General features: G+C 46.5%; 4 protein-coding genes across 15 annotated transcripts; 2 read left to right on the plus strand and 2 right to left on the minus strand.

Annotated features, from left to right (window-relative positions):
- Nucleotides 1-1,032: 1,032 nt before the first annotated feature.
- TRIB3 (tribbles pseudokinase 3) lies at nt 1,033-12,460 on the plus strand. 2 transcript variants are annotated; one of them, XM_032351120.1, is made up of 4 exons: nt 1,033-1,253; nt 3,095-3,385; nt 6,309-6,601; nt 10,622-12,459. In XM_032351120.1, the coding sequence occupies exons 2-4, from the start codon at nt 3,095-3,097 to the stop codon at nt 11,112-11,114; spliced, it is 1,077 nt and encodes a 358-aa protein (XP_032207011.1). In that variant the 5' UTR covers nt 1,033-1,253; the 3' UTR covers nt 11,115-12,459. The 2 variants fall into 2 exon arrangements, with proteins under 2 accessions (XP_032207011.1, XP_032207012.1); XM_032351121.1 differs by having other exon boundaries at nt 1,034-1,063; nt 10,622-12,460.
- Nucleotides 12,461-20,359: 7,899 nt separating this feature from the next.
- RBCK1 (RANBP2-type and C3HC4-type zinc finger containing 1) lies at nt 20,360-40,820 on the plus strand. Of its 6 annotated transcripts, none has more exons than XM_032351112.1 (13): nt 20,360-20,454; nt 21,061-21,150; nt 22,266-22,410; nt 27,388-27,481; nt 27,608-27,806; nt 28,920-29,041; nt 29,201-29,374; nt 30,530-30,690; nt 31,762-31,873; nt 34,331-34,510; nt 35,215-35,313; nt 35,589-35,732; nt 40,734-40,820. In XM_032351112.1, the coding sequence occupies exons 2-13, from the start codon at nt 21,129-21,131 to the stop codon at nt 40,743-40,745; spliced, it is 1,464 nt and encodes a 487-aa protein (XP_032207003.1). In that variant the 5' UTR covers nt 20,360-20,454; nt 21,061-21,128; the 3' UTR covers nt 40,746-40,820. The 6 variants fall into 6 exon arrangements, with proteins under 6 accessions (XP_032207003.1, XP_032207001.1, XP_032207004.1 ...); XM_032351110.1 differs by lacking the exon at nt 40,734-40,820 and adding an exon at nt 36,686-37,357; XM_032351111.1 differs by lacking the exons at nt 20,360-20,454; nt 40,734-40,820 and adding exons at nt 20,461-20,566; nt 36,686-37,357.
- Nucleotides 40,613-55,097, minus strand: TBC1D20 (TBC1 domain family member 20). Of its 3 annotated transcripts, none has more exons than XM_032351119.1 (9): nt 54,878-55,097; nt 54,353-54,624; nt 50,446-50,631; nt 48,342-48,422; nt 45,875-46,061; nt 45,626-45,727; nt 44,333-44,474; nt 43,146-43,333; nt 40,613-42,880 (listed from the first exon to the last, which is right to left on the minus strand). In XM_032351119.1, exons 3-9 carry the CDS (start codon nt 50,543-50,545, stop codon nt 42,625-42,627), a joined length of 1,056 nt encoding a protein of 351 aa, XP_032207010.1. In that variant the 5' UTR covers nt 50,546-50,631; nt 54,353-54,624; nt 54,878-55,097; the 3' UTR covers nt 40,613-42,624. The 3 variants fall into 3 exon arrangements, with proteins under 3 accessions (XP_032207010.1, XP_032207008.1, XP_032207007.1); XM_032351117.1 differs by lacking the exon at nt 54,353-54,624 and adding an exon at nt 53,294-53,438 and having other exon boundaries at nt 54,878-54,952; XM_032351116.1 differs by lacking the exon at nt 54,353-54,624.
- A 9,817-nt stretch (nt 55,098-64,914) lies between these two features.
- On the minus strand, nt 64,915-120,379 carry CSNK2A1 (casein kinase 2 alpha 1). 4 transcript variants are annotated; one of them, XM_032351122.1, is made up of 13 exons: nt 120,241-120,350; nt 89,897-90,107; nt 87,553-87,664; nt 82,814-82,915; nt 82,249-82,299; nt 80,891-80,950; nt 79,323-79,406; nt 74,182-74,292; nt 73,184-73,285; nt 71,743-71,843; nt 70,804-70,952; nt 69,765-69,851; nt 64,915-67,847 (listed from the first exon to the last, which is right to left on the minus strand). In XM_032351122.1, the coding sequence occupies exons 2-13, from the start codon at nt 89,995-89,997 to the stop codon at nt 67,732-67,734; spliced, it is 1,176 nt and encodes a 391-aa protein (XP_032207013.1). In that variant the 5' UTR covers nt 89,998-90,107; nt 120,241-120,350; the 3' UTR covers nt 64,915-67,731. The 4 variants fall into 4 exon arrangements, with proteins under 4 accessions (XP_032207013.1, XP_032207016.1, XP_032207014.1 ...); XM_032351125.1 differs by lacking the exon at nt 89,897-90,107 and having other exon boundaries at nt 120,241-120,379; XM_032351123.1 differs by lacking the exons at nt 87,553-87,664; nt 120,241-120,350 and having other exon boundaries at nt 89,897-89,985.
- Nucleotides 120,380-141,732: the final 21,353 nt, after the last annotated feature.

Below are 141,732 nucleotides of genomic sequence, written 5' to 3' on the forward strand. Positions count from 1 at the left end.
ATCTAGATGTCCTGGTGTAGAAAATGAGTTCATTAGTCCCTCCCTGGCAGGGGAGTCTCCAGGGCTAAATGAGATCCCAGAACACCTTGGTAAGCCCTGAAGATCCTGAACACAGGTGAGTTGGTCCCTGGGGCTCCAGAACCTGAGAAACAAAGGTAACCACCTATGGCTCATCCAACCTCTGCCTGAAGGAGTTATTTTTGGATCCTGGTGCCTTCAGACAGGAAGACCTAAAAGGGATTTCCCAGGAAGGTGCCGGACCCCTAGGGCTTCATAGGGATGCTTCACCAAATAGCAAGTGGCCCCAGGGCCTCCTAGGCTTGGGGTAAAATCCCTGTTTTGGGTGCCTTCCCCTCTCCAAGCCTCCATTCTATTTACTGAGCACTTAGGATGTCCACATAGTTCTTAGCATTTTGTCCCAGCAAACCTCTTACGAAGTGAGACTCCTTTTTACAGAGCAGGACCCTGAGCTCCAGGAGGCTTTGAAGTAGCTTTCCTGCGTCTGTGCAAAGGTGGGAGGCCTCTATCCAATGAACGCTTTGACATCTGCCCGACCTCAGGCCTCCCCAGGCGACCATGCTAGCTCTTTGGCGCTGGAGTCAGCTCCTAAGTCTGCAGTGTTTGCAGAGCTCCTGGGCTGCTTTCCCAGTGCTGGGCCTCAGGCTACCCCTTAGTAGGACTGGTGAGCGGAGCTTCCTGATAGCCCAGGGTCCTCCTAAAGTTCATAAGGCAATGGTTTATAAACAGTAAAGCACCCGGAAACTGTCACGGTTTGCTCTTTTTCTCCCCTGCATCCTCGGAGGGAGGATGTTCTTCCCATTTCACATACGGGGAAACTGAGGCTCAGAAAAGTAAACTGCTCTTTCCAAGGTGATCGGGAGAGCCAGTAGAAGGTGTCTGAGCGGGGCTGGTGAGGGAGGAGGTTGAGCCCAGACACCGCTGGAGGACCCGCGAGGGGAGAGGGGCGGAGCGGGGCGCTCTGGGGCGGTGACCCCAGGGGCGGAGCCCGGGGGATGGTGCAATCCCCGGCCGGAGCGCAACAGGCAGCAGCAGATTAGCACAGGTTTGCATCACCCGGGCCGGGACCGGAGCCGGCGCTGGCGCCGGGAGACACTCGCCGCGGAAGCGCCGGGGGCTCCACACGTGTCTGGCTGCCGGGGGCCGGGGTCCCGAGCTCGGTCGCTTCGCAGCGGGGTCCCGGCCACGTGGGAGTGCCCCGGCGACTCTGGACCTTGCCGCACGCCCCGGGCAAGGTATCCAGCGGAGCCCGAGAGGGGCCGGGGCCGGGAGCCGGCGGGTGGGAGGGTGAGCCCTGGCGAAGGTGGCGGCGGTATCCGAGGGATGTTAAGGAGGTGGGGACAGAGGTGTGGGAGTGTCGCCCCGAGCAGTGAGTGTGGGGCGGGGGACGCGTGTGTGCGAGGGGCCTGTGGTGGTGGTGGTGGGGGGGTGTTGGGGACTCTGCAGGGTCTGTGTCGCTGTAGGCTGAGCCTGCGGGGCTGGGTGGGGGGGATGTGTGTCGGCGGCGGTGCGACCTGTGGGGAGCGCTGCGTACTTGGTGGCAGGTGTCGGCCGAGCGGGGGACACGGCTGGGGCCGGGCTGGGGTGCCCCCGGGGGGGGGGGTTCGGGGCGAGTGGAAGCGAGGATGCCCCGCGCGAGGTGCGGGCCCCGGGAGCGCACGGAGCGCCGGCCGCAGGTGTGCACCTGGCGTTGTGGCTTCGGGTCGCAGATTGTACTGTGCGCGCGTGTGTTTTGTCCCTGCGGACCCTGGGGTGTGCGGGGCGGGGGCCCACACCTTCCCCTTCTCGCAGCCCTGCGACCTAGCCTCCTTCCCTTGCTTCTCCCCCTCCCGCCGCTCCGTTTCCGCTGAATCCTCTGCCTCCGGGCACCCGCCGCCGGTCGCTTCCGCTCCCACGGGAAGAACCTGGCTGGGGGAGGCGGGGCGAAGCCGCCGAGGGGGATGGGGCACGTGTCAGACCGTGCCGGTGACCTTACTGTTATCAGTCATGCAGTGGGGTGCTTAATCGTTGGGAGAGCAATGTGTGTGGATGCCTGGTACACTTGCCCACGGAGGATGAGGTGTGTGTCACTTGATGCAGGCTGTGCCCCTCTCTTCCCTTGAGGTTGGTGTCTCAGCTAGCCGGCTGGGACAAACTGAGGTTTTGAGGGGTGTGTGCGCACCTGTCTGCTCTGGGTTCTGTGAGTGTGTGTTTGGTATGACCTGCCTGTTCCCCCAGAGGTGTCGGGAAAGGGCGAGAAGTAGATATGAGGGGCTATCTCCAACCTAGAGCGGAGATTTTAGTCCCCGCAGTATGGCCTGTGAAATCCCTTGCTCAGTTAGTCCACCTGCCGCTGGAGCTTATCCCAGGCCCTACCAGCCTCTGAGACCTGGACACAAAAGTAGCCTGCAGTGCTGCCATGGCGGTGGGGGGGGGGGGGGAGCCACCCCAGGGACAGTCCCCCAGAAGAGCACTGTAGCACCTTCAGCTGTGAATAGTGGTAACAATGGACCGACGGTGGTGACCATTTTCGGACCCCCACCCCCCGCAACAGGGTCACTCTGAATTATTTGAGTTTTCGTTTCATCGTTGTAAAAATCCTATGGGCTTGGCATGCTGCTCCCACTTGACGGATGAGGGGCTGAGACTGGGGGAGACTGCAGGACTTGCCCAGAGCTACCCAGCCAGGAAAGGTGTGAACCAGGACTAGAACCCAGGCATATCTGTCTACAGCCACCTGCTGTTGCATCCTTACCGCACTGGGATTATGGCCTTTCATTCAGTGTGGGGGTCTCCCTCCTGAGGCAGCCCATGTGCTGTAGTCCATGATGTTTAACCAGCCCCCTGCTGCTGGCTATTTGGGGGTGTTTCCTGCCTTTTGCTATTAGATACAAGGCTCTCCTGAACAGCCCTTCATGTGTTTAAGATTTTGGCGAGCATTTTAATGGGAGGAGAAATTCCCAGAAGTGGGACACCCAGTTAAGGGTACGTACATTTGTCAGTTCAGTGCAGACTGCCAGGTCCCCCTCTGTAACAGCGAGGGAAGAGGGGGGCCACTGAACAGCCTGCCTTCATTGCTTTTTCCCTTTCTTTGTAGATGCGAGCCACCCCTCTGGCAACTCCTGCGGGCGCCCTTTCCAGGAGAAAGCGGTTGGAGTTGGACAATGACCTAGACACAGAGTGTCCCACCCGCAAACAAGCTCGAAGGGGGCCCCAGCCCCAGCTGCCTCCCTGCCTGCTGCCTCTGAGCCCACCCCCTGCTCCAGCCCGGGCTCTCGCTGTGACCACTGCCTCCCGGCTTGGGCCCTATGTCCTCCTGGAGCCCGAGGAAGGCGGCCGGGCCTACCGTGCCCTGCACTGCCCCACTGGCACTGAGTACACCTGCAAGGTAGGTCTTCTGGGGTCACTCCCCGCCCCACCCCCAGCATCACAGGGGCCTAGAAAGGGCCTTTGCTCCAGAGGATTGTCAGGGAGGAGGCGTCCTTTGGGTTACTTTGTTCCTGTATTTATTGGGGAAGCAGCCAGTGAGCCCCCAGCCCTCTGTTAGGCCTGGCCTGGGCTGAGACCAGAGTGCTAAACCTGACATACCCAGCCCTGGGGAATGCACAGTATAGGCCCATAGTGTGATACACACCAGAGGGGTGGGGTTTAGGGGCTGTGGGAGCACAGAGCGGGAGGCTCCAGTGTGTTCAAGGGGGATGTCAGAAAAGGCTGAGCAGAAGTTACCAGGAAGAAGTGAGAGAATGGAGATCTAGACAGGGGAGGCAGCAGTGCAGGGGCCTAGAGGAGCAGGAGCAAGCGAGCCATCGGGGAGTTCAAAGGACTTCACCATGGCCAGAGTGGAGAGGCGCAGGAGATGAGGGCTGCCCGCCACTGGTTGTGAAAGCGTAAGAAAGGAGCTCACACTGGGCTGGGGGGGGACGTTGGGGGCGCTGAAGATATTTGCACGTGGGAAGGATAAGGTTGGGTAGATGTCAGAACTCCTTCCCGGGAGGGAAGGACCTGGAGGTCATTGGGCCTAGCCTGTGACCATTTCACTGATGGGAAGACTGGGGTCAAGAAGGAAGGGCCAAGCGCGAAAACTCATTGTATTGGGCCTGGCTCCTAGGGTGAAGGCCAGGGTTCTTGGCAGAAATCAGGAAATGGGCAGGGTCAGGCCCACGGGACATTGGCAGGTCGTAGCCTAAAAAGACAGAAGTGAAGAGCTATAATAATAGGTATTCACTGTGCACCGGGTACTACGTTGATGGCTTAGTGTGTGTAATCGCTTCCCATCTTCACACAGTCCATGAGGTAGCTACTATTATTGGCCCATTTTGCAGATAGAGGATACTGAGGCTCATAAAACTGTGGTCTCAGAGCCAGGGGGTGTCAGAGGTGAGACTGAGCCCAGGGCTGTGGCCCCATGCTAGGACATAGGTTTCAGACACAGCAGGGTGGCTTTGCTCCTGGTGGTCAGGGCAAGGAAGATACAGAAGACCCACCTATACAGGAGACCGGAAGAAGAGGGCCCGAGTCCCTTTAGGAATGCACAGAGAAGCAGGTGGACCGAAGCCTCCTCCCGGGAGCAGTTGCGACTGGCTTATGCTGGGGGGGGGGGGCGGGGTGCAGTAGGCAGAGGGGTAGAGGCAGACCTATGGTCCAGCCATAGGCTTTACCTGGGCTCTGGGCTGCCCCCTGCAGGTACCCAGTGCTGTGCCCCAGGTGCTCTAAGGAACCCCTGAACTCTGGCTCCTTTTCCTGCAACATTACAGGTTTTCTTCTGTTCCTACTGGGGAGAGGAATCCATGACCAAAGCAGGCTCAAGCCAGAAGCACCATGCTTTCTCATGGCCCCAGTTACTCAGAAACATTTAGGGGGGGTCTCCTGGCACGTGCTTATCCCCATGCTAGCGGGAGCCTTGGGGCTGCCATTTTCACATCGCCTTCTCTGCTCAGTGCGTAGAATGATCACCGTCCTGTCTGTAGATTATCACCTATTCATTCATTCATTCATTCATTCATTCAACAAACGTTCACTGAGTACCCTATGCGCCGTATACCAGGCTGTGGGTTCCAAGAGTTCTGTTGTCATCAGGCTGATGCTCTAGTGGAGGACATGGGCAGGAAACAAGGGAATAAATAAAATACAGCACAAGGGAAGGCTGATCCTGGGCCAGGTGATCCTAAAAAAGGGAAAGCCAGGAGCTGGGAGAGAGGGGGACAGGGACCATGGGGGAGCAGGTGATTTCAGCCCAGGACTCACTCTCCAAGGAGGTGACATGTGAGCAGTGACTTGTGTGAGCTGGGGGAGTTGGCCCTGTGGGTATCTAGGCAAGAGCATCCAGGAAGCAGGACAGGCAAGTGCAGATGTACAGAGGCAAGAACGTGCTTGACCTGACTTAAAAAAAAGTAATCTTTGTTTTTTGGATTCTTTCTTCCATGCCACCTAACTGTGTGTTGTTTTAAGACGTGCTTACATGTTTTTCCATGAATTAAACATGTATGTGCTTTATTGGTTTATTTTCTGTTGGCAGAGCCAACATAACAGGGGAAGGATTAAAGGCAGACAGACTGAGTGAGTCTTCCAGCTCTGCCTCTCTTCGGCTGTATTGGCTCCAAGTGCCCTTGCTTCTCTGAACAGCAGTCTGAACCAGCAGGAAAACAGAACACAGCTTTCAGGGCTGCCGCGAGGCTCCCGTCTGATTTCCATACAGCCTCTAGTACATTTTCCGACAACCTCATGCGCCACTGGCACCACTGCCCCTCTTCCCTCCCTGCTCCAGCTGAACTGATCTGGGGTGGGTTTTTTCTCCAGGAATTCAAGCTCTTTCTTGCCTCAGGGCCTTTGCACTGCCCCTGTCCCCCACCTGGAAAGCTTACCCCATGGGCATCTCTGAATCATTCAGGTCACTTTCCCAGTATGGAGTTTAGACCTTTTTCAACTAGGTGCCCCCTTCCTTTTTTTTTTTTTTTTTTAAGATTTTATTTATTTATTTGACACAGAGAGAGAGAAGGAGAGAGGGAACACAAGCAGGGGGAATGGGAGAGGGAGAAGCAGGCTTCCTGCTGAACAGGGAACCCTACATGCGGCTCCAACCCAGGACACTGGGATTGTGACCTGGGCCAAAGGCAGACGTCCAAGGACTGATCCACGGTGGGGGTGGGAGGGTGGCGGTGACAGGACAGCTGCTTGCTGCCAGAACACCCAGCCCAGCGCCTAGCACACAGTACTGCCTAAACCCTTGGCTCTGACTGTTTCCCAGGCCGGCCAGCACCCCCAACCCCCACCCCCGTTGGCACCTGTGCTCATGCCAAGCGCCCCCCCCCCAGGTGTACCCGGTCCGCGAGGCCACGGCGGTGCTGGAGCCCTACTGGCGGCTGCCTCCGCGAGGACACGTGGCCCGGCCCACCGACGTCCTGGCAGGGCCCGGCCACTTGTACACCTTCTTCCGGCGGTCCCACGGGGACATGCACAGCCTGGTGCGCCGCCGCCACCGCCTCCCGGAGCCCGAAGCCGCCGCGCTCTTCCGCCAGATGGCCGCCGCCCTGGCTCACTGTCACCAGCACGGGCTGGTCCTGCGCGATCTCAAGCTGCGGCGCTTTGTCTTCACCGACCACGAGAGGTGAGTGTGGTCCCACAGAACCTCCTCACGGCCATACCTAAGAGATGGGCCATGATGGGGAAAGTGAGGCCCACGAAGTCAAAGGAACTTACACAAAGAAATGGAGAAGCCCCGACTGGCTCCTCGGCCTGGTTCCCGGGAAAAGCTTGGCTCAGGGCGAGTGAAAGCCCCCTGGGCTGCGGCACTGCGTTTGTGACAGTCATAATAGACAACAGTGATGAAGAGCTTGGCTGTGCTGTGTGACTCCGTGGGGGGCTTACAAAGATGAGGTGGGCACTGTGCTTGTTCCCATAGGCAGGGGGGAGGAAACAGGCCCAGGAGAAGTCAAGTTACCCCCAAGATTCCACAGTGAAATTGATAGTACAGCTGAGACTCGAATCCAGATGTGACCCTGAGCTTGAGAGGCAGGAGGCCTGGCTGCCCAGAGCTGCTGACTCTGGGTGACTCAGGGTCTCTGGACCTTAGTTTTCCCACTGGTGGGGGAAAGGCCTGCACTGTGATGATGTTTCCAGGAAACCAGGGCCACAGACAACAAACCACAAGGGGCCCTGAGGTTCCTCACATGGGAACTTGCCTGTGAAATGGAATCCGTGATCTTGGAGGGAGGGAACAGAGGGGGACCTGGCATGCTTTCCCCTCCTCCCGACTCCTGGGGGGTGAGCAGAGTGTGTCGGGAAGCACGGCAAGCCAGTCAGGTCCACATGAACAGCCATCGGAGCATGGATTACGTGGCATGATGTGTGTGTGTGTGTGTGTGTGTGTGTGTGTGTTGGGGGAAGGAGGCCGACCTCATTGCACATATTGTTTTATTTATTTTTTTTAAATAATCTCTACACCCAACATGGGGAATCAAACTCACGACCCCAGGATCAAGAGTCACATGCTTTTCCAACTGAGCCAGCCAGGTGCCCACCTCCCACTGCGCATCTTAAAGTTTTTGAAATACTTTTAGATTTTCAGAAAAGTTCCAAAAATTGGTGCCTGGATAGCTCGGTGGGTTAAGCCTCTGCCTTCAGCTCAGGTCACGATCTCAGGGTCCTGGGATCAAGCCCCACATCGGGCTCTCTGCTCAGCAGGGAGCCTGCTTCCCCCTTTTTCTCTGTCTGCCTCTCTGCCTACTTGTGATCTCTCTCTGTCAAATAAATAAATAAATAATCCTTAAAAAAAAGAACTTCCAAGAATAGGGCAGGTTACTGTATCTCTTTCATCTACTTCCCTTAATGTTAACTTCTCACATAGGCACAGAACAAGTATTAAAACTAAAAAACCAGGGCTCCTAGGTGGCTCAGTCGGTTAAGCGTCCGACTCTTGGTTTCTCAGGTCATGATCTCAGGGTCGTGAGATGGAGCCCAGTGTGGGGCAGGGTGTGAAGCCTGCTTAAGATTCTTTCTCCTTCCTGGGGATAAAAATATATGTTTATTTTAAAAAAAAAAAAAAAAAAAAGACCTAGGAAATGAAAAAAAAAAAAAAAGATTTTTTCTCCTTCTCTCGCTTTCTCTCTCTCTCTTTCTCTCCCACCCTCCCTCCCTCTTTTTTTTCTCTCAAAAAACAAAACAAAACACCAAAAAAACTAAGAAATTAATCTTGGTCCAGTACTATTCACTAAATCATGGATTGATTCCGATTTCAATAGCTTCCCACTAATACCAGTTTTCTCGCCAGAATCCAATCTAGGACCCCGGCCCATGTTCAGTTGTCCTGTCTCCTTAGTCTCCTCCAGTCTGAAACCGTCCCTTAGTCGTTCCTTGTCCTCCTTGACTTTGACACTTTGGAAGAGCACCAGTCAGTTATTTTAGACATTGCCCCTCAACTTGGATGTGATGGATGTTTTTCTCATGGTGAGATTGATGTTGTGCATTTTGGGCAACAGTATCATCAGGAAGGCTGTCTGGGTGACTCAGTCAGTTGGGTGTCCAACTCTTGGTTTTTGGCTCGGGTCCTGATCTTGGGGTCTTGAGATGGAGCCGTGCGGGGAGCCCCATGTAGGGCTCTGCATGCAGTGCTGAGTCTCCTTGAGATTCTCTCTCCCTCTCTCCCAACTCACACATGCATGTGCACCCTTTGTCTCTCAAATAAATAAAATATTAAAAAAAAAAAAAGAGTACCACAAGAATGATAGGCTCTTCTCAGCACACCGTGTCAGGAGACATGTGATGTTAACCCCAGTTATTTGGTTAAGATGGTGTCTGCCAAGTTTCTCCACTGTACGGTTCCTAATTTACTGTTTCTAGTTAGTAAATACCTTGTGTGTGTTGGGGGCGGGGGCCAGCACCTGGGTGGCTCAGTCGGTTTAAGCCTCCAACTCTTGATTTCTGCTCAGGTCATGATCTCAGGGTGATGAGATTGAACCCCATGTCAGGCTCCGCATTCAGTAGGTGTCTGCTTCTCTCCCCCTCCTGTGCCCCTCTCCCTGCTAGAGCTCCTTCTAAAATAAAAATAAAATAAAGTCTTTAAACACACATACATATATATGTACTTCGAGGCTATGTGTGAAAATACAGTTTCTCCTCAAACTTGCCGGAGCATTTTCGTTGGGCCTTTGCCTTGCCCCTAGCAGTTACTATTGTGATGCTGACCTCAGAGTGATTTTTCTAGTTCCTCTGTCCTTCTACATTTTATATGAAAATGAACATGCCTTTAGTAAGAAGTAGAATATAAATTTTATAATGATGTTTAAGCTAATACACAGCTTCAAATACTTTTTTAAAGATTTTATTTATTCGACAGACAGAGATCACAAGTAGGCAGAGAGGCAGGCAGAGAGAGAGGAAGGGAAGCAGGCTCCCTGCTGAGCAAAGAGCCCGATGCAGGGCTTGATCCCAGGACCCTGGGATCAAGACCCGAGCCGAAGGCAGAGGCACCCACTGAGCCACCCAGGTGCCCCTTCAAATAATTTTTTACCTAGGCTGAGTAGCATCACCCGCAGACCTCCCAAGGTGAGAAAGTGCTTCCTTGTCTTTTTAAAGCAGTTTGAGAAGCACTCAATGTGTGTAGAATGTTTGTAGAAGAGGGCTAGTGGAGACAGACCTGGCTTCGAATCTTGGTTCTTCTTACTACCTGCTCTTTGGCCTTGAGCAATGGCTTTACCTGCCTGAACCTTGATTTTTTTCAAATGCCAGCAGGCACCCAGGAAGTGGTGTCATAGGATAATCTTAATAGCAGTGGTAATAAAAAAAAAAAATGGCATTGGTAGCAGAATGGTTATACTTAAGTAACGTAGAATGTTCTGTGGGAATTGTTTAAGGCAGAAGTTGCAAATGGCTGGCTACACACACTTTTTTTTTCTTTGGCCACATACATATTCATTTCTTTTTAATTGAGATTGGCTGCCGACATTTCAAAAATTGGGATTTTTCATTTGCATGATTTCTGGCTTTTCTTGGGGGAAAAACGGGAACACGGGACTCCCTTGGGAATGGTGAGTGGTTCATAGCAGTGGCTCTGGGTGGGTGAGAGCTGGGGTTCACATTTCCAGCCCTGTGCCCCATGGCTCTAAATGGCGTCTTCCTCACAGGTTGTGTGAGGATGAAATGAGATGGACCAGGTAATGAGCTTAGCTCTGGGTCAGGTTCCCCGTGAACACTCCAGAACATTGATGGTAATGTTGTTAGTGGTGCCCTTTTTAGACGGGGTTTGTGCTGAGGTGTTTGGCGTGGTCCCCACTTCTGATTTCTCTCACTTTATTACCTGCCTGGACCCTAATTTGCCTGGTTTAAGAGAGGCTCAGTGGCCTCAGCCCCCTCAGTCCCCTCCCCGAGGGGCTTTTGGGAAATGCGCTCTTCTCAGAATCCTAGTTCACACTCAATTGCTCTGCGTTCTTGAGAAATGACTCAACATCTCTGAACCTGTGCCGCCTCGTGTGTAAAATGCCATCAACCAACCAGTCTCACAGGACAGGCTCAAGTCTGCCAAATGCGTCAGGCTTTCAGGAAGTGGGTCCCATTAAGGGTGAGAGTGTGCAGGGGTGGCATGGGGTTCCCCACGGGAGCTGACCCCTCTGTCTCTCTCCCCCTGCCACAGGACAAAGCTGGTGCTGGAGAACCTGGAGGACGCCTGTGTGCTGACCGGACCCGACGACTCCCTATGGGACAAGCATGCATGTCCAGCCTATGTGGGACCGGAGATCCTCAGCTCCAGGGCCTGCTACTCGGGCAAGGCCGCCGACGTGTGGAGCCTGGGCGTGGCGCTCTTCACCATGCTGGCTGGCCACTACCCCTTCCAGGACTCAGAGCCTGTCCTGCTCTTTGGCAAGATCCGCCGCGGTGCCTTTGCCCTGCCGCAGGGCCTCTCGGCCGCTGCCCGCTGCCTGGTCCGCTGCCTCCTTCGACGGGAGCCGGCGGAGCGGCTCACAGCCACGGGCATCCTGCTGCACCCCTGGCTGCGGGAGAACCCGATCCCCTCAGCTCCGTCCCGATCCCGCCTCTGGGAGGCTGACCAGGTGGTCCCCGAAGGGCCGGGGTTGGAGGAGGCTGAGGAAGAGGAGGGAGGAGGAGCAGTGGGTCTGTATGGCTAGGTAGCCTTAGACTCTCAGCCGCAAACAGTGGACCGAGTTTGGAGTGTCTCCAAGCTCTCTCCTGCCTTTTTTGCACTGAGCCAAACCTTAGTGCCTTCTACAAGAGAGAAGGGAAGAGGCGTGTGTGGATTGTGCTGTCCGCACACCTGTGTGGTTCCTCATACCTGCACACACAGGCCCGTGCATTTAACACATCCTTCTTGGGGGTTCACTGTGTACCAAACCCTGTTCTGGGTGATGGGAACACAGCAGTGAAGGAAAGGCAAACTCTTGCTCCCAGAGCTCCCCACACTTCTCCACGCCCACAGGTCAGTGTCCACACGAGGCCCTCTCACATACAGGTATCCGCACCCACTTGAGCTGGTGTCTGGGCCCTTCTGACCTGGGACAGTCCCTCTCACAAATTGCTGTGCCAAAGGCTCCAGGCCTCTCCCTCACAACTCAGGACTCCAGACCCCAAGCCGTGGTGGGATCTGTGCTCCCAGCAGCTCTGCCTTCTCCATCCAGCCCTGAGCCCAGGATTCGGGCTGGAGGCTCACTAGTTCAAACTGTGAGGCTGGTCCTCATCTAACTCAAGGAGTGCTTTGGAATGAGGGTCCATATCTGCCCACCTCTGGCCGAGCACCAGAGTTTGGGGTCAGAGGAGGCAGGATCTTCCTCCTGGCAAGTCTCAAGCCCTATTCTGGGTTTTGGATCAACACTATGGGTTTTGGATGCCATAAGAATATATTTTTACCTTTTGCCTAATAAAGGAGTTATGAGATATGTTAATGTCTGCTGGACATTTGTTTGAGCCTCTCCTCCCCATCTCTGACCAGTTTTCCTTGTGGTGTGTGAGCTCAGATTTCCTGCAGCCCAGCGGGATTTGTGCACGCCCTCTGTTCCTTCTGGAGGCACTGGTGTCTCTGTTAGGGTACTTTTTGGCTGCAAGTAACTGAAACTCTGGGCCAGAGTGGAAAGAAGGAAATTTCACACAAAGCAAGAAATCAAGAGGGGCTGGCTGATTCAGCTCTCAGAGCTGTCAGCAAGGACTGGCTCCCTGGGCTCATTCTCTCTCTGCTGTTGTCCCTGGTGACTACGGACACAGTAGCCACAGCTGTCCCACGACCAGAAAAAGCCAGGGGCAGGGTGAATTTGTAGCCCCCAGAGGACTCAGTCTTCTGGAGTCAGACTGCCACTCACTGGCTGACCCTCAAGTGTCTTAACTGCTCTGCTCAGCTTACCCTCTATACAATGAGGGCAACAGTGCCCACCAACTCACAAGAGCTGAATGAATTATTTCCTGGAAAGCACTTAAACCCTCAATAAAGGTTAACTGTTACTATCACCCATAGAACTCTTTCTTGGGATGGGGAAAACTCCCAGAAGCCCTCTTAGCAGACATTTGCACAGATTTCCTTGGCCAGGGCTGAGTCACGTGTCCTTTCTTGACCAATCACCAGCAGGGAAATGAGGGTACCCGAATTAACCATGAGTGGGTACAGCCTCCCGGAGGCTCCTGCTTCATGTGGGAGGGGGAGTATCACTTCAGCAAAGTCAAATTCTGGGAGGAGGTAATGGGAGAAAGCACGAGAACAGAGGTGTGCCGGTTAAGGTTATGGCTGGCTGCAGACAGGTGAGGGAGGCTGTCCAAGATCATCCAGCCACCAGCCTGCAAATGGACAGATCAGTCAGGCTGGCCGAGACCAGAAAACTTGCCACAGGTTCGTGAACTAAATAAAGAGATCTTTGTTTTAAGCCACTGAGTTTTAGGGTGTTTTGTTACACAGCAAAAGCTAACTGATAGACGGACAAGTCAGCTTCCTCTCTCTGCAGCCAGGATTGCCATGGACAGGGCCCCAAGCTTACTTCTTTCCCCTCCCGGCTTCCAAAGGACAGTTGGAACCACACAAATGAATAATCCCAGTTCCCTCACTGAGTGTCCTCTCTGGCACCAGTGGAGAGAGGGGAAGGGGCACAAACTCATATAAAATGGGGGTGCCCAGTGGCAGGAACTCTGCTAACTTTTTATCTACATTACATGGCAGGACTTGTTTGATTCTCATGCAACTCTTTAAGAGGAATGTGCTTGTCATCTTACAGGTAAGAAAAATGTGGTTTAGATTAGAGAGCAGAAGACTCAGCCAAGACCACACAACAAAGAAAAAGACTCACCCAGTTTTGCCTTGAAGCAGGAACTTTTTTTTTTTTTAAAGATTTTATTTATTTATTTATTTGAGAGAGAGAGTGAGAAAGCACAAGCAGAGGGATAGGGGGAGAGGGAGAAATAGATTCCCCGCTGAGCAGGGAGCTTGATGCAGGGCTCAATCTCAGGACCCTGAGATGGTGACCTGAGCCGAAGGCAGACGATTAACCGACTGAGTCACACAGGGACTCCGTGAAGCAGGAACGTTTGACAATGTGGCTCAGAGGCAGCTGCATAAGAACTGGCACAGAAAAATGCAAAATCCACTCCCACCAAGTAATGCATGTGGCCACACCCTGGATGCAGTCAGTGAGGACTTTCATGTTCCGTTTATATTCATATAATGATCATTGTAAGAGTTTTACAATATCAACTGGGATACATGTATATTATTGCAAATGAGGGATTATAGGAAAAAAATTTTTTTTAATTGTATTTATTTATTTGACACACAGAGAGGGATCACAAGTAGGCAGAGAGGCAGCTGGGGGCAGAGTGGGGCGGGAGGGAGGCTCTTTGCTAAGCAGTGAGCCCGGTGCAGAGCTCTATTCCAGGACGCTGAGACCATGACCTGAGCCAGGCAGAGGCTTAACCCACTGAGCCACCCAGACGTCCAGGACCATTAGAAATTTTAATTGAGGGGGGCACCTGGGTGGCTCAGTGGGTTAAAGCCTCTGCCTTCCACTCAGGTCATGATCCCAGGGTCCTGGGATGGAGCCCTGCATCGGGTTCTCTGCTCGGCGGTGAGCCTGCTTCCCCATCTCTCTCTGCCTGCCTCTCTGCCTATTTGTGAGCTCTCTCTCTGTCAAATAAATAATTAAAATCTTAAATTAAAAAGAAAGAAAGAAAGAAAGAAAGAAATTTAATTGAGGTTTTTCTCTGTAACTGGGAGCTAAACACAAAAGATAATATTGTGGCCTGCCCCATTATTATTCGCTTTCGCAATTCAACCACTACTATGAACAGAGACTATGGGCCAGGCATGGAGCCAGATGGGCGCGAACGTGGTCCCTCCGCTCAAGGACTCAGCCTAATAGAGAAGCCAGATGTTAAACAGGTAAGCACCCACTAAGAAGCTAATAACCAGGGGCACCTGGGTGGCTCAGTTAGTTAAGCGGCTACACTCTGCTCAGGTCACGATCTCAGTCATGGGATCGGGTCCCACGTGGTCTGGCTCCCTACTCAGCAGGGGGTCTGCTTCTCCCTCTCTCTCTTCGCCCCCCTCCCCCATGCTCGGTCTCTCAATGAAATAAATAAAATCTTGAAAAAAGAGAGAGAGAGAGAGAGAAACTAATTACCGCTGTGGTAACTAAGTTCTTTGTTGCTAAGGTGGGAGTCATCAAATATTCCAGGTGCTCCCCCACCGCCCCCCAAGTCACGTGATCAGTTCCGACCAATGAATAGTGTGTGTGCATAGCCCTTCTGGGCTGAGGCCATTGAGAGCTGGTGAACTTACACCCCTCTCGCAGACACCTTGAGGCCACAGTTCCCCTAGCTACAAGACCGAGGAGGAGGACCGCCAGATCCACACTGGATTTTCCGAGCAAGAAACGAAGCTTCCTGGGTGATATCTTTGTGAGTCGGGGTGTGTCTGTTGGGCCATAGGTTTAATGACCGTGATTAAGGAAAATTTGCCCCAGAGGAGGGGAGGAAATTTCTCTCCGTCAGGAACTAGGCTGTAGCAGTCTTGGCTGCATTACTAACAAAAACTCAGTGGTCCCTGCTTCTGTGGGTCAGCAGTGTGGGCTGGGCTCAGGCTGGGCTGGCTTACTCACAGGGTAGCGGGCAGCCCCCTCTAGAGCGGCGCCCAGGCTCACTCCTGGGTGTGTGTCCTGCTCTGACATTGTCAGTCAGCAGGCTCCAAGGAGGCAGGGTTGGGTGGCTCCCCTCTGTTCCCCCAGGTCTCTCTCCAGCAGGCTTAGCTGCAGCCCCCTCACCTGGTGGTCTTGGGTTTCAGAAAGCAAGAAGAAAGGGCAGATGGGAATGTGGAGCTATGCTGGTGTCACACCCGCAGAAGTCCCATTGGCCAAAACTTGTTACACAGCCAGATTTGGAGGTGGGAAAAAAGATTCTCCCTCTGGATGAGAGGAGCTGAAAATGATTTATGGCTTTTTTTTAATGTTTTATTTATTTGATAGAGATCACAAGTAGACAGAGAGGCAGGCAGAGAGAGGGGGAAGCAGGCTCCCCATCGATCAGAGAGCCTGTTGTGGGGCTCGATCCCAAGACCCTGGGATCATGACCCGAGCCGAAGGCAGATGCTTTAACCCACTGAGCCACCCAGGTGCCCCGATTTATGGCTTTTTATATACTTAATTATTTTATTTATTTAAAAAAATATTTTATTTATTTGGTGGAGAGAGACACAACAAGAAAGGAAATACAAGAAGGGGGAGTAGGAGAGGGAGAAGCAGAGCTCCCGCTGAACGAGGAGCCCGATGCGGGGCTCGATCCCAGGACCCTGAGATCATGACCCGAGCTGAAGGCAGACGCTTAACGACTGGAGCCACCCAGGTGCCCCTACACTTACTTATTTTAACGGGCAGCATGAGATCTACTTGATCAAAGATGTTGACCACTGTGTACCCAAAACTGACACTTCGGGCTGTGGTCCCTGAACAAATTGCTGGGTGTCTCTGGGTCTCCCCCTGTTCCCCTGCTCTCTCCTTGGCTAAGCCCCATTCCAGCCTTTGAACCTGGACCTGGAGACTGTGAGAGTGGGCCAGCCCTCTCTCCCCTGTGCCTGCCTGTGCAGCCCGAAGAAAAGAGCCTAGATGTGGTGGGTCAGTCCCCTGGGTGTTTGTTTACAAAGCTGATCCCTGACCTCTCCTGACCTGTGAGTCAGACTTCGTGCACTCGTGCATCTTAGCAAACTCCCTGGGAGATGCTTCTGAGCATCTGATTTGGAGAACCTCTGTATTCTGGAAAAATCCTGACTCCTTGGGGGAACTCAGAGCTCACTTCAGCTCTTCGCTGAGCTTGCTTGACCCCAGCCCAGGTATAAAATGGGTATAAGTTCCACCTGACCAGGATGCCAGGATGGGCTCAGAGGTCTGAGAGGTCCCTATCAGGGGTCAGATCTGAGCCACCATGCCTGTTGTACTGACTTTACCTCTCCCCTCACCTGGCTCTGTGGTTCTTCTTACCACTTAGCCCCACCTGGTAGTACACTCTATCTCTGTTGTTTGCAGGAGTTACAGAAGGCCAGGGACTATGTTTTGTTCATAACAGTCTCCCCCTAGAACAGTGCCTGGCACCCAGAGCTGCTCAATTAAATGTTTGTTGAATGACTAAATAAAAGCCGTTGCTATGCAGACCCTACATGGCTAGAACAAAGAAGGACACTTGTTAGGGAAGGTTAATGTTTACTGAGCATACATCACATGCCAGGCATGGTTCTAAGCACTGTCTGTCCTGTCTCATTTGACATGTGTTAGCCAGCCTTTACCGTGGCCCCCATGATCCTTGACACATGGGATTCATGCCCTTGTGTAGTTCCCTCCTACCCTAAGCTGGGTTAATAGGGGTAACAAATACGATGCTGTGAAAATGAAGAAATATGACTTTTTTTTTTGGTAGCAGTCCTTAAGTAGTGTATTATGTCTTCAAGACACAATAATGTCAAATCTTATCTAAGAGAAGAATCTTTCAGACCAAGGAACCATCACCCTGATGAGTGGCCCATTTGTCATTTTCTTTTCCTTCTTTTTTAAAGATTATATATATTTATTTATTTGACAGAGAGAGAGAGACAATGAGATCAGGAACACAGGCAGGGGGAGTGAAGCGGAGGAGAAGCAGGTTTCTGGCCGAGCAGGGAGCCCGATGTGGGGCTCGATCCCAGGACCCTGGGATCATGACCTGAGCCGAAGGCAGACGTTTAATGACTGAGCCACCCAGGCGCCCCACTTTTGTCATTTTCATAAGCAGCTGAATTCTTCCCCTTGGATTTCTCAAACTTGTGGGTCCCCCACGTGTAGCTAAAACAAAACACTACAAATGGTGGCCCAGTGCCAAGCGTGGATGTCTGAGTGTGGTGCCGCACACCGGAGCTGCCCTCACCGAAGTGTGTGGGAAGGTGCAATGCTCGAAGGACCACAAAAATATGTGTGGTCCCATGTTGCATCCATGTTAGATTCCCAAACTCGTGGGGTAGGGTCGCAGCGATGCCTCACTTCCACACACGGATCCCCTCGCCCTCCCCAGTCGTGGGGAATCACTGTCTGACTGAAGGAGTAAGGCTCAGCCATAAAATATGTCATGGCTCCTGCCTCACTCTCCCAGATCATCTGCTCTTGGGAAAGCCGCTGCCATATTTCAAGGACACTCAGACCTATGGAGAGGCACGAGCGACAAGAAACTGAGACATCCTGCAAACCAGCACCAGCCAGGTGTAGAAGCAGCTTTCCTGAAAGCACCTCCTCCACCCCAGTCAAGACTTCAGATAACTGAAGCCTCCGCCATCTTTGCGATGACCTCTGAGGGACTTTAAGCCAAAACCAATTAAGAAGGTGCTCCTGAATTCCTAACCCCCAGAGACTATGTGAGGTCTACATGTTTACTGTTGTTCTAAGCCACTAAGTTTTGGGGTAACTCATTAGATATCACTGAGCAATAACTGACCAGATCAAGACAGCCCTATGTGGGAGGGGCCATTGCACGGGGGGAGGCCAAGGGCCAGAGAGGGGGGATCTTGTCCCCCGTGCACAGATCGTGAGCAATGGGACTGAGCCCAGGTTTGAAGGACTAAAGAGCCTACCCTCTGGGATGAAGGATGTCCGAAGTGAATGCCAGCTCTGCCCTTGAAGGCCCTGGGCAAGGACCAAAACAGCCAAAAGAAAATACCTGCCCCAACTACAGATTTGTGTAGGTAACTTCAGGGCTGAAGGGACCGTGACCATCACAAACCGGCAGGGTCATCAGAGGAAAACAAGGCACTGGAAGTGAAAACCAGCAGAAACAGACACTCAGAGTTCAGTTCAGCAATATTATCAGATATAGATTACAAAAGAAAAAAACACCACCCTGAAATTAATAACAAGCTTGAAACTATGGCCAAAGTGTAGGAACTTATATCAAGTGAAATAGATTTGAAAACCTAATAGAGGGGCGCCAGGGTGGCTGAGTGGGTTAAGCCTGTGCCTTCGGCTCAGGTCATAATCTCAGGGTCCTGGGATCAAGCCCTGCATCGGGCTCTCTGCTCAGCAGGGAGCCTGCTTCCTCCTCTCTCTCTGCTTGCCACTCTGCCTCCTTGTGATCTCTGTCAAATAAATAAAATATTAAAAAAAAAAAAAAGAAAATCTAATAGAGGGGCACCTGGGTGGTTCAGTTGGTTAGATGTCTGCCTTTGGCTCAGGTCTTAATCCCAGGGTCCTCGGGTTGTGCCCCTCGTGGGCCTTCCTGCTGAACTGGGAGCCTTCTCCCTTTCCTTCTCCTTCTCCCTCTGCCCCTCGCCCCTGCTCATCTTCTCTCTCTCTGTCTTTCAAATAAATAAATAAATAACATCTTTAAACGGAAAAAGAAAGAAAAAAAGAAAACCTAACAGAACTTCTAAAATAAAAATACAATACCCAAAATTAAAAATTCAAAAGCTTGGGGTGCCTGAGTGGCTCAGTTGGTTAAGCATCTGCCTTCAGTTCAGGTAACAATTGCAGAGTGGTGGGAGTGAGGCCCACATTGGGCTCTCTGCTCAGCAGGGAGTCTGCTTCTCCCTCTCCTTCTGTGATCTCTAGCTCTCACTCTCTTTCAAATACATAAATGAAATTTTTAAAAATAAAAAACATTCAAAATCTGGGTTAAACCACAGAGCTCTACAGGCGATTCAAATGTACAGCCCAGGCTAAGAACCTCTGTGTTAAGAGATGCATTTCAGGGGAAAGATAAGTGACCCTAGATGAAAGTCAGAGATTCCTTCATTCGTTTAAGATATAATCCTTGAGCACCTATTACGTTAGGAACTGTCCTAGACACCAGGAACACAGCAGTGAGCAAAATAGATGAGTCTTGGCCTCTAGAAGAGGGAAACAGACCAAACCAAACCAAACAAAAACAAAACAAAACAAAACAAAAACTCCAACCAAGATATGTAAGTAAAACATGTCATTAGATAGTAATATATGCTTTAGAAAAAAAGAAAAAATGAAGCCAGGAAGGAGGGTATGAAATGATGGATGTATATGGCTGTGTGAAGTTTCAGACAGAGTGGATGGGGAAGACTCTTGGGTAAAGACCAAACTAAAGGGAGAGAGCAAGCCATAAAGATATTTGGGTTATGGCATAACCAAAGGCCCTGAGGGCAGGACCTAGGAGGCCAATGGACTTGAGTGCAGTGAACCAAGGAATCGAGGGAGACCTCATTAAAATGGAGGGCAGGCCAAGAAGGGGACCTCTGACAATTAGTCCTGGAGGTCCCTTACAGGAGGAATTGTCAATTACACTTCCCAACAAAGAGTCCTCAACTGGAAAGAATAAACTACAGGCCCCAAGAGGGAAAGATGTACATTGCATCTCCCACAAGAAATCCACTACCTCTGTAACTCCAGCAGTGAGAAACTGCCATCACCCTGAGCTCTTGCTTTTCTCAAGCAGACTTGGTTCAAAGCACCAATTTCCTCCTCGTCAGTAAAATAATATTCCTTTGCTTTGTTAGACTTGCTCGTTGTTTTTCATAGTTCGAATGTCCCAAATCTCAATTCTTGGCTCTTCCTGAATAAACCCATTTTGCTGGGAAAATAACGGGCTGTTTTATTTTTTAGGTTTAACAGTAGACAGAGAAGGGGAGGCAATCTGCAGTCCGTGGGGGAGGACCTCGGCTTTTACTTTGCCGTGAGACTGTTGGGAACTAGTGGGAGTGTTTTGAGGAGTGACGTGGTTTGATTTACATTTTAGGGACCCTCTGGCAGCAGGTGGAAAATGGACTGCTGCAAGCCAAAAGGAGCCAAGTGAGGCTAGGGCTTCCGTTGGTCTTGGGCATACAGAGCTGAGGATGGGGGCGACTCTCAGGTGTTCGGGTGGGTCCACTGAGGCTGAGCCCCGCCCCAATACCGCCCAAATCCCCGCCCCCGGCAGGCACGGTCCCGCCCCCGTCCGGGCTCAGCCGCTCCGTCCGGGCCCCGCCCCCGCCCCTTCCGCGGCGCTGCGGGAGCTGCTGGGCGGGTGAGTGAGGGTCGGGGAGTCCGAGGTCAGCTCAGCGGGGTCACTCCGGCCAAGGTCACCGAGGACCCGGACCGCCGTGATCCGGAGTAGGGCGGGGACCGCCGGGGACTGCGTAGGTGGCAGCCGCCGCTGGGTGGGCCGGGTGCTGTGTGTGGAGGGGGTGTCCGGATGTCCCGACAATCCGCTGCCCCACTTCCGGGGCCTCCACTTTCACTTTCCCTTCCGCTGTGCGGCTTTTCTCCCCTCCCCTCTGTGTGAGACCGCCCGCAGGGGAGGCAGTGTTGCTGCAATCCCGGGCGCCGGGCGGCGCTCCCAGCAGCAGAAAGTGGGGGCTCTCCCCGGGGACTAAACAGCGCCCCGCGTTGCGGCGTCACTCTCATCCCCGCGGGCTTGTCCCGTTTCCTCTGTCGCCCATTGTGGGCTTGGCTTGGTGCCGCCTGCCCTTTCACCTCCCACGCGGGGTCCTACCGGTTCCCATACCCAGTCCCCGGTGCTTGTGATGTTACCCGATTGCCGCTGGGGACATCAAGGCACAAAGAGGGCTCGGGCCGCGTTGGAGGTCACCGGCCGGGGCTGAGTTGCTTGTGGTCGTCCGTCCTCTGCCAGGTGACCCAGGGATAGCATTTCTCCGGAGCTGCTGCCCCCGCCCGGGGGGATGGGCGCAACCACGCCAGATGGACGAGAAGACCAAGAAAGGTGGGCACCCCCTGGAGGCGGCTGGGAAACTTCCTTAAGAGTTGGGCCCCGGCAGGACCCGGTCTCCCCTGCCCAAAAGGGTCCGGAGGAAGCAGCTTTAACAGTGTCCTTCCTCTACCCACCGGTCCCTGAGTTTCCTTCCTTGAGGCCTGGTTGCTGCCAGAGGCTTGTCATTCAATTATGGGATGCCCCTGAGGCCACCATGAGCCAACCGGCTGCAGTGGGGTAGGGAGCTCCCAGAGGGCACAGAAGACCTCACAGGCTGGTGGGGGAGACAGGTCTCAGCTGACCTGAATACCAGGCGCTCTTGCCTCCCCTCTTGCCTGCTTCAACCAGCATCGTAGAACATGTCAGGTCACCACCCTGCTTAATCATCACTCCCCCATTCCTCCTCCCCTGCAACCCGGTGCTCCTCTGTGTTCTTAAAACAGGCCAGAGCCCTTGGTTAGCCACAAGGCCCTTTGGGCTTTATTATCCTCATAGTCTTATCCCACTCACCCCCTTGCTTGTTCTGATGGAGTTCCACTGGCTTCTTTCTGTTCTCATCTAACCATTTCTTGCTCAAGGCCTTTGCCCTTACCTTTCTCTTCACCTGGTAGACTCTTCTCTAACTAGGTCTAGACATATGTAGCTTCTCCTTCTGGTCTCAGCTTCAGCATCACCTCCTCCTAGAGGCCTTCCCTGATCTTACCCTATTTACTTGCCAGCCTGGATCACAATCTGAATTTTTTTCTGTTGTCTGTTTCCTTACTGGGCTGGGAGGTCCATGAGGAGAGGGACCCTGTTTATCTTATTCAGTGCTGAATCCCAGTTTCTGGGACAGTGGTTGGTACCCAGTAGGAGGCTCAGTAAATCCTTGTCAGATAAATGAATGGAAGTATGGGAACCTGGGAGTATGAAGAAAAAACAGAACCAAATGAATAGGGAGGTGGAATGGGAGTTTCAGAGACTGGCCACTCAGAGAAAGGGACTTTTAAGCTGGGTACTGTTGGATATGTAGGAGTTCACCATGAAGACAGAGGAAGCAGCATGTACAAAGGATAACCACCCCCCTCACCCCCACCTCCTAAAAGATAAACTCTGTGCTAACCTGCTTCCACTGTGCTGGGTTTCAGCGGAGGAGATGGCCCTGAGACTCAGCCGAGCCGTGGCAGGCGGGGATGAAAAGGTGGCAGTGCAGTGTGCCATCTGGCTGGCAGAGCAGCGGGTGCCCCTGAGTGTGCGACTAAAGCCTGAGGTCTCCCCAACACAGGATATCAGGTGAGGAGTGCACGGGTGGCCAAAGATACAGTGTTTTCTGAACCCCAGCGGACCACAATGTATTCAGTTATGCTTAGTGGCAGGTTCTGGTTCTGGTGTCAGGAGACCTAGGTTCAGACCCAAGCTCTATCACTAATCAACTGTGAGATCTATGGCAAGTCACCTCCCCTCTCAGAATTTCAGGGTTTTTTAAATTTTTAAAATGAGGCAATAATAGTAAGCTATTTCATAGGGTTGTTAGAAGGTGTATTAGAATGTTAGTTCCCATGTAACAGAAAGAAACCTAGTAACAGTGGCATGAACAAGTTTGAGGGCAGGCAGTCGAGATGTGGAGGCTGTGCTTCCCAGGGTCTTCAGAGACTCAAGCTTCTGTCCTTTTATTCTGCCATTCATGGACTCCATTGTGAGGTTTGCTTCATGGTCTAAAGTGGCTGTTCCAGCTCCAGCCATCACATCAGCATTCTTGTCAGCAGGAAGGAGAAGGGGGTAGTGTCTCTCCCGATCAGGTGGGGGAGGCCCCCAAATGTGGGGCCACCCACGCCCAATTGGGTGGAAGCCCCAGGGGGTGAAAGAATTCACCCTAGGCCGAACAATGGACATAGAAGTTTATTGCATACACTGCAAGGGAGCAGTGGCAGGAGAGCAAAGCAGAGACTGCGAAGAGGCAGGCTGGGGGGCTGTAGTTAAAGGGCAGAGTGAGGAAGTAGGGGACCGGAAAGGATGGAATTTTCCCTTCATTGGTAAGTGTGCCCACTGTAAGGTAACCCATTGTCAGCTAGTGCTATGGTATGTTGAGGTGGGTTGCTTAATGAGCCTGTTTGCATTCAGCTGTGGGCCCTTTTGCCTTGATCAAGTTTCCATTGCTCCAGCTTGTTGCCCCAAAGCGGCTTCTACAGAAGGGCAAAAGGATACCCCCTCCCACACTTGAGAGCACACAGCTCAGAAAGTTGCCCACTTCTTCCACTAAATTCCTGTGGACTAGAATTTATTCTCGCAGCCACGCTCAGCATGAAGGGAGGCTGTGAAATGTGACCAGGTATCCAATAGAATTCAGGGGTTCTGTTAGCAAGAGACGCGAGGGAGGATGAATACTGTTAGTCTTTCCCCAGAAGACTTAAACTTGACGTTGTAATGCTTAGCACTGTGCCTTGCACATGTCAATCACTCAATAAACAGTGGGATTTGTCTTTTTTTTCCTGCTGTTTCTCTGCTGCTGTATAGTAAGACAGTAGTTTCATAGTTAGTGATTTTCAATGTTCCTGGTGCATCCCATTTGATTTTTTTTATGGTTTCATTGAGGTAGGGTTGACATACCATGCAATTCAGCAATTTAAAGTATATAGTTCAAGGCTTTTAGTATATTCAGAGTTGTACAGCCATTACCCTCAATCAGTTATAGAACTTTTAAAAGACTTTATTTATTTATTTATTTGAGAGAGGAAGAGAAGAAGCAGGGGGAGTGGCAGAGGGAGAGGGAGAAACAGGCTCCCCACTGAGCAGAGAGCCCAATTGGGGGCTCGATCCCAGGACCATGGGAACGTGACCTGAGCTGAAGGCAGATGCCTAACTGAGCCACCCAGGTGCCCCACTTATTGAACATTTTTATCACCCCCCTGCAGAACCCCAGTCCATACTTAGTAGTCACTCCTCTCCCTGCCTTTCCCCAACCCCAGCCTTAGGCAGACACTGATCTACTTGTGATCTCCAGGGTTGTGCCGAGTCTGGTTATTTCATGTAAATGGAATCGTACAATATGTGGCCTTTTGTGTCTGGCTTCTTTCACTTAGCATACTGTTTTCTCAATTCAACTGTGTTGTAGCATGTATCAGAACTTTACTCCTTTTATTTTTGTTTATTATTTAAGTAGGCTTCCCTGAGTGTGGAGCTTAGTTGGGGGCTTGAACTCACAACCCTGAGATCAAGAGTCGGAGGCCTAACTGACTGAGCCACCCCAGTGCCCCAGAACTTCATTCCTTTTTGTTGCTGCATAATAATCCACTGTACGAATATACCATATTTTCTCTATTTGTTAATCATTTGATGGACATTTGTTTTTTTTCTACTTTTTGGCTAATATGAATAATGTTGCTGTTGTGAACATTTGTGTCTAGCTTTTATATTTTTTTCCAGTTTACTGAGATAGCATTGACATGTAACATTGTATTAGTTTAAGGTGATGTGATATTATGACTTATAGAGTATATATCTGGTCTTTGTCCTTTCCTGGCACAAAACTCCTTGGAACTTGGTAAGTAATGAGAGTGGTAAAGGTGCCTTTTGTTATGTGAATGAGGTGACTTTTGGAATGTCCCCAGATTACTTAGGAATAGGGCCTGGGTGGCTCCATGGTTTAGCCTCCGCTTTTGGCTCCGGTCTTGACTGAGGGGAGGAAGGGCTTGATCCTGGGATCAAGCCCTGTGTTGGGCTACCTGCTTAGCAGGGACCCTGCTTCTCCCTCTCCTACTCCCCATGCTTGTGTTCCCTCCCTTGCTGTATCTCTGTCAAATAAATAAAGTCTTAAAAAAAAAAAAAAAAAAAAAGGAATAGGGGCTGGTGCAGAGAATCCAACCCTGTGATTAAAGAGTTGGAAATTTCAGTCCTATCCCCTTGACCTGGGAAGGGACAGAGGCTGGAGGTTGAATCAGTCCCCAATGACAATGGTTTAATCAGTCATGCCTGTATAATGAAATCTTCTTAAAAACTGAAAAGTACAGCATTCAGAGAGCTCCAGGATTGGGGAAAACATGGAGATTTGGGAAGAACGGTGCAATCCAAGAGGGCACAGAAGCTCCTTACCCCCTCCCATATATCTTGCCTTATGTGTCTCTTCCATTGGGTGGTTCCTGAATTATATCCTTTTATAAAAAAAACAGTGATCTAGTAAGTAAAATGTTTGAGTTCTGTGAACTGCTCTAGCAAATTAATTGAACCTGAGGAGTGGGCTGTTGGAACCCCCAACTCTATAGCTGGTGAGTCAACACAGGTGACAACCAGGCTTGTGATTGGTATGGAGGGGGGAGGGGCAGTCTCGGGTCTGAGCCCTCAAACTGTGGACACAGCTGCTGTCTCTCTGGGTGGAAAGGGTGGGAATTGAGTTGCAATGTAGGGCACCGTGCTGGTGCCTGAGAATTGCTGGGGGCTGTTTAAGGAGCTCCCCTCTTCTTGTCCAACGTTGGAAGTGGAGTCTAAGAATCATTTTAGATGTTCGCCATAATGATTTGGTACATGTGTGTATTGGGCAGTGATGACCACAGTAAGTTAACGTCACATACTGACATACTTACAGGTTATCATTATTTTTTTTAAAGATTTCATTTATTTATTTAACAGACAGAGATCACAAGTAGGCAGAGAGGCAGGCAGAGAGAGGGGGAACGCAGGTTCCTCCCCGAGCCGAGAGCCCAACTCGGGGCTTGATCCCAGGACCCCAGGATCACGACCTGAGCCAAAGGCAGAGGCCCAACCCACTGAGCCACCCAGGTGCCCCCAGATTATCATTTTTAAGTAAACTGTACACCCAACATGGGACTCCAACTCACCCACCCCCAATCAAGAGTCACATGCTCTAGGGGCATCTGGGTGGCTCAATCAGTTAAACGTCTGCCTTTGGCTCAGGTCCTGATCCCAGGGTCCTGGGATGGAGTCCAACATCAGGCTCTTTGTGCAGCGGGGAGCCTGCTTCTCTCTCCCATCTGCCTGCTGCTCCCCCTACTTGTGCTCTGTCAAATAGATAAATAAATCTTAAGAAAAAAAGTCACATGCTCGATTGACTGAGCCAGCCAGGCACCCCTATTTTTTCTTGTGATAAGAGCTTTTAGGACTTATTCTCAGCAATATTCAGATATAGACACAGTATCGTTAACTGTAGTCACCATGCCATACATTACCTCTCCATGGCTTGTTTATGAACTTGGTATCATTATCATACCTATTATTAGTAATAATTCCTTATAATTCCTAATAATTATTAGTAATAATTCCTTAAAATCCCATTTATATTAAAATTTCCCTGATTATCTCATTAACAATTTTTATAGTAGGTTCCCGTTAGGACCCAAAGGAGATCTACATGTAGCATTTCTTAATATCGTCTCTTTTATTCCCCCTCTCTTTTTAGGCTATTAATTTAAGAAACCTGGTCTAGGACTTCCAGAATTTTCCCACATTCTGGGTTTCTTAATTGCTGTCTCGGGGTGTCATTTAGGATCTCTAGTTTTTCTTGTGAACTTGTAGTTGGAGCTGAAGGTTAGGTTCATCAGGAGTCACTTTTTACATTTCCAGTTGCTTGTCCTCATTTCCCGATGGCTCCTTGCTGTTCTTGTTCTGTTCTATGATTTTTCTGTTTCCTTTGGGATCAGTTCTGTTTTGTTTTGTTTTAACCTTAGCCCTTCCTTCCATGCTTTTCTTTTGATTCCAGAAATGTTGAAGGGTCCTTGAGAAGGCTGGTGTTTCTCTGCAGTGACCCCGGGTTGGAATCCTGCCTCTCACAGTCACTCAGTGCTTACTGGGTAGAGTCTATGTGATCTGGCTGTGCCTCAGGTTTTTTATCCTAACATAGCGGTGACAACAGTATCTGCCTCGTGGGTTCGTGGAGAGCATTAAAGGAGCAAAAACATATAAAGTGCTTTGAAGTCTTGGCATATAGTAAATGACTGTTGGTGGCTTGGCTAAGGAGCAAAGGACAGAACCAGAGAGGAGGCTGCGGAGTAGGGGAGTGCGGCGGGGCCGATTGCAGAGGTGCTCTGTGGGGGCTGTGGTGAGTGTGGATTTGATTCTCAGAGCAGTGCAGATTCATTGCAGGGGCTTCAGCAGTGGGTTCTGATCAAGAAGGAAGCCCAGGGCTGCAGGAATCCAGAAAAAGTCCCTACCCCAGTCTGGGGGGCCATGGGCATGTACACATGTGTGCGTGCGCAAGTATGCAGACACATATGTGCCAATAGCTGGAGGCTGGGGCTGGACCTGTGACCTTCTCCGCAGGCTGTGGGTAAGCGTGGAGGATGCTCAGATGCACACAGTCACCATCTGGCTCACAGTGCGTCCTGACATGACCGTGGCTTCCCTCAAGGACATGGTGAGTTGGCAGGGGGCAGGGCCACACTGAAGGGACACATCAGGGCACATGCTTCCCATTTCGCTTCCACCTCCCGTTACTCTGGTCTTCCTTTTCTACCCTCTCGCTCTCCGTATCCCCTGCCAGGTATTCCTGGACTATGGCTTTCCGCCTGTCCTGCAGCAGTGGGTGATTGGGCAGCGGCTGGCCCGGGACCAGGAGACCCTGCACTCCCATGGGGTGCGGCGGAATGGGGACACTGCCTACCTCTATCTGCTGTCAGCCTGCAACACCTCACTCAACCCTCAGGAGCTGCAGCGGGAGAGGCAATTGCGGATGCTGGAAGGTGAGGCTCAGTCTCTGAGTGGCTGGGGACTCACCTAGATCCAGGGCGAGGGAACAGAGCCCATGGCTTTTGGTCAGGAGCTCTCATGGGGAGGACCTTATCCATAGTGGGGAAGAGAGGACAAAGGGCACCCTGGAGGGAGCCATTTCAGAGCCATTCTGAGAGCAGCAGGAGAGGGACTGAGTTCAGTCCTGGCATTCACCAGCTGTATGACATCGGGCCAGTCCCTTCTTGTCTGTTCCTCAGTTTCTAAATCCGTACACTGGATATGATGATGATGATAACAGCGTTTATTCTAAATGTTTTGCTTATTATCTGGAAATATTTCAGACTTCCAGAAAAGTTGCAACATTGTACAAAGAGTTGTATAACAAATTTCCAAGTACCTTTCACCTGGATTCCCCAAAAGAGTAACATTTCACCACAATTGCTTTGCTTTGTCATTATATAAAATTATTTATGTACGTCTAAATAACTTTTTTTCTGAACTGTTTTGAAGTTGCAGACACGATGTCCCTGTCCCCTAAATATTTCCGTGTGCATGTTCTTGGAAAAAGGGTCATTTTCTTACATTACCACATAGAACTACCAAACTTAGGAAATTAGCAATGATGAAATACTATTATCTAATCCACAGATGTTACCCAGATTTTACCAGTTGTCCCACGAATGTCCTTTTATAGCCAGGCACCTGGCAGTGTCCTCATGTCTCTCAGGGCCTTTCAGTCTTTAGTGTCCTGTATTCCTCTGACTTTCCTGATATTTGGCCAGTTTTTTTTTTCTTGTCTCCTATCCCCTCATGAATGGATGCAGATCAGTACTTGGCAGGAGCTTCTCAGAAATGATTGTGCCTCTAGGTGCATGACCTTTGGAGCACAGGAAGCCAGTTTTTAAGCGGGGGGCTCGCAGGGGCACTCACGGGTGGAGGAGGGACCCCGACCCTGTGGTAGCCGGACATTCAGCCAGGTGTAGGCTCACCTGTCGAATGGGGGGGGAGACTTCCCCCAGGGAGAAGGGAGCAGTGTGGGGGCGGGGCTCATGGCGCCTGAGTGGCTCGGAGTGTGCACGAAGTGGGCTGCCTGGAACTGCCACCCCCTAAACCCTCCTCCCTAGATCTGGGCTTCAAAGACCTCACGCTGCAGCCCCGGGGCCCTCTGGAGCCTGCCCCCGCGAAGCCCGGAGTCCCCCAGGAGCCGGGGCGGGGCCAGCCAGATGCCACGCCGGAATCCCCGCCGGTAAGCTGCCCCCGCCTCCGTGTGCAGGTGACCTAGCGCCCTGCCCCTGACTCCGCCTCCAAGCTCCCGGGCCCCGCCCCCCAACCGACGCCTGGAGTCAGGACCCCCGGCAGCCCCTCGCGTTGCTCAACCCCCCCAATCTCCCGACTCTGCTCCCAGGTGGGCTGGCAGTGCCCGGGCTGCACCTTCATTAACAAGCCCACGAGGCCCGGCTGCGAGATGTGCTGCCGGGCGCGGCCTGAGGCGTATCAGGTCCCCGCCTCGTATCAGCCGGACGAGGAGGAAAGAGCGCGCCTGGCGGGCGAGGAGGAGGCACTGCGCCAGTACCAGCAGGTAGGCGCGGGAAGTCCCGGGACTTTGCCCACAGAGTGGGCGGGGAGGCGTAGAACGGGAAGGGAGGCCCCTCCGCAATGCCGCTGCTCCCCCGTTGCTGCCTTGCCCTCTGACCCCACCGCTGGTGGAAACTGCACTTGACACGACTCACCCTCTCCTGAGGTCTTGGGTGCTGAGAGCTTGCTCCCGGGCTGTGATCACATGCCCCGCCCCCACTTGAACTGTGGCCCCGCCCCCAGCTTTGACTTACACACCCCCACTGTGCTTACAACTCGCCTGGCTGTGACTCCAGTACTGTAGGTCCGATCATGCTTTTGTCCACCTCCTCCGTATCCGCCTGTGACCTAGCTCTTGCTCCACCCAGACGTCACCTCACCCTGGACCCTACTGTTCCTGACCCCCTCCGTCCCTGTTGTGTCACCCCCGACTTCCTATGAGCCTGGACCCAGCCTTTCACCTCTCCCTGGGAGATTGAGCCCGTCCTCTGTCCTGCCCCTCTCATAGCTCTGCCCCCGATCCTGACACAAGTCCTGATTAAACAGATACCATATCCTGACTGTTCCCCATTCTGATCGGATGCCCCCCAACCCCCACCTGCATTCCCTTTGGATCTGGTGCTATCCTTTTCCCACCCCAGCCATGACCTCATTCGTGGTCTTACCTCCAGCCCTGGTCCAGATCCATCCTCTCTCCCGTCTTGCTTTGCTGCCTAGCTTTACCACCACCTCCATACCCCTGACCCACTCTGTGACCTTGGCGGGCTCCAACGCCACCCCCGCTCAGCCCTGCCCTACTTCTTGGCAGGGATGTGAGCCCTGTTACTTCCACTATCCCCTCAAACCTTAACCCTCTTCCTTTCCCTACCGCCATCACTCGCTCACGTGGTTGCAGCCCCAACCTGCCCCAGCCTGGCCCACCTCCGTCCCTTGGCTTCCTCCCCTCCGCTCCTGGCCCCACTCTGGCCCCACCCTTCCCAGCATCTAGTCTCCTGCCGGCGACCAGGTTCCCCCCTCCCAACCCGGACCCAGGGATCCTGCTCTACCCCAGCTTTGCCCCGCCTCCAGGGTATGACCTGGTCCCGGGTCCTGCCCCTTTCCCGGTCTGCCCCTCCCCTGAGACCCTGACCCGCCCCGCGGCCCCACCCCGTGTGCCCAGCGGAAGCAGCAGCAGCAGGAGGGGAACTACCTGCAGCACGTCCAGCTGGATCAGAGGAGCCTGGTGCTGAACACCGAGCCCACCGAGTGCCCCGTGTGCTACTTGGTGCTGGCGCCCGGCGATGCCGTGGTGCTGCGTGAGTGTCTGCACGCCTTCTGCAGGTGCGGCCCCCACCCCCACCCTCCGCAGCACAGCGTTTCTCACAGCCGCCAATTCCCAAAGGGCTGAGAATGGGTGGGGCCGTGCTCTTACATCTCATTGGATGCCCGCAAAAACCTGCGAGGTCGGCGAGGTAGGCGCTGTCTCCGCATTTTGCATAGGAGGAGTGCGAGGTTCACAGAGGTCTGCGGCGTGCTCAAGGCCACACAGCTCAGGCGTTCTGGTTCCAGCATCTGCGCCCTTTGCTACTGCCTGGGCGGGCGCCTCGAAGAGCAGCGGGGCCCTGTCTCCCGCAGCCCAAGCCGAGCCCGCTCTCTGCCTGGCCCGGGAGCAGGCTGCCAGCCCCGGGCTGTGAAGATCGCACCCTTCTTCACCCCAGCAGGCCTTGGTTGAGTGGCCCCTTGGTGCCAGAGACTGTGCCAGGCCTGGGGATCCACGGGTGAACAAAAAACTGTTCATTCCAGTGGAGAGCCTGATGGTGATAAAAAAATGACTGGTATAATTGTAAATTGTGTTGGATGCTAAGTCCTGGTGAATTACGAGAAGAAAACAAACAATAAACCCAGGGGCTCTGCTTCTGGAAGGGGGTCAGGGAAGCCCCACGGCAGGTAGCCCTTGAACAGAGACCAGAAGGTCTGGTGCAGGGGTGTGCCTGGCTCATCTGTGTGGCCAGAGCAGAGGGATGGACAGGGGTGTTAGGATGCACCCCCAGGGTTCTTGTGAGCTGTAGTGAGGGGTGCGGGTTGTTCTGGGCAGGTCGGGTTGGGAGGCTGCTGGGGACAATGCGGCCACTGTTGAGAGTGGACTGTAGGGGCGACGAGGACTCAGGGATTCCAGTGAAGCTGCACCCACAGTCCCCCAGGCAAGGGGTGATGGGGGCCTGGGCCAGAGTAGTGGGGGTGGCCGCTGGGTAGACGGAGGCCTTGCTGGTGGATCTGTGGGAGGGATAGAAGGGAGAGAAGTACTGAAGCAAAGCCGACCTGGGGTCAGGCCTCGCCACGTGACGGGTATAGTCTGGGTGGATGGGGTTCAGAGGACACTAACCTCCACCCATCACCCCTCTCCCCCTTCAGGGAGTGTCTGCAGGGCACCATCCGCAACAGCCAGGAGGCGGAGGTTTCCTGCCCCTTCATTGACAACACATACTCGTGCTCGGGCAAGCTGCTGGAGCGGGAGATCCGGGCGGTAAGGCCTGGGGGCTGGCAGGTCTCAGGCTGCACACATATATCCAGAGCCTTCTGGGTGGGATGCTGGGGGCCAAGCAGTGAAGAAGATGGGACTTGGGGGAAGTAGCTGCTTAAGAAACCACTGTTGTGAAGGAAAGACAGCACAGGTGTTAAGAGTGGGGAAACCTGGGGCCATGGGTCGCGGTGACCTCCAGTCAGATACTCAGCCTGTGCCTTGCTTTTCTCATCTCAGGGTCAAAGTTTCTTCGACGGTTGTCTAAGGTTGTGTGTAAAGCACTACTCTAGAGTAGTGCTTAGTGCATGGTGAGTGAGCCCTTGTATCAGCTTACGTCTGCTGAGTAACAAGTTATTCCAGACACTGTGTCTTCAACCACTGTTTATTTAGTTCATGCATTTGCAGATTTGTCATTGGGGTTGGATGGGTTTAGCCAGATGATTCCTGTAGCGCCTGATCCTTCTAGCTTCTGCTGGCCCTGGCCAGTCTCCGGTGGGTTTAGCTGGTGGGTCCAGTGTCCTGGACTGGTTCATGATGGCCTTACCAGTGGGAGGGGAAGGGCAGCTGGTTGTCTTTCCACTTTGCTCTCTCCACCCGGCAAGCTGGACCGGCCTGCCCCCTGGCTGGTGGTCCCCAGGTTCCGAGAGCAGCCAGCAGGGGGCTCCAGTGCAGGAGTGCTTGCCCTCTTCTCTCACTTGCTGCCCTCCCAGGGAGCATGCTTAAACCCAGAGTCCCTGCGAGAGGGGACCACCCAAGGGTGTGGAGTCAGGGAGACACAGTAAATGGGGGCCATCGCTCCAGCAGTCCATTCCAGTGCTGTAGGCATCTGGGTGCACAGTCGCCTTGACTGTTACCAGTGGCATTACCAAGTTCTCACCCTCTGGGAGTCTCCATATCCCCACTTGGAAAATTGACTGTTGGGCTTGATTCATGGTTTTTAAACTGCTGGGGAAGGGGCCTTCTCAGAATTGGGCATCTTGGGATTACCAGGCCAGAACATGAGGCAGGGTCAGAGGTGGCCGAGGCCCACGTGGGAGACCCCTCCAGGCACATCCCCAAGACCTCTGTTCCTTCTGCCTCTCCTTTCTGCGAGCCTCCTTGGCTGCACCTAGTATTTTCTGGAGTCCAAAGGGTCTGCCTCAGCTGAAAAAGGGGAGGCAGAAAGGGTAGAGCTTGGGGAACTTACTCCTACAGCAAGAACAGCCCCTTTTATGTGTTGTCTGTGGGGCATCAGGGAAGGGCGGCTCCAGGGGGCTGCTGAGGCCTTCTCACGGCGGCCTGGAAAGCTCCCAGACATGGAGTCAGTCATTCCGTATGTTCTGACACCCATGTGGTTACCCAGAGGTTTGTCCTTGAGGTCCATCCCTGCCAAGGGCTTTGTGATGGGACCAGAGTTCCTGCCAAGGGGTGCAGGGCCCACGCTTCCCCAGAGCCCCTGGGGATTAACCCAAGACAGAGAAGGTCAGGTGTGGCAGAGGGGGAAAGGGGCATGGATCAGCAGAGTAACGCAGTGGGGGTTATCTTTACAAAACACATGTCTAAACCACCTAGAACTGGAACAGAAATCAAAGAGAAAAGTCACCTGCCACCTTGCCATCCCGGGGGGTCCCTGATTGCATTTTCCGGTTTCCCATGTCCCAGACATGACTTTATTCATTTTTAAATTAGGTTTACTAAGGGAAACTTGGCATGCAATAAAATGCACGCATTGCATGCAGTTGGGTGAGTTTTGACAAGTGTTTAACTCTTGTAAACACCGCCCAGTTGAGATGTAGAAAGTAGGCATGGTTTTTCCTTTGTTGTTACCAGCAGAGATAAAACAGCTTTTGCTCTTTTGTGGTAGAGTGTTTCTAAGGATTATCATAAATCTTACGGCATCTGTCCTGCTTACACCTCTTCTCATAATAATTCTCGTTTCTCAGTTTGGAACAAATGCTTCAGGGGACATTTTGCGTGGTGTCTCTTCTTCTATGTTGTATGTTAGGATGAACTCATGGAAGTGGAGTGAGTCCCAAAGGGTCAGAGAAGTTTGTTGAAACATGACTGCCACGTTGCTTTCTCAGTGTGATGTACCAGGATACTAGTTTAATAACATCTTCCCCAGCATTGCCAGTTACTTTCTTGATTATTTTTCCTTTTTTTTTTTTTCAAATTGTAGAATATACATAACAAAATTTACCTTTTTTTTTTTCATATATACTCTCTGTAAGTGCACAGCTCTGTGCCATTACGTACTCTGACAGAGTTGCGCAGCCATCGCCACCATCCATCTCTAGAACTTTCAATCCACTTTTTGATTGGAGTTTTTAAACACTGAGGGTGGTGCAAATTAAAGAGCCGGGGCCAGGTTGGACTTCATGGGTTGGGGGCTTTCTGGAGGATATTTGGGAGCAAGGAGGGCCCTCATGGGCTGTTCTGAACCCCAAGCAAACCGGGTTGTGGGTTGTGTCCTTTTGGCAGCTACTGCCCCCTGAGGATTACCAGCGGTTTCTGGACCTGGGTGTCTCCATCGCAGAAAACCGCAGTGCCTTCAGCTACCACTGCAAGACCCCGGACTGCAAGGGATGGTGCTTCTTTGAGGATGATGTCAACGAGTTTACGTGCCCGGTGTGCTTCCATGTCAACTGCCTGCTCTGTAAGGTGGGGACAGGGACCCGTGCTGTCTCTCCCCCGGTCCTGCCAGGAGCTCACTGCAGCTCAGTGCCTATTCTCCTGGGAAGGGAGCTGGGGCACTACTAGCCTGTCAGGACAGATGCCAACATGTCTGTGACGGGACCTGGCCTGGGCTCCAAACTGAGCCTAGGGTTTGGTCCAAGCCTTGGCCCTTGGTGGAACCTCAGCTTAGACTGACCCCTGACCTTGGCCTCTAACCAGACCCTATTCCCAGTCACAGACTGACCCCAGCCCTGGCCCCTGACAGAGTCTTGCCAGACCCTGACCTCAGGCTGCTCCCTCCCCTCATTGTCTCAGTTCTTGACCACTGAGGAGACTGGTCTCCAGCAAGGAGACAGATCTGAGCCTGGTCACGGCCTAAGCAAGCTCGGTCTCAGAGCATCGGTCCTGCAATCAGGCAGAGTCTAGCTGGGGCTGCAGCTGTGGGGAGAGGGGGCGTAAGGATTTCTCTGGCCTCAGGACTTAGCGTACATGGGTGTTATCATCATCCTGTGGGACAACCCTGGCCTCCCCTCCCTGACCCCTTGTCGCCTTCCATAGAATGGGTGGCTGGTGTGTGAAGCAAGGCCCTGTCCCTAACGTCATCTAGAGGCAGTTAGTGCCCCTCAAGTCTCTCAGCTTCATAACCCCTTAGGGAACCTTGTCAGCTCGAGCTCCTCACTCTGCCGCAGGCCATCCATGAGCAGATGAACTGCAAGGAGTACCAGGAGGACCTGGCCCTGCGGGCTCAGAACGATGTGGCCGCCCGGCAGACGACAGAGATGCTCAGGGTGAGGCAGGGTTGGGGCTGAGGGCCTGGAGACTGGAGTTGCGGGAGGTCTCGGCGGGTGGGGGGCTTCTCAGCACTGTCGGGCGGTCCTGGTGTCATCGCCATCCGGAAGTGGGACCTGGTTAGGACAAGTGGGCGGGTGGCGAGCAGCAGGATGGGCGTCCGCAGAGACGAGGCCTGGGTGGAGTGGTGGAGCAGAGTGAGGCCCTGACTCCTGAGGGAACAGCCGGCTTCCCTGTGTGGGGGGCCAGGGGCTGAACCCCCACTTCGCCCCAGTCCATGCTGCAGCAGGGCGAGGCCATGCACTGCCCGCAGTGCCGGATCGTGGTGCAGAAGAAGGACGGCTGTGACTGGATGCGGTGCACTGTCTGCCACACGGAAATCTGCTGGGTCACCAAAGGCCCGCGCTGGGGCCCCGGGGTGAGTCCTCTGGAGATCAGGGGCTTGGGAGTGCTGTGGGGAGGTGCCCAGGGGGCCCTGCCGGAGAACAGGGCACAGCCCCTGGGCCAGGTCTGACCACTGCCTGTATTCATGCAGCTGGTAAAGTAAGAATGTTCTTTACATTCTTTAAATGTTTGAAAAGTACCAAGAAAAGAAGACTGTCTTATGAGCTGTGAAAGTGACACGAAATCCAAGTGTCTGTCCTTACATAGCATGTTCCCGGAGCACTGCCCTATACATCCCCTGTGGCCCATGTGTGGCTGCGTTTGCACCGCAGGTGGGGACTGTATGGACCCAGCAACCTGAAGGACCCGACCCCCACCCCACCAAGGGCAGCGAGGAGGCTTCGGTCTGGGGGTGTAGGGCAGCAGAGGCAGAGTGGCCCCCGGCACCAGCACGCCCTGGCCTTGTGGTTAGGCTGTTCATCTGGAACCCAGAGATGCCGGCAGGGATGGGGCTGGGGCCTCTCGCCCCTTCTCCCAAGTCAGCTAGAAACGCGCACGGGGTGCTCCATGGCAGCCTGTGGGTGAACGTGGAGGGCCGCTGCCTTTATTAGCAGTGTGGTCGTGGAGACGGGCTCAGCTTTGTGTACTGCTAGACGCCAGGAGAGACTGAGGCAGAGGGAGCTGCCCTCTCTCCAGGGCCCGGGCATGGGCCCACCCAGGATAGGCAAGGGTCCGTCGCATCCTTTGGCTGCTCTGGGTCCAGGGGAGCATAGACTGAGACCATGTACTTAGGGGTGCCATGGGAGCCCAGAAAGCTCTTACTGCTTCCACCAGGTAGCTGAGGCCGAGAGGGCCGTTGGTAACAGGAGGACCTGCCTGAGCAAAGGCCTGGAGTGGGAACGTACAGCGCTTGGGGGTGTGATGGAGCAGCCCCGCGGGAGGGCACTTTCTTAACCGCCATGACCTTCTCTCCTCCCCATCCTCTAGGGCCCAGGAGACACCAGCGGGGGCTGCCGTTGCCGCGTGAACGGGATTCCTTGCCACCCCAGCTGTCAGAACTGCCACTAGCTGAGGATGGCCGGGTCCCCACGCTGGCCCAGCCCCACATCCCCACGCTGCTGTGGGACAGGGCTAGTGCTTTGGCTCTGATTTCTGGCCTGGGAGATGCCTTTGTGCTTGGCTGAGACGGGCCTTGTAGAGCCTGAGCCATGTGGATGGCCTGTCTGCAAGGGGTATTGCAGGGGGCCCTGCCTAAGCTTGCGCTCGGTGTTTGTGGCTCCCTCTGCCCCAGGGCCTCTGCCTTGCCTCTGGGGCTGGCTGGCCAGACCTCTCCGCTCTTCTCTGCATCTCTCCCCTCTGCCTGACACAGACTTAAACACAGCCCTGCCGGATGAAACCTCTGAGAGCCCCATGTGAGCCCACACTCTGCCCTTCCCCCACCCTCAACTGCTGAGCGCCGAGCACCCAGAGCCCACCACTTCCTTGTCGGCTCTCTGGGGCTGACTTTCCTGTCTTTGCTGTCGGAGGTTTGGGGCCTCACAGCTGCTGCTAAGCCCGTTTGGAGACGGGGAAGACCTGGTGCTGTCTGAAGCGGTCCATCAGACTTAGCTTCTGGGTCTCCCCTTTGCTGCCTGTGTGAACTAATTAAAATGGCTTTCCAGAAAGGGATGAGGGTGATGTCGTGAGAGGGCGTGAAAGCGTCACGGCCGGTCCCCTGCACGTGGGCAGGACAGCGAGTTCTGTGGGCACCGGGGCAGGGTCGGGGAGCCCCTGGCCATGGTGGAGCAGGGTGTGACCAGCACGGGGATCCTTGCTCTGGTCAGGGCACCCTTGTGCCCGCTGGAGGGGCTGCCTGCTCTTGAGTCAGCAGCCTCCTGGGCGGGCGATTGGCAGTATGTCCCGGGACAAGGAAGTGGGCTCTGTGGATGGGCCACTGGGCGGAGCGGGGCAAGGCCGCGACCAGACCGCAGGCCAGTCTTGCTGCAGACTTGGGGCCCTTCAGTGGATGTCCAGGGTTGGACAGCGATCTTTCAGGAACACGCGAAGCTGCTACAGTTAAGGGGCAGGGTGGAGGGGGCTGGCCATCCTCGTTTAATACCTCAGGTGAGCTGGCGCAGTGTCAGGGCAGCGGCATTTATCCGTCATCACTCTGGTGGTCAGAGATGAAGAAAGCATGGCGGTGGGTGTCCATTCTGGAAGTTCTGCTGCCTTTTCTCACCAACCCTTTTCCCCGCTGAGATCTGGTATTTGATGGCGAACACGTATCTGAGCTTGGATGTGGGTCACCGTCATGACAGGCAGAGGGCGTCTCTGCCTCTCAAGGCCTGGCTGGATTCAGGCTCCAGAAGTTGGGTTGTGTGGCTTTGGCTGGGGGTAAACGATAGGGCAGGGCTCATTCCGGTCCCTCAATAGGCACTGCCACCCGTCCCTGAAAGACAAGACTCAAGAGTTGACCCCAGAGGCATCTGGGTGGCTCAGTTGGTTAAGCAACTGCCTTCGGCTCAAGTCATGATATCAGGGTCCTGGGATCGAGCCCCACATCGGGCTCTCTGCTCAGCGGGGAGACTGCTTCTTCCTCTCCCTCTGCCTGTCACTCCCCTGCCTGTGCTCTCTCTCTGTCAAATAAATAAAATCTTAAAAAAAAAAAAAAGACTTGACACAAGACACTGGGAACGGAGATGTCTGAGAACATGAGTGCCTTGTGTTCTGCCGGCCTCCGTGTCCTGGGAGGAAGAAAGGGTCGGATAGAGCCCCTGCCTGGAAGGAAATGGAACATGCTAAGGGGAGCCTGGCTGCAGGAGAGTAAGATGGGAGCCTGGCTGCAGGAGAGTGAGATGGGCCCCAGCGCGGGTGGTAGGTGTTCTGTCCCCAGCGCCTCCCTCATCCTGCCGAGGGCTAGCCCTTGGGGGCCCGGGGCACAAGATCTAAGCAGAGACCATTCTCTTAATGCAGAGGGGATGAACTGACGAGCCACAGGCTGTAACCAATCTACCCGGTATTTTAGAAATTTGAATTGGTTGTCAATGATTTTACATTAAGAGATACTACATTAAAGCCTAGATGCCCAGCGTCTCTTGAAAGAGACAACACCTGTAACCCTGGGTCCTTGTTTCCATAGGGCAGGACAGGGCCACAGTTGTGACTGGCTCTCCGGTTCACCCCTGTCCTCACCCCCAGTATGCCCGACGCTGTGGCCTTTCCCCGGGGCCTTGTACCATTCTTTGTCCAGTAGCATTAAGAGGTACTGATGGGGTCTGTCTTTCCCCACGGCTGTATCAAAAATGAAGACAAGACAGGCCCCGGGGGCTGTGCAGCTCCGCTCACTCGGCCACTGTGCCAGGGAGTCCGAGAGTTTGAGTCTGCTGCAGCCAAGCAGAGGGTCAGGAGTACAAATGGAGGGGTGCAGGGCTCCCAGGTTCTGCCTCTAGCACCAGACATACACGCCAGTGGGTGAAGGAGCCAGGACGGGCGGGCCTCAAGGGCTCCCTATGTTGGATTGGGTGGGGGCACCTCCCCCTCCCAAGGGGTCAGCCCATTTCCAGGAGGCCCAGACTGCTGAAAGCCCTGTGCAAACTCACCAGGGCAGGCTGGAAACCAAATCCCACGGGCTTTGGACTGGAGCCACCCACCTGAGCAAGCAGCCAGAGGACAGTCTCCATCCTGGGGCAGGAGACTGCGAGGAAGCCTGCTGCTCCGATGAGAGCAGCTGCTGCTGGGGAGGTTGGGCTGCCCAGCCCCTGCCGAAGCTGACAGGTTATCCTCTCGTGTCCGGGGCTAACACGAAAGCCCCGCACTGCAAAGGCAGGAAGTTGGAGGCAAGCCCACAACCTCACTGGCTCACGGAGGCTGCTGGGCCAATTCCAACCATCTGTACCTCTGGAGAAGACCACTAGCGAATAGAGGGCCTTTTTAAGGACAGGGGGAAAAGGCAGCAGGTGACACAGTAGAAGGGAGAGGGGTAAAGGGATGAGGGGACGCAAGACGGGGAAGAACAAGCCAGGCTCAGGGCCCGTCACCTCTTGGTTGCATTTGGCAAAAGCCTCCGGCCTGTTCTTCCCTGCAGTCCCCACATAATCCCTGGATGAGCCCGGCGGGGCCCCCTGGTGTGGGGCTGACTAGCGGCATTTATGGACCAGTAAATGTTCACTGAAATGGAAGTAAAGGCCTCGCATGTGCTCGCACACCTCTGCTCACGAAGCTGCCGGTGTGGGAGGGGCCGATCCTCACCTCACAAGGCCAGGAAGTGACACACTAGCCCTCCCGCCACCCCAACTGTGGTCAGGAGTGTCAGGTCAAGGGGCAGCACGGGGCTGGCCAGTGGTGGTGGGACATGGCCTAAGAGCTGAGTGATGCCTGTCCAGCTTGGGCGCCGTCCCATCTCTGCTCTGGGCCAGGGAAGCATCAATAAACGTCCTAGACAACACAGATTCATGCCTCCGAGGTGGCCCCAGGCTCAAGGTGGACGCCACTTGGTACTGCCCTGGGCTCCCAATGTCCAAAGGCTGGCAGTGTTAAGAGGTGTTGGTAGAGTTTGGCTAGAACAGCTCTCAACACCTCCTCTGAGGAGGCAATTCCATGTGGAGATAAAGTTGCATTCACATCACTTGGATTACGTTCCCAAACCAAATGTCCGCCTTTAGAGCCTAAGGCATCTCCAGAAGTATGTGGAAAACAGGCAAGATCCCCCAGACCAATGGCCCATGTCACCTGTGCTGCTTAACTGGGACCAGTGCCCCCGGGCAGCACCTGGAGTGTGAAGGTCACACCTCTTGCAGATGAAACAGAAACAGAACTGCAGGTGCTCCCCAAGCTCTCCAGGTAAGTCAAGGCCAACTGAAGTCCCTAGACTCCAGCACAGGCCCAGGCTGGGGTGGGAGGTGGGGGAGCACAAGGACGGAAATGTCAGGCGACGGATTAGTGACCACATATGGCTGTTTATTTTATACAGGGCTCTGTACAAAATATTTACAGATATTCTTTACAGAATAGTAAACCACCTGAAGATAAAAGGATAATGCTTTCTTCTCATTGGCAGGGAGAATCCTGATGTCAGCAAAGCTACCAAACAAATGAACCCCCTCCTTAGGCTACAACAGAAGCCTGTGCCACTTGCTTTCTGGGATCCGAAAGCTGTGGCCCCGGGAGCCTGATCCCATGCCCCTTCTTTCCTCTTCCCCAACAACCCCTTTACTCTTTACAGACAGACCCCAGTGCTGGGCAGGAGGCGCGATGCTGCTGTCCATCTGTAAAGGTGGTAAGGGGACAAACCTGCTGGGGAAGAAGACTGGGACTCCCTGCTGCATCACTACCTCTCCGTCCTGGAACAATCTCCTCTGTCTTCATGATTCCACCACTGTCTAGAAGAATCCATCCACATTACACTTACCCCAAGTGGGACTCCTGCTAAGAAAATGACCCCTCACTTTAACCTTTGGTATTAAAGTGCTTAGCGTCTCTCACGTGACGTGGCGGAGACACCTGCCCTCACAGCTCTGGGCTGCCCGGCGTACTAAACACCCTCCACTCTGCAATCTGGAGATGCTAAGGGAGAGGACTTCTGGCACATTCACTTTAAGAAAACACCTGCCAAGAGAACAGTGCCCAAGAGACAGGAAAATGAAAGTACATGGCTGCTTCATACTCCACACCTCAATTCTTTAAAGCAGCGAAAGGCACTTTTTTCCAAGCCAGCGTTCATCGCAAACAAACTTGGTTTCGCTTACAGGAAAAGCTGGCCAGGACTGAATGATCCATCTTGTCCCCTAAGGCCTGGAAAGTCCTCCAAGAAGCTTGGGGTGGGGGCTGGCTGGTCTCGTCCTCTCCTGAGCGCTTCAGGATGCAGTGTGTCCCTTCTGGTGGCTGACAAGTCTCCAGTGACATTTCCAACCAGGAAGGAGAGACCAGCAGTTGAAGAGATAAAGTGAATCGCCCCAACGAAGCCAAGGCAGGAGGGAGTGGGAGCCTTGGGAGGAGAACAGTGGTCTGAGGAGAAGGAAGGAGAGCAGGCCTGGGGCGCTCTGGAAGGGTGGGGCTGGTGACACACAGAAGCTCTAGCTCGAGTGAGGTGTTCAACAGTTGAGCAGAAAGGAAACTTCAGGGCCTTAGAAGCTCATCTTGCTGATGAGGACTATTTTTCCCGTGAAGGAACTATCATTTTTAGAGTGAGGGTACCTTACGTGTTGGGCATATGTAATTCTAAAAATAGTAATAAAAGTGTCCTTGAAGAGCAACACCATGTGGCTTGTGGGAGAGAAAAGGGAGGAAAAAGAAGGCAGGCAAAACCAGTTTATATCTGGGCCCTACAACCTCACATTCCTTCCTGTCTGACTGGGAATGCCCAAGCGATTTCTAGGCTGAAAATAGGTCGGATTTACCTAGTAACCTAGTTCACGTCTGTCTGATTTCTGACCAGCTAATGGAGCTGCTCTCGAGAGGGGCCGACCTTATTCCTGGCTAGCAGCCTCTGTCCCTTGCCTCCAGTCCAAGGCCTAACTCCCTCGGCAGCAGCTCCTGCCTCCCCAGCCCAGCAGCAGAAGACAGAACAGAAGGCGACTGGGGGCCCCACTTCCTCACTACAGGGCTGCCAAGAGGGTCCCCAGTAACCAGGCCTGGCGGGCTCCCCAGCAGCTGGCATCTCCCTTAACCCACAGCGCTCCCCTCCCAGAGGCACTGGTGGGAAGTGCAGGGAGCAGGCGGCGGGGAAGGAGAGGAGTCCCATGGCCTGGCCCCCGGGGGCAGCTGCCAGGTGCCAGCAGCCTCTGAACCGAAGGCGGACCAGGGGCAGTTGGGTGGGGGGTGGGGGGCTGGGCAGGAAGAGAAAACCCTTGACAGAAACCCTTTTAATAAAGGAAATGCCACCCCCTCCCAATCCTTCCATAGAAGGGTGAGACCTCAGTTGCCAGAGGAGGACGCGTCCTGCCTGGCCTCTAGGGGAACAGCTGCAGCTGGAACTTTGGGGCCCACTCCAGGGCGCTTTTCACCACAGCCAGGGCAGCCGCTCCAAGCGCCACCGTCAGCCCCATCACCGCCAGCTTCACAAAGCGGTTGGTCCTCGGTTTGGTCAGGACGTCTTTCGTTCGGTCCTCAGGTCGCAGGAGTCCCCGAAACCGCTGCCGCAGCACCATGTCAGGCCTCTGCTGGGCGGACGCCAGCTCAAAGTCTTTGAAGGTGGAGGCGGCCGTCCTGCTGGGGCGGAGAGACAGAAGAAGGAAATACTATGAAGGAAGAGAAGGAAAGAACAGATCCTTACAGAGGCTGAGGGCAGAGCTGCTGCTGCTCGGAAGGCTCTTCTTGACAGAGACCCATGAAGACTGAAGTAGGGATTCCTTGGGCCTGAGCTTAGAGCTCTGGAACTATCCCCCAGCCCTGACCCCGCAGACACCATCCCCCACCACTTCTGCTCATTCACAGACACCCCCAGTTCGGCCAGAGCCTCGGCCCCACTCACTTCTCGGCCTGCTGTTGGGCAGCTGCCTCCCGAGCCAGTTCAGACGGCGGAAACTGAACAAACAGGTCTCCGGCTCTACTGATCAGCGTCTCATAGGGCAGGTCCTGAGGGATCTGGGACAACAAGTGGTGGACCGAGGCCATGTCACAGTCACAATCCAGGACTTCCTGCTCTCGATACAACACGATCTGTGGGGAGCAAGGCCTTGCATCAGAGATCGGGCCACGCACAGCCTTCGCCACTTACACATCCTTCTCCTTAAAGAGGAATTTAAATCAGTAAGATGGCAGACTCTTGCATCCAGCTACGAAGGAATAATGTATGTATGCTTTTCCCAGGGGGCTGGCCCTTCCTGCTACAGGCAAACTTCCGCCCCAGGATGTGGAAGGCTGACCAACGAAATGCAGGAGGTTCTTTAAGGAGGAAGAAAAGGAAAGGGATCACAGGCAGACTCCTGGAGCTCCCACACAGAAAATAATGGTTCAAAGCAGCAGAAAGAACAGTCTCGCTCCCCTTTCAAAAGCCCTGAAGGGTGGGCGCCTGGGTGGCTCAGTGGGTTAAGCCGCTGCCTTCGGCTCAGGTCATGATCTCAAGGTCCTGGGATCGAGTCCCGCATCGGGCTCTCTGCTCAGCAGGGGGCCTGCTTCCCTTCCTCTCTCTCTGCCTGCTTCTGTCTACTTGTGTTCTCTGTCAAATAAATAAATAAATCTTAAAAAAAAAAAAAGCCCTGAAGGGTGTCCATGCGCTCCCACCTTCGCCCTGATCTCCACGATTCAGGCCGTCCTAAGAACTGGAACCCCACCAAGCCTCGTCAGTGCTCCCCCGTCGTGGCGCACCTCCTCCCTCCCTGGCCTGCAGCCGGCAGTCTCTCTACTAGTTCCGGGAGAGGTCGAGAGGAACAGGGACAATTCGTAACACGCACGAGCATTTTAAAGGTTCTGAAGAATCATGCAGGAAACAGATCTCTAACTTGGTTTAACCAAGTACTTCTCAATCCTATTTTTACACGGGGCCTCATCCTTCCCCATGACGCTCGTCACATTGCACAGAGCGGTGTCCGGGGGCATCAGTCTGGGAAATGCCGTCTTTCCCACCTTCCCATAATCGCCAGGTTTCCCTTGAGGGAAAACAATCAAGCTGGAATGGGTGACGGTGAACCTAGGTGCTGGCCTGTGGCCTGTACCTACCACAGCTGCGAAGTAAATGGGCATCAGCGGGTGGCAGGCCAGGAAGAAGTCATATAACCGCACGACGTGCCTGAAGTCAGACAGCACATGCCCAAACCAGGTGATGAGCCAGCTGAGGGCAAAGATGGTTCCCACCTCGGCACTAGGAGCAAGGAAACTCAGATGTTAGATTCCCCGATGGGCGGTCCCTTCCCGTTCCCTGGAGCATCTTTGTCCTCAGTGCTCATGAGAAGGAAGAATTTCGGAAATACACTTCCTGGAAAATTCAGCCCCCTAGGAATTCAGTATCTTCTCACCAAACACAAAGTCCTCAAAACATACCCACCATCATGACACTAAAACTACGATGGGGTCCTGACTGCCTTATTTCACTGGCTGCTTTCCTAATGCCTAATCAATGTCAATTACAGGAAGAAACAGCAGCTGTTACCACAGAATACCATGGTTTTCTTTCTGAGAAAGTCATATATCCTTTTGGCAGACAAAGGCACATATTCTCAGGCTTAGAGACACAACTGTATTAATTGTTACCATGAGATGATTGAAACATCTTAAGACAAAGACATTATTTTAAAAAAGGGGGGGAGGGGAAGGTGAGGCATTGGCCAAGGACTAATTTCTAATTACACAAAACAGAAAAAAGAAATCATATGAGATTTTCAAAGAAGCATTTCTTCTCCTTGGACCCTGGAGAATAAAACAACCAACAGATGGCCTTGTCTCCTTCTTGAATCGGGATCTTACAGTAGGATGTCCTTCTCTTGCAGCAATAACCTCAAAGTCCACCTCGGCACACTCACCTCCCTCCACCCCCAGCTGTGACCTCAAGGGCTGTGACATCTTGCATATTCTGCCCCCACGAGCACAGTACCCATTAAAATGCTCCCAGACTACAGAACTGAATTACCCAGCTCGCTGGCAAACAGAAAGGACAACTTGAAAGAACTTAACACTAGTCAACATGTGACGGCGGTGAGATAGAGCTGGACTTGTGAAAAAGAGACCACGGTCCGGAGAGAGTCAAATGGGTGTGGGTGCGCGTGTGCACGGATATACCTAAGTGGAGACGGGGGTGCCTGGGTGGCTCAGTCATTAAGCATCTGCCTTTGGCTCAGGTCATGATCCCAGGGTCCTGGGATGCAGCCCTGCATCGGGCTCCCTGCTCAGCGGAAGGCATGCTTCTCCCTCTCCCACTCCCCCAGCTTGTATGCCCTCTTCTCACTGTGTCTGTCTGTCAAATAAATAAAATCCGTAAAAAAAAAAAAAAAAAAAAAAGTGGAGACGTGTACGTACCTCTGCATGAAGTCATGCAGCTCGGGATTCACCTGGTCAATGATGGGCATCAGATAGTTCAATATATGCTTGGTGTTGTCCATTGTTGGATCCATGAAGTCCCTGCATGGAGACAGTTCAGTGAGCTCGGTCAGATCAAATGCTCAGATCAGGGCCAAGTGGGTAGAACGGGGTTCCCGCCACTGGTAAACGGGATGAGCAAATGGGCCGAGGACTGAGCCTCAGCCTCACATCTGCCTGCGCCGGTACCTGAGGTGGTGCGTGGACAGTTTCTCCACCAGGGAGGCCGTCAGCTTCTCGCCCACCACCAGCAGGAACGTGACCACGATGTCGTGGTAGCCCTGGTAGTAGTGCAGCTGGGGGTTGCGCTCCAGGACCAGGAGGATGATGTCGATCAGCTCTTCCTGGAGCCCCTCTCTCTGCTGCTCCGGCATGCCTGCGGGGGGAAAAGGGAGATGCGCCTGAACACCCCAAGCAGCCTGCTACCATGGAGGGGAAGAAGATGATCAGCAAACGATTCGCCAAGTGTTTACTAACAAGGAGGAGTTATGAACAGCCAGGCAGCACATACTAAAACCCCCGCCCCACCAACACTACTCGCATATGGGAAAGAGCACAGGGGTGGTGGGGCGGGGTGGGGGGGGACCACCAGCGCCCCCTCAGCCCGCTGCCAAGGCTAATAGTGCCGGGCACGAGACCACCCGCCCGTGTGTGCCCCCTCACAGGGTGCCCTGAAAACAACTCGGGTTCACCGCTGGGGGGGTGCCTATCGGCAGGCACCTGCCCAAGTCTACGCATGACATAATCCAAACTGAGGGGAATTTGGTAAAAATAACCAAGCCATAAAACACAGAGGAACTACTCTCCAGGATCAAGGAGGCTAACGAGACGGAATAACTGAATAGGAGCTGCTTGCATTCGTATAGCCTTTTCCTTTAAAGGACTTTACAGCAGTGAAGGGTGAGACCCGAATAAAACCTACAGGTTAGTAGCAGTGGTTTTCAGTATGTTGCTGATTTATTGTAAGAGCCTTGTTTTTTGGTTCTTTTGTTTTTTTAAAAGATTTTATTTATTTATTTGACAGAGAGAGAGATCACAAGTAGGCAGAGAGGCAGGCAGAGGGACAGGGGGAAGCAAGCTCCCTGCTGAGCAGAGAGCCTGATGCGGGGCTCTATTGCAGGACCCTGAGATCATGACCTGAGCTGAAGGCAGAGTCTTAACCCACTGAGACACCCAGGCACCCTTAAGAGCCTTGTTTTTAAGAACCACACCCTGAGATATTGAGGGGTAAAGGGACACCATGTCTGTAACTGATTCTTAAATAGTTCAGGGGAAAAAAAGTGTGTGTGTGTGTGTGTGTGTGTGTGTGTGTGTACAGGAGACAGACAAAGCAATACTACAGCAACACAGCAAATATAGTTAAACGTTAACATATAAGGAAATCTGCATAAAAGGCATCTAGGGAATTATTTGTCCTATTTTTGCAACTTTCCTATGGGTATGAAATGATATAAAAATAAGAAAATTAAGAGTTGCATGTTTTCCTCTAACCCAAACTAAGAATCACAGGAATATATCTTGATCCAAGACATATCTGGAAACCCCTTCTCAAAAAAGCTTCCTCTAAAAGACCCAATTAAAAGAAAATGGAATTAACAACTATGGTTAGGGAAAGTAACCAAAGTGGTAAGAGAACAAAACTAAACTCTGTTTGAATTTTCAGAGTAAGAGAGGTTAGCTGAGCTCAAAAGAACATGGATGTAAAAAGAATATGAAGCCACATGGAAAGTGCAGCCCACACAGCGAACCGCACAGACCGATGTTCCATAAATGGAAGAGGAAGAAAGGGTTCAGAGGAAAAGCAGGTTACCTAGAGGGAAGCGAGGGCACCTGCCTGCGCGGTTTCATCCAAACCAGCAGGAGAGGGAAAGAGGACTGGGCCATGGGCAGACATTTTTATCAAAAGCAAGCGGGCAGGCTACTGGCTACACAGGAATCATAAGCAGGGGCTCAAGCAATATTTAAGAGGCAAAATCCAAGCCAGAGCATGGTTTCAGAAGAGTAAGGCAAGGAGTTTAGAGGCTCCTGTCCCCTTTAGCAATCCTCCTTTCTTCATTGACCTCAACAAAGGTGAGGCTGCCGAAGGAAGAGAAATGGATCATAAACACGAGGTCTGTTGCCCAGCTTCCTTCGCTGTGAACATGGAGACAACAGTGGGTCATTCTCAAGTTTCCCAGAATGGGAAGTGATATTTTCAAATAGACCCTTAAAACGTGCAGGGAATGGCCTCCCTTCTGATCCAGGGACCCAAGAGAGGCATAGATAAGATATCCCTATCTGTATATCTAATCAAATGAAGGTATGATACCTCTTAGTGCCCCCTTGTAAACCCATCTGCTCTTTAAGGCCGGACCATGGCCCTAGCAGTCCCTATGGAGTCTCTTCGGTGGCTCTGAAGGGGGGAAAGCCTCTAGGTCTTTCATCCACCACCTCTAGGCCAAGAGAAATCACTCTAAGCCAGGCTTTCACGGTGGGGGTCTGAACATGACCGAGCCGGTGAGAGAATGTCTCAGCAGACTGAGAGTACAAAGGGCCCCTGAGGAGGCAGGGGCCCCCTCGAGGTCACACTGTGGGCCCAGACGGAAGCAGCAGCATGAGGACGTGTGCGAAGCTGGGAAAGCAACTCCCAGGTGGCGGGACTGAGGGCGCTTCTCACCAGGCGGGAAGCGCCGCAAGGAGCGCCTGACGTCCAGCAGCACTTGCTGGTAGTCCTTGCTCACTTGCCGAAGGTCCTTCCCTGTGGGAGGAGAAGGAAACGTTACTGCAGGAATGTCTGGGAAGCCAGATCAGCGACAGAAACGTTCTCGTATGGTATCAAGGGCCTAGAGGACATCCTTCAGCTTTTTCCTGAAGAGGGCGGGACACCAGGAATCCCCAGCTTAGTTCCTTCCACACAGGTTGTTTCATTTGAGTCACAGCGACAGTAAGAGGGACGCACACTGTTCAGGGTGAGGCGGAAGGAGCAGCAGAGAAGTCAGGAAGCCTACTGGAGGCTGCTCCTGCATGTCACTGGGGGACTGCTCTGAATTTCAACGTCCACGTGGGTAAAATGGGGTTATTTCCTTCCTATGTACTTCTCAGGTGACTACGCTGATCAAACGAGATCACGAATGCCGAAAGCACGGATCCCCAGGAAACCCGAACATCTATGCAGCCTGGGGAGTGCTGAGCTGTTCAGGAAGGAGCACTAAGATACACTCACACAAAGAAGAACATAACCTTTCTTGACCCTGAAATTTAAAAACTAAGACACTGTGAATAGGAGCCTGTGCTCGGTGGAGAAGTCCAGCGCAGTGTGAAAGTGAGGCGGCAGTCTCTAGCTGTTGAAAATGGAACCGGTGTACATTTCCCTCAACCCGAACCCAGTCTTATCTAACAGGTGCACATTTCCAGCACAATCCAAATCCAAAGCTCCCAGAGGAGCCTGCGTAACACTTCCCTGCACACAGACTTCATCTTCTAAAGATCTGGAAAGTCTGGAATCTGACAGAAGAACATCATCTCAAGGTTTAGAGTGTGAAATGTGGCAACATCTTTTCCTTCCCACTGAAGGCTGACTGCTCTGATGCAGCCAGTTTCCAACAGCTAAACACTTACTGGGCTGCCCAGCAGTGCCCTGAGCGCATCAGCAGAGGCTGTGGGACTCACGTGTAGCACCTGGCACACAACAGGAGCACAACCAGTACCTGCCACACGAATGATAGCTCCAGCACCTGGACTCTGGCCATACATAGCAGGAAAGCAATCAATGTTTGTTGAGTGAATGACTGACAGAGTGTACTCACTGCTCTCCCATACTTTCTTTGTATTTTGTTCTATATTCCAAGGAACTGCTTTCTCATGGGCCTTACAAACAGTTAAATAACAGCCTTTCTTTTCTTTAAAAGATTTATGTATTTATTTTAGATAGAATGTGCACAAGAGCACATGGGGAGGAAGTGCAGAGAAAGAGGGAGAGAGAATCTCAAGCAGACTCCCCACTGAGCATAGAGCCCCACATGGGGCTCGATCCCATGACTGCGAGATTGAGACCTGAGCTGAAATCAAGAGTCAAACTCCCAGCTGACTGAGCCACCCAGGTGCCCTAATAACAGCTTTTCATACTGTTACAGAACTTTAGAATTCAAACCGATCTTAGTATTTCCCCAATAAAAAAGTTTTGTTTTGTTTTGCTTAAGGACCAGAGACGTAATCTCTCTCCCCATGAACCAGTGTTCCTCAAAATGAGTTCATCTGCACCAGCATTAGCTGGGGAGCTTGTTAAAATACAGATTTCCTATAAACCACCTCTAAGTGAATATAGAACCTGGAATAATAAACTCCCCTACCCAGCCAATAAAAGATATCGATCAACCTAATAAAAGTTCATTCCATTTTTTGAAGAAAATTCCATTTATCAGTTTTAGAGTAGGCCCAAACATGTTCTAAATTGCTTTAGGTTTACTCATTTACTGTTATCTTAAAATGAGTATCAAAATCAAAGATCCTGGAATTTTTTTTTTTTAAAAGATTTTATTTATTCATTTGAGAGAGAGTGAGAGCAAGCGAGAGAGCACAAGCAGGGGGAGTGGCAGGCAGAGGGAGAAGGAGAAGCAGGCTCCCCACTGAGCAGGGAGTCCAATGTGGGGCTCGATCCCAGGACCCCGAGCCCACGACTTGAGCCGAAGATAGCCCAACCAACTGAGCCACCCAGGCGCCCCCGGCATCTTTTATCCTTGTGTCCTAGATAAGTTTCCCTCAGAACCACCCCTCACCATTACCTGATATAGGAGGTGGGTCATTGGTGTTGACATTGAGGAGCTTGGGCCACACTTTCTGCCTGATCTCATCAGTCAGGAGCCCTCCTTCACTGATAGCCATGCGTCTAAGGGCAGCCACATCGGTGGGGTCACTGTCCAGAGCCTGGTATATCTCTGCCACTTTCTTTTTCTTTTTGGCGTTCAAGTCTGCAAAACAAAGGAGAAAAGGCACCAGGTGCATATTCAGCATGTGTGCATTTTCTGTGCTGGGCTCAACCTCCTTATTTGGTTTGAGGTACAAGTAGGTATTTTTAAAGTTGATCTACAGATCTGTAATTAGTGCCTAAGTACAAAACACTTAGTGCAAAACACTAAGGAGATAGGCCATATAAGTAACGAGAAAGGAATTACAATGATAATAAACACTCAGGGAATTCAGGCATATCTGACACTATTAATGTTTTGGAATAGAATAAATGCTTTCTTTCCTAGTAACAAACTTCACAGAACAGACATATGTCTTTATATAAAAATTTTTTCCTCTTGTTTATATACATGCCACCAAAATTCACTACTTTTAAAACCCTGTGAGAAAAAATTCTCCAGTTACATGCTAATACAAGTGGTAACATCAGAATTACAGAGAGATTTTTTCTTTTACTTTCTTTTTTTTTTTTTTAAAGGAGACTCCACGCCCAACGCCCAATGTGGGGCCTGAACTCATGACCTAGAGATTATTAAGAAGAGTTGCATGCTCTATCAAACGAGCCAGCCAGACACCCCTACATAGAGATATTTTCAAAAGCAGAATACTGAAGGTTGTATTTGGGTCTCCAGTTGGCTGGTGCTAAGGGCGGCGTGATCGTGCACACAGAGCAACTGCTTCTTGAAGACCATGTGAGTTACAGGTGTGCAGAAAGTAATGTTTTAAGCATCTTATGTCCTTATGTGATAGTTTGTGATTTATACACTAACATTTTACTGTGTTTAAACTCCTTTTTAGGAAATTGGCTGAGAGTCTGTGGTTGATGTATGTCCTATGATAATTTTTCTATCGAAAAGAATATGTTAATATGCTTTCACAGTTTAATGCGGTATATCTAATTTTAGGAATAGCAAATGCAATAAAAGTTAAACAAGATAATGCCAAAGAGACGTTACAATACTGTGTAGTATAACTGCCCCCAAAAAGGGATGTGCGGACACCAAGAGCTCAAAGAGCCTGCTGGAGGTCAGGCTAACTTGAGAATGCCTTACTGAAGAGTGTAATTCCAAAAGGAAGGGGGGATTTCAAGAGGAAGGTGGTGGGGTAGGGAGAAAAAGCTAGACTTGGATCCAAGAAACACAAGGTCCTTTCATCTAACAGGAAACAGACTCATTTGAGAAATACTGATGTAGCTTAAAGAAGGTGCACAATCCAGTTAAGGGGAAGGTAACGCTGGCAGGAAGGTTAGGGTTTAGAAGGGTCACTAAGCAGCTTTCCTCAGTAACAGTCTATTCTGAGACAAATTGTTTCCATCACCAAGACACACATTATTAACACCATGAAAGTTGGTACTAATGGTCCTGGTTACCTACAACAGCGGTGACATACAAACCACACAGAGGCATCACTGGCCAGGAGTCACATGCACCCAGAGGTGCAGACAGGAATACAACACAGGTGACTCTTCACCCAGGTAAACCAGTTCTCCTGGCTAGACTGTTACTTTCCCTGGTAACCGAGTAGGGTGACCCCCTGCTCCAGTTTGAGAGATCCTTGGTTTATGTCTATAGTCCTGGCATAATTACCCACAGTAAACCCCTCCTGCTAACTGCACTCTCAGAAAAGTCCCAGCTTGGATGTTAAATTAAATGGTAACTCCACCTAGAGATCATGAAAAAATCAACTCTCAGTTCCCTCTGTTAGCATAGCACCTAACAGGTCTAATGTTTGTTTATAAGACGCATCAACTTCTTAAAGACTAACCGATTGACTGACTGACTGATTTAGAGTGTGTGCATGGAAGGGGGGGAATGGGCAGAGGAAGAGGGGGAGAGACAATGTCAAGCAGACTCCCCACTGAGCGGGGAGCCCAACATGGGGCTTGATCTCACGACTTTAGCCAAGATCCTCTAAAAGTTTTTTCAGGGGCACCTAGGTGGTACAGTCAGTTAAGTGTCCAACTCTTCGTTTTAGCTGAGGTCATGATCTCAGGGTCATGAGATTGAGGCCTGCATCTGGCTCTGGCTCAGTGTGGAGTCTGCTTAAGAGTCTCTCCCTCTGCCACTCCCCCTCTAAAATAAATAAACAAGTCTTAAAAAAAAATTTTTTTTTCCATATCAGCAAAATACATATAATCTACACACTAATGAAATCTTATGTGAGAGTACATACTGATTAATTTGGTTTAAGCTTACACATCAAGAAACCTTTACAGTCCTTTTTAATTTTTTTTTTCATTTTTGAATAAATTCTACTCCCTCAAATTCCCAACCCTGAGATCAAGAGTTGCATGCTCCACCAACTGAGCCAGTCGGGCACCCAGAGAAAGCTTTACAGTCTTTCAACATAAGTTATACTGAAACCAACCAATGTTGGCCAAAATCGAAACAATGGAAGACCCAGCCAGAGGGGAGACAGAGTCCCTCAGACAGACACCTCCTGTCCCATCCCTTGAACTCTTAATGCTGACACTGGAAACTAACTTAAAATTTTATGTTTGAACTTCATACCTGTACCAGATAAAGACCGTGGGAGAGGAAAGCCTTACCTTACTTGGAGTAAGGTTCCTACTAAAAACAAAATAAAACAAAGTAACCTCTGTTTCTGGAAGTCCTAATTAGTTTCAACAAACAGTATCTAAATTAGCAGAGATCCATTAACTACCTGAAACATGAAGACAAGCATGTATTAAGAAAAACTGCTTGGGGCGCCTGGGTGGCTCAGTCAGTTAAGCATCCGACTCTTGATATCAGTTCAGGTCTTGATCTCAGGGTGGTGAGTTCGAGGCCCCTGTTGGGCTCTGTGGAGCCTACTTAAAAACAAAACAAAAAACTGCTTTACCCCAACAATAAAGAAAAATATTCTAGAGAGTAAACCAATCTGATCATAAGGTCTACAAAGGGCTTCCAATATTAGTAACTTTGCCAACAATTCTCCAATATGATTAAAAGCAGAACAAAACTCTCATCTCCAAATTCCTCACAGAGAAGCAAAACCAAGGAAACTGAGTTAAAGCCTCACAACCTAGGGACATTACAACAGGTCACAAAACCCATACTGCTTGGGGCACTATTATGCCATGAGGACAGATGTCATACAAAAACACTAGCAAAGGGTTACAAGGCCAAAGGCCCCAACGAAGTAATATGAGGAGTGAGTAGGAGGAAAGGAAGATAACAGAAAATGAGCCCAGAGAAACAAGGTGTGGACACCAGGTGCTTCACCAAAATGTGGGTTGCACATGTGGCTGGTTCTATTATGGGTAGCACCCATCAGAGGGCGGAAAAATGGGAAGCCTACCTTAATCTTAGGAGAAAAAGGGATTATTTTCCTCCTACAGAGTAAACATTACTAATTTTAAGTGTCCTGTTTTAGCTGTATGTAAAACACATTCAAAAACACTGCACAACCATGATTTCATAGAAATTACTGCTTAGTATGAAACTATAAAAATCTGACAGAATCGTTTTCTTCTACACAATTAAGTAACATTAAATTAGGCGGCACAGGATCGAGATAGGAAGTAGATTAGTGGTTGCCAGGACCTGCAGAGACGGGAGAATGGGGAGTGATGGGGGTTTCTTTTTGGAATTAGAAATGTTCTGGAATCAGATGGTGGCTATGATTGCACAACCCTGTAAACGTGCTAAGAACCAGTGAACTACACGTTTTAAAAGGCTGGATTTTTATGGCAATTAAAAAAGAAATAAGTGGTGCACGTACACTGCGTAATTCAAGTCGGCGAGAGATGAATGAAGTTGGGGAAACGTGCCTTACAACTAGGGAGGAGGCACCAGGAGTGTGCAGACGTGGCCGGACAGCTTCGAGTCGGGGGTGGAGGCTCGGCCTCAGTTCTCCGGGAGACCCAATTCTCCCCAGACGTGACGAAGCCGGACCAGATCCCCCGCCCGTCCTTCGCATTGGGGACACGAGTCGGCCAGCAGGATTCCTCTGGTCTCAGCATCCGCTGACTCCCAAACTCCAGAATCGCTTCCCTTTCAGACGTGACCGGGCCCATCACCCTTTTCCTCTCCCGGCATCCCGACCCCGGCCCGCGGCGCCTGGGCACAGCCCGCGCGGTCCCTCGGGCCCCCCAGCCCGCGGCACCCCCAACCCCCACCCCCGGACGCCGCCTGCAGCCCGGGCCGCTCCTCCGACAGCTGTCCCTAGCCTAACCCCGAAGGGCCGTCCCTGCCCCTCGGGCCATCCCCGAAGGTCGCTCCTCGGCGCCCCCGCAGGCTTCCGTACCTGTCTTCTCCGCGCCGCCGTCCCAGCGGCTGGAGGTGGGGCCGTCGCCCTGCGCACTCCGGAGGGCCATGTCCCGGGGGCCCGGGCTCGGGCCCGAGCCCCGGCTGGTGACAGAGCTGAAGGAAGACGCAGCTATGGCCGCGGGACCCACAGCCGGCTCTGCCGGACAGGGTAGAATCGGTCAGCCCGCGGCGCGCAGGCGCGCAGGCGTCCCCGCGTGGGCCCCGCCCCCGCGCCGGCACGTGACCGGCGGCTGCGCCAGGCGGAAGGCGGTCGCGGGGACACACGCGCAGGCGCTCTAAGAGGCGAGAGGAAGAGCGCGGGGATCGAGCCAGGGAGTTCCATATGAACTGTAGATTCTGGCAGGCACACTTGAATAAGTGTGTTCAGGATCAGATTTTGCCATTTCTTTTGCTTTTCTTATCTGTAAAATGATACTGATGATGATAAACTTACTGAACTCACGGAACTATTGGGAAAGTTTCTAGAACACTTAGAAGCGTATAGTAACTGCCTCACAATTATGAGCTATTATTTTTGTTTACCAAGGATTTTACCTCTAGTTCACCTCCCCACGCGAGCTCCCGTCGTCATACTTGGTGACTTCAGGGTTCAGAAGAACCCAAGCATACAGCTCCGCAGGTTGTGCACTGCTCAAGGCCAGAAAGTGGGGTTCACATAGTTGGTTATGTGAGTTGTACCCTTTCGAGGGGTACAAACTGACTATTCACGGAAAATGAGCACCTATCTTATCAGGTGCTCTTATCATCTTATCTATCCTTCTTACTATCTGTCTTATCATCTATCTTCCCATGAAAAGATAAATGTAAAAATTTATGTTGGAAAAGCCCAGAAGCTGAGATTCATGATGGAGTGTGGGGCACAGGCACACGCTCTATTCTTGCCTGCAGTGCTGATAAGACAGTGAGTGACCTGCTCTACTCCCCATCACAACTCTAGGGATAAAGTGTGTGGTCTTTGCAAGGCTTGGGCCAACTCTCACCCTCTGTAAAACAAGGGAGCGTGGCTAGCTCTCAGGGACAAGGGAGAGGGAAAAGCTAATCTCAAATGCTCAGCAACTGGTTCAAGGCATCCCAGTGGAGATAACCAGTTCTTGTCCTAGGCTGGTACCCCATCTCCGAGCAGCATATTGTCTAATTACAGTTCACCATGAAGTTGTAAGTGATAGTTTAACCAAGAATGCCGTTTTGCCTTGTGATTCTCCATGCACTCTCTTTTTTTTTTATTATTTTTTTAAAGATTTTATTTATTTGACAGACAGAGATCACAAGTAGGCAGAGAGACAGGCAGAGAGACAGGCAGAGACAGAGGAGGAAGCAGGCTCCTTGCTGAGCTGAGAGCCTGATGCGGGACTCGATTCCAGCACCCTGGGATCATGACCTGAGCTGAAGGCAGAGGCTTTAACTCACTGAGACACCCAGGTGCCCCATGCACTCTCTTTTAAAGGAGCACTAGGTGGCAGATGAGAATTAAAAAAAAAAAAAAAAAAAGCTTTCCCAGGCCAACAGAAACGAGACTATCATTCCTGTGTTGTGATGGACAATACCTATTGCCCTGTGGCCTGGGCTTGGAAGCTGTAGATGAGCTAGGGTCTGCTAGGCTGGGTTGCCAGGGGACCCAGGACACCAGGAAGTATGAGTATTTTGAAAGACCCCAAATCACAAAATAGAGATTATTGAACCCTTTTGTTTGTTCAACCACTATTCATGGTCCTTACGCAGAGCAGGCCTGTGCTGGGACCCAACATAATGAACCTCTTCAGTACAGCTCAGGGTGATGGGAGAGATGGACTTAATTTACAAGAGGTGACAAGTTCTAGAAAAGAGGGAAGAAGCTTAGAAGGTTGGAGAAGCCCAAGGAGGGACACTAACCACAGAGAAGCAGGACAGGAAAGGGTGATGGGGGAAAAAAAAAAGACCCTGCGTAGTGATTTTGAAGTTTATATAGACGATGGGTAGCACCGTTAAGTCAGTTGTAGGGAACTAACTTCTAGGCTAAGGAAACAGCACAGGCACTATTGTGAAACTAAGAAAGCAAGCCGTATCTAGAAATGAAGTGATTTAGTGTTCTTACAGCACAGAGAGTATGAAAGAGAAAGTGGGACTTTGATAGTAGTGAGGGCAGAGAACTGTGCATGGGGCATCAGGTAGGACCTCTTAAACCATACTCAAATTTGGACTGCATGTAGTCAGCAGGGTGGAATTAAAGAATGTTCATAATTGGGGCACGTGAGTGGCTTAGTGGGTTAAGCCTCTGCCTTCGGCTCAGGTCGTGATCCCAGGGTCTTGGGGTGGAGACTTGACTTGCATCGGACTCTCTACTCAGCGGGAAGCCTGCTTCCCCCTCTCTCTCTGCCTGCCTCTCTGCCTACTTGTGATCTGTGTCAAATAAATAAAATCTTTAAAAAAAAAAAAAGAATGTTCATAATCAACGTGGTCTTTGAATTCACCTAGATTAATCCTCATCCCCAATATAAGAATCTACTCCATTTATCTACACAAGTTTGTGGAGCGCCAGACCTGTGCCAGGTTGTGAACTGGAATGGAGATAATGAATATTCATTCAGTAGTCAACTTCTCATGGGGGAAGAGACAAGTAACCAGGCGATTGTAAAGGCAAGTGAAAAGAAGTCAGACAACCTGGAAGTCTAGTAAAATATGGAAAATTCCAGAAACTGACTCATGACTGAATGTAAGGCAAAAGGGCATCAGGTCAGTGGTAGGCAGAATTCTAAAATGGTTCCCAAGATTCCTACTCCACAGTATACATGGCTGTATAATCCCTTGGAGTGGCTGAACTTGTGAATATGATGGGGATTTTGCTCTTGTGATGTTACAAGGCAAAGGTAAAGGGATTATGCAGACATAACGAATCTCTTCTTTTATCAGTTGACTTTGAAGTAATCAGAAGGAAAATCAGCCTGGGTGGACTTAAATAGGGGAAGTCCTTTAAAAGAAGGTGCAAGCCTTGCCTGCAAGAGGAATTCAAAGCAAAAGACATTCTCCTGTTCACCTGTGAGAAGTCAAGTTTCATGTTGCAAGAGGGCTACACAATAGCGTTTGTGGAGTAGTCTTCAGGTGTGGAGGGCCTCAGTCCTGCACCACAAGGAACTGAATGTGGCCAACAGCAAGCTTGGAAGAGAAGTCTGACCATCAGTTGACAATGATGAGAGTCTTCATTGACAGCTTGATTTTAGATTAGTGAGACCCAGGCCAAAGAACCCAGCTAATCCACCCTTTGATGTCTGAGCTGGGGAAGGATAAATTTATGATACTGTATTACACAGCAGGCGACTGAAAAACCACACACACCCAAACAAGCTCAGGCAAAAAGCTTTATTGGCTCACGTAACTGCAAAGTTCTTGCCCTTCTGCATCCTCTCCCATCTCTCAGCTGCCCATCTCTTCCCGTTGACTGTGCTCACCAACAGGTCTTGGGTCGTAACCCGTCTCTGGCAGTGCCAGATCTGAAGTAGTTTCTACATCTGACTCCATGAAATATAGCTCAATTGTCTTTGTCCTGGCATTTCCTTGACATGTCCCACTGGTTCTGACCATCACAGGTCTCAGCCTGAACCAGTCATTGTGGCCACTATGTGCTTCTTGATTTGGCCTGAGTCTCATGCTCCACTGTTGAGCCCAGGGCGGAGCCCTGTACAAAACCTGGGCTGAGAGTGAGAAAGAGGTGGAGAGCCCGATTTTAGTGATTCCTCTAGGATTCCCAACACACCTCGTTAACAACTTTGCCTTCAAAGAACATCCTGCTTCATTTACAGCAATGAAGACCTTGTAATAGTGAATTTCCATTTCCTCTCTTCTGTTCTTCATGTTGTTGTCATACACTTCATTACACTTTTTTTTTTTAAAGATTTTATTTATTTGACAGAGATCACAAGTAGGCAGAGGCAGGCAGAGAGAGAGAGGAGGAAGCAGGCACCCTGCTGAGCAGAGAGCTGGATGCAGGGCTCCATCCTAGGACCCTGGGATCATGACCTGAGCTCAAGGCAGAGGCTTTAACCCACTGAGCCACCCAGGCGCCCCTTCATTACACTTTCTTAAATCTCTTCCTTCCTTAAATCCCTTCTCTTCCCCTTCTTGCACCCCATCCCCACCCTGCACTTGTAGAGAACCACTTAACTACATTCTGTCACTAGAGATTAGTATGCATTTTCTAGAATTTTATATGGATGGACTCAAACAGTACGTAGTCTTCTTTCACTCAGCATAACTGTTTTAAAATTAATCCACATCAGTGCACGTAGAAGTGTATTCCTTTTATTACTCGGTATTTTATTTTACAGATATACCATCATACATGTATACATATTTTTTATTTTTATATATGCTATACACAATCTAAAGGATGGCTCATGAGCCAAAAATGGCTTTAACAATTTTAAACGATTAGGGGGAAAAGGGCCAAAAAGACTAACTTGTAGCACATAAGAATTATGTGAAATTTAAATCTCAGGAGTCCATAGTTTTACTGAAACACAGCCATACTGATACACCTATTGCCTAAGACTGATTTTGTGCCACAGCTGTAGAGTGCTTACAGTAGAGATCATAGGACATGCAAAACTTATTATTTACCTGCTCCTTTAGAGGTTTGCTGACCTCTGTAGACTTATTTTAAAGCAACTAAATTTTAAATTTTACTTTCATTTGTTCCATTTCCAACACTCTTAATTTCGTTGCAGATCCATGCTGCTGTCTGGTTTCACTTTCCTTCTGCCTAAAGAACTTCCTTTAATATTTCTAGTTGAAATAGGTATTCTGGCAATGTATTCCTCAGATTTTCTTTTTTTTGAAAGATTTTATTTCTCCTTCTTCATTTTCAAAGATTTTCACTATGGGTTGACAGGTTTTCTTTCAGCGCTGGCCACTCCACTGTCTTCTGTTATTTGGTAATTTTTTGCTTCCTCTGTAGGTCGTATGTCATTTTTTCTCTGGGATGGTCTTCAAGATTCTCGTTAATATTTTGCTTTTATTGTTTTAACATTTCTGACATGCTTAGTGTGGGTATACATTTATTTTGTTTGGTGTTCTTTGAACATCTTGGGTCTATAGCTTAATGTCTTATATGCCTTAATTTTGGAATATGCCTTAATTTTGGAAAATTCCCAATCTTTATTTCTTTGCTTGTGTGATTTCATTTGGCCTCTTGTGCTCCAACAGCTCACTGCAAGAAGAGTATACCCTGGGCAGCAGCTCCAACTTCAGCATCGGTCCCAGAAGGAACCAGTGAACAAATCGGAGTCTAATCAACACGGGAACCCAGCCCCGCCTCAACCCAAAGCAGAGCTGTTTGACTGAATCCAATCTAGACAGCTGAACTACAGTTACAATTGATCTAGAGATCTGTGTGAGGCAGAAGTGCTTTTGGTGAAAGGACCAGAGAGCCAAAGAGAGAAAGAAAAAATTTATAATGACTGCTAGAAACCTGGACAGAGATTCTTGGCAGCACAACTCATGCAAAGGCAGTCCAGGAAGCAGAACTGAGCCAGGAGACATGGGTTCTAATCCCAGGTACAGGCCCTGGCTAGGCCTCTTCCCTAACCAGCTCTAGCAGCCCTTCTTCTGGGAAAGCTTCCTTGACCATTCTCTCTGCCCCAAGAGCTTGTTAGGATTCCTTTCTGCAGACTGAGTTTTTGTGACATTTATCCCGCCCCCAACATTATTCATTTATTTGAGAGAGAACGAGAAAGCAGAAGCAAGGAGAGCGGCAGAGGGAGCAGGAGGCGCAGGATCCCCACTGAGCAGGGAGTCTAACACGGGAGATTGATCCCAGGACCCTGAGATTATGACCTGAGCTGAAGGCAGATGTCTTGACTGAGCCACCCAGGAGCCCCTGTGACATTAATCTCAACCTCACCTCCCAGAGTCAACTATAGTTAGTATGTTGTTTTCAACCAACCTTTTTTTTATCTTGGAGGCAGCCTATTTCAGTTTCTACTGTGAAAGTCCCTGAGGCTATCTCCTATCTTCCCAGGGGCATTCAACCCCTAGGTCCTAGCCTCTGTGGCCCGTTTGTACCCATATCCCATGTCTTGGGAGGGGGTCACTGGGATTTCAATATCCACTTACCTTCATATTGAATTCTTCTTTCTGCCACCTGGAAACTTCCATATCTTTCTTTGAAAATGGCTACTTAAAGTAAATTATTTTAGCCAGCATCCTCATGTATTTAGAGCAGGATGAAGATGGCTGAGTTAGCTTTGTCTACCATGTTGACTGGCAATCTGATTTTTCCAGTATCTTTTTTTAAAAAAAATATTTATTTATTTGATAGAGAGTGAGAGAGAGAATGACAGGGAAGAAGGTCAGAGGGAGAAGCAGACTCCTCATGGAGCTGGGAGCCCGATGAGGGAATCGATCCCGGGATTCTGGGATCATGACCTGAGCTGAAGGCGGTCGCTTAACCAATTGAGCCACCCAGGTGCCCCTCCAGTATCTCTTTTTAAAAAGTTTCTCATATACATAGTTTTGTTTCCCATTTTTCTATTTGACAAGAACACATTTCTGCTTGGGGTTATGTCTCATCTCTTCCAGTCCTCATTGCTTAGCATAGGGCTGGGTTCATAAACACCAAATAATGTTTGCTGAAGGGCATCGGATATAAACAAACTCTGGAAAGACTGGTCAATAAGGTGAGTGTGTAAGGAATCCTGAGAGGGAGGGATGTGATTCGGTGAGCAGAAGAAGGTATGCATGAGTGTGGAGAGCTGTGGGTATGTAAGCTTCTTCATAGGAAATTTCACTGTGGAGTTCCCAGAACTGTTCACACAGAAAAAAGCAATGTCCTCCGTCTTCCTTTCTAGGTAAGTCTACAAATGTTTATCTATAGCTGAGACTGACTCACAGGGTGTGATCAGGAAACCACTTACCAGCTGCTGCTGCTTTTCCTTTTTCCTCATTAGAGAAAGCAAGAAAACTCTATCAAAGCAGGTGATGCAAGAATGAAGCTGACTCAGAAATACCCAATCCCCTCAGGAACTTCTCCAAGAAAAGGATTGGCCATTTTATTAGCTCCCATCTGGAGGCATTACACTGAGACCACTAAGAATCCCTGGTGATTATGGCCACAGGGAGGCAAATCCGCAGTGTAATTTAGTACACTGCAAGAATATAGTTTTCAGTAGATAAGTTAAAAATTCAAAGGAGACAGTGATAACTATCTTAGGGGGAATGAGTGAGATGGGGTGGGAACAGACAAGGTAATGCTCGCCTTCATGCAAATTAGAAACGACTTACATCACTGAAAATCGGTCACATTTAATGGATGGGTTTTTTTTTTTTTTCTTAAAGACGACGACATTTTACCACCACCTACTGTGAAATTGTAGGAATGAATGCAACAACCTGTGGGATCCCTATACTTGTAAGATCCTCTTTCTGTATATGAATCTGCACAACTGTACAATGGAAATGGGCATTTAGTCCAACTGTAGTGTGTGCCAGGCACTTTCCAAACACTGATCATCAAATGTGAACCACCATCCTATGAAACAGGTATTTAGACCCTGATTCTACAGGTGAAGAAAGTATTAGAACATCTGGGGCAGGGAGGAAGAGAAGATCTGATCAGGAAATAAAGGGCAAAGTGGGCTTCATCTGAATTTATCACAATAAATCACTTGTGAAGATTCTGAGAGGTTAAGTAACTGACCCTAAACCACATACCCAGACAGAACTCTGCTTAGAACCAGGACATCTGCAGTTCTACTGGGTTACTTCTCTGAAGTGGTACAATTTAGCGCAGAATCATAGTAAGATACAAAATCTACAAAGTACCTGAATACGTGGACTCCAGAACCAGACTACCTCCTGACAACCTCTACACATCTGTTTCACTTGGAGAATAGTCTGAATTTCGTACTATATACAAGTGGTGGAAATCAGGGCTGTTAGCATCTAAGTCTACTAAATTGGTCAAAATCATTGCTTAGTCTTCAGCAACTTTTATTTCACCAAGGGCTGTTTTCTTGTTAATTCAGTCTGACCCATGGCTTATAATTATAGCTGCAAACTTAACGGCAAGAGTCTTCTGATCTTGAGATGCTCTTCAGGCAATAATACTTCCATTACTTACTGTGTGTGTAGCAGGGTGGGAAGGTGGAAGTTGGAGTGGAAGATGGTATTACCACTGAATGAGCATCTGCTCTAAGCCTGGTATGGTGCTAAGCATTTTCCATGTGCTACTCTATTCAATCCTCTTCAATCCTGAGGGACATTGGTGCACTTTTCAAAGAAAAAAAAAGGTTTTATGAGGATGCACAGATTAGTAAGATACAGAACATCAGCAGGGAGCTCACGTGTAGGTGGGGAAAGACAGTAATACAATAAAAGTTCAGGTGTTACAAGACAGAGGGGAAAGGTGGTAGTGATGGCTGTGGGGGGAGGCAGGCTGGGGGGACTTGAGATAGGGTGAATATCTGCTCGGATCAAATTTTTTAGACCTGTTTTCTGAGGAGGGAATCACGGACTGCTTTACTTCAAAGCCTTTCAGTTAACTTTTTCCTCAAGTAGGAGAAGGCCCTGGGGAAGACAGCCTCTCTAGCAAGCATGTCCCATCAGGACAATCGGCCACAGTCCCTAGAGGTGAGGCACAGGGAGGAGATTACCAGCTGGGGGTAGTCAAGGACTGCTGGCTGAGCAAATACTCAACCTCACCCTAATCTTGGGAGAGAATCTGCTGATGGGAATCTACAGGCAGTGGTGAAAAACTAGATTTTTCAAGAGATGTTCAAATGGTCAATTCTAATTATAAGCACACTTGACAACAGGTGAGGCAAAACGGAATTTAAAGACTGAGAGGAAATTAAAATTCTCCAACCTGCCAACCAATCTCCAATTTTCTCGACTATTTTAGGACTATGGTAATTAGCCATACTCTGAAGACAATTTTACAAAATAGATTCCTCTGTCTCTAACAGGCCCACTCCGGCAATTTAGTCTTCCTGTTTCATGTATAAAATGGAAGTAAAATTAAAGTTCATGAAAGTTAGGCATTTCAGATACAAGATATTACACAATAGTTCCTCTTACCTGAACCACATTTGAACTCCCAATATTAATAACAAGCAGATGTCCTAAAATAGTATGCAATGAACATTTAAAGGAAACTAGAAGTCTGAGATAATAGCATCTCTTGATTTCAATTTTTAAAAATTGTAGTTAAATGAAAAAGATCAAATGGCAATTCAAGTATATAATCTTGGAGAATTTACTCGTTTGGCACTGATCAGCAAGTGAACTTTTTCACTTCTTTTACCAGCCCTTTGAATAGTTTGTTTAAGCTGCCAAATATGTTCCTATAAGCTCTCCAGAACATCTTCAAGTCAGGACGCTGCAAGTTGCCTCCAGGGGTTAGGTATCTCCAAGGCTGACCTTCCACAGGGCTTGCTACCATTTATTCAACAACGATCTTTTCTGCTATTGAACAAAGCTGTCTCCGTGGACCTCTTTATGTAAGCACCACTCAAACTTTCTAAAATCAGTGTTAGAGCTGAAGAGCAACTGAGAAGACACCTCACCCAACCACACCCTGACTGAGCACACAGAGGACAAGAAGTCCAGAGGAATGATCGTACTGTGAATCACTTGCAAAGTCCGGGCCCAGAACCAATCCTCCATACCAGGGGGCCTGGGGAATCAGGGTTATCAACAGCATAGCAGGTGCCCGATACTTGACATTTACTCTCAATTATTCAATCCCAAGAAAGCAGTGGCCCCATTTTATAGATGATGAAACAGATTCACAAGTTAAGTAACTTGCCAAGTAGCCAAGTAAGTGACAAGGCAGGAATGAAACCAATCCTGTTTAGCAACACCACCATGCTTTCTTCACTGACTCTTGAGGTCAAAAACTTCCACTTCAGTGCTCCTCAACCAATCTGAATCCATCCCACGTCACATCTCCATCAACCCAATATTAAATTCAGAGCACATGAGAACTAAGCCATCTATCACACACGGTGTCGGTTGGAGAAGCATACTGCTCAGGCTGCAGGGACATTTCATTTGTTTAAATGTTTTTATTTAAAAAAAATTAAAGACCTTCATGGCACAACTTCTTCCCAGCACAGTTATGTTTTATGTTATACCAATTACAATACAATTACAACCAATAAATCAAGGGGGCGAAGGGGAACTTCTGACTTCAAACTTAAAAAAAAGGGGGGGGGACCACTTCAAACAAAATTAAAAAATACTTAAAAAACCTTTCAGAGTAATTGCCAACACAACTGTCTTATATTGGCATTCCATTTCCTGCCATCTCATCAACGCAGACACAGGTAGTGCTGAGAAATAAAGTGTCCCAATACAAGGTATACAGATGAGGTAATTTACAACAACACAGAAGTTGTTACTCTGTAAACCCTTGCCCCCCACCCACCCGCCCAACTGGGTCTTCTTTTTTTCATGCTTCTGCAGTGACTCCTTAAGTAGCATTTTTAAAACTTCTATTTATTTTAAAAGGCTCCCGGGTGGCATTTCAGAGTCCTCTGCATTCACCTTCCATCTCCCGCAAGGTCTGATGCGTGTTTAGGAGGTTCAGCTGTCTGCAGCTCCCCACATCAGCCTCAGCCACAACTAGATTCTCTGAGCTATAAGGGTGGGATGTGAAGTCCCGATTTACAACCCTCCTCCCCACCTCGAAAGGAAGAATTCATTAGTCGTAAGTGTCCTGTTCAAATCACAATCCAGTGCAAACGAATCACAAACTGCATCTCTGGCACATCTGGTGCTTTTAGCTTCTGCACAAATTCAACATGGTAACCCCCACAGCATTCCAGGGCATAAAAGGGTCAAGAACAATAAATATCCACTGTTAAGTGGCCACAAGAAAGAAAATCACCCTGCCACACAGAATGTTTTCCCTATGGTTGAGAAGCATTGTAAAAGGAGGCTTTAGCTTCCTCTAAAGTTTACCATTATATTCACGAAAGCCACCACCTTGATCAAGTTACTAGAGCCAAGATGGGTTATAAAGTTAGATAAGTTCATTAAATTCAACTCGTGAAACGATTACGCTTGTCTATGGCGCCCAGGCGAGAAAGGCTTATGATCTATAAAGGTAGGAGAAAAGGGAACTAAGACTTTAGGCCTTCAAATATGTTGGAAGAATTTTTCCTAGTTCCCACAAGCAGCTACTGTAATGAAAGAATAGGAGAAAATACAGAGCTGATGGTTTTGCTATTGTGCTTAAAAAACTAGGCTTCCTCAGTGAAGCACCTGATAAACTTAGGTGGTTGGATTACAGTGGAAAATCCACTTTACACGCACACAAACACACAAAAACTGGCGACTTTTCCATCCCCAATCCCTGCACTGCTGAGACACAAAATGAGTTTTATGGCAAAGGATCCTTAATCCCCAGAGACGCTTTGGCTTGTGGTGCTTTTTTAAGGCCTCTCTGCCCTGCCCGGTACCATGGGTCGAATGAGGGGTGTATAAAAATGGGGGCCTTGGGAAGCCTCCACGGTACAGGGCTGCAGGCCCCTCGGATGTGAACGTGAGACACCCACCCAGCGAGACCTTTACACAGGGAACTTAAATCTAACCTTGATAAATAAAACCAAACGTTTATTTACACCAAAGAATTCCAACACTGGATCTTTCACATATGAAGGACAAAGTATTATATATATACACACAGCAAGGGGTGGCAGGGCTGTAACAAGAGAGTTCATAGTTTTCCCACAATTACAGGTCTACCATTTCAGGTTCACTGGAGATAGTGGCTCTGCTCCTACCTCTCAGATACATTTACAAGACTGAGGGGCAGGTCTTCTCACTGGATGGCATGTGAAGGAAGGGGAATAAAGAAGAAAAGAAGGTAGAAAGCTTAAGATGAAACCTGGTGTGGCCACATCTTCCATTAGCTCTTAAAGAGTTGCTAGCATGAAACCTATACAGATAATGTTTTTCTTTTGTAAAAAGCAATAAGTTAAGCCCAGTAAGTAAGTGAATTCAAAATGGCCAAGTCAAAGAAAACTGGAAAAGATTTTTCCTTCCCCTCCCACCAGCCACAGAGCATGTGGGGAGATGAAAGAGGAGAGGACCAAGGTAAGGAGCCCGGGAGGGAAGGTATTAACAGAACCGAAACTAAAAGCAGAAGTGAGCTGGATTTAGGGTTAGGTCAGTAAGACATGATTCATATTGAACAGAAGTTTTTAGGACCTGTCTGCACTTTGGGGGAGATTTTCAGCATCTCAATGAAACAAAGACATATTTCCACTAAATTCACCAGGACAACCCCACTGAAGCACTTGGAGTAAAGTGAGGAAAAGTGACCAGCAGTACACTGCTCTTGTAGCTTGGCCTTAAGCTTGGGCTTCCTCCTTCCTTCCCACCTCCCTTGAAGAAGCTACATTTTTGTAATCTCTGGAGAAGAGCATGAGATATTAACCCCCCATAGTGTGGGATGGTGGGGGAGCAGTGGTGGACATGGAAAAATATCTCCACCCAAATGCAGTAGCCGGGATTGAGGCTGGTTCATCTTTGTTCTTTAGTGATGAGAAACTGAATTTGAAAGGAGGGAAAATTTTTGTCCGTGAAATATTCCACCTGCAGGTAATTTTTCAGGGAATCCCCTGAGTTATGAAAAGTTCGAGTTAAAAAAAAAAAAGGAAAAAAAAAAAGGAAAAAAAAAAGAAAATCAGCCTATTATAATTTTTTTTTTATGACTGAACTACTATAAATCCACAAGCAACGGTTCAGACACGGTGCTTCTGAAGTATTTCACCCCTCCCCGCCAGGCGCAAGCTGCATCAAGGAGAGCGCAGACTCCCCCACCTCTGCTTAGGCATCAGGAGACAGAAGGGGCCGTTACTGCTGAGCGCCAGCGGCAGCTGGAACAGGCATCCCAAGGGGGTTGGCAGCAGCAATCACTGGTGAGCCTGCCAGAGGTCCAAGGGGTGAAGGGGTTGGCACTGAAGAAATCCCTAAAAGAAAACAGCTAACCGTGAGCCAGATACTAACCACAGAAATCTCAGTCACCAGTTTTACATAGTACCTATTTCAAAAGTGACACAACAGTTATTTTCTCTCTCTCTTTGTAATCTCTACACCCCAGGTTGGGCCCCATAGGGCTAAAACTTAAAATCCCAAAGATCAAGAATCACACACTCTTCTAAGTGAGACAACCATGCACCCCAGCAATTCTCTGAAGGCCTCTACTCACCCGGATTTCTACAAAGTAAAACTAATTTCAAATTAAAATTAATTTTTAATCAATTTAAAAGAAAAAAAATTTTTTAAAAGAAATCCAATCTTGGAGAGTTTAAGAAGTCTGTACAAAGCACAGTTAGTAAGTGGCAACCATGTCTGAATTAAAACTGATGCCTATCTAGGCGTCTATCCACCCAAATTTTCTGCTCTGTAACCTTTGTTAATACAGTGGTCACTAACCATGGGTGGCTACTGAGAACTTGCAATGTCGCACCAAGGAACCCTGCTTTAAATTTCATTCTATTTTAATTAATTTAAATAGTCACATATGGCTAGTCATGGCCCTAATGAACAGCACAAGGCTAGAGCCAGAGCTCACGTGTTCTTGTATCATGCTGCCTAGTTACCTGGAAGCTTTCAAAATTACCAAAAGTCATTTTCAGTGAGGAAATGCTAAAACTGTGTTTCAGAATTTACTGCCATTTGGTTTCTTCTACTCATCTGAATTACCTATTAGACTGCTCTCTTCAATCAACCAGTTAATTTTCAAATTGTTATATATGTATTTTTAAAAATAGGTAATATATTCATACGGTACAAAATATCAAAGGTTCAGAAGAGTATATAGTAAAAAATTTCTCTTGCCCTTTTGCTTGTATCCTTCCTGAAATATTTTATGTGTAAACATGAATATAACTGTGTAACACTGTGCATATAAAAGACATATATAAGGAATGTGGTTATAGAGTTATCTATTCTTGTCCACTCCTGGTCTTGGACATGGTTCTGCATTTTGCTCTTTTCATTTCACATTATTCTGGAGCTAAAAAAGAACATGAGATACTTACTCATTCTTTTCTCTGGCTATAGAGCTTTCCACTGAATGGATGTCCTAAAACTGATTTAACCAGTTCCTTACTGGGAGCTGTTTTCAATGCTTTGATATTATAAATAAGGCTACAATTAGCAGCCCTGGATATATATCATTTTGCCCATAGGTAGCCCTAGAAGGTAGCTAGTTCTTAAAAAACAAAAAACCAACTGTGACAACAATTTAGTGAGGATGTGTCAGTAAATGTCCTCACTACCACAAGCACACCCACATGGATGTTGCCCACATGTATAATTCTTAGGGGATGAGCCTACAATTTCTTTTAGAAAACTGTGTATTCTGCACACTCACTCACTCTTGATTCATGATGACTCAACAATAGTAAAAATTAATTGTATACAAGCCTTTACAAATTTACTAGGCACACTATAGACGGTCTGGAGAACCATTCTTAGACACATACATGCCTATGTATAAACCCCACCTTTATCTCCACCCCTAATTTCTTAATCTTGCTTGTGAGAATCATACAACCACAGTCATTCTAAAATAAAAGATAAAAAGATCTCTTTTTACTCTCCATGGTTTGTTGGGGACTTTGAAGTCCCTCTGGGAGAAATTTTTGGGACTCTGGCCTAGAAGAGACTGCTCATGCCCTCCTCAGTGTCACTAAGTACACCAGATGTCAAACAGCATGCTGAAAGCTGGTGAGGAGACTGCACAGGAAGTGCTGCCAAGAAGATAATCACTACGAAAAGGAGAAGGGCCACAAGAAATCAGGCCACAAAGAGAGAGCAAAACTAAGAATAATTACTGACTTCTACTTTTGTCCCCGCAGGGAAGTTACCAGTGAACTGACCTGACATCATATTGGCGCTGCTGACAGGCGTACTGCCCCCCGGCATGCTAGACGAGCCCATTCGAGCCTGGTCCTTCACAACAGTATCTAGAAAAGACAAAAAGGGTTAGGCTCTTCTATTCCAGAAGAACGTTAAGGTGGCAAGAGCCTTCACCATGAATTCAGACAAGTAATACAAAATAGGACTATCTTTCTTGTCAAACTGTGGTAGAGGCCAACTCTTAAACCAAATGGGAGGAAGGTGTGATAACTATCCACAGCAGAGCTAATTTAAAACAAAATGATTTTGTTAGGTTTTAATGAGACAATACAACCTAACCTGGCCAAGGCAATAATATATTATCAGAGCGAATTGCTTTTATTGCAGTCCACAGCTCAGCTGGTCATGCATGGTGCAAAACTGGCCAAAGCTACAGGTTTTATGCAGGTTGATGCTATGATCAGACTCCACGCTCCATTTCAATTGGCCTGTCAGTTTGCTTTAGGTCTGAAGATTAGGTAAGATTATAATCAGTTTACTACAAAACCATTTCACCACTCCCCAGGAAGCAACTCAACATTGAAGCTAATGTCACAGTGAGGACAGTGTGGGACTAAGTGGCATTTTCACCCAGGACAGCAGTTAGTTATGGTCACAGACCTAGGTTAAGGTGTTCAAACAGTAGATGTTCAAGCCTCCTCGGTTTTCTCCAATGAATGAGTCCCAGACAAGGTCAGATGAAGGGTTGCTATGCTAATCCAACTACTCCAGACTCAAGAAGCATCACCCACACAGGAAGAAAAGCAGTTTACTCAGGAATGATCATGCGGCAGGCACACTGTTAGAAAACTACAGTCCTCCGAACAATTCCATAAGACAGCTGCCATCACTATCTCCATGTGGAGAAACCAAGGCTCACTAACTTGACGGCCAGCTAAGGGAAGCTGGGATTTCAATTCTGCTGGGCCCAGAGCTTTCTTCACAACACATATTCTCCCCTGCCTTGTAGAGTCGGCTAGGTGGGCCTGCACAATCGGTGGAGTGGACAGTTCGACTCACAGAAATAGGGGTGCTCCATGGCCTCTCTTGCCGTGAGCCGTGACTGGTGGTCGTATCGCAGCAGCTTGTCCAAGAAATCCAAGGCCTCGGGGCTGACAAGGTGCTGGTTTTCACTGTGGACAAAGCGTTCCCATCGCTTACGGGAGTGTCTGTAGAGCCAAATGGGGAATGAGAAATGGACCAATGGGCACAGAAGCCCAACATTTTACTTCTACTTCTTCTTTAGTGGCTAGGAGCCCAGCCACTAGCAAAGAGAGATCAAAACTCAAGAGGGTAGGTCTTCTACCACTCTGCCACTAGGAAGACAACAAAACTGAATGGAGAGACTAGAAATAGCAGTGTTGCAAAGAGAAATCTGGATCCCCATGATTCTACAAAACATAATTCAGGTTACTATAGGACTAAGTGCTCCTGTATAGCAAAGAGGTCAGGTGCTGGGTTAATCAGATCTTTCCTACCCCCACATAAATTCCGGACATCTCTGCCACTTGACTAGCAAAAGGCTTTTTGTCAGGCAAATCACCTAGTTAAGTGGTTAATGAATTTGTCTTTTGTCTAGTTCCTATGGTCAGAGTAGACTGCAAGTAGGTCTTGAAGAATGCATTCACTTTTCCTTTACTCTTAGGGTTTTGTCATTTGCTAAATCAAGAGACAGTTTTGACTCAACTGTAATCCTTCTCCTGAAACCTACAATTCATTCACTGACAGAATCTGCCATCCATACTCTCCACACTCAGAATGCTGGTAAGTGAATCTGGAAAATGCACCATTCAGTTCAGTGCTTTTGCCACAAGCCAACCCATGCAACACCCTGCCTCACCAGACCACCGAGACACTTGCAGTGTTGGCAAAGAGAATGTAACTATTTTGAGGATCCAAAGTACCTGTTCACATCCAAGTACTTAAGGCACAGAAGCACAATTTTGTTTTATGACTTACCTCCCTAAGATATCGTTGAAACGTGGATCTAATTCAATGTTGTATTTGTCAATATAGTCATATAAGTCTTCTGTCCCCAGAACCTTGGCTATCCTCACCAACTAGGATCAAAAAGAGACAAAAATCCACACCCCAAACACATTACATAATTCAGTCAACCAGCCACAAGTGAATTAACAGAAAAGGGTCACTATGGCTGAAGTTATGAATGTGAACTCCTCACAATTTATTTAAAAGTTCTGGGTGCCAAGGTGGCTCAGTTGGTTAAGCGTCTGCCTTTGGCTCAGGTCATGATCCCAGAGTCCTAGGACTGAGTTTTACATCAGGCTCCCTGCTTGGTGGGGAGTCTGCTTCTTCCTCTACCCCTCTCACCTGCTTGTGATCCCTCTCTCAAATAAATAAATAAAATCTTTAAAAAAAAAAAGTTTCTGTGCATGGCAGAAAGGGATTTCCATACAGAATTTCCTAATTATTACTCAATATGATGCTGTCAGGAAAAAGCAAAATGGTCTTATAACATGGTTCCTTCCCCTTGAAACGTCTCCCCGGTCAAACTTTATTTCCCGCCTTCACAACCCAACTGAAGATGTCACTTCTTTTAGGAATATGCTCTTGTACTCAGACCACTCACTCTCACTAACTGCCTTTTGTGACTGGTCTACTCTGACATTTACGACTGCAACTTACTTCCTGGTATGTTCTGTTCCCTTACTGGATAGACTATGAACTATTTGAGAGAAGGGACTATTTTTATTCCCCCCACCCCATATTCCTCAATCCTGCATGGTCCTAACAATAGTTACTGATTTTAACTGAATTCAGGTGCTATTCATTGACCCATTTAAAATGACCATTGTGCACAAACAAGACAACAGTACCTTCCATAAGGTCCTAGAATCATTCCAGATTCTTTTGAATGAAATGGCCCCTTGATCTTCAAGGGGAAGGGGAGCTAGTATAAAAAAACACCATCCATATTTTTACTGACAAACACCAACTTAATCCATAAAAAGAGACAAAAGGATCATAGAAATACCATATATAAATCAGTATGTTGGAGGAAACATTCCCAGCATGTTGGGGGAAACAACTCTAATGAAAGCTAACCACTTAGGAGATTCCAAGGTAATATCCCATTTCTTAAACTACTGTTCTTTTATTTGTATGTATGTTTTATAAAATATTTTACATGTATATTTCACAATAAAGCAAAACTGGTAGCTCTCAAAACACCAATCTGAAAATCAATGTCGGCTTGGCTGAACAAGTGATAAACTGTAAAATATTTTAGGGGCCCACCCTAAGAGATTCTGAATCAAAAGGTCTTAAGTGGGGGCTAGTCATCTGTATTTTAGCAAGATCCATAGTTTCTAGTGGGTAGGCAGATCCGGCCAGCACTAAGTTAGCCCACTGGGTTCCTTAATGGGAACAACATTATCACCTGATCATAATTATCGTGTCCATGGAAAAATGGCTCCTTCCGGAAGATCATACTTGCCAGCATACAACCCAAGCTCCACATATCCAAACTATAATCATACATCTGCATTAAAGTAAAAAAGTCAGTTATCATACATAATAAAATATAATTTCAAAATAAAAATTAGTATTTAAAAAAAAAACCATATATATCGCTCCATTTACTCAAAATCTGAAAACCAGTAAAACCTTCATGTATTTTCTGTTTTTTTTCTATGACCCCACCACATTTCAAAACAATCCATATTACTATCTGGAATTACTTTTTCCACTTACCTTAGAAGGTCCCAAATTGTTACAGCCCATGGGAAACTTTTAATGTATAGCATTATTTTATTGAATAAATGTTTAAGACAGTGTTTTGTTTTTCATCACCATTATAAATAATGTTGTGAAGAATACTTTTATGCACAAGATGTTTTCTGAATTTAGGTTTATAGCCTCAGGATTCCAGAAAAGCAGTTTCTAGGACAGAGCCTGAACTTTCTATCTGATAACAACACCTGGGAGGACCAGGCATGAAAGGTACTTCCAAGGACTTTGTTTCTGTGAGGAGAAAGAGGACTTTTTCTCTCCCTGCCCCACCTTTGGCACATGGAAGGTCTTTAGAGTACAATTTAGGAAAATCACAAAAGAACATTTTTGAGTTTACCTTAACGTTGGTTAAACCTAGCACACAATTCTCAAACTAGCTCTGGAATTTCTGATTAGAGAAAGTATCTTTGGTGTGTCTTCTCTTCAGTTAGAGCAAATGCAGATCTATTCTGATTCTCCTGACATTATGATGATAAAAACAACATAAGTTATGATGGAGGAACAGAAGTGACTCATACTTTACACTCGAATGAAAGGGACAGCCATGTTGTGCATAAATAGCCTACTCACAAGCACAAAACGACATTTTTCACAAATTAAGTGAAAAATACAAGACTGAAATTTTATCTGCCCTTCTTTTCTCACCTGATAGTCTACAAGTAGCTCAGGACCTTTGAAGTATCGGGAAGCAACTCTGACATTATATTCTTGGCCAGGATGGTAAAACTCAGCCAAACCCCAGTCTATTAGTCGTAGCTGAAAGAAAAAGAGAGAATAAATCATAAGCAATTTTATTTTTCAAGCTACCATCAGAGTATTCTTAAAAATACCATCAGAGTATTCTTAAAAATACCAGCCATGTTACTCTCTCTCTCTTTTTTTAAAATTTTACTTATTTATTTGACAGAGAGAGAAAGATCACAAGTAGGCAGAGAGGCAGACAGAGAGAGGGGGGAAGCAGGCTCCCTGCTGAGCAGAAGGACTAATGTGGGGCTCGATCCCAGGGCCCTGAGATCATGATCTGAGCCAAAGGCAGAGGCTTAACCCACTGAGCCACCCAGGCACCCCGCCATGTCACTCTCTTTTAATTAAACACTTCTAGTAGACCACTTAAGTGTATTTAGGATGAAAATCAACCTTCTTGGGGTGCCTGGACTGCTAAGTGTTAAGTGTCTGCCTTCGGCTCAGGTCATGATCCCAGGGTCCTGGAATTGAGTCCCACATTGGGCTCCTTGCTCAGTGGGGAGCCTGCTTCTCCCTCTACTTATGCTCATGCTCTCTCAAATAAAATCTTAAAAAAAAAAAAAAAAATCAAACTTCTTGGTTTGGCATACAGGGTTCTCCATGACCTAGCTCCTGTGCTCCAGTAAACAGTTCCTAAAAAACACCATCTCATTTTGTAATTCTGCACAATTTCTTGAACTGCTCCTCTGACTAGAAAGAATGTCTTCCATTGTCCAACCTAGACTAACTGAACATATCCCCATCTTTTGAGATATTAAAATTAGCCCTTCAATGAAGTCTTTTCTGATTATCTAAGTAGAATTAACCCTTGTCTTTAGCTTCCTGAACCTCAAATATATTTAACAGAATCTACAACTCTTTATTGTGTATTTGTTTTCTACCTTTCTTTTTCTTTTTTCTTTCTTTTTTTTAAGATTTTATTTATTCATTTGACAGAGACACAGAGAGAGAGGGAACACAAGCAGGGGGAGTGGGAGAGGGAAAAGCAGGCTTCCCATTGAGCAGGAAGCCGATGTGGGGCTTGATCCCAGGACTCTGGGATCATGACCTGAGCCAAAGGCAGAGGCTAAATGACTGAGCCACCCAGGTGACCCTTTACCTTTCTTTTTCAATTTTGCACTATAAGCTCCTGAGGGAAGAGACTATGTAATTCACTTCTGCAATTTTTAGAATTCAACACAATGCCCAGTACACAGAAGAAAAATATTTGCGGGGTGCCTTAGTAGCTCAGTAGGCTGGGCATCCAACTCTTGATTTTGACTCGGGTCATGGTCTCAGGTGTGGGATCTGGCCTTATATAAGGCTCTATGCTCAGAACAGAGTCTACTTGTCCCTCTCCTTCAGCTCCTCCCCCAGCTCTCTCTCTCTCATAAATCAATGAATGAATAAATAAAATCCTAAGAAAAAGAGTTTGCTGAGTGAATGAAGGGAAAAACCACACAAACCATTCTTATCAAAATATATTCACAAAAATCAAAAAAGAAGTAGGCAAGCCCAAGAGGCACCCTTATTTGCCCACTTTGCCAAGCACAACAATGATATTAAGTAGGAGTAGGAGTAGGAGGACCTGCGTAGTACCATCACTCTGGCACCATCTTTCCAAGTTCACTGCTAACTAGGTACAGTGTTTTCCTTGTTTCAGTAATGAAGGAAAATGTAACAAAAGCTACAAAAGCAAGCATAGCCTTTGTATGCTTTTTCTTCTTACCCCCTTAACATTAATGCTTCAGAGCCTTCTTTGACCCTCTTATCAACAAGCTGTGGCTTCACAGATAGCACCTCAGTCTTTTCCACCCTCTCCGGCCCACGTCTCCTACCAGCTGACTCCCGCAATCACCTAACAGACATATCAAAACTAAACATTTTTTTTTCTAAGATTTTTTTTTTTTTTAATGATTTTATTTACTATTTGACAGACAGATAACAAGTAGGCAGAGAGAGAGGCATATTCAGGTCAAAATTTTCACCCTTGATTCTTGTTTCCCTTACACTGCACTGCAACTGTCAACTGTCTGTCAACTGACTCTAGCATATTCTAACCAAAGTTATCACATCCACTGCCATCCCCACCTCTCATCTGACTTACTGCAATAGCCCTTTTCCCTAACTGGTCTCCTTGCTTTCACTCCTGTCCTCTACCTCTATTCTCTACAGAGCAAAAAGCTTTCATTTAAAAATGTTTATAAAGTCACAGAAAGTTGGAGATGCTCTGTATATCCTTCACCCAATTTCCCCTAAGGGTAACATCTTGCATAACTACAGTACAATATAAAAACATACTGGCACAATTCAGACAGATCTTATTTTCCAGTTTTACAAGCATGCAGGCATATAGTTCTTTGCAACTTATCAATGTGTAGACTCACAGAACTTCCAGAAGATACAGAGCTGTTTTATCACCACAGGTGTCCCTTGTGCTATCCCTTCCCCTCACTTCCTAACCCCTGGGTTAGGTTTCCCTGGGTTTCCCCTGGGGAAACCCCTGTTCTCAAGCTCCATTTTCGTTGTTTTGAAAATGGACTCATTAGTTTAACTTTTTGGCTGCTTTTCCCTCCTCAGCATGAAATCTACCAAGTTGTTCATTATCACTAGGTTCTATCCTCTTTTTTCTCTTTAAAGATTAGAGAAAGAGAGACACAGAGAGAGACAGAGCTCGTGCATGCATGAGTGGGGGGAAGGGTAGAAGGAGGAGAAGCAGACTCCCGGATGACTGGCTTGATCCCAGGATGCCAATATCACGACCTGAGCTGAAGGCAGACACCCAACCAACTGAGCCACCCAGGTGACCCAATCTGGCATTTTTCAAAATGGCTGTGCCAATCCATGTTCCCACCAGCAATGCACGAGACTGACTTTTTCTGCATCCTTGCCAGTATCTGGTATTGCCATTTTTAAATTTTAATTGTTCCAATAGATATGTAATGAATGTTTTTAAAATGTTAAGTGAGAATATGTTAACCTTCTGCTTAAGCCCTGCAAAAAAAGCTCTGCATCTTCCGAGAAAAGGACTGACAACGATCTTTACAGTTTTACATGATCTGTTCTCTCTACCTCTTTGATCTCATTTTGATCCTCTCCTACCTGTTCATTCTTTTTTTTTTTTCTTTCAACATTTTATTTATTTGACAGAGAGAGATCACAAGTAGGCAGAGAGAGGGCAAAGCAGGCTCCCTGTTGAGTAGACAGCCCAATGCAGGGCTTGATTCCAGGACCCTGAGACCAATGACCAAAGCTGAAGACAGAGGCTTAATCCACTGAGCCACCCAGGTGCCCCTCACCTGTTCATTCTATCTAGCTCCATCGGTTTCAACATGCCAGGCACATTCTTGCCTCAAGGCCTTTGCACCTGCGATTTCTTCCATCGGGGACACATTTATTTCTGTGATTACATGACTTGTTCCCTCCAAGTGTTGAAATGTCAACTTCCCAATGAAACTTTCCCTTTATAACCTTATTTAAAACTGCAATACCCTCCACCGTTCCCTATTCATGATTTATTTCTCTTCAACATCACTGTTTTAACTTTTTTAGTATTTTTTTAAAAAAGATTTTATTATTTGACACAGATAGACAGACACACACACACACACACACACACACACACACACACACAGCCAAGAGAGGGAACACAAGCAGGGGGGAGTGGGAGAGGGAGAAGCAGGCTTTCTGCCAAGGAGGGAGCCTGACTCAGGGCTGGATCCCAGGACCCTGGGATTATGACCCGAGCCGAAGGCAGATGCTTAACAACTGAGCCACCCAGGCACCCCCACATCACTTCAAAAAAAAAAAAAAAAAGAGTATGTGCAAAAAAGCACGCACACACGCAGAAGTTGGGGAGGGGCAGAGAGAAAGGGGAAGCAAACTCCCCACTGAGCATGGAGCCTGAAATGGGGTTTGATTCCAGGACCCTGGAATCATGACCTGAGTCAAAGGCAGATGCTTAACTGACCAAGCAAGCCACCCAGGCATCCTTCTTCCACTTCACTTTTAACCTTTCTATCCCATCATCCTCCCTCAAATGCAAGTTTCCTATAGACAAAAATTTTTTTTCTCTATTTGTCTCATGCCTGCATCTCCAGCCTCTAGAACAATACCTATTACATAGCGTGAGTCTAAAAGAATTATTAGCTGGTGAATAAATCAACTATGTCCCCAAAGTCTACAATGGATAGTCATCACTGCCTATAAAAGGTGGGCTTAAAGGTCACCTTAAAAAAACCACTATAAAGCTATCTGGTCAGTGCAGCTGTATTAAAAACATCTGTAGAGCTCAGGGACCTCAAGATACCTGCTAATAAGCAGCTGCATTTTCTGAATATTTTATCTATATTACAATGGTGTATACTTCTCACAATAACCTGGTGGCACACAAACCAAGTATTAGTATACCCATTTTACAAGTAAGAAAAGGGAAGCAAATGAGAAAGGAGTTTCCCCCAAGAGACTAGTTATTTAATGAATGGAACCAGAAACCAGCTTCCCTGCCGAAAGCTAATGTTTTGTCCACTAATTGGTTTCCTTCCTTTTTTTTTTTCCCCTCAAAGTAATCTCTATGCCCAACATGGGGCTCGCACTCAACCCCGAGATCAACAGCTGCATGTGTTACTGAGTCACCCAGTGCCCCAAATCTGTTTCCTTCTTCTTCTTCTTCTTTTTTTTTTTTTTTTTAAAGATTTTTACCTATTTATTTCACAGAGAGAGATCACAAGTAGTTAGAGAGGCAGGCAGTGGGGGCGGTGGGGAAGCAGGCCACCCCAGTAAGCGGAGCCCGATGCAGGACTCGATCCCAGAACTGCGAGATCATGACCTGAGTGGAAGGCAGAGGCTGAACCCACTGAGCTACCCAGGTGCCCAAATCTGTTTCCTTCTTCATAGTATTCTTAGGAATATGAATATTGATTTCAATATTCTGTTAATGAGTTCATTTACTTACTAAACATTTATCAAGTGCTTAATAGTTACCAGTGAATGGACAGATGTTGAAGATGGGCTGATTAACTCTATCATACAAATAAGTAACACTTGGTAGTCTATCACATTACCTTTCTGTGCTCATGATCAATCATGACATTATGGGGCTTCACATCTCTGTGCATAATTCCCATGCTGTGACAATAATCCAGGGCCTGTACGAGGAACAGGTAAGAAAGAAAGAGTTAGCTTGCTGAAAAGTGACTTTCTTAGTCTTCTCTAACTTTTTCCTCCATAGTTTTCCTTCTAGCCTCAGCCCTAGGAGTCAAGATTAGGACAATCACTCCCACATTACTCTTCAGACACCTGTACAAGATCCCATAGTCAGGCAAACTCACAGCCTCTGAACTTCAAGTTCTGTTCCTACACTGTTGTTTCAACTTCCTTTTTGTTCAAAAACACCCAAAGTGTATACCAACTGCATTACTTTCAATCTCTCCCTCTTGCCCAAAGGCTGGATCATTTTCACAAACATAGGCCCCTCAGAAAAAAACTGGTCTGTATCACAAACCTCTCATTCAAAGAACAATAATCCTTTAGCAGCTAAGAGTCCACAACAGAAGTTGGCAAACCACAGCCCATGGGCCGAATATGGCCTGCTGCCTGTTTTTGTGAGTAATGTTTTAGTGGAACACAGCCATACCTATTTGTTTGCATATCACCTCTGGCTGCTTCTGTGTTACCACAGGAGATATAAGTAGTGTGATAAAGACCCTATGGCTCACAAAGACAAAAATTTTACTGTTTGTCCCTGTACCTGATTTATGACATCAAATCTGATTTGAAAACCATGTCCAATCTGAAATTAAGGTGAAATGAATGGCATAACCTTTGGGGTTTGCTAATCCCAACCTTTAAGTCAGCTGATGTCACTGGCCAAATTCTTGTTCTTCCTGAAGGGCAACCTGGGCTCTTATGGTTCCCAGGGCTAGACAAGTATACCCTTAACTTTTGAGGTCCTGCTTGCCACAGTACTGCATGAGCCAACGAAAAGATCAAATATCTCTGCTGGCATGGTTTCTTTACGGTACTACCAAGGCTCAAATGCAGGCTTTACAGCAACCCTCATTTGGTTAAGAAACTTTAGCCACCTCTTAGCAATTTTCTCATCTATAAAGCTGATCTTAATGCTGATTAGGAGCAAGATAATTGGTGATCCCACTTTAGAAATCAAAGTCCACTCTAAATCAGCAATCTCTTAAGAAGAGATTTACATAATCCTTAGGACAATGACCCTGGTGAGGACTGAGTTAGTTTACTGTTTTACTTGTTGAATTTTAAGTAAAATAAAGTATACCAGAAGCAAGCATACGATAAATTATTTTTATAAGTTTTAACAGTTTAATTGTAACTTTCCTAAGGGCATGACAGAGATAACCTATTTTTTTTAAAAGGGGCCCCAGCTCACTTCTAAATGCTGTTTCCAAAGCATTCTAAATTACATTCCTACTGGATTCTATTCCATAATGCTTACTACCACACTGGTTCTGATGCTATTAACTTACTAAAACTTTCTATGAGGAGGCCCCTTCTTTCAATATACTTTTCAAAGTCAAGTCACAGACTTTTTCACAGTTACTGGACTATTTAAAAAAAGGAAGATCAAACTAAAGGTATTTAGTATTCCAGGTTCCCTTACCTTCAGAATCTCATACATGTAAAATCGAATATCATAGTCTGTTAACGTCTGGTACAATTGCTGTTAAAGACAAATGCAACAATTGAGCTCTGATAGGAAGGCAATTTCTCTTCTTTGTAGTAATTCAAACCAAGGCTTGGCTCATTTGCTACTGTTCCAAGATCTGTTTACTGGTCTCTACTTCTCCAACAGAAAATGTGCTTTTTAAAGGAGATACTTTGGGTCTTTAACACTGTATATAAAAGTGAAGACTTACTTAAACTTGTATTGCTAAAGCTATACCCCACTGTTGGGAACATATCAATTTATATATGCAACATGTATTGATGTTATATATCTGTGATTTAGTCTGCTTTTCATTTATCTCCAGACCTTCTCATACAAGGCATTTTGGCATATACATGCCTCCTTAGCAGGGAACTAACCCATTTTTGGCTTACATAGTTATAGGCACTGTGGATTACCAATGGGTATGCAAGATGGCTTGCTGACAAATCCGTTAATTTAAAAGAACTATTCCTGTCCCAATTTAAAAGTAAACTCCAAATAACTTTCCAGGTTCCAAAAAGTTGCAGATTTTTTTTTACATCTACATATCATAAATGGTTAGTGATATCCTCTGACAGTTTTCCTTGAAGTTATCATTCTGATTCTGAAATATTTTTTTTTCTGTTTTTCCTCCTCTTAGCAAAGGATTCAACCATTTATTGATATGTAACATTCTTAATACTAGACTGGTGCAAAGGCCAAGTCAAAAACCTTTACAGCTTGTAACCCAAGAGAGTGTCCATATTCCTGTGCTGCACTGGAACTAGCAGTATTTAAAATAAGCAGGCCACTGGATGGGATGCAAATCAGAGATCTATTGTAGAGGTTTGTATCATATCAGAATTTACACCACCTTTCTCTATCCACCCCTTTTTAATATCTATACCCGAGAGCTTCAGAGGAATCCCAAGGTATAAGCAGACCTTGCTTTACATATAAAATACATTCTTTCTTGAATATGGTTGTTTTAAACTGAAATGCCTTAAAACCAGATGCTGACTGAACATGTGCTATGGTCTTTTATTACGTTTGATATCTGTAGAAACAGTCAAATGAATGGTCAATGTGGTGAGAAGTAAATGTACTGGTAATTGAAAAGAGCACAAAACAAATATAAGAGCAAAATACCAAGATGTAGAAAGTGGACACTGTTTGTATAGGAGTTTCTCTACCTTAAAATTTAGCATGGTAAGGATGAAAAGCTCTTTTAAGCAAGTCAGAAGGAAGCTCTTCTAACAGTAACATCACTAAAAGCCTTTCTATGTGGTCTAAAAACCCAACACCTTGAAATGGTTGGTTATATATTATACCTTGAAGTCTGTGTTGTTTACGTGTTCAAAAACCAAGGCAGGGGTTCGTGACTAGGGGAGAGAAAAAAAAAACACACATTAGCAAGAGCCCCGGCAGTTTTAGTGGGCACAATGTTTGCGGATACTACGTGGTGAATTTGGCAGTCCTCGCCTTAGTAGCAGGAAACCCTCTACTGCTACAAGCCCTCCCCACTCTCATCATCACCACAATTAGGTCATTTTTGGGATGGATTTCAAACAGAAGACATGGAGCTGAAGTCTCACCAGGCTCTAGGCAGCCCGACAATGCGCCCATCGCCCATCGGCATCGGACCTGAGTTTGCAAAATGGATTAACACATTTCAGTTTCCAGTGCTATCAGTCTCTTAGCCTAGAAGAATAAGAAATAGTCTGTGGGTGGAGGTCTCTTTGAAAGAAAGACCCAAGCTAGTTAAATGGTATAACTGATTAAGCACTTTTAAAGCAGGACTTAACGGTCGAGGGGGGAAAATAAAGAGGCCAGTTGTACTCTGGGTCAAACACCAGCTCAGCCCTAACAGGCCTTGCCAGCGCCTACTATACTCACCACAGGGTCTTTTACAATGTCTGCCAGTGTGATGATGTTGGGACCGCCTCGTAAATTCTCCAAAATCTTTATTTCACGCTTGATTTTCTTCTTCTTTACTGGCTAAAAGGGTAAAAACGTATTAGTGAAATTACTTCAGAGTATTTCAATAAGTAATGTAATACATAAACGGCTTCCATGTGAACGCTTTCAAGGACGGACATGTTTCAGTCTCATCTCTGAATCCCCTTATTCTAGCCCTGTGCCACATATTCTGCATCCCAAAGACCAGATCCTCTGTAGAACTAGCATTTAAGTCCAGTCGTCAGTCTTAGCATGTTAACTTTTGAAAACTATACAAGCTAGGAATGCAAATGGAAACACTAAGATATATCTTATAAAAATCTCCTTGTCAATTAGGATGAAACATGGACTCTTTCCATTCCTTCCTCTAAATCTATAAACACCTAGGGGCACCTGGGTGGCTCAGCTGGTTGAACCTCTTGGTTTTGGCTCAGGTCAGGATCTCAGTCGGGAGACTGTGCCCCATGCTGGGCTCTGTGCTCAAGGCAGTCTGCTCAGATTCTGTCTCTCTCCCTCTGCCTGTCCCTTGTGCACACTCTCTCTGCCTCTAAAATATGATAAATAAATAAATAAAATCTTAAAATAAGTCAGGACCAACAGCAAGGATGGCCAAACCATCTTTGTGTAGCGTAACTCTGTGGGTTAAATGCTGGCCTTGTAGTCAGACTGTATAAGGTGAATCGTACTTTCGTTACCTGCCTGCTGTGTGCCAACAGCAAATTACACAAGTTCTCTAAGCCTCTCTTATGGGTAAAAATGATCAATAAGAATACATATATTTCAATATGGCTGGGACACAACCCATAATATCTGTCTAGCTTTATTGCCAATATTCCTATAAATGAACCCCTCCCTCCCTTTTAAAAAGACCACTCTGCAGAGTCCTTTGAGTGTATCTTCCATCTTCCTTCGCCTCCACCCATCATTTTTATATCCGTTCTCATACAGAAATTCTTTTCATTTTTCTGAGGAAGGCTTTGGTCCCAACTGCACTTCCTCCACAAAGCCTTCTTTCTAAATAGTCTCAAGTAGTGCTAGTCCAAAAGAAATACAATGCATGTATTTAAAGTCCTTGTGTGTTTTAAATGTTCCAGTAACCACATTAAAAAAGTGGAAACAGAAAAAATTTTCAATATCTTATTCCAAAATGTAAATCAATACAAAAATTACTGATAAGCACTTTTATATGTATTTTTTGTATTATACCTTTGAAATCGAGTGTATTTTATCTTCACAGCACATCTCAATTTGCACTAGCCACATTTCAAATACTAAGCAGCCACATGTGGCCCATGCCTGCTACACCGGACCATGCAGATAGGTCTTTCCTAGGGTGTCAGTCACCTCAGACTACTGATACAATGCATATGATTCTTAGAAATTATTCTGAATATGTATCTCTTCATCAACAAATCAGTGGTTACCTCATGATCAACAGTCACCTGGATTTTTAAATACATAGTTTCCCAGGCTCGACCTAGAACTGGTGAATCAGAATCTTGAGAATGGAGCTAGAGTGCAATTCTTAGGTACTTCCTAGGTTGATAACTCCAGGTCTAGGAAATACCAAATTGTACTGTAAACTTTTGTAACCTTGTCTTAAGACCTAAGCACATGGTATAGACATAAGCAAGTCTTCGATACAGACCATCCTCAAAATCTGGCTTTATAGCTCTGCAGCTTTGGGAAAAGCACTTAAATGTTTCTGAATTTACACTTGCCTTGAAGAGCTTTTGTAATGTAAATACCACAGTTAGAACGGGGGCCAATTCAAAGTAGACAATAAATGGAAACAGTTACTAAGAGAGACTCCCACAGTCCACATTTAATTCATTCCACAGGGCTTAGCCTTGATATTAGAACTCAGTATACTCTGACTAGGAAGCAGGCTGATTAGAAGTTCTCTCTTTTTGCTCCAACTATCAGATCTTTGCGATCTGCTACAGTATCTGGGAGATCTTTCTACCCTCCAGGGACTAGCTCATCAATCTAACCCATTTTCTATTAAATCACTATTTCCCAACTGCCAGTTTATAGCAAAAAGCTACTGGTTTATGAGAAGTTTCTTCTACAGAATCCTTAAAATCTATGAACTTACAAAGCTGGTTTGTGATAGACCAGGCAGGTGACTTAAACCCTAATTTAATGTGACCAATGCAACTATTCTGTTTTAATAAACAGGTGGGAGAGATTAAAAATTTTAAATATAGTTTATGAATGAACTTCATCTACACTTATAACCGTCTATATAATTACGTAAAATATACAGTACAGTTAGGAAAAGACTGAGCTGAAAAAGATCTTTTCAATCCCCTCCCCGCACTCAAAATACAATGACTCCCAACAACCTAGAAGAGATAAAAATCACATAACTTTTAACACTGGAAGGAAATGCAGAGATGGTATTTTCCAGGTGACCACCAATTTAATCTCCATTTCCAAATACACGTCCCATGTACAGTCACTCGACATCTTCCATGTGAAACATTTCTCACTTGTTTCTTCCTCTTATGTTGTGCATTCTAAATTACACTTGCTCCTTCTCCACTCCCACAAACACCTATCCAAATCCTCCTCCTATTTAGGACCTGAAAACAGTTCCTGGGAGCTTTTCCTAACTGCTACCTTCTTCTGAACTGTGAGACCTACTATTTGTGCCTTTTATATGACTCTAGATAACCTAACCTATCACTTTATCATATCCTTATCCATGTATCATCCTACAGTTACACAGTAGTTCAGGCTCCAAAGTGTACTTCTATATGTAATTTTTTATTTGATCCTCATATCAATTCTAAGAAAGACAAAGCAAGATTATCTCATTTGCACAGATGAGCAAACATCTTAGATAGGTCAGAAGTACTACCAAGGTTAATTACTTTTAGAGTTTGGATTAGAACCCACACGTTTAGATTTCTAGCCTACTTCTCTTTCTATTTGTGATAAGACAGACATAAATACTCAAACTTTCTGGTTCCCAAAAGGTGTGCCATGACACCCTAGCAAATTCATAGGGTCTCTGTGAAATTTTTAATTTGTGAGGGAAATACCGATCAACATCCAGTATCTGCCAGATACAGAGTATACCACCAGCCTGAGGTAGTTCATAACTTCAGCATTAGATTGAACTACATTCTTTTTGATGGTGTATTTTTATGAAGCTGGGTTTTCACCTGCTGCTGTGATAAAAAGCAAATGTTGTACAAAAATCAATGTTGAGGGGTGCCTGGATGGCTCAGCGGGTTAGAGCATTTGTCTTCTGCTCAGGTCATGATCCCAGGGTCCTGGCACTGAGCCCCACATCGGGCTCTCTGCTCAGCAGGGAGCCTGCTTCCCCAGACCTCCTGCCTGCCTCTCTGCCTACTTGTGATCTCTGCCTGTCAAATAAATAAATAAAACCTTTTAAATAAAATGTTGAGAAGGAAATGAAGCTATCAGTGGCCAAATTATTCCAACATTTGAGAAGCCATGCAGTGATTGACAAATGTACGTACATATCCTAAAATTAATCAATTAAGATTATATTAAGAATAAAATTATATCTTTCTTTCAATTTATGTATAGAACATTTTAAATAGCACCTAACCTAAATTAAACACTTTTTTTTTGTTGTTATTTGGACTTAACTACTTAAAAGTTACTGAAACAATATGGGTGGTTATAAATTGAGAAAGTCTGGGAACTTCTGCTTCTCAGTGTCAAATATATTAAAGTTCTTATGGCAAGAAATTATATGCTAAGTTCCCTAGCATTTGATACTGCACAGTACAGTTGTAACTAACTTACAAGTTGCATATTGGTAGCCCATTGGCCAAACCAGGCCTACCTACAGAACATTTTTAAAAACTCTTGAGCCAACATTTAACCATCAGGATAATTCATATATAAATATAAATTTCTACTTTCTTTTTGCAAAAGAGTATCAAGCAGCATTAGACTTGCACTACTACAAACCAATTTTGAGCCATGGATGGAGCACACGCAGCAGTACCCATCACTCACATCCTCCAGTCATGGGCACTTCTATCAAACTAGCTGCACTGATGGCATCTACCTGCCATTTAAAGGCCTGCATTTCCAGGGCGCCTGTGTGGCTCAGAGGGTTAAGCCTCTGCCTTCGGCTCGGGTCATGATCTCAGGGTCTTGGGATTGAGCCCCACATCGGGCTCTCTGCTCAGCAGGGAGCCTGCTTCCTCCTCCTGTCTCTCTTCCTACTTGTGATCTCTGTCTATCAAATAAATAAATAAATAAAATCTTTAAAAATAAAATAAAATAAAATAAAGGCCTGCATTTCTGACTCTTCATCTTTAAACAGCAGAGGCAACAACTTCTTAAAAACAAAAGGATGGACTGTTCACTAAAAATCTAGGAAATCAGAATTAGGCAAAGTCCTAGGAGAGAGAAGACTGAAATCTTTATTCCCTTCTCTACCACAATCTAGTTGTAGGACTCAAATCAAATCACTTCTCTTGCTTCAGTTTCCTGATCTATCAAATAATCTCTTCTAACAACTTCACTGGATACAATAAAATAAAGGTGTTAAAGCACTCCAAAAACCCTTTCAGATGCTACTTTTTAAAAAGGTATTTAAAAGATAATTTAAAGTATTATTACCTAGAAAAAAAATCTAAATTCCAAATATCTCTGAAATTATAATCTTGCTCTTCTATACTCACCTTGAGAATTTTAACAACAACTTTTTCATTATTTGTGATGTTGATGGCTTCAAATACTTCACTGTATTTACCCCGGCCTAATTTTCGAACCAGCTGGTAGTCATCTTGATTACTGTAAACAGAAAGACTCAAAGTCACAATGATTTTAAAATTTCAAACCATTGGGCACTAATTAACTTTAAAAACTCTACTACCAGAGGAGTAAAAGAAATAAAAGGTATTTCAAATAATTTTTGTATTTTAAAAATTGGGCTATTAATTAAAAATGTGTGTTCCAAGTCCTGGAATTAGAAAAATTTAAGCCTTTCAATTCTTCTTTCAAATACCAAATTGTATTTCTACTGGCATACCACACATAGCCAGCTTATATTAGGGTTTGTTGTGTGTGCCTGTGTCCAACAACAGACAGCTTTCCCTTGGAGAATAATTTTATATATTCCTGTCCTCTCATGCCTGGCCCAGCAGAAAACACATATTGTAGGAATATTTCAATTCAGCTGCACTTTGGAGGCAGCTGATTTTTAATGGGCCCTTTTACAGGTAAGTGGCTTTCAATATATAGCCTTGACCTCCCACATGCCCTCCAAGGCAAACCCTGAGAAGAGTCCATACAGTGGAGTTTGCAAATCACGCCACAGATCATGAACCATAGTCAGGGGTCCCTTCCTCACTTTTATCCATATTCCATGACCACTAGCATCAGCAGATGTAAAAAAATAATAATAATAATAAAATAAGGGAAATGCCAACATTTTCTCCCTGTCTCTGATTACAACTTAGATGACTTCGCTTTAGAGAATGACAAACACGGTTCTTTTAATAGGCCTAAATTCTATTTATTCCTGCTGAAGACACTGAAAATCCAATTAACAAATTAGCTATGCAATTTCCTCAAGCAGCTAAAAACAAAGTGAATGAACAGACAAGGTAAAATATACTAAGGACAATGGACAATGAATTAAGGGAGGTCCAGGGGAAGGAAGCTTTTAGGTTAGTTGAACTCTCCTGTGGGACGGGCACAGAAAACAAATGCAAGCAAGCAAACAGCACTATGCCAAAAACTCAGAAGGGCTGTTTATAGTGTTATTTAAGCAAAACTAAGTGCAAAGCACTCAATCTGAACAGAGTGGTTGAAATTTCCTTAGCAAAACACAGGTATTCCTGGAGTCCAAAGCCTGTGATATGAAGGGAACTGTCAGAATATCAATAATGATAGGTTCTTGATGGTATCTTTGAAGCACACTGTACCTCTTTGTGCAGAGGCAATAAACTTACTGGTAAAAATCATGGTTTCAGCAGGATGACAATATGCCCTTATGCCAATTCTGGGAGATTACCTTCAACCACTTATAGGTTATGTACACCACATGTGAACAGACATAAAATGTAGCACATGGGAGCTGTAGCTTTATGTGCTTTCAAATACTTTCGTTTTTTTGTTTTTCTCAAGGTTTTTTTTTTTTTTTTTTTTTTTAAGGATTTTATTTATTTATTTGATAGAGATCACAAGTAGGCAGAGAGGCAGGCAGAGAGAGAGAGGGGAAGCAGGCTCCCTGCTGAGCAGAGAGCCTGACGCAGGGCTTGATCCCAGGACCCTGGGATCATGACCCGAGCCGAAGGCAGAGGCTTTAACCCACTGAGCCACCCAGGTGCCCCTCAAATACTTTCTTTTGTAGTTGGTGTCCAAAGCCTTTTACCACAGTAAATATGACCTCATCAATTAACTACATACATGTTAGAGGATAACGGATGCAAACATCCAAAAGAGACTGCATAGAGAATGAGGGGCAAACACAGCTGTTCAGGTAGACTGCAACTCTTCAAAACAGAATTTGGGCTGAATTCATGTTACACATGGCTAAACTCATGATAAGGGCAAATGCTGATACGGGTTTAATTTTGCTTCTATCAGAAAGAGGACATCTTTCTGGAGAACTGTTTCATCCTTCAGTATCATCATGGGACAACATTCTCTGACCTCAAAAATATTTTATATAAGAGTCTGGTGTTTTTAAAGTCTCTTAAGTATTAATTCTCACCTAGCTGTGAAGCCTGTAGCTGAGATAAGCTGACAGGTAACTCTATGTTACCGGTCTTTCATCCAGAGTATGTGAGTCCAAGGAAAGAATAAGAGACAGAAATAATTTTTACATGATAAGCCAATCAAAACTCTTAATTTGCAAAGCAATACCTTGTTTCTCCACTGCAGAAGTAAACACAAACCAGGTTTCAATCTTGAGGTTTATAAATGTAGTCAGGAAGCATTCCTGATACAAATTACTCAACAAATCCATAAGAATCAGCCCTTTTCAGTGTGCACAGTGAAGTAAAAAGAAACAATTACCCCCACTCCACCACGTGTGACTCATAATCCCAGTACTCTCGGGGTCTGTGCGTATTAACATCTGTGTAAACTCTGGCCCTGCTTGGCACGGGTCCCGACATGTCAGACAGGTTGGCGAACGAAGGTGGACTTGATGTTTGGAGATCTGGTGGTCACTGTGTTCAGAAGCAGCTGGGGGATAAGACCTTGTTTCAGACCTGTTTTCTTTAAACTGTGAATACAAAGTGCATAAAGGCCAAGGAATTATTTTCTTAAAAGCATATGGGGGAAAAAAATAAATCATCTTACAATAATGGCCTCAAATTAAAAAAAAAAACAAACAACAAACACAAAAAAACAAAACCAATAATGTTCTCAAATATATCTCTGATTCTTCTACCTGCTAACAAATGACTAGATCCCCAATGTGTTAACCACAGTGTTTCCTATAACTTGGGACAGAAAATAGTAATCATCATCATCATCATCATCATCATCATCATCATAGTAAACCCAGGAAACATAGTTTAAACTGGTCCTAATACAACTCTGCAGTTGCTTATTACCTCCTCATCTAAAGTCTGGATGTTCTTTATAAGATAGCCTGGAAGGGAAAAAATGGCATCAAGGATAGACCCATCTACATTACTACCATTTATACAATCCACAGAAATTACTGACAAGAACAGCTTTCTATAGCTCACTCTACAGTGTTAAAAGGCTCTAGAACAGTGGCAAAGCCAGGAGTACAAACCATCAGCCTGACTGTTCCTGGTTGATGAAACCAACCATCCCTTCCTGGCTGATGAAACCAGGAAGGGAATAAAGACTTGTTCTCATACTTTGAAGTTCAATGTCTTTTTACATTGGTCTAAATCATTTAGGGAACCTTGCATAATAACTCAGTAGATCCTTAATTACCTCTTGAAGGCTCAAGTCATTAAGTTTAAAAACAGAAATTTTTAAAAAAATTTTAAAATTTTTTTAAAAAGATTTTTTAAAAAAAAAGATTTTATTTATTTATTTGACAGAGAGAGAGAGAGAGAGAGAAAGAGATATCTGAAGTAGGCAGAGAAGCAGGCAGAGAGAGGGGGAAGCAGGCTCCCCGTTGAGCAGAAAGCCTGATGTGGGGCTCGATCCCAGGACCCTGAGATTATGAGCTGAAGGCAGAGGCTTACCCACTGAGCCACTCAGGCACTCCCAGAAATTTCCTCTTGATTTATTCAATATAGGAGCAAGCTTAATAAAAACTGGGAGAAGACAGTTATATTGCCTCAAATAATGCAAAATTTGACATAGAAGGAAAAGTGATGGATTTTAGAAACATGCTTTCTACCAAATCGGTAAACTAAGTCTTCCTATTGGTAAACTGTGATGTCTTCCCTGACCATTCCAATCTATTTATCTTCTTTTAAAAATTCCTGTAGCATTTGATGATTCCCTTTACTCTGCACTGATTAAAAATGTACTAAGTATCCAGATTTCATAACCCGAGAACACATCACCTATGCAGTTTTCTGGCCCAGACTGTATAATCTCAATTTAGTTACAAGGAAACACTGGACAAAGAGAAAACAAAGAATTTTCTATAAAGGGGGGGAGGGGGGAGAGATACACTGTACTAAAAAATATCAATATTATAAAACATAGAAAAGGCAGGAAGGATAGAGGAGACATAACTATATACAGTGTCCTGTCCCTAGACTATATTCTCTACTGGAGCAGGGTAAATGATGTAAACAACAATACTATCATACCCATTGTCCCATGGCGGTCAGCCTCTCCTCTTCTGTCCTGCCTGCTGCTCCCTTCCAGTGTATTCAATAAACTTCTATCACCTTTAGGGGTACATGGGTGGCTCAGTGCCTCTGCCTTCGGCTCAGGTCATGATCTCGGGGTCCTGGGAGAGAGCCCCATGCTGGGATCCTTGCTCAGCGGGGAGTCTGCTTCTCCCTCTCCCCGTCCCTCCCCAGCTCCTGCTATCTGTTTCAAATAAATGAATAAAATCTTTTTTAAAAAAATTACAACAGGTAAATTCGAGTAAAGAGTTTACAGATGTTCCTTGTACCACTCTTTTGTTGAAACATGTTATTCATAAAAACTGTGGTAAAACATAAAATTTACCAATTTAACCATATTTTCTTTAAATAAATACAAAAATAATAGGAGCTGTAGCTTACGCCCAGCCTTAGAGGGACAATTCATGGGTGAACATGACATCACAAAATGAGACTTCATTTTTTCCTGGAAATCACCTGAGTCACATGGAAAACATTCCCCAACTCTCATTTACTAGTCTGTGTATCTCTCAGTTTTATCACCCAGTGTTCCTCTGCTTTCTTAAGGCCTTGGCATTCTCTGTGAAAAGCAGAGCAAGACTAATTCACTAATGAAACTCCTGAGATTCTCAAGTACTTGTTTGACTGACCCTTGCAGCTTTGTGCCTCATCAGCTGGGACCTAATTTATGAACTGGTGGACTTGATTTCCCATTGGGAGGACTACCAGCGGTTTTGCAGCACCCGAAGAGGTGGTTCACTTTACTAACATGCATACCAAATAATCTGTTTACAGTAAGAGAGTTGTTCGCATGAATGTCAAATGGCTGGCCTTCATTACATAGGGAGAAGAAATCCAAGAGTTCTTCAACTGTACTTCAGTAATCTCAGATAAAGTGGTGCGAAGAGGGATGGGGAAGAGTGTGATAGGCTAGGGATACAGAGGGGGATGTGAAAAGATATGAAGGGAAAGTAATCAAAGATAAACGTTATTATATTCAGAAATAGTATTTCACTTGCAACCTCTGTAAACGTGTATGTATACTCATATACAGCCTAACATGAAAGAAAGGGATGGGCTAAATTTCTCAATGATTGGCTGGTTCTTTCATACACTTCTTCTTTTGTCCATCCCTTAAATACATGAGCATTTACTATGAAAAAAATACTATGCCAGGCCTTGGGAATAAAAGGTAGAACAAATGTGAGACAAATACGCCTTTAAAAAGATTTTATCTGGGCGCCTCGGTGGCTCAGTGGGTTAGACCACTGCCTTCAGCTCAGGTCATGATCTCAAGGTCCTGGTATTGAGGCTTTCTGCTCAGCGGGAAGCCTGCTTCCCTCTCTCTCTCTCTCTCTGCCTGCCTCTCTGCTTCCTTGTGATCTCTGTCAAATAAATAAATAAATACATAAAATCTTTAAAAATATTTATCTGCAGCTAAGGATATGGAAACTCACTGAAGAGGTGTTTTGTTTTTTTTTTTTTTAAAGATTTTATTTATTTATTTGACAGAGAGATCAGGAGTAGGCAGACAGAGGAGGAAGCGGGCTCCCCACCAAGCAGAAAGCCCGAAGGGGGCTCGATCCCAGGACCCTGAGATCATGACCCGAGCTGTAGGCAGAGGCTTTAACCCACTGAGCCACCCAGGTTCCCCTCACTGAAGAGTTTTTTTTTTTTTTTTTTTAAGATTTTATTTATTTATTTGACAGACAGAGATCACAAGTAGGCAGAGAGGCAGGCAGAGAGAGAGAGAGGAGGAAGCAGGCAGCCCGATGCAGGGTCGATCCCAGGACCCCGGGATCATGACCAGAGCCAAAGGCAGAGGCTTAACCCACTGAGCCACCCAGGCACCCCTCACTGAAAAGTTTTAAGCAGAAAAGTGACCCGTGTGCACATTTTGAAAAGTTCACTCTGGCTGAGTGTGGCACAAGCAGAGGAAAAGACTTAGGTAGAAAGAAGGCTGTTAGCAGTAGCTTATGCAAGAATGATGATCAAAGCTTGACCTATGGTGGTAGCAACGGAGGCAAGTGCAAAAACGTGAACAACAAAATTTATGGTATAAAATCAGTAACTCTGGGTGTACTAGATAATGGGTTAAGAAGCGGGAGGTGACTTTCAGATTTCTGGCTAGAGAAATTAAAAAAAAAAGTTTTATTTTAGAGAGTGTGTATGCAAGAACAAGTAAGCGTGAGAGCAGAGAGAGGGGGTAGAGAGAGAGAGAAAAGCAGACTGCCCCATGCAGAACGTGAGCCCACAACCCTGAGATCATGACTTCAACAAAAAAATCAAGAGTTGGACACTTAACCAACTGAGCCACCCAGGCACTCCAAAAGTACCTTAAAAAAAAAAAAAAAAAAAAAGATTTTACTCATTTATTTGACAGAGTCAGTGAGAGAGGGTATACAAGCGGGAAAGTGCGAGAGGGAGAAGCAGGCTTCCCGCTGAGCAGGGAGCCCAACACAGGGCTTGATCCTATGATCCTGGGATCATGACCTGAGCCAAAGGCAGGAGCCCAATGACTGAGCCACCCAGGTGCCCCTAGAAGTACTTTTGATACCACTTATGGGGGACAGAAAACTTCTGGAAGAGACCTCATAGGTCAGGTTTTGGACTAGGTTAAAATGGATGAGACATTAAAATGGATACTGAATAAGCAGTCTGGAGCTAAAAGAGCCTTCTCAAGCTTTAAATAGCTAACCCTCCCAGTTCTACGGTTAGACATTTCCTTCCCTTATCTACAAATAAGAAAACAGCCTAAATAAGTTCAGTTGCTTGGCCATGAATATCCAGGAGAGATTTGGGATTCAAAGCCTAGGTGTCTGGCCTATAAAGTTTTAAAAAACCTTAATTTCCTTATTAGGCACTCAGCTCTCTGAGGTCAAGATCCACGTCTGATTTATCCTTTGAATTTACAGAACCCAGTTCAAGGCTCTGCACCTTGCAGGGTGTTCTCTAAATATTATTTGCTGATGAAATCAAGGTTTGTTTCCCCCCGCCGCCAAATGAAATGAAAATGAAGTTTACTTCCAGAAGATAGGGTGCCCCTATTTTGGCCATGTGGTACACAGCTAGGAGAACCGGAAGACTGACTCAAGGGTTCTGGAGTACGTATTTCCTTTGCATATACATTCTCTCTCAGTATCACAGATTCCTCTCTTAAATAACAGGGCCATGGTTAAGATTTGTCTTTTTCTCCCCACAAGAGTTAAAACTAAGATAATACTGGCGAAACCTTATTTTAGCAATTTTTACAAAAAGCTTGTTTAGAAACTAGGTAGAGTGTCTGAGTCCTAGATATCCTGAAGGTCAATTTTCCCATCTAGTGTTTTTTTTTTTTTTTTTTTTAAGATTTTATTTATTTATTTGACAGAGAGAGATTACAAGTAGGCAGAGAGGCAGAGAGAGAGATGAGGAAGCAGGCTCCCTGCTGAGCAGAGAGCCCGATGCGGGACTCGATCCCAGGACCCTGAGATCATGACCTGAGCCGAAGGCAGCGGCCCAACCCACTGAGCCACCCAGGCGCCCCCATCTAGTGTTTATAATACAAGCATACCTTAAAAAAATCTGACTTACAGAAAAAGTATTAAATAACTTCCATTTTAAATGACCTAACTTCATCCTTACTGTTCTCACGTAACTGCATAAAAGGAGGTGAACTTTGGCGTTTAATGATTTCATATGACTACTACCTAAAAAGATTTCAGATTGATGCTGAAGACAATGGCTATATTTTGTTTCTTTAATACTTAAGACTAATAGAAGCCAATTAATCAACTGAAAAATTCTGCCAACAAAATTTACCCTACTAAAGTCAGACCACACCTACAACCAAAGCCAGTTATACAGTTCTGTTTGACCTCTTCTTCAATAACATGCAAAGAAAACTCCATCCAACCAGAAGGTTACAATGTGTACTGCCAAAATCATGTTTATCAACATAAATGGAATACAGAACTAATTAATTTCAATAAAAATTCCCCTTTTCCTCAACGAATCTCTCCCTCTAATCTCTTCTACGCCGTATTTCTGTTTTTCAATCTAGCAACTAAAAAAAAAATTAGAGGCTTAGTAAATGGTCCAATACCAGAAAACTGCATGTCTGATTAATCATCTGTGCCAATGTATTTTTTTCTAATGTTTCAATAACACTTTATTTACAAAATCAAAATTACATGCTGGATTTGGGCCAGTGAACTATATAGATTGTGCCAATGTATTTTTATAGATAAATTCCCTAATGAACTGGAAAAGATTATTCTTGAATTTTAAATTTAAAAAGTCTGATTTCAAATAATATAGTTTTATCAGTTCTTTTAATCCTGATGTTTTTTAGAGTCTCCATCTTAAAAAAACACACAAAAACCCTCCCATCCCTAGATCAACCACAGTGAATGAACAAGATCTCATAATCATCCAGACAGGGCAAAGATTTCTACAGTAAAGAATGAGGAATGTGCTTACACTGCACTGACTGCATGATTTAAGACTGCTCATTCAGGGGAAAGCAGTTGTATAAGGAAAACAACACCTTCTTAGCACTGTTGCTACAGAGAATGAATTCTTCTTCCTAGCAATCGGGCAACATAAACTGGCAAGAGAAACAGGCTTTGTAAACAAACTCAGAGAGAACATAACTATACTTGCACCTGGTAAAAGCAAAGACAAATCATAGAAACTTGGCTTCCCCCCCATTTCCCTCTTTTTAAACAGATTTTTGTTTTTAAGTAATCTCTACACCCAATATGGGCTCGAACCCACAGCCCTGAGACCAAGATTCACACACTCCACAGACTGAGCCAGCCAGGCGCCCCACCTTTCACCCTTTCAAAATGGCACTGCCTAGAAGGCCAAATAAACACAAACAGTAGTTAGTACTACCCGAATTACTTGTTTCATGTATCCATAGTTGTCCTTAATCCCTCATTCTCTCTTCCTTTCAAATTAACAGCATAATGTTCACCCAGTAAGCATTTATTAAACAATTATGTACCAGGAAATGTGTGGCAACTGCCAGGAAGAGATTCTTTCTCCAGGCCCTGGAAAATAAAGGGAAATCATCTCTGCCCTTAACAAAGTGTACAGTCCATCACATCACAAGTGACCAGTGCTTTAAAGAATTAAGTCATGGTGCTCTGCAGGCACTGCACCCACCCACTACCATTCATTCAATAAATATTAATGGAGTACCCCCATGTCTGGGGAAAGCTGCCAGGAAAAAAATAACATCTAAGCTTAGTTTTGAAGGCTGCATAGGACTATTTAGATGAAAAACAGTAAAACAAGAAAACTGCAAATCACAAGACTTTAAACAAGTCAAGAATTTTATTTATTTATTTAACAGACAGAGATCACAAGTAGGCAGAGAGGCAAGCAGAGTGAGAGGAGGAAGCAGGCTCCCCTCTGAGCAGAGAGCCCGATGTAGGGCTCGATCCCAGGACCCTGGGATCATGACCTGAGCCGAAGGCAGAGGCTTTAACCCACTGAGCCACCCAGGCGCCCCAAGTCAAGAATTTTAAAGACCAGGAACATTATACCCTAAAACATTATACCCTTTGATAAGAGGCTGGCACAACTCATTATGCCCTATAAGAAAGAAGTACATCAGACTAGCAAGACCCTTTAATATTGGATTTGGATAACACTGGAACATTTTGTTCCAGTAATTCTGTTACTAATGTGTGCCTTAAAAAAATGATTAACTCGGGGCACCTGGGTGGCTCAGTGGGTTAAAACCTCTGCCTTCGGCTCAGGTCATGATCCCAGGGTCCTGGGATCGAGCCCCGCATCGGGCTCTCTGCTCAGTGGGGAGCTTGCTTCCTCCTCTCTCTCTCTGCCTGCCTCTCTGCCTACTTGTGATCTGTCAAATAAATAAATAAATAAATCTTTTAAAAAAATTATTAACTCATAACCATTGCAATTCAGATCTCATTCTCTTCCTTTCTCTACTCATACAGATAAGTTCTACTACAGAGGTCACAAAGCAAATGCCTAGAAAGGACAAAGAGCTAGGGGGTTTAGATCCATGAGAGTGTAACTAGTGCTTCTCAGTTTTCAAAGAAACCAAGATTGTAGAAGGCAATTTTCCTGTTTTCAGTAAGGGTGGGCTAGGTTATTTGGGTCAATCTTCCCACTGAGAACAGCTAGAGAACAGATTAAACACACTTACACTCACTCACTCTCACACATACACACATTCTCATTTTCTCACTCTTAAATAAAACAGATAAACAATTATAGCCTACAGCGAAGAGAAAATGAGAACCCAGAGAAGGAAGGAAGTCCAAAGGCTCTTTGTTGATCCCTGAAAATTAGAATTTTGTCCTGATGGAAAGCACAGGGCCCTCACAAGGGGAGGAGTCTCAAAGGAGACCTTCATAATAAGCTAACTTCAGAGGGTTACAACCTCAGGGTAAGACTAAATAGGAAGAGGAAGAGCCAGGGAAGAATTACATCCTTATGGAGGGAGTATCAGATACGAAGCTTGCTTTAAGGTGGTCCCTGGACCTGTAATGTCCAGATACCTCACATGAGTAAGCTCTCTGGGGGGGTGGGGAACCTTGCTATTAGGGGCCTCAAATGATTCCTACAAATTATTTTTCAAATATAATATGCAACCTGTAATCAAAGATAACTAGTTACTGAAGGAAAAGACTACAAGAGTAAGAACTGGCAAAAAAAGAACACAAAAAAAGTCCTACAGAGACTTCTGATCTCATCAAACGCAAACTCCAAACAACCATGCTGACTATGCTTATAGAAATAAGAGGCAAGCTTCAGAATATATGAAGCAACAAGATACTACAGGTTTCAAGAAGTGAAAAGAACAAAACAGAACTTTTAAAAAGAAACTGTGGAATGGTTTGGTACACTTTTGATCAGGACTACAAGAAAAAGAATGGGGGTACCTGGGTGGCTCAGTCAGTTAAGTGACTGCCTTTCGCTAAGGTCATGATCCCAGAGTCCTGGGATCGAGTCCTGCATCAGGCTCCCAGCTCAGCAGGGAGTCTGTTTCTCCCTCTGACTCTCCCCCACTCTTGTGCTCTCTCTCAAATAAATAAATAAAATCTAACAAAAAAAAAAAAAAAAGGAGAAAATGGCACAGGGGAAAGGCAATATTTATAAGAGGTACAATAGCTGAAAATTTCCCAGAAGCAATCAAACACAACCACATTCCAGAAGCCAATAAATTCCAGAGAATAAATAAAAAGAAATCCACAACATACAATAATAAAACAGCAGAAAAATCAAAGCAAAGAAGCTGAAAAGCAAGCAGAGAAGTCAGACAGACCACATCCAAAGAAGCAACTCAGAACAGCTAATTTTCCAAAAGCAACAATGAAGCTTGAAGACAGTTTAGTATCTACAGTGTGCTAAGGAAAAAAAAATTGCCAAATTAAAATTCTATATCCAGCAAATATCTCTAAATAAATAAGATAAAGAACAATAAACCCTTCTGGAAGGTTTGTGTTGAAAGAAAGAAGAGCAAGCAAAATAAAAATGTATGGAAAAGTTCAAGCAAACACTGACTATTAATATCAGACTTTGGTAAATAACGATTCCAAGTTCCAAGTTATTATCATCTATGATGGTACGACGTATTTCAACAGTAGAAAGAGGGGGGAAATGAAATAATAAAAAGAACCCCAAAAAAAGGTAAGAAAAAGAGAAATAACCCCAGAACATAAGAGACAGTGAGAGAAAAGTTAAACTGAAATATGACTAATTATATTCCACATAATTGAAATAAATGATCCAGGTAAAGATAAAGACTGTCAGACTAGATTAAAAAAAAAAATCCAGGGGCAACCCAGGTGGCTGAGTCGTGTTTAAGCATCTGCCTTTTGGCTTAGGTCATGATCTCAGGGTCCTGGGATTGAGTCCACTGGGCTCCCTGCTCAGCGGGGAGTTTGCATCTCCCTCTTCCTCTGCCTCTACCCAAGCTCTCTGTAAAATAAATAAAAAAAATTTTTTTTTAAAGATTTTATTTATTTATTTGACAGAGATCACAAGGAGGCAGAGAAGCAGGCAGAGAGAGAGAAGGAAGCAGGCTCCCTCTGAGCAGAGAGCCCAATGCGGGGCTTGATCCCAGGACTCTGGGATCATGACCGGAGCCGATGGCAGAGGCTTTAATCCACTGCGCCACCCAGGCGCCCCAAAAACATCTTTAAAAAAAAAAAAAAAAATCCAAATGAACTAGAATAATCAAAACAGTTTAAAAAAAAATAACGCTGGAGGAATAACATAAATCTTAAGTTATTACAAAGCCACAGTTACTAAAACAGTGTGGTATTGGCAAAGGGCTAGAACAGATCAGTGGAACACAATGGGGAATACAGAGATAGAGCCATAGAAATATGGCCTGTTGATTTTTGACAACAGTACAAAGGCAGTTCAATGGAGAAAGGGTAATATTTTCTCTAAGAGGTTTTGGAACATTTGCACATCCATATGCAAAATCATGTACTTCACCCTAAACCTTACACACATTATATAAGAAGCAATTTATAATGAATGGTAAACCTAAATATAAAACAACATTTTCAAACCTTTAGAAGAAAATCTTGTGACCTGAGGACCTGGAATTAGGATTAGGCAATGGTCTTAAAACATAATGCCAAAGCATAATCCATAAAAATAAAAATGGATAAACTGGACTTCATCATCAAGTATTAAAGTATTTCTTCTCTGTGAAAGGCACTGCTAAGAGAATGAAAAATAAACCCCAGATAGGGAAAATAAATTTGTAAATCACATATATGATAAAAGACTTAAATGTATAATATAAAAAGAACTCAAAAATAAGAAAACAACCCAAATAACAAAGAGACAAGAGATCTGAACAGACACTTTGTGAAAGAAGATCTATGGATAAGCTTAAGAAAAGATGCACAGTATTGTTAATCATTAGGGAAAGTCAAATTAAAATTAAAATGAAGGGATGCCTGGATGGCTCAGTTGGTTAAGAATCTGCCTTCTGCTCAGGTCATGATTCCTGGGTCCTGGGATGGAGCCCCACATCGGGCTCCTTGCTCAGCAGGGAGCCTGCTTCTCCCCCTGCCTGCCGCTCCCCCTGTGTGTGTATGCACGCACGCTCTCTCACAAATAAAATACAGATACACTACAGATCTACTAAAACGGTTAATATTTAAAAATAAAATAAAATAAAAAGTCAATACCAAAAGCTGGTGAGGATGCAGAGTAACAAATTAATTCATTCCCGATGGGAATGCAACATGGTATATATAGCCAGCTTAGAAAAGTTTGGCAGTTTCTCAAAGTTAAACATATATTAACCGTACAACCTAGCAATTCCCACTCTTAGGTACTTTTTCAAGTGAACTGAAAAACCAATGCTCACACAAAAACCTATACCTGAATGTTGATAGCAGCTTTATATACAACTGCAAAATAACTGAAACAATCAAGATGTACAACACATGAATGGATACACAAATGGTGGTACAAGCACACAGTGGAAAACAACTGATCGGAAGAACATAACAATCTTAAATATATCTCCCTAAGTGAAGAAGCCAGATCCAAAAAGCTACATACGGGGCGGCCTGGCTGGTTCAGCTGGTAAAGCATATGACTCTTGATCTTGAGGTTTTAAGTTCAAGCCCCATGCTGGATGTAGAGATTACTTAAAATCTTTAAAAACGACAAGCTACATATTGCATACTTCCATTTATAGGCCATTCTAGAAAAGGCAAACCATAAAGAGAGAACAGATGAGTGATTGCCCCATTACAATGAAATGTTCTGTATAACACTGTAGAGGTGGATTTGTTACTCAAAGCATTGTCAAAACCCACAGAACTGTACACAACAAAGTATTACTGAATGCAAATTCCTAGCTCTGTCCACCGAGAGCTACTAGAAATAGTGTCAAGGAGTAGCAATGACAGTTAATTAGTGCCCACATCTTGGTTTCTCAATAATTTTCTCTAATAAAAGGAATGACAGCTCCTTGGAGAAGTGGCGGATTCTAGAATGGGGGAGATGATCTTGTAGTCAAAAACACATGGGAGCCAAATGGAAGTAACATCAACTGCCAAAGCTTGAACAATCTGAGTAATAATGATGGAATTAGATTGTGACCCTAAAGAGTAAAATAAATATCCACGAGTCCACACTAAGTAAGTAAATTTTGAAAATCTTCCCTACATAAGAATTCCAACTTACATATACATCCAGAAAGAAAGAGAAAATTTCCATTAGACCAGCAACAGTAATTGCTGTAGCCAAGATCCACTGACAGATGCTAAACTTAGTAGAACTTTTAGGAGAAACAGAATTATCTGCATAGCCTCTAAGAATCTCTTCCAATCCTCATTAATTACTCTGGTGGTTTTAACATAGTCCATAAATCATTTGGTATGTCTCCTTCGAGGAGGTGGAACTTAATGTTCCTCCCCTTGAAATTGGCTTGGACTTAGGAAAGCCCTTCTAATAAATAAGTATGTAAAGGGAGAAATAATAATTCTAGAGTGGAGAAACATAGCAGACACAACCTAAACATCACTAAAGATAAATTATATTGGGTGCCTGGGTGGCTCAGTGGGTTAAGCCTCTGCCTTCAGCTCAGGTCATGATCTCAGGGTCCTGGGATCGGGTCCCGCATCGGGCTCTCTGCTCAGCAGGGAGCCTGCTTCCTCCTCTCTCTCTGCCTGCCTCTCTACCTACTTGTGATCTCTGTCTGTCAAATAAATAAATAAAATCCTTAAAAAAAAAAAAAAGATAAATTATATTAACATCACATAACCTTAATGCAATCATCATGATGAGAAAGACATGTCACCTGTGGTATTCTCCAAAATTCATAACCATAATCTAATTATGAGAAAACATCGGTCAAACCTAAATTGAAAGGCATTCTACAATCTCACCAGTCTTCTCCCGAAGTGTCAGTCTTGCAAATCAAGGAAAGACTGAAAAATTATCACAGACTGAAGGAAACTAAGGAGACATGATGACTAATATAATGTGGTATCCTGGACCAGAAAAAGCACATAACTGGTAAAATCCAAATAAAGTCCATTTTAGTTAACAGTATTTATTATTGTTTATTTCTTAGGTTTAATCAAGTGTCATGGTTATGTGAAATGTTAACCCTAGGTGAAACTGGGTGAAGAGCATTTGAGGACTCTATCTTCACAACTCTTCTGTAAATCTAAAATTATTTAAAAATTAAAAGTAAAATATTGAGGGACACCTGGGTGGCTCAGTTGGTTAAGCAGCTGCCTTCGGCTCAGGTCATGATCCCAGCATCCTGGGACCGAGTCCCTTGCTCGGCAGGGAGCCTGCTTCTCCCTCTGCCTCTGTCTGCCAGTGCGCATGCTCTCTCTCTCTCTGACAAATAAATAAATAAAATCTTTAAAAAAAAAAAAAGGTAAAATATTGACAATACTCGGTGCTAGAGAGGATGTGGAAAAACTAACACACATACTGATGGGAACGCAACATGGTATAGTTAGTTCTAGAAAACAATTTGGCAGTTACATTTTTCACACGACCCAGCAATCCCCGTCACAACTGTGGTCCATCCATACAATGGAACACTACTGCTCAGCAATAAAAAGGAACGAACCATTGATTCAACTTCAATGAATCTCAAAGGCAACATGCTGTTTAAAAAAAGTGAGTTTCAAAATACTATATATTGTCTGATTTCATTTATATAACATTTCTGGAAAGATAAAACCACAGTAACTGGAAACAGAATAGTGACTACCAGAGAATAGGGGTAGGAGGCTGGGTGTGACTACTGAGGGTACATGATGGAGGTGATATAATTAATTGCTCTGTCTTCGTTGTTATGGCGGTTACCCAAATCTCTCCATGTGTTAAAATCCACTGAACTGTACACACAAAAAGGAACCAATTTTATTTATATTAATTCTAAAAATAAAAATTTTAAAGGAGAATTTATGATATGCTATATTCTAAAACATAGAATAACTAAACACAGGATAACACAACCAACTTCATGCCAGTAAATGTGATATTCCTAGAGGAAAGACTTACCAAAACTAACACAAGAAGAAATGAAAACCCGAGTAGTCCCATAACCATGATCAGTACTGTACTGGGTATCAGTTTACAACCTCTGCTCTATTCTAATGTCTTTCTACTGTCAGCTTAACATTTCTAACACTTTAAAGAAGTTTTAAACCTTTAAAACATTAAGCAAATGAGTACTGAACAAGCTTTTTTCCTTCTCTGTGACTTTAATTTTATGACCTCCAATAATGTTTGCTAGGGGAAACTCCACCCACCCTTCAAGAATCAGCCAGGTCTTACATCCATGATAAAGCCTTTCTATACCTCTCCAAAATGAGCCAAGTGCTCCTCTATGGGACCAAAGCACCCCCATATACTCATTACATTATCAATTGTCTTGTTTATGCAATTCTCTTTTCTAAATAGATTTTATTTATTTATTTATTTTTAAATTAATTTTTAATTTTTTTATAAACATGTATTTTTATCCCCAGGGGTACAGGTCTGTGAATCGCCAGGTTTACACACTTCACAGCACTCACCAAAGCACATACCCTCCCCAATGTCCATAACCCCACCCCCCCTTCTCCCAACCCCCCTCCCCCCAGCAACCCTCTCTAAATAGATTATAAACTCAAGGACCTAAAACATAATTTATTTCTCTTGGTATATAACCTGTATTTATCACAGTGCCTAGCATGGGAATGTGTTCCATAAATGTTTCGCAAACTATTAAGGTAACAATATACAGTATTTTGGCAAAAATCAACCTTGCTTGCACATGGACCTGCTCATGTTCAAAACTAAGAAAAGCAGTTTGGCTCTATGATGGGTATTTTTTATCTGCATCTAATTTTTAAGATGTTCTTTGGTCTTACATGTAAAGCACATCCATCACCAACACCAGAGTTTTAAAACAGTCATACTATTATTTCCCAATGAGATAAGAAACCAGTCAATATGTGTGAGAGATGTTTCTTTGGAATCAAAAGCTTTTTTTTTTTTTTTTTAATTTGAGAAAGAGAGAGAGAGAGAGGATGAGTGGAGTATAGAGGGTAAGGGAGAAGCAGACTCCCCACTGAGCAGGGAGCCAACATAAGGCTCCATCCCATGACCCAGAGATCATGATTTGAACTTACGGCAGACACTTAACCAACTGAGCCACCCAGGTGCCCCTGGAGCCACAAATATTTATGAGGCTATGTGATTTACCCATGTGATCAGCACAGTGTCTGACACTCCGTGATAGAGCCACAGAAATTTATTACTGAAAGACATGAACCTTGGATTTATAAGGCACCAGGAGGTTATAGAAAGAATGGGAACACTGTAACCACTGAGAAGAAATACAACCCTGACTCTGTTATTGGATTATAGTGAGGAAACTGCAGAATATAAGGATTAATACCTTCCCCTACTTTTTCCTTTACTGTCATGGAGGTTACATAGGAGACAACCACATACTTCCTGTAGGTGACCAATAAGCAGTAAACAACAGGGAGGGTTGTTCTAAACTTGCTAACAATAAAAAACAGGATGGAACTTAGGGCAGCAAACACTGGCTGGCTTCTAACTCTAATGATATATGAAAGCCTATGGAGGGTCAGTTACCACTTCTTGGGATTTATATTTACTACTTTTAAACCTAACAAGTTGTAGGTAATATTTTCCCCATTTTACAGAAGGCAAATTGGAGTAATCGCTGTAAGGTCACAGAGAGGCAGTGATTTATTGTCTAGATCCACAGCTTACTCATTCTGTTCTACAGCAAACAATATCCCATTTGGCTCACACAGACTTTTTCTTTTCTTTTCTTTTGATAAGAGAGCTGGTTAAGAGACTGCCTTTGGCTCAGGTCATGATCATGGAGTCCCACAATGGGCTCCCTGCTCAGCAGGAGTCTGCTTCTCCCTCTGATCCTCCTCTCTCCTGCTCTCTCTCTCTCAAATAAATAAATAAAATCTTAAATTAAAAAAAAAAAGAAAAAGAAAAACTCAAAATAAAATCCACACTACATAAAACTTACTCTTTTAAAGTGCACAATTCAATGGTTTTTAATATATTCACAATGTGCAACCATCATCACCATCTGATTCCAGAACATTTCTATCACATCAAAAAGAAACCCAACACTCCACAGCAGTCATTCCTAATGCTCCACCACCCCTGCCAATTTGTTTCCTATCTCTATGGATTTGCCTATCCTGGACATTCCATACAAACTGAATCAATCACGCAATGTGACCTTATGTGGCTTCTTTCGTTTCATTTAGTATGTTTTCAAGGTTCATCCATGTTGCAGTTTCTGTCACAGTAGTTCATTCCTTTATACAGCTGAATTTGCTGTAAGGCTATACTACATTTTGTTCATCCATCAGTTGATAAGACATCTGCGCTGCTTCCTCTCTTTGGCCACTATGAACAATGCTGCTATGAAGAACATTCATGTACAAGTTTTTCATGTTTTTTCAGAAAGTGAATCAGCTATGGGGGCTCCTGAGTTGCACAGTCAGTTCAGTGTCCAACTCTTGGTTTTGGCTCAGGTCACAATCTCAGCGTTGTGAGATCAAGCCTGCGTTGGGCTCCCTGCTCAGCATGGAGTCTGTTTCCCCTGTTTCTCTGCCTCTCCCCCAACTCATGCATGCAAACACGCTCTTGCTCTTAAAAAAAACAAAACAAAACCCTTAAAAAAAGTCAATCAGCTATTACATATTATTACATATTACAATATTACGTATTATGTAATATTACATATTATAGTACAAAAATTGAATTATGTACTAAAAATTTTCATTATAAATATTTAAGTGTGACTTAGCTGCCAACCCCCAAAACAACAAAAAATTAACCTTCAATTTCTCAAAAGAAGAAGAAAAAGTAGGTAGGTCTGTTAGATACAATAATTCTGTACTCCTGCACTGATAAAAATCACTTGGATCAGCTAACTTGTGTTATCCAACAATAACCTCTAAAACCCAACCCATGGAGATGCCACAGGTAAACCTGGACAATTCATTTATCTTATTGGTCCGACTCCTGTAGTCCTGTAGGTATTTGGGTTAGCAATCCCTGCTCTACACTAAATACATATGTAAGATTAGAAAATTAATACTATGGGGGCGCCTGGGTGGCTCAGTGGATTAAGCCTCTGCCTTCGGCCTGGGTCATGATCCCAGGGTCCTGGGATCGAGCCCCGCATGGGGCTCTCTGCTCAGCGGGAAGCCTGCTTCCCCCCCTCTCTCTGCCTGCCTCTCTGCCTACTTGTGAGCTCTATCTGTCAAATAAATAAATAAAATCTTAAAAAAAAAAAAAAGAAAGAAAATTAATACTATGTATCTTATAAAGGTAACTGAGGGGAAATATGGGCAAAGAAAATACCCAGCATTATTACATGCAGTGGCAAGCACATTTAAGTCCTCAATTTAAGACTATTTAGAATTCCAATTCACAATATACCTTTTGCCAATTAAGAAACGCAGAATCAGGGGCGCCTGGGTGGCTCAGTGGGTTAAAGCCTCTGCCTTCAGCTTGGGTCACGATACCAGGACCCTGGGATCAAGCCGTACATGGGGCACTCCGCTCAGTGGGGAACCTGCTTCCCCTTCTCTCTCTCTGCCTGCCTCTCTGCCTACTTGTGATCTTTCCCTGTTAAATAAATAAATAAAATCTTAGAAAGAAAGAAAGAAAGAAAGAAAGAAAGAAAGAAAGAAAGAAGTGAAATGAAATGCAGAGTCAAACATGGATTTACAAAAAAATTCTAATGGTCAAGACCCTTCCTCTGCACTCCAATAGCACTCTTTGTTTACTCCTTCAATCTAGCACAGTCACTGTACTGTCACACATCCGACTTTCTAGCTAAACAAAATTCCAAGGGCAGAAAATAGTGCCTCTGTACCCTCAGGAGTCTATCACAGAAAGATGCATATGGTCCAGAAATGTCTGTTGAAAGAGCATAATACCGTGACAAATGATAAAGTCAGGCAAATGTTACAGAACTAAAAATAATAAAAGGGGAAATTATTATTTGGGCTACATAAATTATAGCACTGAAAACAGAGTCCATCGGGGGCGCCTCGGTGGCTCAGTGGGCTAAAGCCTCTGCCTTCGGCTCAGGTCATGATCTCAGGGTCCTGGGATCGAGCCCGCATCGGGCTCCCTGCTCAGCGGGGAGCTTGCCCCCCCCCCCCCCCCCCGCCGCCTTTCTACTTACTTGTGATCTCTGTCAAATAAATAAATAAACTCTTTAAAAAAAAAAGAAAGAAAGAAAATGGAGTCCATCAATAGAGATCAGAGGCCCACAAAACTCTCTGCAAGTATATACCCCGTGCAGGTACATTTTTTGAAGGAAAGGTCTGCACCTTCTGTTACAGACTCAGAGGAATCTGTAAACCCCGGCCGAATTAAAAATCCTATTATTAACACTATAAAACCATTAACCATTTTAAAAGGTTAATTTGATAATTTACATAAATATTAAACATTTAAATTTCTCAAACTAAGTATATCCCATCCTTTCCTGAAGGGATAAGAGGAAGACAATGTATCCTAGGCTTCAATTTATGTTCTAGCATGAGGAGGAAGCTTGACAAATGATTAACAAAATGTCAGCTTCAGAAAAGATACAGTGGCAGAGTCACTGAGGTGAAGACAACAGTTTTAAGCAAGGGTACTCGAGTTTTTGCTTCACTGTATAAAAAAGTAAGAACATGAATTTCTTCACAAGTGTCTAAACTTATATAATTTATAGTCTTTTTTTTTTTTAAAAGATTTTATTTATTGAAAGAGTGAGGATGTGTAAGTGGGGAGATGGGGATAGGGAGGGAGAGAGAATCTTAAGCAGACTCCACGCCTGCCGAGCACAGACCTACTATGGGGCTCCTCCTTACCACCCTGAGATCATGACCTGAGCTGAAATCAAGAGCTGGACACTTTATGGACCGAGCCACCCACATGCCCCTATAGTTCTTTTTAAAGTATCGCTTTTTTTGAGCTGGGGGGAAAGGATTTTCTTTTCTTTTTAAAAAAGATTTTATTCATTTATTTGACAGAGAAGAGAGACAGCGAGGGAGGGAGCATAAATAAGCCAGAGAAGTGGGAGAGGGAGAAGCAAGCTTTCCGCCAAACAGAGAGCTGGATGTAGGGCTCGATCTCAGGGCCCTGGGATTATGATCCAAGCTGAAGGCAAATGCTTAATGACTGAGCCACCCAGGTGCCCCCAAAAGATTTTATTTTCAAGCAATCTCCATATCCAACATGGGACTAAATTTACATAATCCTGAGATAAGTTACAGGCTCTACCAAGTAAACCAGCCAGGTGCCCCAAGGTATAGATCTCCTGAATTTTATGTGGGAAGAGAATTACTTGAGGGTCTGAGAGATACTTAAAAATGGTCTTTTCTAAATTTCAAGTCAAGATTATTTTAAGATTTGTGGCCTTTTGTATCTTAAAACTGTTAAAAAAAAAAAAAGAAAAAGTTACCAAATGTTCTCTATCAGTGCTTACTGCCTTTTTAAAGTCAAAACACCAAGGGAAAGTAGTATTTGTACGGCATACTGGGATGAGTGATTTTGAGACTTCTGGACCCAAGGTCATTGGCTTAGACACCCTGCAGCCTGCATGAATGGCCAGAGGGTTGAGGGGACCAGTACCTCAGCACATCTGTAACTCCTGCTGATGTAGTACATTGGCTGAAAAAATCCTGGTTTAAATGACATATAGAGATCGGAAGCTGAAATTGCCAAAATCCATGCAGTAGGCTGAAAAAACTATTTCGTAAGTCCCCTTGTTTCAAGGGGAATGCATATAATCATCTTTTGAGCTTTTAGTCCAGATATACCATTAACAAGCAAAACATTTCTTCTGAGAGACCATCTATTTGGATGGAAGTCATTGGCACAAAAACAAACAAAAAACAAAAACAACAAATACAAACTAAATGAAGCAACCCTGACTTGGAAGACTAAACCAGAAGAAAACAGGTTAATGGTAAACTTGAATGTAACATTAAATGAAATTGCCTTTCTCCCTCCACTTTATGATTATTCTACTTTCTTGTCTCAAGGTCATGAACAATAATCTCCCTCACCTATCAAACTAAGCGATGTAAATAGTGGTATTTTTTTTTAATTGGGGAAGAATATACAGGTCAAAAGGTTAACAATTAGCTCCTTGACCCCTTAACAGACTCTAACCTAGTGCACACTGAATAAACAGAAAAACTACCCGTTCAAAGCCAACAATGTAAGTTTTTTCTGTCCCTGTTAAAGGTCCAAATTTGGAATATAAATATTCACAATAAACCTGATTAACTCACAAAGTTATCACTTACACAAACCTGAAGGATATTTAAGACATTACAACCCTACACATTACTGGGCCTTCTGTCTTTATTTCCATCTACAAAATTTACAACATTCCTTTTAAAAGGCAATACACTCAAGCTTTTCCATAAAACAAACAAGGGAGGATGGAATAACAAAAAACATTACCATTTGGGCTCTCTGTATTTTATTTCCCTACCTTTAAGCCAGAAAAGGAATCAAAGTGTCAATGTTACATAAATAACAGCAACAGTTGGAGGTCTTCCAATGAAGGGAAGCACTGTAAGGAAAGCCAAGCGGTTTGACTTGAATTAACACAGCTCCACCTCAAACACCTGACAGAGTACTGTCTCCAACAATGCAGAATATAATAAATCACGGGCAAAGAAATCTTCATCTGTATATCATTTTATCAGGTCCCACAGTCTAAATAAAGTCATAATCTGAAACTTTATTCCACTGGCCAGGACCCTCTGGAACCCAAAGACAGAAAACTTCAACTGAAATCCAGAGTAATCTAAAATATGTAGTAACTAGGGGCGCCTGGGTGGCTCAGTGGGTTAAGCCGCTGCCTTCGGCTCAGGTCATGATCTCAGGGTCCTGGGATCGAGTCCCGCATCGGGCTCTCTGCTCAGCAGGGAGCCTGCTTCCTTCTCTCTCTCTCTCTGCCTGCCTCTCAGTGTACTTGTAATTTCTGTCAAATAAATAAATAAAATCTTTAAAAAAAAATAAGTAAAATAAAATAAAATATGTAGTAACTACTGCTTTCCATTTGAATGCCTCTTACAAACCAGGCATGGGAGGAAATGTAAACTCCCATTTTAGAAATAAACAGGTGTAGGGGCACCTGGGCGGCTCAGCCCATTCATGCTGGACTCTTGATTTCAGCTCAGGTCATGTCTCAGGTCCTAAGACCAAGCCCTGCACCCAGGTGCTTGACATTTTCTCTCTCTCTCTCCAATTCTCCCTCTGCCCCTCCCCCATCCACATTCTCTCTTTCTCTAAAACAAATCTTTATAAAAAGAAGAAATAATAATAATAATAATTTTAAAAAGCAGGTTCAGAGGTGCCTGGGTGACTCAGCTGGTTAAGTGCCCAACTCCTAACTTCAACTCAGGTCATGATCTCAGGGTTGTGAAACTGAGCCCCACAATGGGCATGGAACCTGCATTAACATTCTCCCTCTCCCCTTCCCACCACCCCACACCTTTCACTGTGCAAAAGAAAAGAAGAAGGAAGGAAGGAGGGAGAGGAAAGGAAAGGAAGAAGGGGTGGAGGAAGGAAAGGGAGGAAGAGAGAGAAAGAGGTTCAGCGGTTAAATGACCTGCCAAAGACCAAAGGACTACGAAATGATGGAGGCCAAATTTGAAACCTAGTATGTTTAGGATTCAAAACCTAAATAGGTTATTTTCACTAATTCAACACTATTTCCCTAATTCTGCACATTAATTAAATTAACAGCCTACCATAAATATTACAATGAAATGGGCTGCTTTAAATGTGGAGGCAAGGGGCGCCTGGGTGGCTCAGTGGGTTAAAGCCTCTGCCTTCGGCTCAGGTCATGATTCCAGGGTCCTGGGACCGAGACCTGCATTGGGCTCTCTGCTCGGCAAGGAGTTTACTTCCCCCCTTCTCTCTGCCTACTTGTGATCTCTCTCCCTCTGTCAAATGAATAAATAAAAAAAATCTAAAAAAATAAATTAATGTGGAGGCAAGATGAAGGGTGGAGATGTTTCAACAATCAGGAGTCTTCATTAGTCTCTTACCTAAATGCGCTGGTTAGCAGGCCACAATAGTATAAAAATTGGGTTTTAAAAGATGGAAGACTGGGTGACTGGGTGGCTCAGTTGTTTAAGGGTCTGCCTTTAGCTCAGGTCATGATCTCAGGGTCTCGGGACAGAGCCCCTCAAGGGCTCCCTGCTCAGTGGGGAGTCAGCTTCTCCCTCTCCGCCCTCACCACCCCCCACAATGGCTTGTGCTCTCTCAAGTAAGACTAAAAAAAGGAAAAAAAAAAAAAAAAAGATGGGAGACCAACTCCAAAGCAGATGGTTATTTGTATTCAATCTATATAGTCCAAAAATACACAGAATGCTTTATCACTTTAAAGTACTGATAAAGATAGGTTCATGCTCTGCCTACAGTGTGTGATTTAAGAATACAGAACAAACAGGGCACCTGGGTGGCTCAGTTGGTTAAGCAACTGCCTTTGGCTCAGGCCATGATCCTGGAGACCAAGGACGGAGACCAAGGACAGAGACCTGCGCCTCGGGCTCCCTGATCAGCAGGGAGTCTACTTCTCCCTCTGACCCTCCTCCACCTCATGCGTTCTCCCTCTATCAAATAAATAAATATCGTAAAAAAAAAAAACAGAACAAACAAAAAAATTAGTGGGTTACCTGAGAGACTAGGACATAAAGATGTCAATACAGGAAAAACTACTCTAAACATATTCCTAACACATAATGCCCAAACCCAAGTAAACTATGATCAAAAGAACCACTGGGAATTAAGACCTCTGATCCAGGTCCACAAGGCTCTAAGTGAGCAAACCTTGAACTTTCCCTGAGTCTGAGATGGGAACATTCACTTTGCTATCTAGATGAGAACCCTAGATTCACCAAAACTAGATAACCACTCTGGCAATGCACACTGTACTTGAGCAACTGAGGCAATCTACACTGGGTGTAACTTATATACCGACCCAGCCCTAACCAACACCAATTCAGGAGCTCACTCACACTCACCCAGCAAGACACACCAGAAACAGGAAGTACAGGTCAAAAGTCCTCATTAAAAAATAAGAATTCCTAGGAGCAAAAAATAAAAATAGAATAAAGAGTAGCAGCACTGAATAAACAAACACACTGTCTCCACTGACAGCAAAGAGAAAGAATTCATATTAGTCAGGCACCCAGCATTTTATAAAATAACTCTTTTCACCCTCACAGTAACCCTGAGAAAACACTAACTGGTGCTTTAGTTATTAATCCTCACAAGAACACTCTGATGCAAGTACTATTTATATTCCCATTTTACAGATGAAGAAACTGAAGGTTAATAAACTGTCCATGGCAGTTGCTATCCCAATTGGAGAGATGGCAAAATCCAGGTTTAAGAGAGGTGAAGTAACCTCCACATTTGGTCACCTCACCCCAAAGCTGGAGTTCTTTCCAACTATCCTCTGTGCCCCCTCCATTAAAAATGAGAAATTCTCTGGGGCACCAGGGTGGCTCAGGTTAAGCCTCTGCCTTCAGCCCAGGTCATGATCTCAGGGTCCTGGGATTGAGCCCCACAACAGGCTCTCTGATCAGCAGGGAGCCTGCTCCCCCCACCCCCCCGCCTGCTGCTCTGCCTACTTGTGATCTCTCCCAGTCAAATTAAAAAAAAAGAGAGAGAGAGAGAGAGAATGAAATTCTCAATCCCTCCGCTACGGATTTCTGTAGCTGTTTCAGAAACCATACCCTCCCCCCAACAAAGATAAAAAGCCAATAGGAATTTTCATAAGAAAACATCTCAAAAAGCTACTACACTGTGAAAGCTACTAAGCTGTGGAATGATACATCACTATTACAGAATGTCATTCAGTTGTAAGGTTGGGGACAGGGACTATCTAGAGATCCTTAGCACAGCACCTACGAGATATGTAACAGGCATTCCGTGGTCTGTTGAAGTAATAACATCTTCTGACCAGTTAGAAATTCAATTTTTTAACAAAAATAATTTATCCATTCATTTTTAACAGGGTTGCTTTCTTAAAATTTATAGCACATTAATGAGATACCTAAATTGAGAAATGGCCATTAGTGTATTAGCCATAACTTCAGAAAAATTCCAAGTGTTCACTTTTCCAAGCAGATTAAAATGTTTCAGCTAATAAAAACCTATCAGAGAAATCCATGAGGCCAGAAAGTATAAAAAGAAAAGAAAAAAGTGGCCAAAATAAAGGCATTTAAGATGTGACACATATAAATTAGATCATTCTAAGTGTAACCTGGTATTTAACCCTAAAACCCTCACATCAGGTAACCCAGTATTTTCTATAGATGAAAACATCACCACTAATGTAAAAAAAGCTTGTCCACCATAGCAACTGTTGCTAAGTAGGCGTCTCATATCTAAGGCTAAAAGACACAGGATTTGTAGACACCAATGAAATACCACTCCCAGCGTGATTGTGAATTCTTCCACTGTAAACTTTTAAAGACTCAACCCGTGATTTCTATGTTGGGGGGAAAACGCGTATTGGTCAGCAACCAGGTCTGCTGAAACCTACCCCTGAGAATACCAAAACAAATTTTTTTTAAAACTACCAATTATCTATAGCCCAATGTAAATATATCCTTTGTTACAATGACAGCAGTTCCTTTTCCTTAATCCTGGAGTAATTTCTTTGTCTGAAAGGCTAGCTGGCCCAGATTTCTAAGCAACAACTAAATGATATACCACTTTTGAAATTACCAATTTTAGGAGTTCAAAGACATTTAGGTGTACAAACGCACTAATTTTCTTGGGAAACAAAGTTGGCCCAGATCATCCAATGAACTGTGATATCAAAGATCAAATCCATTTCTCATGTTTTAAAAAAGATTTTATTTTTAAGTAATCTATACCCAACCTGGGGCTGAAACTCACAACCCTGTGATTAAGAGCTGCAAGCTCCCCTGACTGAGCCAGCCAGATGCCCCAATCAGTTTCTCATTTTGAATCAAACATCACAAACATTATTATTACCTTAAAGTGCTAAGACCTTACCTTACACCTAACCCAATGCCAAGTCCCATCATGTGTCAGTTTCTGAACTAATACAAATTGACTGTATTATGCAGAGGTTGTCATAGAGTTGCCAAAACAATTACCATAAATGTTGTAACAGTTAACATCTATCTCTGGAGCACTTCACATGGTTGCTAAATATGTTACATTCACTGTGGCAATTCTCACAATGACTCCATGAGGAAAGTGAGGCACAGAGAGAGAATCTGTCCAAGGTAAAACCTAGAAAAAGGGCAAGGCAGGGGTACACAGGGAATATGGTTCAAAAGCCATGTATCTCCATTGCCTGGACCAGGATTCTAGGCCAGCTCTAGGGCTGATACTTGCTTGAGCCACTTAACCTTCATGTGGCCCAATTTCCTTTATTCTAAACCCTACAGTCAAACACATAGTCTCAAAAGTCCTTCATACCCTGAAATGTTCTAATTTTATAATCATTTTTCTATTCAGGTAACGAACTCAAAAAGAATTGGGACTTCTTTCCTCCAACTTCTGAAGTCCTCACTGAAGTTGAGTCCACATTTTATCAATCTAATCAATAGGATACCACTGCCAAACAAAAACAAACAGCCTTTCTTAAGAGCTAGAGCACTCCATTCTGCAATTATAATTCCCCAATCTGACACCAATGATAACGATAATGACAAATGACAAATGATAACCTCAAATGATAATGACAGGGAGAAAAGACCTTACCATTATGGGTTGAGATAGATGTAAAAAGAACGGACTACTGTACACGCACGGATGGTTATCAATTCACAAAAAAGGACCACCCATTTCCATCTCCTCTAAAAAGCTGGAAGTAAGTCTTTAAAGGGCTCTAATATAAACTTACTCCTTCATTCAACCAATAAAAGGTAATGAAGAAATTATGTCACTAATCCAAGATATTTATTTCTGAAGTCATAACTTCAGAAAAATCACCAATTTTTGGCATGGAAAAATCACCAATTTATAGGATAAATCCTACCAAAATGGGTTAGAGCTCTAGAATCTACATTTTACCAAGCTAGTCATCTAACCAATTCAAACTGCATTTAAGGACAATGACAGGATATTTAAACACCAAAGAAAAAAGGCACAGGTTCCACTTAATGCAATTACTATACGAAGTCTTCTAGGACCAAAAAGCTTCGCAAAATAATCCTTGGTACTTTTGTTCTCTAGAAAATCCCCCCAAATTCTTAAATAAAATCACCCCCCCCGTTAGTTTTCTACTGTTGCTATAACAAATTACCACAAATATAAAACAACACAAATTTATTATCTCACAGTTTCTACAGGCCAGAAGTCAGGTGGGCTTGGGTGGGTCTTCTACTTAGGGTCCTACAAGACCAAAATCAAGATGTCCACTTTGCTCTGTTCCTTGTTGGAAAACTCCAGGGTAAAATCTGCTTCCAAGCTCATTTAGATTGTTAGGTAAGTTTAGTTTCTTATGGTTGTATGACTGATGCCCCCATTTCCTTGCTGGCTGTCAGGCAGGGCTGCCCACATGCTTTCCATGAGGTCCCCTCCAGTAATGGTAGGCTGAGTCCCTCTCATGTTTTGAATCTCCAACTTGTTCTGCCCATCTCTCTGACTCCAGCTGGAGAAAGTTCTCTGCCTTCATGTTAGATTGGACCCACTCAGGAAATCCAGGGTAATCTTCCTATCTTAAGATACTTAAACCATAATTATATTTGCAAAGTTCCTTTTGCCACATAATGTTAATATATTCAGATTCCAGGGTTTAGGGGAGGGGGACAGGGTATCATTTATTCTACCACAGCCCACCCTCTGACCTCCAGAGATTCACATCTCTCCCAAACGCAAAATACATTCCTCCCACATTCTGAGGTCTCATTCCATTATAGTATTAACTCGAAGTCCAAAAAACTCACCTAAACCTGATCAATTAAAAAGTCCCAAATCTCATCTTTTAAATCAGGTGTGGATGAGGCCCTGGGCATAATACAATTAAGTACAACTCATGAGGCACAATTCCTGAAAACAAAAAAATTATCTGCTCCCAATATACAATGGTGGGACAGGTACAGGGCAACAATTAAAGACATTCCAGTTCCAGCAAGAAAAATGGAAGACAAAACCGATCCACTGGTCCAAAGCAGTTTCAAAATCTGGGCAAACTTTGCTCCTTTTCAAAGTTAAGGGGGAAATCCTCTGTAGCTTTCAGCTCCACTTCTCTGCGCGCTTGGTTCCACCCTCCGAGTCACCCACTTTTATTAATGAAAAGCAGCATACTCACGCTTGCGCTTTATCAGTCTGTTTCCTGCCTAGAACTTGGGGGTTTTAACAGCCTTCTTTAACTTTCTACCGTCTTTTTCAATCCAAGCTGGCATTGTTTCTGATAGTATAAAATCCTCAAGGACCTCAAGTGGCTTTCTATAAATTTCACAGGAGTTCACTCCATTAGTCAGACTCACATCCACAAACACACCAGACTGCACCTTCAACACTCTGCTTGGAAATCTCCTCTGCTGGATAGCCAGGTTCATCATTTACCAGTTCTCTTTTTCACATAACCAAAGGATACAATTCTAAACTTTTTTGGCCACTATGTAGCAAAGATCTTCTTTCTTCTTTCCTCCAGTTTCCAAAGCCTACCTCATTGCCACCTGAGCCCTAGTTTGCAGTCAATACCCGTATTTCCACAATCTCTTCTAGGCCTTTTCTATCATACGCCTCAAAATTTTTCTGGCTTTCATCCACTTCCACGTTTTTAGGTAACAGTACCTCACTCTAGGTACCAAAAATCTGTACTAGTGTTCTACTGCTGCAGTAACAAATTACAACCAACAGGAGTGGCTTAAAACAACAGAAATTTGTTACAGTTTCTGTAGGTCAGAAGTTTGTTGGATGTGGCTATGTCTTCTGCTTAGGGTCCCACAAAGCTAAAATCAATTCCCTGCTAGAAACTCTGGGCAAGAATCCACTTCCAAGGGGCGCCTGGGTGGCTCAGTTGGTTAAGTGGCTGCCTTCAGCTCAGGTCATGGTCCCAGAGTCCTGGGATCGAGCCCCACATTGGGCTCCTTGATCAGTGGAGAGCCTGCTTCTCCCTCTGCCTCCTGCTCTGCCTACTTGTGCTCTCTGTGAATAAATAAATAAATAAATAAATAAACTCTTTAAAAGGGAAGAAACAGGGGGTTAAAAAAAAAAATCCACTTCCAAGCTCATTCAGGTTGTTGGTCAGTTTCTCATGGTTGTAGGACTGAGGTCTCCATTTCCTTGCTGGTTGTCAGCTAGGGCTGGTCTTTGCTACTAGAGGCTGCCCGTATTCCTTCTCATGTTTCCCTGTGGCCCCCTCTAGCAACAGCAAATGGAATCCCTCTCATGACTGGAATCTCTGATTTCACCCTTTTGCCCTCTCTTGACTCCCAGGTGGAGAGAGTTCTCTGCTTTTAAGGCCTCATGTGATTAGGCTGGGCCTACCCATGAAATGAAGAATAATCTTCCTATTTTAAGATTCCTAACCCTAATTAGACCTGTAAAGTCCCTTTTACCATGTAACATATTTATAGAACCTGGGAATTAAAGTACTGACATCTTTTGGGGGAGGGGTGGCATTCTGTCTACTATAAACACAAACCCCATGTAAGGCTTTAAACTCAGTTCTGAAGAAAATTCCCCCTCTCCCCAAAAGACTGTCAAGTAAAGGTGTCTGTTCTGAGTAAAATCAAAGATTCACCCTGTAAGAGTGGCTAGGCAACAGGAGAACTAAAAATACACTGTGGGAAAGAAGCCGCCACTTGTTTCATCCCCAGACAGCAAGGCAATAAACCCTTTACATAGAAATAACCCAATGTTCCCCTTAAATATATGCTTCTCTTCCTTACTTTATTCCACACAAGAGAACATAACTGGGCATGTTTTTGTTTTAACAGAAGTTGTCCCAGGGTGACCTAACTTTGTAATCAGTTGATAAATCAATCTGAGCAAACTTCAAATCTTTTCATTCTTTCTTGAAATCATGCACCCTCCCCAATGGCACATGAAAGTAAGTATTTCAAAGTCACAGAAGGGTAAACCTGTCCAGATAAAACAGCAGGTGAAGTTTTTCTAAATGACTTGGGAAAGATTGAGTTATTGGTACTAGTCTTTCAGTCAAAGGTCCACCAAGCCAATTAAGTCAACTGACTTACAACAAAAGAAAAAAACTGCAACAATTACTACAAAAGTAACATTCTGAAGTCTTGCCTACTGTTAAATTGTTGACCACAAATTTTACCTAGAACAGAGAAAGCCCAAATATACCAGCTAGTCCCTTTAATCTATCAAGCACTTACTACCTGTCAGGCACTGTGGTAAACACTTGACAAAAATTATCTTATTTATTGCTCACCATAACTGTATGATCTAGGAAATACTACCCCCACTTTACAGATAGGGAAACCAAGGATTACAAAGATTAGGGCACACAGCTAAGCAGTAATGGCACTGATATTTGAGAACCCAAGCACTCTGGTTCTTTACCACTAGCCTGTATTGCCACTCCTTAGATGTAATGCAGTCTCCCAACTCCTAGAAAAATCGTCCCTTTCTAGTTTTCTTTTCTTGTCCTCTCCCCATGCCCTTCTCATAGAACTCAGTAGGAAAGGTAATCAAGTCTTTCCAAATTAATTTACCACCTTCTTTTCAGAACTCTTCCCTTCCCACAATAGCAAGTCAAGAAGCGACTTCTTCCAACCCTGACTTTGCTTTCCAAAAACAAACTACTGAAGCTCCACCCATCACCTGCCTAGACTAGTAACGTTCCAACGCTGCAAAATAATAACAAAATAACCAAAACGAAAATAAAAGTCGTACTCTTTCAAAAGGTCACAAACTTAACATGTATACTGTTGGCCAAGCTTTCATTCTACATACTTCTCTTCCACCTAGGCTCCCAACTAACCTTTAACTCCAACTCCACCCATTCTGCCCCACTTCGTGGTCCCCTCCCCCTTTATCCCCAGAGACCTCGCCCGGGGTTCCCTCCCCTCTGCACCCCAGTCTGCAGGTGGGAAGCCCAGCCTGGCCCAGAGGGACCCTTAGAAGGCCCCTACTCCAGCGGCTCCGCTCCGCGGGAGGGTTCACCCCACCCTACCCAGCAGGCACCACTCCCCTAGGCACCCTCCTCGAGCATCCCCTAGTGGCCCCACCCCTCAAGCTCCCTTCCCCCTCCAGCAACCCCCTCTTCCAAGTTGCCCCCCTAGTCCCCGCCCCAGTCCAGCCCTCTCCCCAGCAATTAGCGGGAGTCCCGAAAGCCAGTTCCCACCCTCACATCAGCCTCTGCCCCCTAAGCCTCGCTCCCCGTCCTGGAGGGTGGCCCCAGGCCTCCCCGATGGGCTGCAGGGGCCTCGGCTGATGTGTGTGTGTGGCGGGGGGGGCAGGGGAAGGCGACGGGCCGCTCCGGAGTCCGCTGGGAGCGCGAGGGGATACCGCGCCCCGTTGTCCCATCCTGGGCCCACCTCCACACCCAACGACCTCGCCTGGCGGCTCCCACCGTACCTGTGGTGGAAGCGGCAGCGGCGGTGGCCGCTCTCCCCTCTCCTCACACAGACAATATGGCGGCGGCGGAGGAGGAGACACACGGCTCGGCCGCCAGCCGCAGGGACCAGAGCGAGGCTGCGGCCGCCGCTGCCGGAAGCGGAAACCCCCTCCTACCAGGAGGGGGGGCGGGATCTCTTCCGACTCCACCCCCAGCGGAATCCGCCTGAGTGCGGCCATGCTGGGACGTGCTATTGTATCTCTGCAGTTGTGGTTCCGAAGTGGGGGACAAAATGGAAGACATTCTCAATGTAAAGCATAATAAAGAGATTTGCAATAATTAAGCGCATTTTATTTCACTACTTGTGAAGAACTGACGAGGTAAAGAAGAAGAACCTCCCGTAGGTGTACAATTGGTTTGTCCCAAGCTAAGATGGCGGTCCCTATGTTTCCTGCGCTTCACCCAGCTGACGAGTCGACAAGCCGGCAGGCCTTTCTTGAAGCATGCGCGACCCGCAGGGCTGTCCAGCGAAGCATTTTGGGAGTTGTAGTCTCTTGCTCGGACCCCTCGACTAGGGTTAGGGTTCTAGCAGCACATTTGCTCTGCTCAAACTTTGAGTTCGTGACAAACGAACGAAAACAGTTGAACCCTCGGAGTGGTGCGACGCTGGAGTCGAGGGAGTGATGATCCAAGCCCTATAGAGACTTGAGACCCAATTCCTGCCTCCTGCAGGAGTCGTATTTAGAACTGCCCATTAAAATAAAGGCTTTTCTTCCTGTCGGTTTGCCCTTCCTCCCCCTCCGCAGGCCCAGATAACCTCCCCAAAGCAGCCACGGGGCACTTTATATCTTGCAAACCTGATCATGGTGTCCTCATGGATAAAAATCTTCCAAGGCTCTCCTTTGTGCACCAAAGATAGCCTAAATTCTTCTCTTCACATCCAAATTCCTAGATAAATTGGACAGCCCACTCACTCCCCTTTCTAGCCTCCTATTGTGCCCCTCCCCTGTCATATTTCTGACGCTTCTACCCACTAAAACACTGCCAGCTATTCCCGGAGCTTATCTGTGTTGCCTCCCTCCCTTTGTCGCTGGCGGTTACTTCTGTTACTGTTATCCCCTGAACTAGCTAACTTCCGTATGTCCATTGGATTAATTCAGGGATCTGGGGTTCTTCCCTGCCTGGAGCTTCCCCAGACGTTTGTACCATCATTCAGAAGCCTGACTGTTCCCTAACCTGCCTCCTCCATCAGACTCTGAGCCCCCAGTGGACAGGGCTGGGTCTGATGATCACTGTCCTCTCTGCAGGCCCTGCAAAAAACTGGTGTGTTACTGAGAGGAATTCAAGTATTAGCCTCACCTCCAGTGGGGCAGGGGTGTGAGGGCTGGAACAAGGGTGAGGAGGCTGGGTTATTTTGGTACCAGCTATTATCCCTGTGCTGCCTCAGAATAGCTGCCTGGCCCAGGAATGGGCCCTCCCACCCTCTCCAGCCCTCCTTTCACAGTTTGTCAGCTCACTGGCACCTCTGCTCCCAGAGGAGAGACAATCACCTCCCCTATAGAATGGGGATGGGCGCAACTGCAGACATGCAGCAATGATCGCCAGGAGGTGACCGTGACCTTTTCTGGGCTTATCTGCCAGACAGGTCTGCAGCATTTGACTCCAGGGGCTGAGAATCTACATTAATGGCTTTCTGGGTGCTGGAAGGTGGGTCGATCCTCTTCTCTAGGCCTGTTTCTCCACCTGTGGACTGAGAAGTTTCAACAAAATGATCCCAAAGTTTTCATGAAGACCTTCTTAAGGAAATGACTGGCCTTCCACTTGGCTCATGGATCTTGTCTGTTTGTCTATCTGTTGAGCCAGCTGTCATGGATCCTTTGTTCATATCTATTCAGTTCACAGCTATTAGTTACTTGCTATGAGCCAGACACAGTGCTAAGTGCTGGGCTTGGGGTATGAGAAAGACAGACACCAATTCCGTGTGGAGCTCACTTTCTAAAGTGAGAAACAAATAATACATGGGTAAGCAAAGAAATAAACAACATAGTTTCCAGTAGCAGTGAATGCTATGAAGGAAAAAGATAAGTAGCTATGGAAAAGACTAAAAGGGGGAGCACTTTAGCTTGAGTGGTTTAGAAGTTCCCTCTGAGAAGGGAGCAGTGAGTACAAAGGTCCCGACACAGGGAAGAGTTGGGTAAGCTTGAAAAGGAGACCGAGGTGGCTGAACCACTGTGAGTGAGGGGGAGAGGGTAAGGAATCCTATGGGAGAAGTGGGCAGGGAACTCAGGCCATGGTAAGGAGTCTGGGATTTCATGTGAGAAGAGTGGGGATATTGCCCAAGGCTTAGCCCTCCCGCCTTCCTGTGGTCTCAGCCCCTCTTACAATGTCAGTTCTTCATTCTTCCACCCAGTTCTAGCGTCCATCCATGACCTCATTCAGAGAGTTCACACAGGCATACACATCTAATCCTTCCCATTAAAGAGGACAGAAACGAGCCCCAACCCCTGCCATCTCCCTGGCCGCCTGGTATAGATCTCTTGTCCCAAGAAGCTCCCATTCTCCAATGTTCACCCAGTTAGGGAGGGTCCAAAAGATCAGCTCAGTTTTCTTTATTACTTCTTCTTCCTGACACCCCACATGACAACTCTCAGTTGAGACTTCCTTCAAACAACAGTAGCAGTGATCCCATTTAAGAGCTAAAGCACTTGCCCTGGGCCTCACAGTGAATGTTCACCATCTCATTTAACCCTGACATCAGCCTGATGAGGTAGGAACTAAAAGTAGCCTACTGCACAGACGAGGAAACTGAGACTAAGAGAGATTATGAGATATGACCCAGGGGACATGCAGTGACAGACCTTGCATTCCAACCTGGGTCATCCTCTCTGCGCCAAACCCAAATGTATCAGCTTTCTACTGCTGCTTAACAAAGCACCCCAAGTACAGAGGGGCTTAAACCAACAATTATTTATTTGTTTCTGCTTGTGTGGATTGGTGGTTTGGACATGTCTCAGCTAGGACAGTTTTCCTCTGCGGTGCATGATCTTACTCCCACATCTGTGGTCAGTGAGCATGATGGCAAGCTGACTGGCTTCATTTACGTGTCTGTCAGCTGCCTGGGTCTGTTGGCTTGAGTGCCTGGATTCTCCCTCACGTGGCTGCTTCAGCAGCTAGCTCAGGCTTCCTCACATGATGGCCTCCAAAAGGCAAGGAACAAAAGCAGCAAGGCCTCTCAAGGCCTAGGCTCAAAAGGGCTGGCACATCCCTCTCACTGCGTTTTATTGAGCAAAGCCTGTCCCATGGCCAGCTCAGGTTTAAGGAGGTTAGAAAGAGCGTTCATCTTTTGAAGAGAAAAACACCAAAGTCATCCTGCGAAGAGTCGTGTGTACCAGGATGGCCAGAATTGTTGTGGCTGACTTTGCGAACGCACCACACGAAGTGATCATATGTCTGGACCTGGTTAGATAAGTTATCATGTAGCTAAATGTGGAGCTGTGAACTACCAGAGCTAATATTTGGGGAGCACTTAGTATTCATCAGAGTCTATGCAAGAGGCCTTATGTGCATGAGCTCTTTTAATCCTCTTGACAGCCCTTGGTGGCAATGACATTTTTATCCCCATTCAGAGATGAAGCCCACCCAAGATTCAGAGAGGTTAAGCAACCTGCACAGGGTCACACAGCTAGTCAGTGGCAAAGTTGTTAAAAAGAATGACAATATACTATCCTGTCGTGGAAAGCTGGCTCTATCACACTGTTATGTGATGAAAAGCAAGAGATGAAACAAAAGTTTGGTCAGAACACATTTAAAAACACATTTAAAAGTGGGTAAGATGTATATGAGTTACAGAGTTTTAGACAAAGTTCAGGAAGGATTTACCATAGACTATTAATGGAGCTTATCTCAGAAGAGAGGAAGAGGAGGCAACTTGACTTGAAACACTTCCGTCTGCATTGTGCAAACTTTTTATGTTTGAATTTTTTGGGGGGTAACAAACATGAATCCTTATTTCAACCCTCCATAAAGGAAAAAGATTTTTTAAAATGTCCTTTCTTTGGACTCTCACCTCTGTTTTCTTCTATTTGGTTTTTACGTTTACTGTTTCTCCCCCCCTTTTCTTGACACTGCTCTGGTCCCTCCTTTATCAGTTCTGGCCTGAAGTTTTGTAACTACCTCCTGCAGCCCCTCCCCTCTCCCTCTCGCACGCATCCTGCACACACACACACACACACACACACACACTGCCACTGGGGGAAAGTTTATTAACCACTATGTTCCTCTCTTGCTCAAGAGTTTTCAGTGGCATTTCATTGCCTTCATGGAAAGTCCAAATCCCTTGGCTTGGTGTCCATGACATTTGTAAATTTGATTCTAACTTGATTGGATTCCAGCTCTGTAGCATAACTAATAGCATAACCTTGGACCACTTATTTGATCTTTCTGAGCCCTAGTTTACTCGTCTGCTTAAGAAAAAAAGAAAGAGGGTGCCTGGGTGGCTCAGTCAGTTAAGCATCTGACCAGCTTGGGTCAAGATCTTGGGGTCCTGGGATCAAGCCCTCCTTGGCTTCTCCCTCTTCCTCTCCCTCCCCCGCCAACCACCTGCTGGTGCACTTTCTCTCTCTCTCTCTCTCTCTCTCAGAAAAATAAAATTTTTCAGAAGGGAAGAAAGAGAGAAAGGAAGAATGGAAGGAAGGAAGGAAGGGAGGTAGGAAGGAAGGAAAGAAAGATAAAAAGAAAGGAAGAAAGAAAATAGGAAGGAAGGAAGGAAAGAGGGCTGGAAGGAAAGAAACAAGAGAGGATGTAGCATGAAAGATCTTGTGGCAGATTAGGTTACTACTCAGTGACTGTCCTGTTCTTCCCCAGCCAGGGCTGATTATATACTCCTTACCTCACTGATCTTAAGCTCTGCCTAGGGGATGTGCTTTGGTGTGAAATGTAGATGAAAGTGACAATGTGTAAATTCCATCCTAACCCTAAAGAGGTCTCCTGCTTTCAGTGTCTCCCTGGGAGTTTCCTCCTCCACCATAAAGATGGGACTGTCATTGGTACATTGCGTCTTTTGAAACAGAGTTCAAGTCGAAGTTTCTGTAGGAAGGTGCAGGTGAAGAAAGTTTTGTGTTTTGGTGTTGAGTTTGTATTAAACTTTAGAATGCATATTTCATGACCTCTATCCCTTTTGCGTGACAGAAGGCTAAGTAGTTAGGAGGAGAATGTTCTATGTCTGTTGATGGAACCTAGAGCTTCCCTCCAAAGCCCCAGCTTCAAACAGGTTGGTGTCAAAGAGTGGAAAAAACACACAGCAAACATGACATGGAGCCAAGCCCTGCAGAGCACAGCCGAGATCAGCCAAACCCCAAAAGACTGCAGATGAGAGAGGGAGAAATCAATATTTGCTCCTCTAAACCACAGACTTTGGGAGTGGTTTGTTGTGCAACATTATTATAGTAATGGCTAACTGGTAGACCCATTTCATAGGGCTCTTGTCAGGATGAAATGACTGAAGACAGTAAAATGCTTAAAAATATGCTGGTACCCAGCAAGGGTGCAATCAATGTGAGTCTTTATGATGGGGGTGTAACTGTGAACAAAATGAGGTCCCCGCTTTCACGACCTCACCATCCATGGAGAGACGGATGGCGTATCAGATGGCCATGAGCTCTGTGGAGAAAATAAGACAGGGAGAGAGGAGTGCTGTGGTACAGCTTTGTATAAGTGGTCCATGGAAGGCTCACTGGGAAGGTGGTCCTTGAGCAAACAGCTGGAAGAGGTGAGGCAGGGAGGCTCGAGGGTATGTGGGAGAAGATTGTTCTAGGCATAGGCAACCGTATGGGCAAAGGCTGTGGAGGGGGCTTGTGTCTGGTGAGCAAAGGGACGACCTGTGGATAGGGTGGCTGAACTGAGCAAGTAAAGGGAAGATGACGTCGGGGAGACCCCGCCCCGGGGGGCTGGACCATGCACAGCCTTGTGCATCACGGTCTGAACTCTGGCTTCTGCTCTGAGGGAGGTGGGGTATAGCGCAGGGTTTTGACCAGAGGGAGGACAGCCCCAGCTTTGTATTTCTACAGGATCTCACAGGCAGCGGGGGTGTAGAATAAACGGAACGAGAGTGAGGGCTGAAGCAGGGAGATCAGGTAAGAGGCCAAGGCCACCATCCAGACAAAAGATGGCTATGGTTTGAATCAAAGTTGGGCTCTGGGTTTATTTTGAAAGTAAAGCCGAAAGGACACGTTGGGGATGGGGTTGTGAGATAGAAAGGAATTGGGGGGGGTCCCAAGGCTTTGGGTCAGAGGAATTGAAAGAAGGAATTTGCCACTCGCTGAGATGCAGAAGGCTACAGGAGAACTTTTTCAGGTAGGGAAAGGAGGGAGGGATTAGCAGTTCCATTGGAGACTTACTCCGTTGGAGGCACCATGGCCCTCCAAGTGGAGAAGCCTAGTTCAAAGTTACATGCATGGCCCTGAGCGCAGGAGAGAAGTCCAGGCTGGAGATGTAATTTTGGCAGTTGTTATGGACTGAATTGTGTCTCCTCAAAATGCATACATTGAAGCCCTAATACCCCAATGTACTGTTTTTGGTGATAAAGACTTTAGGAAGGTAATTAAGGTTTACTGAGGCCGGAAGGGTGGGGCCCTCATCCAGCAGGACTGGTGTCCTTGTAAGGAGAGAAAGAGACCTCAGAGCTCATTCTGTCTCTCTCTCTTTCTCTTTCTCTCTCTTCCTAGCTCTCTCTCTCTCTCTCTCTCTCTCTCTGTCTCTGAGTGTGCACAGAGGAAAGGCCATGTGAGGACATGAGGAAAAGGCAGCCAGCCAGCAAGAGAGTTCTCACCAGAAACCAACCCTGCTGACACCTTGAGCTTTCAGAACCAGGAAAAATAAAAAATAAATTTCCTTTTTTTTTTTTTAAGATTTTATTTATTTATCTGACAGACAAGAGATCACAAGTAGGCAGAGAGGCCGGCAGAGACAGAGAGGGGGAAGCAGGCTCCCTGCTGAGCAGAGAGCCCAATATGGGGCTCGATTCTAGGACCCTGAGATTATGACCTGAGCCAAAGGCAGAGGCTTAACCCACTGAGACACCCAGGCATCCCCCAAATATATTTCTGTTGTTAAGCCACTCAGTCTGTGGTCTCACGTTCTGGCAGCCCAAGTAGACTAATACAGGAGTCCTCATTGTAGAAATAGCTTTGAAAGCCATAAGACTGGGTGAGATCTCCAAGGAAGTGAACAGAGAGAGAAGAGAATGGAGGACTGAGCCTCGGGCATCTGACACTAAGGGGAAGGGAAATTAAGGGAGAAGCCAGGGACAGATATCCTGAAAGCCAAGTCAGGAAAACATTTCAAGGCGGGGAGAATTGTTGGTCTGCCTCAAATCCTGTTGAGAAGTCAAGGAAGACGAGAACCCAGAGCTGATTTAGGAAAGTAGAGGGCATTGTGACTCGGACAGGAAAGAGTTTGTGTAGAATGGTGGGAGTCCAATGGAGTGGAATTTAGAGGGAGAAGAAGAAAATTTAAATGCATACGTCCAGGAAGACAGAAAGATAGGAAGAAAGGAAGGGAAAGCTCTTAAAAAAGAAAACAAAGATTTTATTTTTTTTTTAAAGATTTTATTTATTTATTTGGCAGAGAGAGAGAGAGAGAGAGATCACAAGAAGGCAGAGAGGCAGGCGGGGGGGGGGGGGGGAAGCAGGCTCCCTGCTGAGCAGAGAGCCCAATGTGGGGCTCGATCCCAGAACCCTGAGATCATGACCTGAGCTGAAGGCAGTGGCTTAACCCACTGAGCCACCCAGGCACCCCACAAAGATTTTATTTTTAAGTAATCTCTACACCCAACGTGGGGCTCAAACTCACAACCTCCAGAGCAAGAGTTGCATGCTCCATCGACTGAGCCAGCCAGGGGCCATCAGATAAGTAAGGGGAGCCCAGTGCCCATGGTTCCTTCCATGCTGCATTCTCCAGCCACATTCCACTGCAGGGAAACAACCACAGAGGGAAAGAGCATTGGCACCCAATATACCCATCTGGGGTATATTTAACCAGAGAGGGGCAAGGGCACCTTGGGGGGTACAGTGCGTGGGAATAAGGATGTACGTGGTCTTTAGCTGGCAAGAAAGGAAGTGAGGACATGAGGGAAAAGGTGGTAGGCTCCATGGGATCGGAGGTCCCACTGGGACAGAAGGATTTCAGGGGTTGGGCTACTAGAGGGATGAGCTGGCAGGATAGGAGGCGATCGTCATCCAGTTGGCTGCCTGAAACTGAAATACTGGAACAAATGCAGGTAACAAACGTAACAGGCCAACTGCCCTGGACCACCACGGACCACACTGGTAGAGAGGCCACATGTTGGTACCCACGGCCAACGGGAAGCCACTGGAGCTTCAAATAACCACAAGCCTGACCAGCATTTGCCTGCAACGAAGCAGGAAGTGTTCAGCTCTTCCTTTCCCAAACTCCTGCCTCACGACAGCAAGGGAAAAAATAGTTGCGTGAAGCTGCTAAATTCTGGAGTGTTTTGTGCTGCAGCAAGAGCAACCGGACCGAGCCGCTGGTTCCGCTGGAGTTCCAACAGCGTGTTGAGTCCTAATGTCTCACGCTTTGGGTTTTCTGTGATGGAGTCACTTGTCCACCTCTCCCACTTGGTAGTTGGGGACATGAAGGTTCGGAGAGGTTTAGTGACTGCCTAACCTTGCACAGCTAAGCAGTGTGGCTCAGAGCTTTGTTCTATACTAGCCTAGCATACGAATGCTGTACCCAGTGCGTAGCCCGGTGTGTGGCACATGTAGGCTCATGCTGAACAGTGAATTGAATTGTGCCTGGGATCCCCTCTGCCTTCCACTTTCCCCCCCTCGGGCTTGGATGTCTTGGATGTCTCCGTCCACTTGGTGGAGGAGGCGAGCCATTCCCTCTCCTGCGAGTGGCCGTTCCTGCCTGCCGTCCGCCATTCACCAGGTTTCCTGAGCACCTCTTCTGGGACAGAGACTTCTGGGTTCTCAGCACACAGCAGGAAACAGGTCAGTGTCCTTGGTCGGGTGGAGCTCAATCAAGTGGAGAGAAGATAATCAGACAAATCTGTTACAGCAAGCTGGGAGTCCTGCCAGGGGAGATGAGAGGGCGAGGCCAGAGGGTGGCATGGGAAGGAAAACTGTCATGTTGGAGGGAAGGAGAAAGGGAGGAAGGGTTTGCTCGGTGAAGGCAAGGACAGGGCTGTGTATGGGTTGATCAAGGAGGAGGAAGACTGTGGGCACCGGTCCCAAGATAGGAACATGGCTAGTGTGTTAAAGGCACATGGAGGAGGCCAGTATGCCCTGAATGTACATGAGGCAGGTGGGAAAGTGGAGGGAGCATTCTGGGAAACGAGATGAGTGAAGTAGGTGAGGTCCCGGGCACTGTGTAGCAGCATTTGGCTTAGGAACAATAGGGAGCCATGGAAGGTTTAAGCAATAGAGTAACTTCATATGATTTTACATTTATAAAAGATCTCCTCGGCTGCTGGAAGGGGAGTGAGGAGGAGGGAGGCAGAAGGTGATTATGGCCTAGACTTACACGGCAGCAGTAGGAGAGATGTAGAAGAATGGATTGATCTGTGATCTGTTTCAGAGCGGAAGTCCAGCACAGGGAAACTGGGGCACTGCTTTTGAGGACAGCATTTTCCAGCCCTCCTGGCCCATTGGGGGCTTTCCGATATTTCTGCCCTATGGGAGTCACGTGGGGATGGATGGAATGAGGAATGGCAAATGACCCCTAATCTTTGCCTACTGACCTGTGAATCTCAAATTGGGCTTTGAAGGAGTCTTGGGGAACTTACCGGGCAAAGGAGTGTGTCCTTACCTTCAAGGACCATTTCATACTCTTCCCTCCATTTCGCATAGGGTATGTCACTTCCCCTCTATGAGCCATAGTTTCCACACTGGTACCACGGAAAGGGACGGTACCTCCCACGCTTTGGTGACCCATTTTACAGATGAGACCATCAAGCTTCAAAGATGGGGAATGTCTGTCCCAGGTTCACAGGTGACACAGCCTAGATTGGAACGCAGGACAGAACCTCTGCCCTTGACCACTCATCTCCCCTTTGTAGCTCTCCGCCCCTTCCTGGGGCCTTCAGGCCTGCTGATGCTCAGCTCACCCAACATGGTCTTTCCAGAAGGCCCAGAAAATCCAGGGCTGGATGCTGGATAATGCGGAGCATATGTTTGGATTCAATTTCCAACTCTATCCAAGGGACTTTTTCTGTCTGAACCTCAGTCTCTCCCTCCGTAAAGTGGGATTGCTGCGATCATTGGGTAACACCTGGCGGAGGGACTGTGTGGAGGTGCTGATTCTCAGGTAAGTTGGTAAGTTGCTTAGCCAGCATGGTGACTTTTTTTTTTTTTTAAGATTTTATTTATTTATTTGACAGACAGAGATCACAAGTAGGCAGAGAGGCAGGCAGAGAGAGAGAGAGAGAGGGAAGCAGGCTCCCTGCTGAGCAGAGAGCCCGATGCGGGGCTCGATCACAGGACCCTAAGATCATGACCTGAGCCGAAGGCAGTGGCCCAACCCACTGAGCCACCCAGGCGCCCCCAGCATGGTGACTTTTGAGGGGCTGAGGCTCCTGCCCCTGCGACCGTCCTACAGAGGAACCCTGGGCTGACCCCTGTGGGAGCCAGTGGTCCTCTTAACAGTTGCAAGGCTTCTTTTCTTTTCTCAGATGACATTCATGAATGACATAACCTACTGACATATAACTTTAAACAAAGAAGACCATAACTGTAATATAAAAGAAAACAAAATGAAAATAATTTAGAGTAAATTAATATGTAAATATTCAGGCACAATATATTTTTAAAAATCACATGGCTGAAGGTGGAATCACCTTGAATCTGGGACTGCATCAGGATCTCTGGCAACTCAAACACAGCGACTGCACGATGGTCCTGAATGTTTAGCAGTTTGAAGTGAAGTTCAGACTCAAACACAACCTGGCCTGTTCCCAACTTAGGCGGAGGTCGCTTTCCTGGCAGATTCACTGTGTACTAAAACCAAGCATGCTATTTGCAATGACGTGGATGGAACTAGAGGCTATTATGCTGAGGGAAATAAGTCAATCAGAGAAGGACAAGTATCATATGATCTCACTGATCTGAGGAATTTGAGAAACAAGACAGAGGATCACAGGGGAAGCGGGGCGGGGGGGGGGGGGGTAATTAAACAAGACGAAACCAGAGAGAGAAACAAACCGTAAGAGACTCTTAATCTCAGGAAACAAACTGAGGGTTGCTGGAAGGGAGGGGAGGTGGGAGGAATGGATAACTAGGTGATGGACACTGGGGAGGGTGTGTGCTATGGTAAGTGCTGTGAATTGCATAAGACTAATGAATCACAGACCTGTACCCCTGAAACAAATAATACATTATATGTTAATTAAAAAAAAACAAAACTAAAACAAAAACAAAAACAAAAACCCAAACCAAGCACATACACGCTGTGCTGGAATGTCTGTGTGGCTCAGTTTGTCAAGCATCTGATTCTTGGTTTTGGTCATGATCGGGTCATGATCTCAGGGTCATGAGATTGAGCCCCGTGTTGGGCTCCATGCTCAGCGAGTTGTCTGCTGGGGATTCTGTCCATCTCCCTCTGCCCATTTTCCCCCCTCCCTCCCCCATTCACACTCACTCTCTCTCTCTCAAAAATAAATAAATAAAATCTTAAAAAAAGAATGCATCAATATCGGTTCAGTTGTAATGAATGCATCGCACTAATGCAAAGTGTTAATCACGGGAGAAACTGTGGGTGTTGAGCAAAGGAAGTATAAGGCTATTCTGAAATTTCTGTACAATTTTTCTGCAAACCTAAAACCGCTCTAAAAAAACGAAGTCCATGAAAAATTAGTAAAAACCTAACAAAGCCCCTACACATCGTGTTTGCATACGAAATAGAATTTGGTCATGGGCTCAGATAATTAAAAACAGGATTTTCACCTGTGCTAATTACCAAAGAGAGATCTGAACACCTCAAAGGACTTAGTACCCATTGCAGATGTCTGCGTCCATGCTCCACTCCTGCTGTATACCCAGGTACCCCCTATTTGCTGGGAACTGCCCCACGCTCATGGAGGTGCTGTCCCACTTAGGATTTCAGCACAGGATTCTTGCCCTCTGTTTCTTTACCTTGACAAACATCCTTCAGACCTCACAACCTGCTTGCTGATCTTGTGTGATGGAAACATGGTAGCCTGGTCGAAAAGTCTTCCCAGCCTCAGGAACCCCAAGTGACACTTCAGCTTCCAAAACTACTTCAAATCTAGATCTGAGCCTCTTCTTCATTGTCTGAACTTGAGGGAGTCCCATGGCATTGCTGAGCCTCAGTTTCCCCATTGGTGGGAAAGAGGGTGATAATACCTGCCTTATAGAGTATATTCATTCGGTATATATCTATCGAACACACACTGTTTGTGCTGGGGATACAGCAGCGAACAGAACAAACGATCATTCTTGTCTCATTGGAATTCCCAGTCTCATAAGAAAGATAGACAAAAGTCAAATAAATATGTGAACTAATGTCAGGGATGAAGAAAAAGAAGACAGAGTCATCGTCAGGGAGTAGGGCTGGAGCTCCCAAGTGTAGTCATGGAAAACTTCCCAGAGGAGGTGGCATTTGAACAGAGATCTGAGTGACGTGAAGAAGCTAGCCATGCAAATCTGGGGGGAAGAGCATTACAAGCAGAGGGAACAGCAAATGCCAAAGTTCTGAGAAACAGCAAGGAAGCCAGTGTGGCTGGCAGGGAGAGTGAGAAGAAAAGGAGAGAGTGAGAAAGAGCAGACTATAAGAAATCGGGTTTTATCCCAAGTGTAGCAGGAAGAAAACCTGAGGTTAATCACTGGGGAAGCCCTCCTATGTTGTGTGTCCTTGCGTGTGAGAAAAGCGGACAGGTGCACTCTAAAGCCACCCTCCTGTCCAAGACCCTAAAATGTGTCCTGCTGCCATCAAAAAGGGCTTGTTGTGGAAGTGGTGTTCAGGATGTAGTTCCCAAGAAATTCCACCAGGTGGCAACTCTGGGTCACGTTTCTAACTTGCAGATTATTGGAATGCAGAGCCCTGGTTCCCAACGTGGGCATCCTCAGCCTCAACTGGAGGGCTTGAAAAAACACAGATCGCTGAGTCCCACCCTCAGAGCGTCTGATATGCCGGTCTGGGATGGGGCCCAAGCGCCTGCACTTCTGACAAGTTCCAGATGATGCTGATGCTTCTGGTTCCTGGACCACACTGTGAAAACCCCTGGTTGGAACCCTGAGGCATTGAAAGCAGGACCTTCCTTTCAGAGGTGGGGATAATGGAGGTGTCTGACCAAAACATTTCATATCTTCCTATTATATTTATATTAATTTATAAATTAATTTATATATTATATTATATTTATATTATATATGAAATCTGGGTCTTCTTCCAGATCTCCCTCTACCCCCACCACCCTCACCACGATTCAGGTCCTGCTGACTTTGCACACATCATCTCCTGCCACTCTCTGAACAATGGCCACACTATTTCTCTCTGTTCCCTAAAGCCTGTTCCCGCACCAGGGCCTTTGCACACACTGTACCTAAGATGCCTTTCCTGCAACTTTTCCATTGACTGGTATGCTCTCATTCCTCATGTCTGAGCTTGAATGTCCCCTCTCTTTAGGGAGGCTTTCCTCTCCTGGCGAGGAAGCTGGTGATTTGTAATGAGTTAACCTCTACCTTGGTTAATTTTCTGTCTTCTGTCTAGATCCTAGGCCCTCGAAGGCAGGGACTGGTCTATCTTATTTTCTGCTTCAACCCCAGGGCCCAGGACAGTGTGTGGCAGTGAGTAGGCCCCCAGGAAATCATTGTTGTGTAAATGAAACTAGAAAGACTTGTCCAGGTTGTCCCAGAGGGTCAGCAGGTGAGTGGGGGCTCTTTCTAAAGGACACTTCTGGATTGTGTGTGTCTAGCAGGGCTACACCCCAGTACCAGCCTTGCTGATCAGAGTGTTCTGGAAGGACTTAAAGATAAATAAGAAATAATTTGCGTCTATGCTACACAAATGAGCCAAGAGGCATTCAGCCCTCTAAAATTTATCAGTTCCTCTTACTTCCATTATCTCACTACATTCTCGTGTTAAAAAAAAAAAAAAAGTGTGCCAAACTTGCAAATAATTCCAGAGAAGGGTCACCTGTCCTTTTAGCAACATGCTGGAATATTGTCCAACAGCCCTGCCTAATGGGTAGCTAACTCTCTGGGGGAAGAGAGATCTTTGTTTCACCTGTCATACACTAATTTTTAGGGTCCACACTTGGGGAAGTTGTATGTTCCCTTTGTAGATGTAGGATGCAGATCATTTTTCTCTGGTAGAAAAGACCATGCTGAAGGTTATAGTTGTTTTGTCATGTATGACATTAGTCAGTTTCACAATCTTTTCTTTTTTCTAAGATTTGTTTCTTTATTTGAGAGAGAGAGAGAATAGAAGCAGGAGGGGCAGAAAAAGAGGGAGAGAATCTCAAGCAGAGTCTCTGCTGACCGTGGAGCCCGATTCGGGCCTCGATCTCATGACTCTGAGACCATGAGATCATGACCTGAGCTGGACACTTAGCCAATTGCAGCACTCAGGTGCCCCAACCAGTCTCATGCATGATCTTACCTCCGTGTTGTCTCCCATTGACTATCGACATTCCAGCCTCTGTTAAATGTTTTGAATCAGCTTCACTGTTCTGCTGATGAGTTCATACTAATAAATTACATATGATTTGGGCATAGGCCCACTTTTTTATTTGGATGAGAGTCATGGTTTTAACTTCTAAAAAAATAAGGTTTGGGGACCAGCACCATCTTTGTGAGAGGGGCTGATCGCCCCTGCTTTCCAGATGAGTTTAGTGAGGGTCAGAGAGATGCAGAGTAATTGTCTCCATGAGCAAAAAGGGCAAAGTTGGCCCTTGGGCCTGGGTTGGCCTGACCTCAGAGCCCCTAGTCCCTCAGTGATGCCTCACCTGTGTGTCCACTGTTGTTCTGGGCATTTTATAAACCGATGCAACATAATTCTCCCAGCTCAACAAATCTCATGAAGTGTACTCTTTTTATTTGAGAGAGGAGGAGACTGAGGAGTAGGGCTGGGAATGAAGTCACCCAACGTCAGAGCTCCTTGAAAGCACTCTGAAGTCAGACAGACCCGAGTCTCATCTCTGGCTTGCATTCCCCCTAGCTATGTGACCTTGTGTGAGTTGCTTATTTAATTGCTCTGAGTCTCACTTGAAGATCGGAATAAGAGCCCAACCCATGCGGTAGCAGTTGATAATATTTATGAACTAATCTAGGCCTAGGGCTCCCCTCCCCCTCCCGAGGCTCTCTTGTTCTGGAATAAGGAGGTTGATCTGGAAAGGGAGGTTGATTTGGCATTGGTCGTTCCCAGCCTGGATGGAATCAGAAGGCCCCTGGAAGGGTAGGCAAATGCCTGGGGAGAACGAGGGAGAGGAGATGCTGAGCAGGAGTTGCTGAGATGCTCAGATGGGCACGGGTATGGTGGGCTGGACAGGGACCCCGGTCTGTCAGCCAGGGACAGCAACTGGAGCCCGGGCTTCGGCGGGGTCAGGCACCTGAAGCTCTCTGGTTTCCAGCTTTTGAATCTTTAAACTGGAATAATAATGAAACTTCCCTGTGTTGCATTATGGCGAGGTGCCCTGGGGGATAGTGGGCTTAGCTGGAGGGGTGTTGTTCTAGAATGTTCTCTGAGACCTTACCCTTCTCTCAAAGGAGATGGACTTTGATGATGGCCTTTCTCAAACCTGAGGATGCTATCCAGGCTGTAACGATAAAGATAATGATGGTAGGGAACCCCTGGGATAGATTACGGGTCACTGGGAGGTTCTCCCTCAGAGTTCTGGGTTTGTTGGGTCAGAAACCCGGCACGAATCCACAGCCAAGGGTGCTTTAGGGCTTTGTAATTTACAAAGCTGCTCCACCACAGCATTGCATTGCATCCTCAAGTTAAGACCAGTTCTGACACACAGAGGGGTTAGTGACTTGCCTACGGTTCTACAGCCAGCAAGCAGCACAGTGGAGACTGGAGCACAGGGCGCCTAGCTCCCCAGCTGGCCTCTGAGTGGAGAGATGGGTCACATGGCAAGGCAGGGGCTGAGAGGCCTGTCGAGGCACCCAGCACTTCTGCCTGATCCCTGTTCCCGGGCCTGTCCCCTGGAGGTGCCTGGAGGGGAAGGGAGGGGAGGAGTAGGGGGCTGAGCCTGAAGGGGAGGCTTTCGGGCCCAGGCCAGGAGGGTGGGGAAGGAGAAGGTGGAGGGAGTTCCTTCTACCCACCCCCCCCCTCCCCCAGCAGCTGAGGGGGAATATGAAGGCCAGAGGAGGCTCAGGCCAGAGGAAGAGGAGAGGAAGAGGTCTGGAACAGCCGCAGGGGGAGGAAGCAAAATCTGGAGTCCCAGGGGAGAGAGCTAGGGATGGGGTGGGAGCAGGCCAGGCCCTTGTCCCAGGCCCTCCTGCCACTGCAGACTCCTCAGGTAGCATGATCCTGAACCGGGGAGAGGTCTCCCTTCAACGGATGCCTCCATCATTCCTGTGCCAGGGGGTACTGGGGCCACTGGGGAGCCCAGGGTTCCTGCCCTTCATGACTCACACAGGCTGGGCCCAGCTAAGTGACCCCATGAACACAGTCCTTGGCGTGTAGTCCCTCATTCATTTATTCATTCAAAAAGACTTATGGTGGGCTTACTGTGTGGCAGATTGGGCTCCCAGCAGGAAACAAGTCCCTCTGAAGAGAAAGAAAGGCTCCTACCTCATGGAGGGATGGACAAGACACAGAAAACAAGTCAGTGTACAATATCACATCAGACTGTGCAGCCAGTGAGGGTATGATGAGCGATTGGAGCAGAGCAGTTTTATGAGAATGGTCAGGGAGGGCCTCTCTGAGGAGGTGACATTGGGGCAAAGACCCGAAGGAGGCAGAGCAGCACCTATGTGAATCTCGGGGGAAGAACATTGTAGGCAAAAAGAACAGCCAGTGCAAAGGCCCTGGGGCAAGAGCATACCTGGAATAGGGGGAAGAGTAAAAGGCAAGGAAGCCAGTGTGGGTGGAGACTGGTGAGTGAAAGAAGTGATGGAAGAGGAAAGCAGGCAGGAGGTGTTAGAGACAGGGCAGACAGGGCCTCAGCTCTTTCTCCCATGACATGGGGCAATGTTGGAGAGTTTTGAGCAGAGGAGTGCCTGATGTGTCTTGGGTAATAGGATTCTCCACCACTGTGGCTGCCACTGGGGAGAAGATGAGGAGGTGGGGGCAGGCAAGGGCTGGAGCAGGGTCCCAGGAGGAGGCTGATGCTGCTGCGTGGTCATGGAGGATGGCAGCTTCGCCAACAACCAGGAGCACTAAATAGCAACAGAAATCAAAATGTATTGCCTCCTTACGATGGGTCAGGCCCTCTGCTAAGTGCTTGACATTTACTGCTTTTTAAATCCTCACTCTACCTTTTAGGAAGATAGCTTTTTCCTTAATGCATGTGTCCATTTATATCTACATAGATGATCTCCTTTCCCCCCTTTTCCTTTTTTATTGAGGTGAAATTCACATAACATGACATTAACCATTTAAAGTGTACCTTTCCGTGGCATTTAGCACGTTCACATTGTTGCACAACCGCCACTCTTTCCCTGGTTCCAAAACATTTTAATCAGTGAAAGAAAACCCTGTATCTATTAAGGGTAACCAGTATTTTTTTTTTTTTTTAAGTAGGCTTCACATCCAATGTGGGGCTTGAACTCATGACCCCAAGATCAAGAGTCCTATGCTCTGACGCCCCAGGTGCCCCATGGGGTGAGCAGTATTTTTAATCCTTACTTTACAGATAAGCAGGCGGAGACACAGGCGGGTAGGGGCACCTGCCCCAGGTCACACAGCCAGGAAATGGAACCAGCCAAACTGGCTGCAGGTGTTGGGAGGAACGCCTCCGGAAACTCCGTCCAAGGACTCAAACCTCCTCGGGCTCCTCAGGATAACAGCACCAAACTGCCTTCTAAGGAGGGTGTGCCTGTGCCCCTGCTGGTCTTTTGTTTTGAGGAAGGGGTGGGGAACCTTGGAGGCCAGGAAAGAGGGGACCCCTGGGAAGGCTGTCCAAGGGCTCCAGCACCCCCTCTCATGGGGCAGACTCCCACTTGCCAGTGATGCTCTCTTGAGCAAGAACCACCCTCCTCGCCATACTCTGTTCTGTGAAGTGGGGATAAGACCACCCTCGTTACTGTCACTGGGTGTTTAGGGGAGGGTGAATTTCCCCCTTTGGAGAGCTCAGCGCTGCCCACAGTAGGTGCTCAGCACACAGCAGGCTGCGCTCACTTCGCAGCGCTGTTTGCTCCCGGAAACCAGCGAGGCAGGTGCCTACAGGCAACTTCAGGGCTGGGTCTTTGAACCCTCTGGGAAGTGGCACCCTCTAGGACTAGGAAAAAATGCAGTCTGACTCATAAGCAATCATAAATTCTCGGGGTTGGCAGGATGGTGCCAATTTTGTAGAAGAAGTGTATCAGGATGTAATTAACATAAAATCAGAGGTGCCCAAGGTTATCCATTTTAAGTGTATCTTTCCGTGAATTTTGACAAATGTATATATACCCTGGGTAACCACCACCTAATCAAGATGCAGAAAATTTCTGTCACCTCCAAAAAGCTCTCTTGGGTCCCTCACCCATCAATTCCACCTCCTGGCCCTCGGCCACCACTAATCGGGTTTCTGTCACTCTGTCTGTTTTGGCTCTTCTAGAATTTCTTGTAAGTGGAATCAAACAGCATGTACTCTTTGTGCCTGGCTTCTTTCCCTCCTCTTGATGTCTCTGGGGTTCCTTTATATTGTTGCACTGCTCACAGTCTCTTTCTTTTCATTGCCGAGTTGTGTCCTACCAAGCAGTGCTCGAACATCTCCAGTGGGTCACTTTTCATTCTGTGCAGAGCCTCCCCTCAAGCAGGTCCAGAAATCCTATGCTTTCCCCTCCAGATTCACCCCATGTGACGGAGAGACCATCTCCGCAATCCCTCCCTCCCTCTTCATCTTTCTGCTGGACTGCTGCGGCGTGGAGACGCCAGTTTCGGATTTGAGAGCTGGTGGCCGCGGAGGACGAGGGGAGCAGATAGGAGCTTGTAAAGACACAGCTGGGGGCCCTCGGTCTAGACAAGGGTGCTGCCCACGCTGTTCCTCACCGTGTGGTCTTCAGCCAGAGATCTTGGGTCCTTCCCTCATCGGCTTTCTTCTCCCTCCAGTGGGAGGAGTGTGTCCGCTTTGCTGCGCAATTGAGAAGTTCCCAGAAGATGACTTTGTTCATGGCGTGGGGAGGAGAAGCCTCCAGCAGGAGGCAAGGATTTTACTCCATAGGTGTTTACTGAGCACTTACTACATGTCAGGCGTTATGCTTCCGGGGGATGTGATGGCAGTCAAGAATGTCACTGTCCTTGTTGTCAGAGCTGTAATGATGGTAGGAGAATGGGGAGGCTGAGGAGGACATCGCTGGCGGGGGACATGGCGGGGGACATGGGCATCGCTGGCAGGGGACATGGTGAGGAGGCATCACTGGAGTTCGCTCGGTGGTGGCTGGCAGTGTAGAAATGGGGAGGGGGGAGAAACAGTCTCCGACCCTAAGCCCTGGGAGAACATGTGAGAACCTCAGACATCAAGTTCAGGTCATCTTGCCCAGAAAAGTGGGAACCCCTTTTGTATAGAGGGAAGGAAGGAGCCCTCCCTGCTTGGCTAGGGGGGCATCACCTGCTCCTGTCACATAGCAGCTCTCGACTGGGGGACCCTCCCCACCAGCGACCCACCTCCCCAAAAGGCCAGGACCCTGACAGAGTGTCTGGGGTGCTTATGACAACATGTCTCTCACCTGGACCCCCAAATGAATTCCTGCTTGGCCTCAGGGGATGGCAGGAATCTCACCTTGTTGAGTCCCTAGAAGCCAGTTCTCTGCCTCTAAGGCTGGAGATGAGGGTCTGCCCTGCTTAAGAGTTAAAAAAGACCTGTGTGTGTGTGTGTGTGTGTGAGTGAACGCATGAGTGCACACGTTCGTGTGAGTGGATGCGTGTGCGAGTGTAAAGCATGAATGATTGCTTCTGCCCAGGGCCCAGCAGCTCGGCTAATAGTCCATTTCCCCCTGGTCTGGAGGCCTCCTCTGGGCCCCCAGCTGCCCTGATGGGCCAGGTTAGCCCCCCTCCACGGGAGCCCCCAGCCACTCCCCACTAGGCTTTCCTTGTATTGTGCACAGCCTGGTTCCTCGAGGAAATGGGGCGGCTGCTGGGTGCGGGGGCGGCCGCCAGCAGCCCCACCTCCTTCCCCCCATTGTCACTCCTGACTTTGGCCCCTAGCCCCTGCTGTGGACACTAAAAATAGTCCTGTTCACATTGAGACAGGCCGCACCCCTGAGCGGGCCTCCAGGCTGAGTGTGAGGTCGGGGTTGCCAGGATAGGGCTCTCCCCAGGGGGTAAGGTAGCTCCACCAAGTGACCTGGGTAAAAAACCACATAAGAGCTGTGTGACCTCAGGTGGCCTTCTTCCCCTCTCTGAGCCTCTGTTTCCTCATCTGTAAAATGGGGGAAAAAGACACCGACCTTCCGGGTTGCTCCTGAGAGTCAACAGTCCTAGTGTTCTGTTTTTGTCCTGCCTGGGTATTGGTTCTGCCTGAGTATCTGGAGGGCCAGGGACAAGAGGGCATAACACACCCCATTTATCCTCACTCCTACCTGTAATGGCTCCCAAGGGGTCCCCAAACAGAGGAGCTTCTGAGCTGGAAGAGTCCACCTGAGAGTCCAGAAGCATCTACAGTCCTACCGAGTGAGACCTGGCAGGTTCTTTCTGTCTGAGATCATTGAAAGCTCACGCTGTGAACCGAGTGGCTAGGCTGGGACTTGAACCCCCATCCCCAGCCTCCGAGGGCTGTGTTTTTTCCGCTTTAAGGGGCTGCCTCCATGCTGATGACTATAAGCACTTCCTGTCTGGGTTAACCCTGCCTTTCAGTCCACAAACACATGATTCATGCAGAAGGAAGATGCTGGGCTGTGGGTGTTGAGGTCTGAGCTGGGGGCTGGGCAGTTCCCCTTGAGCCTGAGTGGGTGGACAGCTGCCCTCAGATGCCCCCAGGACCACAGAGCTGGGACTGCAAAGGAGTTTGCCGGAGTCTGCTTACAAGGTGCTCTCTCTCCCTCTTTTGTCTTCTTCTTCTTTTTCTTCTTCTTCTTTTAAAAAGATTTTATTTATTTATTTGACAGACAGAGATCACAAGTAGGCAGCCAGGCAGGCAGAGAGAGCGGAAGGGGAGAAGCAGGCTCCCTGCTGAGCAGAGAGCCTGATGCGGGGGTTGATCCCAGGACCCTGGGATCATGAACTGAGCCAAAGGCAGAGGCTTTAACCCACTGAGCCACCCAGGCACCCCTCATCTTCTTTTTTTAACCATGAGATATTTTAAACTTTCAAAAACTGTGTTTCCACCAGAGCCACAGCCATCTTTCCAGAATCCAAACTCTTTCTGAATATATATATGGATATGAAAA

This window comes from Mustela erminea, chromosome 7 (assembly GCF_009829155.1).
Source record: "Mustela erminea isolate mMusErm1 chromosome 7, mMusErm1.Pri, whole genome shotgun sequence".
NCBI classification, from domain to species: domain Eukaryota; kingdom Metazoa; phylum Chordata; class Mammalia; order Carnivora; family Mustelidae; genus Mustela; species Mustela erminea.

Excerpts from the sequence above, each read along its gene's own strand:
- RBCK1 (XM_032351110.1), top strand. The coding sequence starts at position 21,129 with ATGGACGAGAAGACCAAGAAAG. Across the intron at positions 21,151-22,265 it reads GGACGAGAAGACCAAGAAAG|CGGAGGAGATGGCCCTGAGA; the intron begins GTGGGCACCCCC and ends GCTGGGTTTCAG. Across the intron at positions 35,733-36,685 it reads GCCCGCGCTGGGGCCCCGGG|GGCCCAGGAGACACCAGCGG; the intron begins GTGAGTCCTCTG and ends CCCATCCTCTAG.
- TBC1D20 (XM_032351116.1), bottom strand. The coding sequence starts at position 54,947 with ATGGCCCTCCGGAGTGCGCAGGGCGACGGCCCCACCTCCAGCCGCTGG. Across the intron at positions 46,062-48,341 it reads CTTGCGGCGCTTCCCGCCTG|GCATGCCGGAGCAGCAGAGA; the intron begins GTGAGAAGCGCC and ends TTCCCCCCGCAG. Across the intron at positions 42,881-43,145 it reads GCCCAACAGCAGGCCGAGAA|GACGGCCGCCTCCACCTTCA; the intron begins GTGAGTGGGGCC and ends CCGCCCCAGCAG.
- TRIB3 (XM_032351120.1), top strand. The coding sequence starts at position 3,095 with ATGCGAGCCACCCCTCTGGCAACTCCTGCGGGCGCCCTTTCCAGGAGA. Across the intron at positions 3,386-6,308 it reads GCACTGAGTACACCTGCAAG|GTGTACCCGGTCCGCGAGGC; the intron begins GTAGGTCTTCTG and ends CCCCCCCCCCAG. Across the intron at positions 6,602-10,621 it reads GTCTTCACCGACCACGAGAG|GACAAAGCTGGTGCTGGAGA; the intron begins GTGAGTGTGGTC and ends CCCCTGCCACAG.
- CSNK2A1 (XM_032351122.1), bottom strand. The coding sequence starts at position 89,997 with ATGTCGGGACCCGTGCCAAGCAGGGCCAGAGTTTACACAGATGTTAAT. Across the intron at positions 79,407-80,890 it reads ACATGTATGAGATTCTGAAG|GCCCTGGATTATTGTCACAG; the intron begins GTAAGGGAACCT and ends TTCCTCGTACAG. Across the intron at positions 69,852-70,803 it reads CATGGAGCACCCCTATTTCT|ATACTGTTGTGAAGGACCAG; the intron begins GTGAGTCGAACT and ends TGTCTTTTCTAG.